Below are 124348 nucleotides of genomic sequence, written 5' to 3'. Positions count from 1 at the left end.
AGCATTCCCCCCTCCCCCTGCAGCACCTCCCCCCACACTTCTGGCCTCCTGGCTGTGGTGGTACCTGGATTCACAACACAGAGGGGCAGGGGGTCATAAGGTCATTGTTCTGAGCTCCAGCCTCGATTTTGATTTAATTCACACAGTTAAAGGTGATAGATTAATAACTACCACAAGTTGTCATTTTCTAAGATGTGCTGCTGATTGTATTACTTGGGCTAAAATATTGTGATTGATCTAATCAATTGTCCTTCCTGGTATAATGAAAAATAGATTGCCTCAGATTCATTAGAGACTCGAAATCTAAAGACAAGTATTAATCCAGGTATCAAACCAAGTACAGTACCAACAACAAAAATAGAAATGAGAAGACATTCAAGAAAGGCACAAGCACAAACACGGGCTGCCAACTCACCAAAAGCAAATTCTTGAGAAAATGAGGTGGAAAAATCTGATAACCACCTGGACACCCTGAACTGTTAGTACAGGAAGTAACAAAACAGATGAATGAGGCTCTAGAAAAATTCAAAACAGAAATAATTTCCTGGATAACTACAGAGAGGTGAGCAGAATGAATGACATGATTAGTGACTCTAGAAAAGAAACAGATAAAAAAATAAATGAGCTCAGGACCATGATAGAAGCCATTAATGCTCAGCATAGGAAAGAAATGGAATCCATGAAAACAGATTCAAACATATATCCAGGAGATTAAAAACTCTATTGAAAGAATATATAACAGACTGAGCCAATCTGAAGACAGGATATCAGATATAGAAGACAGGATGGCAGTCAGTGACCATGAAAAGAAGGATCTCTTAAAAATAGTAGGGGAACATGAGAAATCACTCCAACAGCTCCTAGATGATACAAAGAATAATATAAGACTGATAAGAGTCTATGAAAAAGCAGAGGAAAGTACAAATGACATAAAAAATACTGTTCATAGAATTAAATACAAAACTTCCTAAACAGAACAAAATAATTTGACATACAGATAAGTAAGGTATATAGTTCTCCAACTAACCATGGTCAAAAAAAAAAAAAATCTACACCTAGACGTATAATAATCAAGATCCCAGAAACCCAACAGAAGAACAAAATACTAAAAACAGAGAAAAGAAACAAATCATATGCAAAGGAAAGACCATCAGAATTACAGCAGACCTTTCAACACAAACTTTTAAGTCAAGGAGAGCCTGGAGTGAGGTATTTCAAGCCCTAAAAGGAAACAACCTCTAACCTAAACTTATGTATTCTACAAAACTCTCTTTCAAAATTGATGGGGAAAGAAAATACACCCATGACAAGGAACACATGAGAAACTTGATGAATACCAAACCAGCACTCCAAACAATTCTAAATAATATCCTAGAAAAAGACAATGAAGATCACAACTTCATGAGGCCCCACAGAGCAAGTCCAGCAGGCAAGGCAAGAAATTAATGGGAGAGGGGGAAAAAAATTAAAAAGAGGCAACAATAGGAAAATAATAATATGATGATAAGTCATTACATGTCAGTTATAGCCATCAATGTTGATGGCTTCAATTCACCAATCAAAAAAAAAATAGACTGGCAGAATGCATTAAGAAGCAAAATCCAACAATATGATATATAGAAGAAATGTTCAAAAACAAACTCATAGACTGAAAGTAAAAGGATGGAAATCAGAAAGTAAAAGGATAGAAAACAGTTCTCCATGCAACATGAAACTGGAAAAAAGCAGGGGTAGCTATCATACTTTCAGAAAGAGTAAATTTCAAACCAAAACTAATTAAGAGAGACAAAGAAGAAGAGATGACAATTATAAATATATATGCACCAAATACTAATGCCCCCTACTATACAAAACAAATATTAAGGGACAAACCAAATATGTACTAATACACCCCACTGTCACAAATAGATCATCTAGACAAACAGACAAACAAAAAAAAAGTGCAATACTAGAACTGCACCAAGCTTTTGAACAAATGGACTTAACAGATAGACATCTTAACAGGTAAACATCTGTTAAGAGTGTTCCACTCCACAAAATCAGAATATGCATTCTTTTTGGCTGCACTTGGGTCATTATCCAAAATAAACCATATACTAGCTTAAGTAAATGCAAAGAAATTGAAGTTATCCCATGTATATTATCAGGCCACAGTGCAATAAAAAAGTGGAGATCAATAGCAAAAGAAACTGCAAGAACTTCACAGACACATGGAAATTAAATAACCCTTTCTTGAACAACCAATGGGTCACAGAGGAAATTAAAGAAGAAATTAGACAGTTTTTACAAATAAATGATAACACCAGTACAACATACAGGAATCTATAGGACACAATGAAGACAGTTCTGTGAGAGAAATTTATAGCAGGGAACACCCACGCTAGGAAAATAGAGCGAGTTCAAATAAACAAACTAATGAATCTTAGACTCCTAGAAACAACCAATGGGTCACAGAGGAAATTAAAGAAGAAATTAGACAGTTTTTACAAATAAATGATAACACCAGTACAACATACAGGAATCTATAGGACACAATGAAGACAGTTCTGTGAGAGAAATTTATAGCAGGGAACACCCACGCTAGGAAAATAGAGCGAGTTCAAATAAACAAACTAATGAATCTTAGACTCCTAGAAAAAGAAGAGCAAGAAAAACCCAAAGCTCATGTAAGGAAGGAAATTATAAAGATCAGGGAAGAAATTATTGCAGTGGAGACTAAGAGAATGATACAAAAACTCAATGAATCAAAGAGTTGGTTTTTTGAAAGAATAAATAAAATCAACAAAACCTTAGCTAATCTTATAAAAAAAAAAGGAAAGAAAAAACTCAAATCCATGCAATTAGGAGTGAAAAAGGTGAAGCCACAACAGAAATCTAGAGGATCATCAATACCTACTTCGAATACCTGTACTCTGATAAAATGTAAGACATAAAAACAATGGACAGATGTGTGACTTATTTATTTCACTTAGGAGTATATCCTCAATATGTATCCATTTACCTATGAATGAATCTAATTTCTCATTCTTTATGGCACATGTGTAAATACTGAATAGCTTCTCTGGTGTGAAAAACTGTAATAGTACATAAGATCCTAATGAGATAATTGACAATGTGAGAGCTAAAGGTGTAGGGAAAGTGGGAAGGGTAGGGGAAAGGTAATAAAGGAAAAGAAAAAAATGTGAGAAAATGAAAAGATGTAAATAAAGTGTTTGTAAATGGGGAGGGGAGGAGGGGTGAGAGAGGGCAGGGACAAGGGGAAAAAATCAGAACCAAGACCTGTCATGTAAAGGTACAAGATCCTAATAATGAAAGTAACTGTACTGTATACCTACAATGTACCAATAAACTTAATGAGGAAAAAAAAAAGAGAAACTAGAGACATTTATAGCTAAGTGCATCAGATTGAGGCCATACTCTTAGGTGAAATTAATAGGACACTCATTTGTAAATACCGAGTAGTTTTTCTGGTGTGATAAAGTGTAAAGAAGGATCAAAATGTATAATTGATATTGTGTAATAGGAAGAAAAGGTCAAAAGGTGTAGGGGAAGTGGGAAGGATAGGGGAAAGGTAAGAAGGGAAAAGAAAATATGATGGAAAAGGAAAAAAATGGAAACAAAGTCTTTGTAAATAGGAAGGGTGGAGTAGATGAAGGGAGGGTAGGGGAATGGGGAAAAAATAAGAACAAAGGTACGTCATGTAAATGTACAAGATCCCAATGATGAATGTAACTCTACTGTATACCTAAAATGTACCGATAAAAAATATATTTTCAAAAAGAAAAGAAATATATCTCCCGACCTATTAGCTGTATGATTTGCCAAATTCTTGTTTTTTAAAAATGGAAGTGTGAGTTCTAGGAACAAAAGAGGCTAAGAAGAGGAAGATATTTATTAATAGGAAAGCTCCTGAGGGCCAGGAGTCCTAAGTGGGTAGCCAGGGACCCCACTTTACAGAGGAGTTTTATAGCCTGAAACCCACATGGGTACAATGTGGGCCACAGCCATGGTCACCCAATAAGGTTACAAGTATGGTCACTTAGGTAATAGTGGGCCAGTTGTGAAACAAGGCATGTAACACACATGGCTGGAAAGAACAAAGATTCTCCTAGGAAGTTGTGGGTCCGGAGGCCTGTGGTCACTCACTGGGGTGGTTGATGTCTATCTAGACTTCATTAGGCCCAGGGTTTGTTCTTTGAGGAAGTGTGCAGTTCTGGTCACTTCATCTTCATCTTGAGGCCTGGTTTCCAACTGATATGTGTCCAGTTGCAGATGCAGTGTGTTTCGCCTTTGTCCTGACTGTCTGAGGACTAGCCCTATTTGGCTGCCCATAATATTTCTACCTAACTTGTCTGTCTATAATAAAATGATTGGGGTGAAGACCAAGAGGCCCTGAGTTCACTCCCTAGGACTGCAAAGCAAAACACAAAACAAAACGCCTTGAGAGATAATGCAGTGCATTAGTTTTACACAACTTCCAAGCCTGTTCTGTTTGCACCTATTTGGTCTTATGTCTGTTTTGGGGAGTTGGGAAGGGGGCTGCACTTGTGTCTTCTTAATTAAACTTTTTACAAAGTAATTTTGTATTTATTTCTTATGTGTATAATAAAATAAACATTTTTCAAAGTTAAAAGCACTTTACAAATAAGTAATATTGCATGACTGATGGGCTGAGACTATCACATGTGGGTGTGAAGTTCTGGAGGATGAAAGCCACCCTGTCATAAAAGTGTTTTTGGGATAATCTGCAGGCTCAGTAATGCACAGGTGGGTTCCTTATTGGGTCTTTTCACTGATCAGTTCTAAGACAATAGCTGGAATTAGCTCCTGTATTAGGGAATGAAAAAATAAATATCTAAAGCAGACAGATATGTATTACTAATCTAAGAGTATAAACTTATGTAAGGATCATCACAGCCTGGTATGCTGGACTCTTCCACTCCAGGGTTACTCTGAACAAGATGGCTCTTCTGAGAAATGAATGTAAACAAAATGTAGCAGTGGCAATGCAAATTTCAAAAGTCCCTATGAAAATGTGATTTGTGAAGGAATGCAAACTAGGACCATTCAGTCACCAACTGTATATTGGTGCCCATGGCATGCCTGGTGCACCTCTTGTACCAAGAGATACCAGCAAAGACAACAATCCAGTGTCAAAGCTTCTGGAGCGACAGACAAATACAATACATCATATCAAACACAGTGGCGAGGAGCTGTAACAGGTAAACGATGGGGCTAAGGTGGATCTGTTGAACAGGGGCCAGCAAAGGCACTTCTGGGAGGAAGTTGCAAGGAAAGCAGCAAGCCATATGCAGCTCAGTAAAGAAAGTGTACTTGGCCTCACGTCTCTTCCTGTTCCAGAAGCTCCTGGTGCTAAGATTAAGAACAAGTGAACATGTACCAATAGACATACGTGACTTTATCCTCTACACAAATACATTGGATTAATTTATATGCAGAGGCCTTATAACATGACAGGAAAAGCCAGAGTCCATGGCAGGCTTGGCCTGTTGAACAGGCATATTTCAGCTAAGACAGGAAGGAAGACATTGAGGTGGAAGTGAGTCACCGATTCTCTCTTGGCTTGTGACCAACTCTTACTCTCATATAAACCCAGAATGCTGTGACAAACCAGGCAGAGCAGACTCCACTCCCCGGAGACAAGGCACAAGTAAGTGATATTATTGGATAATACATTGATTAGAAGTGATATGTTCTTCACTCTTAGGGGTTTTGTTTTCACTGTTTGTGATCATCTTGTGACCTATCTTCACCATTTATGATCCTGTCTCACCTGGAGCCTCCCTGTGTTCAGGACCAGGTGGAAATTGGATGGCCAGGGAGATTTCAAACAATTCCTTTGGATTGATTTTAACATGGAAAATATAGTCATTATTGGAGGAAAAGATTCTATCCTCCTCAGAGTTTGTTTGTCTTTCACAATTCTCTCCAGTGGGTTTTCAATGGGAGAAAGCAGTACAGAATGCTATTGAATGGTTCATTGCATTCTTTTAAAAAAATTTTTAAGCTCAAGGATTTTATTTGTAATAAGTGCTATTATTTTAAGACCCATGCTGTTGAGGCATCTCCATGTTTTGACAAGAATCATACTCTATCTTTATTTGGTTTCAGAGATGGTATAAGAGGTTTCCCTTAGGTCCAAAACTTGAATTCATGGCTCCAAAAGGGTATCTCAGTTATGCCTCTTTCACCAACTCTGATGTGAGGCAAACATTGAAAATGGTATTCACTTGGCATTTCATATGAAAATATAGACTCCAGCTTGCTGATTCAAAATTAAGCATCCACTGCTTGAGATCAATAGCTGAATTTAAAATACTTCCACTTTTCTCTTGCTCTACAATTTAGTTTCAGCCTGGACTCTTTTCCAGAACTAAATCAGAAATGCCCAGAGACATTGGAAAGTGGAAAAATCATCTTCTTTACCACCAGTTGTTAGCTAATAAATTGCTACCCTGTGTCGGCATGTGCAAGAAGTTCTCTTGTGGGCAACAGCACCTTGCTATTTTGTATTAAAAAATATCAGTATCTACATGAATGGCTGTTAGCATCATGCTCTGTCACTACATTTCATGTGGCTTTATTAAAAAAATAAAGTAGTAAGGAAGAACTGTTAGTAAATTCACAGGTAACCCTTCTTTTTATTCTTCAAACTCATAGGTTGTTGCATAATTATTAGGTAGGCAAAAAACTGTGTCTAGAATTCCCAAAAATGTTTGAACACTTGATGTTTTATATTTTAGACTTTGGGTAAGACAATATTTTGAACTGAGTTATAAAATGGTTAACATTTACACCCTCATTTGTATCCCATTTTTTGGTTATCTCCTGAAAGCTTCATTAAGATGTTTAATGTAATAGTTGACTATGAGTCTCCTTTGCCAGAGAATTAAATTTAAATTGTTCTGACACAGAGACTAGAATTTTAAGACTATGACTTACTGCACTCACAACAATACACAAAACAGAACACTGATTTAGTAAAATTTAATATCATCTTAGTCAAAATTAAATGGCTTTGTCTTGATAATTTATATTTTGTCAATATCTGTGTTAAAATTGCTTCTAGAATTGAATACTCTTATTTTGTTGTTATTGTTGTTGTTAATCTGCTAGAGAAAAATAATGGCATTATATAAAGTAAAAAAGGCTAAAATTTAGGAGAACATAGTGGTCAAGACAGAACTTTTCAAAAACGCTATCATTTCCCATGAAAAACATTTACTTTCCAAAATGTTTGTTATTTGTTTTGCTTTTGCTTTTATTTTTTGAGGTACTGATGATTGAACCCAGAGCCTTTGCACTGAGATACATCCCTGTACAGTTTTGATTTTATGACAGGGTCAGTGAGTTGTCCAGGCCGGGCTCAAACTTGCTATCCTCAGCCTTTCATAGTGCTTGGATTCCAAGAGTGTGCCACTGTCCCCAACTCTGAAAAAGTTTAACATATATTAAAATTAACTCTCTGGTATTTGATGGCTACATCTATATAAGTTTAGATGCACAAATTTCTATCCAGGGAAGATATCAGTCATCCGTTCATCTGTTTTTGAGAAATTATTTATCTTGATATTTCAACAGTTCTAAACAGGCTTTTTATTACTGTGCTTAATTAGGAAATTTACATGGCTTCCTTTGGAAAATAAGAAATCCAAGAATTAGTATTTGGTGTAAATGAAACCTTTCAGTATAAGCAACCTTTCTACTTCACATATCTGTATTGTTTCAAAGAATATATACAGTTTTATCGATATGGGATTCTTAACATAGAATGATGGTGGACAGGTTCAGAAATGAAGCCAAAAGGAAGTCAGAGGTCAGCATGGGATGGATGTTCTCCTAGGCTATTCAAATAATAGTTAAATCATAGCCAAATAAATGACATTATTTCCATGGATGAGGTACAGTTAGGCTAACTATGGCTATTTCGGGTCTCCACTTTTCATTTGAAATTTAGAATCAGGTTTATTGGTAGATTCTCTTACATTTTTAACAGAAATAACCCTCTTAAATATAAACAAGAACATTTTTTCCTTTTGCTTCTTCCATGTATTATTTATTGGAAATGGTAAAAGGACCACCATTATCTATGAAATTGAGAAATATGTATGTTATATTTCTCAGAATGTTTCCACTAAATGTTCAGATTTAGTGAGTAAAGTTATTTGTAATGTAAACTTATGATTTTTTACATATCTATTTTACCTGCTATTTTGACCCCTTTTGTTTGTAATATTTGTGACTTTTCATATTTTTTTCCTCATATCAGTTTTCCTTGAGGTTTGCAATTTTGACCTTATTTTTATTTATAGAAGGAGCCTTGGGTTCCGGCGAACCACCCTTTAGTGCCTTTCCTGTATGGTAGGCTTTGATCTCCTCTCTGAAGGGGAGAATTCCCTCCCCAGTCTCCAAACTGAGGGTCCCACTGACTGTGTTGGTTTTCTGTTACTTTTGGGGGAGACTATGTTTATCTTGCTTTCAAATATTTACAGTTAGTTTTTATACAGTAGGAGCAGGATGACTTCGTCCAATTGCATGATTCTGAGGAGCAGAGAAAATTAAGTCACCCAAAACTGGACAAGCCCCCACTGTAGAAAGAACCCTCCCTCCCCATCCCCTTCCCTCTTGTCTTATTTTTCTCTCTCTCTTCCTTCATTTCTTTTTGAACACATACTATGGATCAGGCACTGTGCAGGTACCTCATGAATAACATTTTCATTACCACTTTTCAGGTGAGGGTCTAAAGTCAGAACGGGAGAATAGCCAAGGCCACAGATACGAATGGCCCCATACATTCTCTCCCATCACCTCTCTGGCCCTTGAACTTGCTCCCCTGCACACCTGGTGGGAATGCATTTTACCTTCATCCATTTAATTCATTGACTTGGGGAAATAAATGCTTTAACAAAGAGAGATTATTGCAACAAAGGTACAGGGGTGATATAAATATACAGTGAATGTTTACATTAAAAAATTATTACCATAAAAGACACATTGCCATTAATCCTCCTCAAAATACTTCCCCTACTTCAAAAACACTTATTCCATGTTTTTTGGCTACTCTCTGAAGCAGTTCTAATGTCTTGTTTTGAGAGTGTCTTTATGAGGTACGATTAAAAGTACAGTGAATGATGCTACCAGGTTCCATCCAACAGAAAGGCAGGACCGTAAAACATCTCAGTGTAGCCAGGCACAGGGGCGTATGCCTGTAATCCCAGTACTCAGGAGATGAGGCAGGAGGTTCATTGTTTTGAGACCAGCCTGGGCTACATAGTGAGTTCCAGGTCAGTCTCAACTACACAGTGAGCTGCTCTCTCAAAAAACAAACAAACAAAACAACAGCAATAACAACAAAAAATCTCAGTGTGTCCTGATCGATGTTGTTCATTAGATTTGGCACCATCGACTTCCAGCTCTGCCCAAAGTCCAAATGACCATGAAAAGGAAATTTTTTAACTCAGTTCAGTACAGTGAGGCAGCCATGACAGTGCAACTAAAGATACGAAGGAGGACTTCCAGCCCTGCTTCAGAAAGTGCACAAATGATGGAATGTGTGTGTTCAAAGTGATGGAGGAAGGAATTTTGAGGAGGATTAATGGTAGTTGTGCCTTTTACTATAATAAGGCACATTTCACATATTGCTAAGTGCAATAAGATGGGGAGAAATAGTCTTCTAGACAGCACCCTATACACTTTTAATTGGATTTATTGTGAATTTTCCTATCAGTGTTCATTGGTCATATAAATATTTACTTGAGATTCCTTCTGGGTTTTTGTTTTGTGGCACTGAGTATTGAACCCAGGGCCTCTACACTGAGCTATATCCCAGCCATTTTAAAAACTACTTTAAAAATATTAAAACAGTATCTCACTACATTGCCCAAGCTGGGGCTTGACCTTGTGATCCTCCTGCCTCAGCCTCCCAAGCCCCTGGGATTGGGCCTGCTCTCTTTTTTTTTTTAAATGCAAAAATCTTATAAAATGTAGAAAAGATCTTAAGAATCTGTAAATAATCCCAGATGTATTTATCTTTACTTACTTTTTACGTTATAAAAATGTGCACATATAACCTGAAAATATAATTATATTTTCCACTGAGGAAAAAAGTCTTGTTTCTTGATTTACAGTTATAACATTTTAAACTTAAAGTTAAGATGAATTTTTGCTGAGTAGAAAATATAACTGCTGAGTAGAAATATACAACTACAACTAAAACTATATACAATATAACTAAAATATAACAATACAAGTAACTACAGGAATGAACTACACGAGTAGTGCAGCTCCACTAATGAGTTATAACTGTTGAAAGAATGTTTTAGAGAAAAAAGATAAGCATTTATCTGATGTTCTTGAGCCTCTGCCATATCTTTAGATTTAAAGATATGTTTTCTGAGAAATATAGATAGTCACAAGCCTATTCCAAGAAGTCTTCAATGTCTTCTTGAGTGAAATACAATGTAGAATGGTGTAAATTGACAAATTAAAAACAGCCTCTTTGTTTTGTGCAGAATTCAAGAGGGGGACACTAATGTTTATGTGTTATTTGATTGAATGAGAAAAAGCTATGTTTACTTCTTAATGCTGATCATAGCAGACATATGGATCATTTTTCTTTATCCTTCTTATACTCTCATATCTCTCTCCCTATTCCTAAACCTAAATTAAATATTTCTAAGTAGCTGGGCAGCATCCCACTGATCTGATGGACAGTTTATGTAGTTCTCCCTACACGAATTCCTTTATATATTTCTTTTCCTCCCCCAAAAGAAGTTGGGGCTAGAGCTAGAGGTGTAGCTCAGTGGTATCATGCCTGCCTGAAAAGCTCAAGGTCCTGAGTTCAATCCCTGGTATGCCCCCCCAAAAAAGTTGGGGCTGTAAATTTTGGAATTTTCCGTAGTTTTGTCTGACCATTTGTCCATGTAGGAGTTGTGTGCCCATTTCACTGGCTGGAGACTGAGCTGGCAGGACATGAGATGATTAAGGGGCTCTCAGTTTCAAATAAGTGGCAAGAGCTGACTCCCGGCACCTGGACATGGAGAAGCAGGTGTCAGAGACGTGGATCTGCTGGGAATTGCTTTGTGGCTTTCCCTGCACCCTGAGAGGATCTGAATAGGCAGCCGGCCAGTCAAATCCAGATTCCTTCCCCTGTAGCTGACAGCAGTGGATGGACTTGGATCCAAACTGGGCAATCTAGACTGTTATGGTTTGTGTTTGACATTTGTATGAGATGCATTTCTGTATAGAGCTTTGAACCCAACTTTTCATTATATCAAATTTTCTATTAATATCTTTCAAAAATTCCTTAGTGGAGAATATGCTATTTTAACTTATCATTTTAAATAATTGTCATATGTTTTTCATAATTTAATTACAGCAATTGTTATATTAGTGTATTGTATCCATGGTGTTTATTATTAACTGTAGCATGAGTTCAAAGTATTACAATGATAATACATTAAGTTTTTAGCATGGTATTAAGTACTTTATATGTATCACCCATCTCCAAATCTACATCTGTATCTCTGTTTTTAAAAGTGAGCTTTGAAATTCAGAGGGCTTCTGTAAACTCACCCAAAGACACACAGAAACTAAGTGTAAGAATTGAATTTAAGATTAAAATGTTCCTTTCTCAGTTGCTTGACCATTATAAAACTGTACACATCCCACCGTCAGTACTCAAAATTGCTGCATATGTACAGTGGACATGAGATGTAGAAATCACAGGAGACTCATAAGATTATAATGACCTACATTCAGCCAATGCTGTAGAGTGTGCTGGCACACTTGCAGAAAGGGAGGATTTTGCCTTCTTTCTGCACAGAGGGTTGGAGGAACATGCTCACCTCCACCCAACCCTGCAGGTCCTGGGTGGGGCTGTTTGTATGGTGCAAGCAACCTCTGTGCCTACAGGTGTGATGCAATAGGAGAACAGGAAGGAAGGGATGGCAGGCGGGTATGGCATTCACACTCTTCATGTGGATCCTGCTCTCACAGGTACAGGGGACCCTCAATTCATTCATGAGGTATGATTATAACTCAAGTTGGTTGTAAGTCAAGACTGTTTTCCTCCTAAAAATAACGGGAAAACCCATAATGTGTTCCAAACCTCTCAAAACACCCCTTAACTAAACTTTTCATAATAAAAAGGGATTGTAAAATGTGCATAATTTACCCAGAAACACCAATACTTTTCCTAGGGTATGCACCAAAAAGTTATAAAATGTGCCTACTTTACCGGAAACAACAATTTCATACTGTACTCACCATTCAAGTTGGCATTTTTGGCTTGCAGGAAGGGAGGATGAAATGAAAGATGGTTAAACAAGTGAATGAAATGATTGTCTTTTTCTCTGGGTGGGTCTTCTTTACACATGTTTGTAGCTCTATTTCTTAAGGATATCCCTTATTGAGAAGAAGAACTTTCTGCACTGATTGTTGATGCACCCCCTTCAGAAAGCTTCTCAGCTGCCATTCTCTGTTGCTCAGCCAGAAGTTGCTGAGACAGTTCTGCTAAGTGTCAATCTACCAGTTCCTCCACAGCGCCACTGCCTGCCTGAAAGCTTATGGCCTCTGCTACAGTGAGAGTGTCATTAACCACAGGGCCAATTGAGGGCTCAGGCTCCTCTACATAGCCTTCAAAGTCTCTCTTCTGTATAGTTTTAGGCCACAATTTCTTACAGACAGGCCTTAGTGTATTTTTTTTTGTTTTTTTGAGACAGGGTCTCACTAGGTAGTTGAAACTGACCTAGAACTCACTATGTAGCCCAGGCTGGTCTTGAACTCACAGTGATCCTCCTGCCTCAGCCTCCTGAGTCCTGGGATTACAGGCATGTGCCACCACACCTGTAATTGGCCTGGCTCAGGATTTCTCAATTAATCCCATACATGAAAGGATGCTGTACTGTTCCTTCCAGAACTTTCAGGATAAAATCTGTATCTGAAACCACCTGGAAGCACTTCAGGAACAGTTCCTTGGTTAGCTTCTTAAAGTTAGCTATAACCTGCAGGCTGCAGTAGAGGAGTTGTATTAGGTGGGAGGAACTCAACTGAGAGCCATGGGAATTCTTCAGACAATTCTTCTTCCAAATTTCATAGGTGGGCAGGGGCATTTTATTGTTATGGAAGGAATTGGCAAGTGACACACAGAGAGGCAGCAGAATGGAAGTAAAATAAGAAAAGTTTACTCCATTGATGGGGACAGATGACACCTAATGGTGGTGCCCTGATTGATCCAGTACTTGGCTGAAACTCCCCCTTTTATAGAGTTTTATAGCCTTGATCTCATTCAGGTGGTTACATTGCATTTTCACAGTTCACATTGCTGATATTCAAAACATGGTGGTGAAGCAGTTGAATTTCAACCCAGATGCTCCTCTTCTTTGGTAGGGGGAGGTTACCTTTAAAATTAATTTAGTTGATCCAGCAGAACTAGGAGTACTGGGTCAGCCATGCAGAGATACAGTCCTTGCTTCAGACTGTGTCAAGCAGACCGATAAGGAGCGGTTACCCATGCAGGCGCCTCTGCAACATCCATCACCACCACTATCACACCCTTACCCCTCCCACCCACCCACCCCCGCTCCTGGCTCTCAGTCCTCCTGATTGTGCCAGTTCCTGGATCCACTCTGCAGAGGCACAGGTGTTCATAAAGATAATTTTTCTAAGTTCCAGAAGATAGAACAGAAATGAACAACTGCAATAAAGACACACCAGATCTCCATAGTTGGTAAGTTAGATATCACCACCTTCCATCAGAACTTGGAATATCTTCAAATAAAGACCAGAGCGAACCTGTAGCAGAACCTTGCAGAGTTTAACCCTGTAGGAGGTCAGGGAGCTCAACTTGAGCCTTGAAGCCTGAATTCAGCCTAAATCTCATGGGTCTGTCATCAGCTAGCTGAGACTAAATGACTGAATTCTGCACATTGCTGCCCACATTTTCTATTATGACAGCAGAGATATACCCTGAAAGAGGCCCTTCAAATTCTTTTTCTTCTTTCTTTTCCTCATTCCATTCTGCAAATTTTTTTCTGTCTTCTTTTTCCTATTCAGCCTCTTGCTCCCCCACATTATTCCTCATCTCCCTTTCTGTTCCTGTTCCTGCTCTAACTTGGATTTCTTCTTCTTTTGTTTTTTCCTCTTTATTTTCTTTTCTTCTCTCTTTTCCTTCACTTAAGGGTCACTAGTGTCAAAGGAAAGGGAGCCCCTATTACTGTTAAGTTGTTTTATTCTTGTCCTTGTTCTTGCACTCTGTCTTTCCCTCATGTCTTCACCAGTTTCCTAAAGTTTGCTGGTCATCCTGTGTCCTCTGGTTTCACTTGAAACCTTCTCCAATTCTCCTACCTATCCATTCCTCTCATTCTCGTCTAAGTCCATGTCCTAAAGGGTAAAGTTGCTATGTTGAAGAATTTATTCACTGCAAACATATTTTGTGCTGCTCCTTGATTTTTATTTAATTCACATGGTTTAAAGGTGACAGCTTAATGACTACCACAAATGGTCAATTTTTAAGCTGTGCTTGATGCTATTGTGTTGCTGATTGTATCAATTGGGCTAAAGGGTTGTGATTGATTTAATGAGTTGTCCTTTCTGATATTATGAAAATGAGAGTGTCTGTGAGTCATTAAAGACTCAAAAGCTTAAGCACAACTATATCAGGAAGATTTAAGTAATAACCAGGAATTAAACCTAGGACAACTGAACAACAAAAATAAAAATGAGAAAACACTTAAACAAGACAGAATGACAGACTTCCAGTTCACCATTGGCAAACTCTAGGGGAAATGAGGTGGAAAAATCTGACAGTCAACCACCAGGACACCCTGAATTCATAGCACAGGAAGTAACAAAACAGATCAATCAGGCTCTAGAAAAATTCAAAACAGAAATAATTTCCCAGATAACCATAGAAATGGTGAGCAAAATGAAAGTCATGATTCAAGACTCTAGAACAGAAACTGACAAAAAAATAGATGAGCTCAGGACCATGATAGAAGCCATGAAGGCCCAGAATAAGAAAGAAATGAAATCCATGAGACCGATTCAAACAGATATCCAGGAGATTAAAAACTCTATTGAAAGTGTATACAAGAGAATAAAAGAATGCAAAGATAGAATCTCAGATATAGAAGATAGGATTGCAGTTGGTGACCATGAAAAGAGCAGTCTTTTAAAAACAGTAAGGGATCATGAAAAATCGATCCAACAACTCCTAGATGATTCAAAGAAGAATAACATAAGACGGATAGGAATCCATGAAGTAGCAGGAGAAAATACAAATGACTTTAAAAAGCTGTTCACAGAATTAAGGACAGAAAATTTCCCAAACAGAGGGGAAGAATTTGACATACATTTAAGTGAGGAATATAGGACTCCAACTAGCCACAATAAAAAAAAAATCTACACCTAGATATATAATAATCAAGATCCCAGAAACCCAACAGAAGAACAAAATGCTACAAGCAGTAAGAGAAAAGAAACAAATCACATGCAAAGGAAAGACCATCAGAATCACAGCAAACTTTTCAACACAAACCCTCAGGTCAAGGAGAGCCAGAGTGAGGCACTTCAAGTCCTAAAAGAAAACAACCTCCAACCTAGACTGATGTATCCTTCAAAACTCTTTCAAAATGGATGGAGAAATAAGACACCTCCATGATAAAGAACACCTGAGAAGGTAGCCCAATCCCCATTTCTTCAGCCATTCCTTGAGGTCTCTGTGAGGCCCTTGCCATCCTGCCTGCCCCCCTCAGCTGAGCACACCATGGGGTGTGATGTCTCTAAAACTTTGCCTTCCAGGCCCTGCTGTGGGCTTCTGTGGAACTCCAGCCACACTCCCCCAGGTGCTAAGACCCTGTTGAATGTGGCTGCATTAGCTGTGCCCTTCTGGACTGTGTCACACCTTCCATCCCACAGAGCCTGCCACCCCTCAAGCTCCCAGGTCTGATAGCAGCACCAAGCAGTGCCCCTAAATTAAGGCCTCAGACCTGTTCCTGGTGGGCACCAGCTCTCCAGGAGAGACACGCATTGTGGAAAATCACAGGGGTCAGGAGAACCAAGCTCAGCAGCCTCTGCATTCCCACATGGGCTGGCTGTTGCTCAGTTCCTCTGTCTGGCATGGGGACCATCTATGGGGAGAATCTCACAAAGGTGGTGTGGACAAATGTTCTGAGACCTGTACACTCCCAGGGATTTTCTGAGGGTGAAAACTGGTTCTGTACTTTATAGCCATGGGACCCTCCACACCTAGACCAGGTTCTTCTCAGAAGCCTCCTTTGCCCCAGCCCCAGGCCCAGCTCACCAGCCTTCCCAGTGCCATCCACCCACACAATCCCACAGTCTTCAGCTGAATCCACAGAGTTTAATGTGCAAAGGAGTTATCTTTCCCATGGTGTACCCATCGGAGGTGGCTACAACTCCTGTCTCTGCTTGGGGACAGAGTCCCTCCGTGGAAGTCAGGCAGTACTTCAGAAACAACACTAGTAGAAGGTCTGAGTTCTGCCCTTCCAGGTGCCAGGCTGGGCTGGGTCCCATCCAGTCATGTGGTTGCTCTGCTCTGGCTCCCCCTGCAGGTGCTACGGAGGGCTGTGATGGAGCTGAGGGGGCCTGGCACCCAGGAAGTCCACTGTGGGATGGACCACTGAGAGGGGAAGGGAGCAGCTGGACAAATCCCCAGAGCCAGGGTGGGCAGTACTAACTCCAGGATCTAAAAATATCAAGTTCCAGGATAGAGGATCCCTGGCTTCAAGAAGTCTAGGCCACTCAGATTCTTAGTGGCTCCTGGCTACTCTCCCCAGAACACACACAGCCCTGCTGCCCCTCAACAGGAGGCCAGTGTCGTGTGCCAGTGCCCATCACCAGGGATCCAGGCTTGGGTTCACCACAGGGCAGAGCTGCTTAGTTTTTTGGTTTTGTTTTTTCCCCCTAGTACCAGGGGTTGAACTCTGGTCCTTGAGCTCTCGAGGCAGGCACTAGGAACCACTGAGCTAAACCCCAGCCCAAGAGCTGCTTAGTCGTCCCAAGCTGGAGCCAATAATCAAGTGGGGCCAAGTAACCTCAGTGGGCTTGGTCTGCACCAGGCCCTCCTGAAGTGATGCTCTGACACTTCCCCCCAGAGCCCCCCACATTTATCCTGTTGTTCGTGCCATCTTCAGAGGAGTGCTCAGAGTCCTCTTTCGTGCACATCTTTAGTAACATGACTATCCCTTCCTTGATGTCCTGAGTTGACTTAAAATATCCACCTTTCCTGGTCATTTTGACTTCAGGGAAGAGCCAGAATTTGCACAGAGCCAGGTCCAGTGAGCAGGTAGATGAGGACACACAAGCCTGCCCTCCCTGTGTGGCACTCAGCAGCTACAGCAGCATACATTTTGTCATGCCCTGTAAACACACTCCAGAGAGAGGACTCCAGGTCTGCTTCAGAAAGTGACAAGAATTATGCAACGTGTGTGTTTGGAGCAACTGGGAGGATTCTGAGGAGATTAACAGCAATGTGTCTTATACTGTAATATATTTAAAAATTTAAACATCCATTGTACTTTCCCATAAAAAAAAAACCAAAAAAAGAACACCTGAATACGAAACCAGCCCTCCAAACAATTCTAAACAATATCCTAGAAAAAGACAATGAAGGTCACAACACCATGAGGCCCAACAGAGCAAATCAATTAGGCAAGGCAAGAAACTAAAGGGAGAGGGGAAAAATTAAAAAGAGCCAACAACAGGACAATAACATGCCAAGGATAAGTGAATACATATCAATTATAACCATCAATGTCAATAGCCTCCATTCACCAATCAAGAGAAATAAACTGGCAGAATGGATTAAAAAGCAAAATCTTTTTCTATAAAATGGAATACTGCTCAGCCATAAAAAATGAGAAATTAGATTCATTCATAGGATAATGGATACATATTGAGGATATACTCCTAAATGATATAAATAAGTCACACATGTGTAAATACCAAATAGTTTCTCTGGTGTGAAAAACTATAATAGTACACAAGATCCCAATGAGATAATTAACAATGTAAAATAGGAAGAAAAGGGCTAAAGGTGTAGGGAAAGTGGGAAGGGTAGGGGAAAGGGAATAAGGGAAAAGAAAAAAATATGAGAAAATGAAAAAATGGAAATAAAGTGTTTGTAAATGTGGGGGGTGAAGGGAGGGCACAAGTATGGGGAAAAAATTAGAACCAAGACCTGTCATGTAAAGGTACAAGATCCCAATGATGAGTGTAACTGTACTGTATACCTAAAATGTACCAATAAACTCAATGAGAGAAAGAGAAAAAAAGAAGAAAAAACCCAACAATATGTTGTATACAAGAAACACACCTAAAGCAAAAAGAAGCCCTTAGACTGAAACTGCAAGGATGGAAAACAGTTCTCCATGTTACAGGAGCCCAGAAAAAAGCAGGGGTAGCTATCTTATTCTCAGAAAAAATAAATTTCAAACCAAACTGATTAAGAGAGACAATGAAGGCCACTACATCATTGTAAAGGAAACAATTCAACAGGAAGAGATGACATTCATAAGTATATATGCACCAAATATTAATGTCCCCAACTATATAAAACAAATATTAAGGGACATGAAAAACCAAATAAGCACTAATACAGTTGTTGTGGGGGGACCTAAATACCCCACTATCACAAATAGACAGATAATCTAGACAAAAAAAAATCAATAACGAAATACTAGAACTGAACCAAGTTTTTTTACCATGTGGACTTAATAGCCATCTATAGAGTGTTCCACCCCACAAAATCAGAATATACATTCTTTTTGGCTACACATAGGTCATTTTCCAAAACAGGCCACATACTAACTCATAGAACAGGTTTAAATAAATTCCAAGGAATCAAAGTTATCCCATGTATATTATCATATCATAGTGCAATTAAGCTGGAGATAGCATAAGAATCCATAAAAAATTCACAAACAAGTGGAAATTGAACAGCACTCTCCTGAACAATCAATGGATCACAAAGGAAATTAAAGAAGAAATTAGACAGTTTTTACAAATAAATGATAATGCCAATACAACATACAGGAATCTATGGGACACAATGAAAGCAGTTCTATGTAGAAAATTCATAGCAGTGAATGCTCACTCTAGGAAAACAGAGTGAGCTCACATAAACAACCTAATGATGAATCTTAGACTCCTAGAAAAAGAACAGCAAGAAAAATCCAAAGCTCAAACACGGGAGGAAATTATAAGGATCAGAGCAGAAACCACTGCAATGGAAACTAAGACAATGATACTAAAAAAAATCAATGAATTGAAGAGTTAGTTTTCTGAAAGAATAAATAAAATTGATAAACCCTTAGTCAACCTTCTCAAAAAAAGGAGAGAAAAAAATCAAATCCATGCAATTAGGAATGAAAAAAGTGAAGTCACAACAGATCTGGCAGAAATCTATAGGATCATCAATTCCTAGTTTGAGAAACTGTACTCTAATAAAATGGAAAACACAGAAAAAATGGACAGATTTCTAGATACTTATGAATTACCAAAGTTGAACAAAAAAGATCAAAAAATTCTAAACACTCCCATTACAATCAATGAAATTGAAAATGTAATTAAGTTTACCAATGAAGAAAAGCCCAGGTCCTGATGGATTCACCACTAAAATTTACAAGACATTTAGAGAAGAACTACTGCCACTACTCTTAAACATTAAACTTTTCAATGAAATAGAAAGGGAATCAGTACTTCCAAATTCATTCCTGGAAGCAAGTGTTAATTTGATTCCAAAACCAGCGAAAGACCCAACCAAAAAAAGAGAGCTACAGGCCCATCTTCTTAAGGAACATAGATGCAAAAATCCTTAATAAGATACTGGCAAACAGAATACAGAGGGTCATCAAGAAGATCATACATTCTGACCAAGTTGGATTTAGTGCAGGGATGCAAGGATGGTTTAACCTATGTAAACCAATAAGTGTAATACACCATATTAACAGAGCCAAGGACAAAAACCATATGATCATCTTGATAGATGCAGAAAAAGCATCTGACAAAATTCAACACCCATTCATGATAAAACCCTGCAAAAAATTAGAATAGATGGTCTATATCTCAACTTGATAAAGGCTATCTATGAAAAATCAATAGCCAACATCATATTAAATGGCCAAAAACTGAAAACCTTCACATTAAAATCAGGAACAAGACAAGGATGTCCACTATCACCACTCCTGTTCAATATATTTCTAGAAACATTAGCCACAGCAATTAGACAAGAGAAAGAAATTAAAGCAATAAAGATAGGATGGGAAGAAGTTAAACTGTCATTATTTGCTGACAATATGATATTCTACATTGAAGACCCAAAAAATTCCACCAAAAGACTTCTACACTTAATTGACACTTTCAGCGGAGTAGCTAGATACAAGGTCAACACTAAAAATCAATAGCCTTCTTGTACACAAATAACAGACTCACTGAGAAAGAAATTAGGGAAACAATTCCTTTCACAACAGCATCCAAAAAAATGAGGTATCTAGGAATCAACCTAACACAAGAAGCAAAAGACCTCTACACTGAAAGCTACAGCACTCTGAAAACAGAGATCAAAGAGAATATAAGAAAATGGAAAGACATCCCCCCCCCGCTCCTTGGTAGGAAGAATCAGCATAGTGAAAATGGCCATACTACCAAAACTGCTATACAGATTCAATGCAATGCCAATTGAAATTCCAACACTGCATTTCACAGAACTAGAAAAAATAATCCAAAAATTCAATTGGAACCAGAAGAGACCTAGAATAGCAAAATCCATTCTAGGCAACAGACACATGGCAGCAGTTATAACAATCCCCAATTTTAAACTATACCACAACGCCACTGTGATAAAAGCAATGGGCAAAGAAACGGACCTGAGGATCAGTGGAATAGATTGGCAAATACAGAAACAACTCCAGATATATTCAGCTACCTCACCTTTGAGAAAGGAGCCAACCATCCTCATTGGAGGAAAGATAGCCTCTTTAATAAATGGTGTTGGAAAAACTTGATTTCAACCTGCCAAAGATTAAAACTAGACCTGTATCTTTCACCATGCACTAAGTTAAAATCCAAGTGGATTAAAAAAGAGGCACTAAATCTAATGGAAGATAAGTTAGGCAGAACCCTTGAAGACATTGGCATAGGAAAAGACTTTATGAACAAACCCTCTATAGCATGGGAACTGGCACAAAGAATCAACAACTGGTATCTCAGCTTTTAAAAAGCTTCTGCACTGCAAGAGAAGCCACCAACAGAGCTAAAAGACAACCTACAATGTGGGGAAAAAAATTTACCAGATGTTCTTCAGACAAAGGGCTCTTATCTAGAATGTATAAAGAACTCAAAGTATCAGGCCCTCCAAATATAAAGACCTGATTAAAAAATGGGCATCTGAAATGAACAGATTTCTCAGACAAATAAATATGTGAAAAAAATGTTCAACACTACTGGTCATTAGAGAGATGCAGATGAAAACAACACTGAGATTTCACCTCACCCCAGATAGAATGGCTGCTATCAAGAATTCAACCAATAATAAATGTTGGTGGAGCTGTGGAGAGAAAGGAACACTTCTCCATTGTTGGTGGGAGTGCAGACTCGTGCAACCACTATGCAAATCTATATGGAGATACCTCAAAGAAGTAGGGTTAGAGGTTCCATTTGACTCAGCTATCCCTCTTCTGGGTATCTTTCCAAAAGAATTAAAAGAATCACACCACAGTGATATATGCTCACCCATATTTATAGCAGCACAGTTTGTAATAGCCAAAACTTGAAAACAGCCCAATTGCCCATCAATTATATTTCTAGAAACATTAGCCACAGCAATTAGACAAGAGAAAGAAATTAAAGCAATAAAGATAGGATGGGAAGAAGTTAAACTGTCATTATTTGCTGACAATATGATATTCTACATTGAAGACCCAAAAAATTCCACCAAAAGACTTCTACACTTAATTGACACTTTCAGCGGAGTAGCTAGATACAAGGTCAACACTAAAAATCAATAGCCTTCTTGTACACAAATAACAGACTCACTGAGAAAGAAATTAGGGAAACAATTCCTTTCACAACAGCATCCAAAAAAATGAGGTATCTAGGAATCAACCTAACACAAGAAGCAAAAGACCTCTACACTGAAAGCTACAGCACTCTGAAAACAGAGATCAAAGAGAATATAAGAAAATGGAAAGACATCCCCCCCCCGCTCCTTGGTAGGAAGAATCAGCATAGTGAAAATGGCCATACTACCAAAACTGCTATACAGATTCAATGCAATGCCAATTGAAATTCCAACACTGCATTTCACAGAACTAGAAAAAATAATCCAAAAATTCAATTGGAACCAGAAGAGACCTAGAATAGCAAAATCCATTCTAGGCAACAGACACATGGCAGCAGTTATAACAATCCCCAATTTTAAACTATACCACAACGCCACTGTGATAAAAGCAATGGGCAAAGAAACGGACCTGAGGATCAGTGGAATAGATTGGCAAATACAGAAACAACTCCAGATATATTCAGCTACCTCACCTTTGAGAAAGGAGCCAACCATCCTCATTGGAGGAAAGATAGCCTCTTTAATAAATGGTGTTGGAAAAACTTGATTTCAACCTGCCAAAGATTAAAACTAGACCTGTATCTTTCACCATGCACTAAGTTAAAATCCAAGTGGATTAAAAAAGAGGCACTAAATCTAATGGAAGATAAGTTAGGCAGAACCCTTGAAGACATTGGCATAGGAAAAGACTTTATGAACAAACCCTCTATAGCATGGGAACTGGCACAAAGAATCAACAACTGGTATCTCAGCTTTTAAAAAGCTTCTGCACTGCAAGAGAAGCCACCAACAGAGCTAAAAGACAACCTACAATGTGGGGAAAAAAATTTACCAGATGTTCTTCAGACAAAGGGCTCTTATCTAGAATGTATAAAGAACTCAAAGTATCAGGCCCTCCAAATATAAAGACCTGATTAAAAAATGGGCATCTGAAATGAACAGATTTCTCAGACAAATAAATATGTGAAAAAAATGTTCAACACTACTGGTCATTAGAGAGATGCAGATGAAAACAACACTGAGATTTCACCTCACCCCAGATAGAATGGCTGCTATCAAGAATTCAACCAATAATAAATGTTGGTGGAGCTGTGGAGAGAAAGGAACACTTCTCCATTGTTGGTGGGAGTGCAGACTCGTGCAACCACTATGCAAATCTATATGGAGATACCTCAAAGAAGTAGGGTTAGAGGTTCCATTTGACTCAGCTATCCCTCTTCTGGGTATCTTTCCAAAAGAATTAAAAGAATCACACCACAGTGATATATGCTCACCCATATTTATAGCAGCACAGTTTGTAATAGCCAAAACTTGAAAACAGCCCAATTGCCCATCAATTGGAGACTGGATAAAGAAGATGTGGTTTTTCTATAAAAGGGAATACTACTCAGCCATAAAGAATGAGAAAGTAGAATCATTCATAAGAAAATGGGTGCATATTGAGGTCACACTCTTAAATGAAATAAATAAGTCACACATGTGTAAATACCAAATAGTTTCTCTAGTGTGAAAAACTAAAAGTGTAAATAAGGTCTAAATGGTATGATTGATAATTTGAAATAGGAAGAAAAGGGCTAAAGATGTAGGGAGAAGTGGGAAGGATAGAGGAAAGGAAATAAAGGAAAAGAAAAAATATGAGAAAATGAAAAAATGGAAAAAAAGTTTTGTAAATAGGTTAGTGGGTGGATGAAGGGAGGGCAGGGGTATGAGAAAAAAATGAGAACCAAGACCTGTCATGTAAAGGTGCAAGATCCCAATGATGAATGTAACTATACTGTATACCTAAAAATTACCAATAAACACAATGAGAAAAAAAAAATTTTAATTACCTATTCTAGCCAAGGGGAACAGGGAATGTTTGGTCAGCAAAGCTAACAGTGGTTCTTTTCATTTACAAAACTTTTGAGGGAGACTAGTTGCCTCCAGTGTCAGTTAATTCTGAACTAAACAGAGCAAAGGGCAGAAGTTATCTTACATTGTGACATTTTTTAGGGTTTTTGGTATTAAAGTTTTCCCTATCATTGTTGCACTTACGTATGCTTTTCTGGCATTGTGAGTCTTTGTTTACAACCATACAAGTGGCTGGCACTCAGGTCATGACAGAAGACTTTAGTTAAAAGTTAAGACTAAAATTCTGGTTGTAAAGCAAGTTGTTCATATGTGAGGTTGGTCGTTCCTTGAAAGTCCACCATATTATTACCCAGTTGTCCTCACAACTGAGCTCTGTCTTTGAGCAAGCACTGTGCCAAAAGGGCAAAGATATCTTAACATGGAAAGATTTTCACTAGACTCTTTGAGATACCCTCCTTCTCTGAATATGTTTATAAATAAAATTTTAATTTCATTGCTTCACTGGAATATTTCAATTGATGTGGAGGGTGGGCAGTGGGAGAGGGAGAAGAGAAGAAGAAAGAGAGGATCTTATTTCAATCAAATTTGCTCACATTATTAGATAGTCTTTTATAATTTTGGCTTTGAAATATCTTCTGATATCTCTGATTATTTCACAAGATGCCATAAAGTTTAACCCACATCCCCCAAGTGTTGAAGCATGTGTAGAGGGCTGTTAAAACACTCTCTGTTTTTCTTTTTCCAGAATAGCACCATGCCAAACTACAAACTGATGTATTTTAATATGAGAGGAAGAGCAGAAATTATTCGTTACATATTTGCTTATTTGGACATAAAGTATGAAGATCACAGGATCGAAGAAGCTGACTGGCCTGAAATCAAATCAAGTAAGTAGCATAAATTCCATTTCACAAATATTTAGAGAAAATAAGCTTTTAGAGCTGATTGCCTTTCCGGAGGGAAATGAAAAAGAAAAATAAAGGTTTTTCAGCCTTACATAAGTTTTCCAGTCTTATATAGCTTTAGACTGAGAAGTGGAAGTTCAGAAAAACTAAATAAATGCTATGTGACTCAGCAAATTTTCTCTTACAGGTGAAAACACAAACCTCACAGAAAAATAAAATAAAAATAAACCAGTACAAACTTTGTCAGAAGAGCTGAAATGGATATGGTACATATTATTGTTTCTATTTTATAGTTGGGATAAAATGCACACGGTTTAGGCCATTTTTCCAGTTAGACACTATGGCAAGTAAAGCTAAATTTCAAACCAGATCCATTTCATGCCATGGCCCAAATGATTAACACTAGACAATGCTAGTGACCTTAATACTATATATGATAACTGGCATATTGACAGTAAATTACCACATGCCTTTTGGAAATGTGAGTCCTTTATATGTTGTTTGTACTTTCTCCTGTTTCTTCATTGATTCTGATCAGTCTTATGTTATTTATTCTTCTTTGCATCATCTAGCAGCTGCTGGATCGATTTCTCATGGTCCCTTACTATTTTAAAAAATTTGTTTTCCTGGTCACTAATTGCAATCCTGTCTTCTGCATCTGATATTCTGTCCTCACTTTGGCTCATTCTACTGCATAGACTTTCAATGGAGTTTTTAAGCTCCTGGATATCTGTTTGCATCTGTTTCCATTTGTAGTCTATGCTGAGATTCCATCATGTTCCTCAGCTCATCTATTTTTTTGTCTGTGTCTGCTCTAGAGTTATTAATCATGTCTTGCACTATGGACACAATCTCTGCTGTTATCTGAGAAATTATTTCTAATTTTATTTTTTCCAGATCCTCTTTTTTTTTTTTTTTTTTTGGTACTGGGGATTGAACTTGGGTCCTTGTGCTTGCAACACAGGCCACCAAACCACTGAGCTAAATCCCCAGCTCCAGATCCTCTTTTGTTGCCAGTATAGGGAGTCCAGGTGGTTGAGTATCAAATTGTTCCATCTCATTTCCCTTTGGGGTTGCCTTAGGTGATCTGGAAGTCTGGTTTTGAGACTTGTTTATGTGTCTTCTCATTTCAACAGATGCAGCCTGCTGTGCCCTTGTGAAGCAAATTTTTGCTCACCCAGTGGTCTTCAATTCTCAGCAAGCCACTGAGAAACCTTTCCTCTGCTGCTCACCATTGATTAATTCCTGGGTTCAGAGTGGTGGCCTTCTGGATCCCCACACTGCCCTGTTGTCTGGGTGGGGTTTGGGCTGGGGCCTGTTCACACATGGGATAGTATCTGGCTGTTGCTTGTACACCATTGAAGCTCTTTTCCAGGTGGGCCTTTTGCTGGGGCCTGTGGGCCCAAGCTACTGGGATCAGGGGCAGAGCCCTGGATGGGACCTCATAAGTTCCTTATAAATCATTTTTCTTAGCAGTAATCTTTCCTCTGGAGGAAAATATGATCTTATTTCTTATTCTCAGACTACCACTGACAGCCAAATGTTTATTCTGATATCAGAGTTCACACACGGGATGTTAGGACAGTGGACACATAATATCAAACATTCATTTTTATTCACTCATTAGAACAAATGGATAGCAAGCTGCAGGGATATTGTATATAATTTTTTTCCATTGCATTTTTAAATTCAGTCTTTATAGTTTCAGTTTTTCTTTGAGTGCCTCAGACCATATTTTACCTTGACTTCTCGTTGTTCTTGAAAAATGAAATGTCTGCATTTTCTTAATATTTTCAGAGATTCTTAGAGTTGAAAGGGATCTTAAAGGTCGAAATGGTTAAGATAATTTTAAATGCTTTAATAAGCAGAGCTGCAACCTAAAATTATCTTAAAGCAGTTAGTAATTTCTGTGACGTGAAACCCCCGGTATAAATGACTTTAATCCATGAAGTTGTTAAAGGGTAGGCTGCTTCTTTCTAGTTAATGCATCAACCTCTTTGTCTTATTTATTCAGGGCAAAATAGTGCTCCTTCTACCTTCTAATTCAAGGGAATGGTGAAAGGGGGAGGGGCACAACCCTTTTCTGTTATTATCAAGACCAGAAAGCTGTGTGTATCACTTTTGGTTCGCATTACTTTGGCAGAATCTTAGTCATGCACTCCACATGCCTGAAAGAAAGCTGGGACTTTCTTGTAGATAACTGTTTGCTCAGATAAAAATTTGGGGTTTTATTATTTTGAAAAGCTCTTTCTATTACAAATGTCATTTGGTATTATCTATCTCCCTTCCAATTCAGCTATGCTCATTAGTATTCAAAACCCTCTAGGTCTAGGATATTCCCTTTGCTAAAGAACCCAGAACTAAATCCCAAGTCAACACATTCTATCATTGCATATTTCTAGTCAACAGTTCTTCCTGGCTAAACCTTGAATATTGTGCACATGTATCTACATTTTCTCTTTTAATAACATTCAAGTATTTTTTTTGGGGGGTACTGGGGATTGAACTTGGGACCCTGCACTTGCAAGGCAGGCTGCAGAATCACTGGATACTTTTTTATTAAAAGGTAAAGCCCCACAAGGACAAAGAAAACAAGCTGATGAAAAATTGTGGAAGCTAGGAAGCAAATCAAAGGAAGATAAGATGACTTAGCAAGCCTGTTTTGATGGGTGATTGTGTCAATTTAGGTAAGAGAAGCTCAAATAAAATTGGCTCAGCAATTCCACACCCAAAGGTTTGGAAGACTCACCCTAAGGGCAGCTGGTCACCTGGATGGTATAAAGGGGAAATGAAGAAGGAAGAATCTACTTAATGTTTCTTCCGAGGAGCTCCGGTCTTTGCCTTCACCTTGAGCATCATCTCCTGCTTTCCAGTGCAGAATCATCAGCTTCTGGTGCAGATTCTTCAGCCTTGCAGCCTGGACTCTCCAGTGTTCCATCACAAACCCATTATCCTCTTTATACAGACTTACATGGAACAACACAGTGAGCTCTAGACTTTTAACTTTATCCTTTAGATCTGCACTCTTCTCCACTGAACTCTGTGGGTGGCCATTGTAAGCGAATCTTGTAAATTCATATATAATTGTATATATTGTATTGTATTTGTTTCTCTAGTAAACACTGACTGATCACACCCAGCAATCTCAAACATTAGCTTGGAAGAGAAAAAGCAAACTGAATCTTTCCAGAGATGCTTGAAAGGCTTCGGAATTAGGAAAAACGCACCTCTGGATGCTGAGCTGACAGGAATTGACTGGAAGAAGAACACAAAGAAGCAATGTGACCACCAGATCTCATCCCCTTCCTGAATGAAGCATGGAGGGGTGGACCGAGATTTTCTGAGACAGCTGCAATGGTGGAAGACAAATGGTACAGTTGGGATTCAGTGGGCTGCAGATGTAGCTCGGTGACTGCATACCATATATGAGGCTGTGGGTTCCATGCCCAGCACTGCAAAAATAAAATAAAATAGAAATGGGATTTAGTGGAAGTCTACAAAGTGGTGAGATCCATACCCACTTTCCCTTGTTCTAAAACTACAATGTTGTAAACAGGCTAATATCCCTCAGGCAAAAACTGAAGGAATTCTCTCTGGAGAAACTGAACAGTCCATGAGAAATGTCCAGTAGATACTGAACCAGTGGGGGAGGGTGTCTCTCAAAGAAATGGCCCATTTCCCTGTCGAGAAGCCACTCTTGTGTACATGGAGAACACCACCCAGTAAGCACTTATTTCTTTGCCTTTTGAACAAGAATGTCAAGACAAAAACCAGTATATATTTGAGGATAGTTTCCAATATGAAAGAGACCTAAATAAAAAAGCAGGAAAAAAGCACTTCTGGAGAAACTAAGATGATTTAATGAAAAAAAATCTTAGAAAATACTGTAAAGTTCTCAGAGAGAAAAGATATTTTATGCATGAAACAAGAACAGGATTCTATAAAAAGAGATGCATGCAAGCACATTTAAAAAAAAATTAAAATATGATATAAACAAAACCATAGGTGTAATGATAAAAATAAGGAAATTTTCCCAGAAAGTACAAAGAAAATAGAAAAATAAAAGAAGAAAGATAATTAAAATCAAGAATCAACCAATTTAGGAGTTCCAATTTCCAAATCAAGTTTTGGGAATAGAAAACAAATTGGAAGAGAAACAAACTTTTAAAGGAATCTTTCTCATACAACATTGAAATCTGGGGCTGAGGATGTAGGTCAGTGGTAGAGTGCACTTGCCTACCATGCACAAAGTACTGGGCTTGATCACCAGCATTGGAAGAAAGTTAAATGTGTCATCTATGGCTTTCATATATTGGTTTTAGATGTATCATTTCAATGACTGGAGAACACATTATTCCTTCTTTTACATCTAAATATCTGAGGAATTTTGATTCCTTAAAATCATCATAGGGGAAAAGACACAGAAGAGTGGTCAGTTCAATAAAAACATTCTGAATGAAAATAAGGGTCTCTGGCAGAATTCAAAATTGGATGTCCAGTTAGCTCATGCAGCTGTACTTTACTTAGATAACAGCTTTTGGAACTTCCTGTTTTGATCATGATTGTGAATACTATGTCCCATGGACTGAGAGCTGCAATCACACCCAGATGCAAGGGACAATTTTCCTTTCTCAAGAGTTCCAAGTATCCCCTGGCTTGCTCTTCTTAGCATCTAAGAAGGTGCTCTCTTAAGAAGCTCCTGCTGCCTTAAGTCACTACATGGTGTGTGGTGCCTATATAAAAGCATAATGTTCCATGCACACGGACCGCACACAGTGGAACAGAACGATCACCCTGCCACCAGTCGGGGTTATCTATAGAAAAAGAACCAGTAGAATGTATATATAAGAGGGAATTTACTAGATGGACTTACATGATTAGAGGCTGGGCCCACAATGGCTGTCTGTAAGCTGCAGCACCAGGGAAACCAGTAGCCATTTGGTCTAAGAAGCTGACAGCCTCAGAACACGAAAAACAAGGATGCAGTCCTAGTCGCAGGCTGAAGACATCCCCTGGAGAGTCAGTCACTGGTGGGAGTTCACATTCAATGCTGAAGAATCAGGAGTTTGATATTCTTAGGCAATGGTGGCACAAAAACACACACTGGCTCAAGAAGAACTGAGCTTATGTGCTCCTGCATGTTCCTCCCTTCCTCCACTGTTCCATTCTGTCCAGATCCCTAGGCTTTGCACAGTGCTGCCCACACTGAGGGCAGGTAGTCTTTCTTCCATCTGCGGACCCACCTGCCATCCAGTTCTAGAAACACCCTCAAAACACATTCAGAGCTTTGCCTTACCAACCTACTGGGCTCTCTTGAGCCAGTCAACTTAATGATTTGGTTTAACAATCACAGCCCCTATCGCAAGTCTAGACATTCTTCCAAGATATTTTAGCAGGACTACACCAGTTATTTTGAATCAGTGGCCTCAGATTCAGTGTCACTGAATTCCTTGAAGCTTTCTGACAGATGCTTCCGTTAAGGGACACCTCCAACCACGTTGGAACTATGACCGTTTTTTTCTGGAACCAAATGAGGAACCCAGCATTTGTCTTCTTCAATTTCTTCTTACTGAATGCAGATGATGTTTCTTCTATTGGCAATCATCCCAGTGTTGGGCCAAATATTTCCCTGGCTGAGGGCTGTCTCTTAAAGAAAGCACATTTCATGGTCAATAATTCTAATGTTAACAAATTTAGTCTTCTCTCCGAGTTAAAAATCTGCATTTTCCCCCTGTTACTTTTTGTTTCCTGTTCTAAATTCTAGATCTAGTAAGAATAAGTGGAATTTTTCTTCCATTTAATGACTCTTCCATATTTGAAGATGCATATTAACTTTCATTTAGTTTCTTTTATCTCCTGCAGGTGAAATGTGTCAAGTTTCCCCAGCTAATTCCCATAAAATGTGGTTTCCAGACCCCTATTTTCTAAGCTTGCTTTTTAATATATTTCTCAATGTATGGCTCTCAGGTCTATTAAAATAACTAAGTATGGGTTCCATCTTACCTTAGTTTGAATCTTAATTCTACCAGGTGTGAGACCTGGGCAATTTACATAAAGCCTCTTAACATTATTTCCTCATTTATAAAATGAGATAATGATTAATACCTACTTTATGTGATTGTAAATATTGAAAAACTAATGCGCATGTTAAATATGTAGTACTATCCCTAGCACAAAGGAAGCCCTCCCTTGCCCAAAGAGAAGCGTACTAACACGCTCTTGTTCAAATATGGCATCCCAGGGTCTGTCAGCTTTATTTGGGACTCTCTGTGTTGCTCCCTATGGTATCTCAGCCAAAGTGTCAACTACAATTATAGGTATTAATCATTAGTCAAAGATGCTTTTAGTCATATGTAGTGATATACCTATGATTCTAGTTACTTGGGAGGTTGAGGCAGGAGGACTGAAAGTTCAAGGCCAGTCTGGACAATTTCATGACTCAGTAAGAACTTATCTCAAAATATAACACAAAAAAGGCTGTGGTTGTAGCTCAGTGGCAGAGTATCCGCAGAACATGTATAAAGCCTTCGATCCTAAGTATTACCAAAAAAGTTGTTTTATATTCCGGATATAAACTATCATTCATCTTACATTTATTCAGTATGAAAATGAAAGACTTAAACACCACACACAAGATTGATTTCAGCACTTGTGTGTGGGTTCTGAATGGCACTTTATTCCTTTCCTTCTTTCCTAAATAATTTCTGGTTGGGAAAATTGTGGACAGTACACACAGCAAAATTATGAAGTCATTAAAATAATGGAGTTTTGTTAATTTAAAAAAATTTTTAAAGTGGAAAAAGGTTTACAAATATTATATACATTATGATTTAGTATTTTAATATATGTGAAAAAATCTTTTTAAATAGTTATAACTATGTGGTAGAATTATTTTCAATTTATACTTTTTCTATAATAAATGTAGATTGGTTTGTGACAAAAAATATAATAGGTTTAGATAAGGAAATAAAGTAGGGTTTGCTGAGAAACTATGAAAATGGTATATGCTATGAGTCTGTCTTATAGAAAAATGCCTGCTGTCTTGCTGTATATTTCAAATAGTTCTTTATCAAATGAAGACTTTGCTCAATTTTATTTTACCATGACTCATACATAAATCAAACACATAATAATTAATGTGTCATGCTTTTGAGGCCACAAAATTAATGAAGATTTTAAAAATAGGAGTGCTAGGCATTTAGCTCAGTGGTGCCATGCCTACCTCGCAAGCGCAAGGTCCTGAGTTCGATCCCCAGTACCAAAAAAAAAAAAGTAGTTTTTTTTTTTTTTTTAAATAAGTAAGGTGGGGATTTGGGGATTTAGCTCAGAGGTGCCCCCTCCCAAATGTAAAGACTGGAGTTCAATCCCCAGTGCAAAAAAAAAAAAAGTTAAAGTCTGAGACAATATATAGTATTATATATAGTATATTATCACTATAAACCTGGATGTTAGAACCAGTCTTGTCAGTAACTTTTTATCCAGTTTTCTAAATCTTTTTAACTTATAAAATGTAAAGATTTCACTTGAGGTTGTCAAATGTCCCTCTGAAGAATGCATATTTAAGAATTCTATAATTTTTAAAATCATGCTTTGTAACCATGAAAGATTCTAAAATTAGCTGTAAAAATGGACATACCGTAAGTCTTGGTTCTGGTAGTAAACTGACTCTGCTCATTTTATTTGAAGCTCTACCATTTGGCAAAATTCCCGTTTTGGAAGTTGATGGACTTCTGCTTCACCAGAGCCTGGCAATAGCAAGATACCTGACCAAAAACACAGGTAACGTATTTATTCTGGCTAAGATATGTGATAACTGGAAAAACAATCATCTGAAACACATTCAATATTCATTAAATAACTTTTGAACATGGAAGCACAAATAAGAATGGAATTAAATGCTAGAGCTGTGTATTGATCAACTTTCCAATCAATGAGACACAATAGCTGATACTCTTAAAAGAACTTAGAAGAAGAAAGGTCCTATTTAGGTCATGGTTTCAGGGGAATTGGTACATGATTGGTAGGCTCCAACAGAAATATCACAGTGAAAGGAGATGGCAGAACAAAACCACATAACTCATGGCGGCCAGGAAGTAGATCAAGGGAACAATTCCAGAGAATGGGTGAGGGACCAGTATAGTGACTCACCCAGAAACACCCAGGAGTGTGCTTTACTAATCTGCTAGGTGCTTCTTAATCCAAAGGATTTGACACATTGGGATTCATGGTCTCAAGCAATATAATTGTACTGTCTATATCACTGTAACTTTCTGTGTGTCCCTAAAACATCCAGACAATTATATTTTGTGCTTCTCCCTGCTCTCTCTGCCCCATACCTCTTTGCCTCCTATTCCTGAGCTCTTTTTGCAATTTAGCTGAAAAACTGGATAGATGTGTCTCACCCCAACGTTTTGCTGGTATGAGTATTATAAACTGTGAGAAAAAGTTAACCAGCCAGAAATATATGTGGCACATGAAGGTTAAATTTTCTTAGGCTATTAAAATTATGCACTCAATGGTGTCCTTCCTTTTAATCATGCTGATAAAAAAGAAAAGGAGGTTGGTCTGCACTGAGTGCCACCTAAAGGATCTCGAATGGGTGTTTGGACTCTGGATTGTATTTTTACTGGCTGCATGCATAGCATGAATGAGAAATAAAAAGCTTAGTTTTTGGCTTTGCTGAATGCCCTTTCTCTCATCCTATGTTCCATTGTCTACTTCCATTTCCTACTTTTCTCACACACTTTAAAAAAAGTAAAACCCTACCTTTGTCTTCTACTAAAGCTCCATTCTTTCTTATCCAATTCACTGTTACCTAAATGGGCCTAATTCTTAGACTTTGATTTTTAGGACAAAGTCATGTACATTAAAAATGCAAATGCCAAGCCAGGTGTGGTGGTGCACACCTGTAATCCCAGCACTCGGAAGGCTGAGGCAGGAGGATCGCTGTTCGAGACAAGCCTGAGCTACATAGTGAGTGCCAGGTCAGTCTCAACTACATAGTGAGACCCTGTCTCAAAAAAAAAAAAAATGCAAATGCCTAGCACATGGGGCACTTGCCTGTAACTCCAGTGGCTTAGAACCCTGTCTCAAAATCAAAAGTGCAAGGGGGCTAAGGATATAGCTCAGGGCAAAGGCCCTAGGATCACTTGCCAGTACTGACAAAGCAAAACAAAAACAAAAAACCTGAGTTACACTACCACGAACTGTATTTCAAGTGAAGTTTTCTCTAAGATTAGGAGAAATGGAAATTATTTTTGACAATGGAAATTTCCTTGAAAGTGAAATTTGAATTCAGCCTTAAAGGATGCCTCAGATTTCAAGAGGAAGACACACCCTGTTTCCCTGAAAATAAGACCTACCTGGAAAAAATCAGCCTTGAAAACTAGAGATGAGAAATGCCAGCCCCAAATTGCCTTGCCTTATCTGCCATTACAGAGCAGCCACCAAGGAAGAGAGTAGTGAAATATGATTGGCAGGACACTGGCTATCACTGTGATAAGGGCCAGCAATTATTTTCCCATTAGATTGTATTTTCTGGGAAACCTGGAGTTTTTCAGGCTTCGGTGCATCAGGATCACGTGGAGGCTCATCAGACATATTTTCTTCCACCTTGACTCCAGAGACTGATGCAGTAGAACTGGAGAGTCCAAGAACTGGCATTCTTGGCAATTTCCTAGATGATACTGATGCCTCCACTCATGGGCCTCACTTTGGGAGTCCCTGGGAGAACATTCCAGGCAGAGAGGTAAAGGCAGGAGAAAAAGAAATGAACTTTGTGCAGGGCAGAGGAACCAAAGAGAAACCCTTAGAAATAAGGTATAGAAAGACCCAGAGGATGGATATTATTTTTTAAACAAATGTAGGTTTTTAATATTTTCTTTTTGTATTTGGAAAAGCTGAATAACTATGTAGGAGTTGATGGGACTTTCTGACCATGCTCTGTAGCCAACTGGCCCAGCTGCAGGAAAGTCCAGATGCATCAGAAAACAGAGGGAATGAGCACATGAGAGAGTTTGTGAATGTGGGAACATGTTACGGACTCAAAGATAGTTGTTGGCACAAGAGAAAAAGGGTGGGGAGAACTGTGGCTTGGACATGGTTTTCTTTTTTCTCTCTTGCTCTGTCTTCTATTTTTAGTACTAGGGATTGAACACAGGGACTTTGCGCTGAGATACATTCCTACCCCCCACCTTTTTTCTTGCTTATTTTGCAATAGGATCTCATTTCTAAATTTCCCAGGCCGGGCTTATACTTGCAGTCTTCCTGCCCCAGCCTTCCAGAGTTCAGGGGTTACAGGTATGTGCCACCATACCTGGGGTGGTTTTCATTCTTCTGGCACCATATATTACTACCTTTTCTCTTCCTCCTGTTTTGCTTTGCATTTTTCAACTTACCTCCACTTGAAATGTTCTCTTTCCTGTCTGCCTTCTCTAGTCTAGTCTTTAGTGTCTTTTATTCAGGGCCACAGCAGCTCTTGGGGCTGACACAAAGCTGAAGCCTGAAAATAATTGTTGGATGAAAAGGAAGAGGTAGGGCTCTGAGGTAGGGTGTGGTAACTCCACTGAGAATTTGCTGAGGAAGACTGAGAAACTCAGGTAATACTCAGAGACAGTCTGAGGACATGGGCCTGCCAATTAGGGCTAAAAATATCAAATGAAGAGTCATCTGTGAAAGAAACCAGCACCTACCAAAGATCACTCCGCACACTGACAGAGCTCCTATGAGAGCTTTATTGTAGAGCCGCTGCTGTAGAGTAGGCACAATGGCCTACTCAGCACAGGAGGAAGAAGAGAAAGAGCTGGGTGGAAGGGGCTTGGTTATATAGCGATGGCTGGTGTAAGGGGTTGGGGAGTTGCATCAGCTGCTTGGGAAGCCACTCAGGGGTCATTATTTGTGATCCATTCCTTATATGGACAAGCCTTGCTCATCAGTTTCACTTACAGACGTTGATGCATGATGTGGGAAATGGAAACTTCAGGTATAAAATGGCGGTCACTAACAAACATGGCGACAGCCATAGCAAGGCAGTTAGCTTATAATCTGTGTAATTTTGATAACTAAAGCATTCAGCATGGAAGCCGAAGTAGGAATGACAAGGAGTGGGAAGAACTTACAGACTCTGAGGGATATTTACAGCTCAGAAAGAATAAATCTTTTGAATAGTCACACAAAAAATAGTGTACAGCTAAACTTTGTGAATAAAGCATTTTTTTCACTTTTAATAACTTTTTGAGGTATAATTTACACACGGGTTGACCATTCTCTTTATTCTTTGATTTTTCAATATAAATTAGTCCTTGATTTTTCAATAAGTTGAAGTCAGGACCTTGCACTTTTGAGGAAGGCACTGAGCTAAATCCCCAGCAAATGAGTTATTGAATCAATGATTAACAAATGGTGGGAAAGAAATGATTTTTTTTTGGGTACTGGAGATCGAAAAATTCAAAACAGAAATAATTTCCCAGATAACCATAGAGATAGTGAGCAAAATGAAAGTCGTGATTCAAGACTCTAGAGCAGAAAATGACAAAAAAATAGATGAACTCAGGACCATGATAGAAGCCATGAAGTCCTAGCATAAGAAAGAAATGGAAAAAATAAATGCCCAACACAGGGAAGAAATGGAATCCATAAAACAGATTCAAACAGATATCCAGGAGATTAAACACTCCATTGAAAGTGTATGCAACAGAATAAAAGAATGCAAAGATAGACTCTCAGATATACAGGATAAGAGTGCAGTCAGTGACCATGAAAAGAGAGGTCTCTTAAAGACAGTAAGGGATCATGAGAAATCGATCCAACAACTCCTAGATGATGCAAAGAAGAACAACATAAGACTGATAGGAATCCATGAAGTAGCAGGAGGAAATACAAATGACTTAAAAAAGCTGTTCACAGAATTAATGACAGAAAAATTCCCAAACAGAGGGGAAGAATTTGACATTCAGATAACTGAGGCATATAGGACCCCAGCTATCTACAATAAAAAAATAATCTACACCTAGACATATAATAATCAAGATCCCAGAAACCCAACAGAAGAACAAAATACTACAAGCAGTAAGAGAAAAGAAACAAATCACATGCAAAGGACAGCCCATCAGAATCACAGCAGACTTTTCAACACAAACCCATGGGGCAAGGAGAGCCTGGAGTGAGATATTTCAAGTAATAAAAGAGAACAAGCTCCGACCTAGACTGATGTATCCTGCAAAACTCTCTTTCAAAATGGATAGGGACATAAGACACTTCCACGACAAAGAACACCTGAGAAGCTACATGAATACCAAACCAGCACTACAAGCAATTCTAAACAAGATCCTAGAAAAAGACAATGAAGGCAAGAACACCATGAGGCCCAACAGAGCAAATCAAATAGGCAAGGCAAGAAACTAAAAGGAGAAGCTGAAAAAGTAAAAAGAGTCAACAAAAGGCCATAACAGGACAATAATAAGTCAGTACATATCAGTTATAACCATCAATGTCAGTGGTCTCAACTCACCAATCAAGAGAAATAGACTGGCAGAATGGAATAAGAAGCAAAATCTAACAATATGTTGTATACAAGAAATACACCTAGTGCAAAAAGAAGCCCATAGACTGAAAGTGAAAGGATAGAAAACAATTCTCCATGTGACAGGAGCCCAGAAAAAAGCAGGGGTAGCAATCTTCTTTGCAGACAAAGCAACTTTCAAACCAAAACTGATTCTAGTATTATTGATGTAGGATGGTACTGTATCATACCTCTGTGAATGTAAAATAGCTTGTATCTGCTTTATGATACATAGTAGTGACCGTGCTTTATCAGGAAAGGATAGAAAACAATTCTCCATGTGACAGGAGCCCAGAAAAAAGCAGGGGTAGCAATCTTCTTTGCAGACAAAGCAACTTTCAAACCAAAACTGATTCTAGTATTATTGATGTAGGATGGTACTGTATCATACCTCTGTGAATGTAAAATAGCTTGTATCTGCTTTATGATACATAGTAGTGACCGTGCTTTATCAGAGCTATATTTAATGATATTACTCTAGAATTTCTCTTTACAGATGATGATTAAGATGCTAATAAAAAAATGGTGGCAGGTACCACAACAGCAACAGAACTTTGCTGTTTTCTGGATATTATTCTTTTCTTTGGTTTTTTGTTTTGTTTTGTTTAATGGAATGTGCTGAATGTCTATAACTCTGTTCAGATGACTGCAGAACCTGGAAAAGCTGTTGCTGCTATTGATGTATAACATGCTGCTATTATTAGTCTTTTTATATAAATATAAATATATATATATATATTGAATTTTGGGAAACTTTATCAGTGCTGTCAACTTTGGAAAAAGTTATCCCAATTTACTGTGTTGAGTTGGCATTGTACAGAAATGGACAGCCATATTGTTCTAGAAATGTTAATTTTTTGAGTTTTATTTTTTATTTTTTTCCATGTGTACAGGGGTATTGCATTGTACTAAATATGTAAGGTCATATCTATGTGGGTTTGATTACAGAAACTAATAAAATATTCTCTAAATAATGAAAAAAAGAATAAGATAAGACTACAAGAGCAAAAAGCAATTTAAATATGTTAAGGGACTATTTTTCTCTCCAGAATTAAGGATTATTTTAATGTTACATCATTGCCTTTTCTCTTTTACTTTCTTTTTTAGCTTTATTTTAGGATTCCCTATTTTTAATGTTCATACAGAGATTTCTTTAACTGAAATACCGAATAGTTTCTCTGGTGTGGAAAACTATAATAGTACACAGGATCCTAATGAGATAATTAATAATGTGAAATAGGAAGTAAAGGGCTAAAGGTGTAGGGAAAGTGGGAAGGGTGGGGGAAAGGTAATAAGGGAGAGGAAAAAAATATGAGAAATTGAAAAAATGGAAATAAAGTGTTTGTAAATGGGGAGGGGATGAGGGGGTGAAGGGAGGGCAGGGACAAGGGGAAAAAATGAGAATGAAGACCTGTCATGTAAAGGTACAGGATCCCAATGATGAATGTAACTGTACTGTATACCTAGATTGTACCAATAAATTCAATAAAAAGAAAAATAATAAATTGTAACAAAACTACCTTAAAAAGGAACCATGTGGCTGCACTTTAGGTACTTGTAAGAAAAGATCTCTTCGATATATGATATATGAGGTAAAGAGGCACATCTAGTGGAATATATTATCTTTTACTTGTGTTTTCATACACAGTAGAAGAATTCACAAGAGTGTATTAGTTGATAAGAGTGACTAGTTGATAAGATAGGTAGGTGAAGGAGTAAATGGGGTAGATGGGGATGGGTAGAAAGGCAGGTTTTGAATTTGCAGCCCCATGAATGTCTTTGCCTAATGCAGGAAGTTAAACCAAGTCTTACAGCAAAAATGACCTCTCTCTGTTCCACAGATTTGGCTGGAAAGACAGCAATGGAACAGTGCCAAGCTGATGCCCTTGTGGATACCCTGGATGATTTCATGTCGTGTTTTCCTTGGGCAGAGAAAAAGCAAGAAGTAAAGGTAACGTGACCAGTTTGCTGTCACTCCTACTATCATATCGAGTACTAATCACATAGCACTTGCCAGAAATTGTTTGTGCTTCGTAAAACATGTTTTTACGTAAGTAATATGTATGTGTACAAGTTTTAGGCCACCAAATTATAGTGAAAGTTTGAAGCAAAGTACAACTGCTTGCCCTACTTCTCCACATTGACCCCCCTCTCCCCAGATGCAGCCCTCTTTTCATTTTAGCTGTTTCCTTAGAATTTGCACATGTCCATATTTCTATAACATCTTTGTTTGGTTCATCGATCCTAGACAGGTTCTATGAATTTCTTGCATCAGCAATTAAAAATTTCCTCTTAGCCATCCTCTCTGCTGCCCTTGTTCTCAAGCTCTTAATGTAGTGATTTAAAATTTTTTGAATCAGTACTCCTAGATGATGTTAGTTAGCCTATGTAAATAATACTCAGAACCGTGCACTGTAAGTATACTGTAATATTTTCTGTTTCCTTGTCAAAATTAGTAACTGCCTTTTTTCTTTCATTTAATAATTTCTACCTTTTCCATTGGATCTTCCCAGACCATCCAATAATCTGCCAGTAGGATTGTACACAAGGTCACCAATGTCAAGTCACCTGCTGTGCCCATAATTTCCATGCAGCCATCCAGCCTGGGGACCAGTGGCCTCCAGTGACCTGTGAAGCTCACTAGCTTTTATGCCCAGCTCCCAGCACTGCCACCTTAGAAATGCCATTGTCTGGAATGGAAGTTCCATTTCTTTCATGCGCTGGATGCTCTATTCCTTCTTCCTCTCTCTGTTATCTGTGGGGCACGTCTTCTACCACACAAAAGTGACCACCAAAGTTTGATGCCGGGAGGTGTGACCATAACAGAGACCTGGATGTGTCTGTCGTGGGAGTCCAGCCGTCAGTATGGTTCCGGGGCCGGGCACTTCAGTTCTCATTCTGGTGTCCTTATTACCATTCTGGTTCTTTGTCCTTTAGTGGGTTAATCCTTGTTTTCTTCTTGTTTTTGTGGAACAACTCTCCAAAAGCATAGTGGTCATAGGAAAACACGGGGCCTATTTTGTTTTCATGTGTTGTATTTGATCATCATATCTATTTCATTGTTTGGCTGAGTGTAGAATTCTATGCTGAAATTGATTTTCCATTAGTACTTGGCAGACAATATGCATACTCCTTTTGTTTTTGAGAAGTCTGAATTCAATCTAATCCCTGACCTTTTGTATGGAACTTACTTTTTTTCTCCCACTCTGAAGGACTGTAGAACACTTGCCTCTAGAATTCTACCATTTTACAATGTTGAGTCTTTGGTATAACCTGTATGCAACCGCTGTGCAGTTTCCTTGTTGAGCCTGTTCAATCTGGGATCTGTGTCTTGGAAATTCAGTGAAATTTCCTTTAATTATTTCACTGAAGATCAATGCCTCCCTCCTAATGTGGTTGTGGTTCTTGCTCATTATACTAGAAGTCCTTGTACTCCAATGTCGGATCTTTCCTTTGTCTTCCATTGTTTTGTTTTGCATTACTTTCAGGAAGAAATCCTCAACTTTAAATCAACTCCTCTTTAAATTCTAAATTTCTCATACTTTGTTTTAAAATTTACTAAGATTCTTTTCACAGTATTTTGTTCTTTTAAAAGACATTAGCTTATATTTATTTAATGTCATCTCCCTGCCCACTGTGTGTCAGCACGAAGTTGCTTTTTCTCCTCTTTGTTTTCATCTCTTTCCTCCAGAGTAGGATAGTTCTATATAACTCGTGTTAAACAGTAGGAGATTCAAAGGTTTACCCATAGCTCTAAGCCCTGGTTGGGAGTTGTTGGTTTTGAGTGTCATTAGGCTACTCGGGGCGGGGGGTACTTCCCAATATCGCGGTCCCCAGGTATCCTCTCACCTACTGGAAAAAGCTCCGGGCAAGGATTTAGGTCTCCTGCCCAGAGACAGGGGCCTGCCTGCCATATTCTGGAGACGCACAGTAAGAGGGCTGGGAGCCTCAGAATTTAGGGTTCAGAGCACACTGTTCATTGGGCCCTCCTATATTTAATATGTTATGTGTGATAGCCTGTGCCCTAGAAACCATCTGTTTTACCCTCCCCAGACTCCTGCAAAGAATGGGGGAGCAGAAGTTGTCTCGCAATGTGAATTGAAGGAGGAAATCATATGCTAACATTGCTTCTTGGACAGTTCTCCACCCAGTTTCCCCCTCTCCACCTCCTCAGCCCCTGTCCTAGAAACAGCCAGCCATATCCTGAGTTGTCAAAGGACTGGGGGTGTAGATGGGGTGGTTCCCACTTGACCTTGGCGGGTGCCGTTGATCACCTTTGTAGCTTCAATTTTCGTTGTTCTTGTCTCCGGTCCTCGTTTTCATGTCTGGATGGATTCCGGCATTTTAAATATATGTGTTGTCATCTGATGGGGTCCGATGAGTTCCCTAAACGGGGTGATGGAGGAGAGAGACCTCAGTGTAGCCCCACCCATGGAGTAGGCGCTTGACTTGTTACGGAAAAGGTCAGGAGAATTCGTGTGAGGGAATGTATTAGGGCAGAAAGAAGTACAGTCAGAAGGGTCTGTGAGTGTGTGGATGGCGAGGCTCATTATGGTCTGGGGCTGGGGATATTTGTGTGTTCGTGTGGTTGGTCATTCATGGAATCTGAGAACCTATAGAAAGTACTGTAAATCTATACAGACTCAGTTTATAGGTGAAAGACAGTGGCCTGTTTTACATTTGAAAGTCAAGGGATGGCCCATTTATTGTATCTTTAAGACTCTGATTTTTTTTTTAGGGTTCAGGCAGAGAAAATAAATATATTATAACCTTGACTAACTTTGATTGTGCCCTGAACATGCAGCTTTCCTTGTTTTCTTTCTACCTATCATTATTTCTTCTCTCCTATTGCATGCACCACTATAGGTGTCCATTGAAAACAAAATTGTATGTGTGCTGAACCTGCCACCTTTATCCAGAGTCCTACACAGACTTCCTCTGTTATTCTCTGTGGCAGCCCTCCAGTGGTTTCCTGTAGGACTTTCTGCACAATTTGAATTTTAACATGCACTTACTTGTTTGTCCTCCTCGGCTCCAGTAGGAGGTGTCCCATCAGTAGGAATCCTGTCTGTACTTTTCAAACGATGCCCGCCCCCCAATCTGCCATGGGGATTTTTCCATTGCAGCCATTGACTACTCAGGGAGAATGTGATCACAGCACTGAATTCACCAGGCACTCACTGGGGCCCAGCTCTCACTTCCTGAATTCATTTCATCACTGCGCTCTCTTTTGAGATGAAGGAATAAACAGAGAGTGGCTCAGGAGGTGTTCAAGTCCCACAAGTGACAGAACTGTGGTCTCAGCACAGATGGCGTGGCCCCAGACCCCGTGGCTTCACCAGCGATGGACAAATCTTTTTAAACAAGCGAATAATCCCCAGCTCATCGCTTTAGGGTGAAACTGTTGCTATTCCCTTTACCCAGACGAGGATCCTGAGATTCAATACCATGACTAGCTTGGCTAGGGTAGCTTTGCGAGTAAGTGGGACACAAGGAATTCCAGCCCTATCACTCTCAGACCCCCTGTTCTAATGCCACAGTGACAGCAGCTGCTCAAAACAGCTGTGTATAAATATTTATTACAACCTGAAGCTAAGGGCTATCCAAGAGCCACAACCCACAGCAACAGATGGCCATTTTAGCAATTTAAACAAGCACGTTTACTCTAAATACTATCCACTCTATTTATTTAGTTAGGACCTTCTGGTTTAAATATAGATAAAAGCACTTACATTTACTGGCTGAAATAAATGTAAGACACTTGGAGAACATACTCACACACAGAGACACACAAACATTTGCACCACCAAGCAAAAGGAATAAAAGCTCAGCTTTGACCACAGAATGTAACACGACTTTGTCGTAACCACATTTGTGCTCTGGAGTCAGACCGCCAGGCTTGAGTCCTGGCTTACTCATTAGATGCCACTTAACTCCCTATTTATAGTTTAAGTTCTTTATAAAGTGGAGGCTAAAACAGTCTCTTTTTAAAAGTGTGATGGAAAATTAAATGGTAGCAAGTAGACATATGGCTCCGTGGAAAGTATTCAATAAATATTAGCGATGGTAACTATACAGTGTTATTGTATAGCTCAAAGCTCATTTTTCCTTATATTTGTCAGAAATGGCATCTCTATTTCATATATCCTTATAAACACAGATACAAATAGCCACATACCTCCAATTCATGAATAAAGCTTTTTGTTGCTTGCGCCAAAGGCCCCACTAATAAGAAGCCTGTCAACACATCGGTTTGTTTTGCTCTACTTCTCTACTTTTGCCCTTCTGCTGAGGCTCCACACCTGAAGGTACCTTCCAGGGAGAAATATTTAGGACAACAGTAGCGTCCTACCTTTGTGTTAGAGAAACAACACCCTTACCTACACAGCACTCTCCTCACAAACCAATTTTACAGAACACAGCAATCCAGGTTCATGAATAAATCATACGATGGAAAAACATGTTTCAGAAATATTGCCAATAGCTACAGACTATGGAATTAACCAACAGGACCTGACTCGCGCACAGTGAAGAGGGGGCGCAGTTCTGCCCCCCGGCAGCCGTCTTTCTCTAGTGGATCAACTGCTGCCCCCTTGTGGTCAGAAAAGGTAACGATGCAGTTACCTATTGAATATACACGTGTAGGAAGTGATGGTATTTGTTACCCTACGTGCTTTTGAAAATTCATCAAATGCACACAAAATGGCAGATGTTCCACTGTTTGTTATGAAGAATTCCATTTCAGATTTTTGAAAAGTTAAAGGAAAAATATATCTCTAGACACAGTCATCCATACTGATCTTTGAACTTAAGAGTTATTAGTGTCTTCGGTTATTCCTCGGGTCTCCCCTGAAGAGGAGATGGGATGTCAGACAAGCGGGACTGCAGAAACCCTCATGACCCACTTTCACCGCTACGTGGTTAATGGAGTGGATTTAAAATTAGTGCTTTGCAGAGATACACAAGCCTGCCTATATTCCCTGAGAGTCATTTGTTAGAGTATCGTAGCAATGACCTCTCAGGGTGAAAAGCCTACCTCTCAGCCTTCTGGGAGAGAAGACAGGGAATTTCTAAGTCCACCAGGTGTCAGAGTGGCTGTCTAGGATGTGTCCCGGATCACAGTCTTCAAATATACATGTGGGAAAACTGTAGTTTCATCTTTTGTATTATTGTGGTGAGTGTTCTTCAAAATGAATGTTACATGGTCATATACTGCTGATTATTTACGTTTCATTAGACTGAGATGATTTGCCAAGCTTGTGCAGAGACCCTGCCTAAAGGGCAGTCAGTCACAGGTATTGTAATGTTGTTACCTGGCGTGGCACACCCACGAGCACTGGAGAACCCGAGCTCTGTGCAGGGGGAGGAAGACACCAGGCTGACTGTTCGGAAGAGCAGTGCAGGTCCATCCCTCCTTCTCCCTCCATTTCTAGCTGTCCTAGGAGACCCTGACGGCCGCCCCTCTCCCAGGGATACGGGCTGAGTGGGGCTGTGGGAAGCACTGTGGGGTTCCGAGTCCGTCACCCCAAACTCACGAACTCTGTGTAGGCAGCTGCAGGATTCACTCGTGTTTTATTTAAAACCATCGACATTTTCACCATAGGGCACCTCATGTCAGAGGAGGTGCCGCACGGGGGAAAGAACGTAAGTCAATGTGATGACCAGCTTTGCAGGCGTCAGTTTTTAAATGTCTAATTGGGCAATGTGTGTAAATATGTAATAATGCAAACTACAAATGTAAGGCATATTCTAGTAACCTACATTAATCTTGCTAGATCCTAATACGAAATAAACCAGCAAATTGGTGAAAGAGTTACCAGCTATTTGACTTGCCTTAGTAAAGGCTGGTTGTTTAGGAATATTAATAAATGATAGGGACGTGCAGCCTTTCAGTCTTTTGAGTTTGGCTTTTATTTTATATGCAGCTTTATTTAGGGGGCCGATAGCTACTGAACCCAGGGCATTTTGACTAAGCTGCTAAATCACCCAAGCTAGACTCCAAACTTGCGATGCTCTTCTCCAAGCCTCCCAGAGTACCGGGATCACACGTATGCACCATCACCCAGGCCAGCCAAGAAATCTGTACATGAAGAACAAACAGTAGGTAGAAAGAAAGAGACCTTTGGAAACTTGAGTAAAAACCTAAAGAAACTGTTAAAAAATGGACACACCTCTTTTTACATAAATGTTTCACATGTATTTGTCTTTCTAAAGCTACTTGGTTTATTATATAAATATTAGCTTAATAATGTATCAGAGAAGGCCAGGGATTTAGCTCAGTGGTGCTGCTGCCTGTCTCACAAGTGCAAGGACCAGAGATCAATCCCCAGACCCCCCGCAAATGTGTGTGTGTATATATATATATATATATATATATATATATATATATATATATCAGAGAGGGCTATATGGATGATGTGTTTTGTAGATGATACTCAAGGCAGATAAATCTCCTGCTAGGCACCATGGTACCAAAGAGAGAAAATTCATAAAGGCCCAAGAGCAAAATGGCTCATAATGGCTTATATTCATTAGTGCAATGGCAAGACTGCCCATCTCGAGCTTGGCCCAGTGAAAGAAAGTGCATTGCCTTTCCTTCAGTTATAGTGAAGTTTAAAGGCACTAAGTGAAGCAACAAAGAAATTCTAGAAATTAAGAACACAATAGAATCATTTTTATGAAATAAAAATTCCAATAACAATTATAAAAAGATCTAATGGGTGAACTGCTCAGTCATTGTGTACAGAGTATACGAAATTGGTGAGAAAGTATTTCTTTCCAAATCCTGCGTAATGGAGAAAGGGGTGAGATCCATAGAGAATCCGATGTGAATCTCCATGCCGTCGTGAATACGAAGGAATAAAACCACACATGTAGCTACTTCTACTCCTTTCTGAACTCATGTGGGAGAAGAAAGATGAGAGATCTTCTTTCTCTTCTAATCATAACATTTATTTTTCTTCTGTTTGAAAAGTGATGTTAAAGTACGGTTTTCTCTCTCTTGTAGAATGAAATGTTTAACAAGCTGCTCACACGCGAGGCCCCTCACCTTCTGCAAAGCTTGGGGACATATTTAGGGGACAAAGAGTGGTTTATTGGCAACTCTGTGAGTATGACTGATATCTTTAAAAATACCAGCACATATTTACATAAAAGGATAAACCAAAAATTCATCTAAAGAAACTGTTACTCATGGAGAGAGGGAATGGGTTACAGAGCAGAAATGAAATCTAAATTACTTTATATTAAAATGTTTGGAATCATGAAATATTTTATATTATTCTACAACAATGGCAAATTTTGAGTAAATGCATAGACTAGTGCACAGAATTTGTATTCTACTCTATTAGTAAAAAGTTAGTGAAGAAATATGACTTTGTAAAACTGTAATTTGATTAGACATCTAAATAAGGTTATTCTCTCAGAACAGAAAGTAAAAATCATGCACCATATTGAATAATGTTTGGTAGTACTAGACACCGGTAGTAGTGAGTATTGCTTTACAGATATTATTATATCTATATTGTGGGTGCACAGGTAAGAAATTATTAGTATTTTGAGAACTAGGATCTTCAGTGAGAAAGAAAGGGAGACAGACATGTAAACACCAGTGAGAGTGAGTGAACATCGTATTTCTGTATTTGAAATACAGGTAACAATATAAGGTTATGGTGTTCTTAGGAATGAAACACTGTTTCTTGGGAAATAACGGACAAGCCTGGCATTCCCAAGCCCCCCTTATCCCCAGAGTCTGGTTTTTTATATACTAAAAGGAGCCAGAGCTTCTTGGGGAAATGGCTTATTTTAAATTTTGGACAGAAAATATAAAAAATGAGCTGGGAGTTCCTTGTCATAGTAGAAGCAAAGAACTTACCAAGGACAGCTGGACTTCTGCCAAAGAAACTTTGACCTGAACGGGAAAGCTCTCTGTCAGCCAAAGGTGGGGAACGATTCTATTAGTAAGGAACAAATCAAACTGAACAAGTGCAGGAGTTTATGAAAACCACTAACACCACGGCCAGCATGCATGAACACACGCAGACACGCCCAGACAGACGGACACAAACAGATATATCAACCTCTCTCGATTCATTTTAGAAGCTGTCATAGAGCTGTTGCTGTGAAAATTATTACAAACAAACAAAACTGCAGAAAGTTGTAAATAACGCATTTCTCTGCCCTTCCTACAAGAACACACTCGAGGTAACAAGCTCACAGGGCTTCAGCTAGGAGACAGCGTGCAGAGGCTTTCTTGGGGCGCTGTTGACCTCTGGTCACGGTCTGTCTGCTTTGGGCCTTTGGGTGACACAGAAGCAAATGTCCACAGCTTTACTTTCGACTCCTAGCCAGCTTTTGCACTTTCCCTGCTGTCCCCATCTGTTTCCCCAAAACTTCCCTCTTCTCACACTGTGTGCTGAGGATTTCCAAGGATTTAACTCTGTAACTGAAATTCCTCATGCACTGTTTCCCAGCCCGTCCCGAGGCACTCGCACTTCCTGAAGTTCCAACACAGGGGCGAGTGCTCCTTGCACACACGTCACATGTGCACCTCAGAGCCTGCACACGCTGGGCTCCCTCTGCACAGCGCGCGTCACCCCCAGATTACTGTTGTCTGGACCCTTCTGTCAGCTCTGAAAGGGCCGTGCTGCCTGCTTGATGGTCCCTGCACTTTTTCTTCCTCACTGTTGTCTTGCTCTACGATACAAGCCATGGTGCAGAAAGAGCCAGCATCACGGCTTCCTTGTCTGTCAATGCCCAGCAGGCAGACCTGGCCTTGGCATGTAGTAGGTGCTCAATAAATCATCTCACATCTGACCTCTGAGTCCTCCAGTAGCATCTCTTGGCCCACAGATGTTTAGTGAGAAAGTTTATGAAACACTAGCAACGAGCTTCTTAATCCCACACAGCTAAGAACTGCCCACATGGAAGCCTCATTTCTGACTAATATTTACATGGAAGCAAAGTATCATTATGCAAATTACTCTCTGATCACACAGGCAAAATGCCCAGGTGTACAAGGGCGGGGCCAAGCCATCCTCACCTGATCTGGGGCCAATCCTAGCATTCTCCTAATGACCAAACATCTATATGTTATTTCTCCAGACCTGATACAGGGCAATGTATTTTAACCACAAATGTTTCCCTGGAAAATATAGAGCAGTGGTGACCGAGCCGTGGCACGTGTGCTGCAGCAGGGTATTTGTATCACTGAGCACTCTAAAGGGTTCACCATCACTGGTTCAGAGTCTCCAGGAGTAATTTACACACTTCCCATTTATACTTTAAAATATGAAGGGCCAAGATAAACAGCAAGATGAAGTTATCCCAGGTCTCACTGTGGGCATTCTGTAGGGTGAGTAAGGAATGGTCAGTCCTTTGGCCCCGTGAGAGAAGGGAACGGTTCTGAATTACGAGAGCAGAAGGGCATAGCAGATGAAACACACACAGAGCTTTGTCCTGTGGAGGACAATTTTGTAACAGATGGGAAAAGTGTGGATTAAGTAGGATGAGAATGTCAGAGAGGTGGAGATCGGACCAGGTTACACAACAGCATGGACTGCAGGGATCTCCTATTAGTACAGCTGCATCTACTTACCCATCTGTGTGGAAAAGTCCTTGTCACCTCAAGCACTAATGGGGAGCCTGTCACTTGGGGTTGACGGTAGGGTTGTGCTGTTCATCCGTCATTTTCCAGGTTTCTATTAGGTACACATTCGGTATTCGTAATGACAAAATCTATTTTGAATTTCAGAATGATCTCTTAGATTCAGGAATTCAGTTTATATTTTTATAATGATGAAGTTATACCTTTTATGTTCATATGGAAAGCAATTTTTTTTCCTGTTGCTTGAGCAGGTGACTTGGGCAGATTTCTACTGGGACATCTGCAGCACCACGCTTCTGGTCCTTAAACCTGACTTGCTGGACAGTCACCCCAGCCTGCAGACTTTGCGCAAGAAGGTCCAAGCCATCCCTGCCATCGCTGCCTGGATACAGCAGAGACCTCAGACCAGACTCTAGCAGACACACGAACCTCGGCTTCGCCAGTCACGGCCTCCGCTCCCTCCGGACACCAGCTGGCCAGCTGCCTCCGTGATCCTCCTCACACCCCCACTCCCTCCACCAGGACTCCCACTGTTGCCATATTCTGCATTAAAAAGTCGTATTTGGTCTCCATTCTCCTTCCTTCTAAAGAAAGGTTTTTCATTCTTGATGTTTGGTTGTTGTTGCTGTCCGAAACTTTCTCTTGCTGTACAGCACAAACTGGCCTCCAACTCACTTTTAGCCCAGGTGGCTCTTCAGTTCACGAAGACATTGCTTCTTCAGCCACCCCAGTGTTGAGATTACAGGCGTCCTTCTGCCCCCACACCTGGAGAATTTCACACCGCTCATGACAGGAAAAGTAGTTCCCATGTGGAATTTGCCTGCCCCACTCGGAACACGCGCAGATGCTTAGTTCAGTAACATCTGTTGCTGCCCCCAAATGGGGTAGATCTATTTCAGTTACCACCGCATAGCAACCATGAGTAATCAAGTGATGTGCAAACTTTGCTGACAGCTCCTTAAACTGCACTTCTCTACGTTCAGAACGTGAACATAATGCACAGTGATGATTGCTGTCCGTGATCTGCAGAGAACAATCCAGTGGCTCTGGTGCCTGGCACTATAAAGACCCCAAGGAGCTAGGCAGAGAGCCCTGCTCTTACGACTGCAGCCCCAACACTTCTAAATCAAAGCTGCTTTCACTGAGCAGCCGCTGGGCTGGGGTGTGAGCACTGCACAGGTGTGCCCATGTTTTCCTTACTGTCCCCATAGGACAGGGTTTCTGTCACGTTTGTTCATTGAGCACCTGCAGGAATAAAGTGAAACTGCCGAGCACATAGGAGGAACCCGCTGACGGTGGTGGTTACTATTGCTCTGCCGGTGACCGGGGTCGGGGGAGTCAGAAAGACAGCACATCTGGGTCCCACACTTCTAACCACTGTCCTGCTGCCGCCGCCATAGCTGGCCATCAGGGTAGACCCGGACACTAGGCATCCTGCCTAGGAGTCTAGACCCATGCAGCCTCTGGCCCCTGAGTGGTGGCTGTAGGGACAGACCGAGGGGAGGCCTCAGGAGTGCTCACAAGAGGCCGATGCAGTCAGTGTTCAGCAAGTGTTCTCACCGAGCGTATGACTGCTGTGATTTGTAGTTTACCGTTTTGTATCAGAATCACTGTCTGATGGATGGCACCAGCAAGAGAGCAGGACCCTGTGCTGTAAGAAAACAGGCCCGCTGCTGAGGCAATGTCTGTTGGGCAAGTGCCTTTACGTAGAGTTCCTGTTCCTTTCGAGGACACTCTGACCTTGAGTGTTCTCTGGAATCGCACCACAGCGATGCCATTCTGCCTTGCTGATCCTGGAGCTCACCTGTGAGCAGGGTGGTGCATCTTCGCTGCGGAGCACTGACCATGAGCGAGGGTGGCCAGCCAGCGGGGAGGTTTGGCCTTGTGGAAGCTGCTCTTTGTCCCATCTCTAGCTGTGAAGAAACCTGCACATGCCGTGTTGCGCTGCCTTAACTGTGGGTTACCAAGTACTTAGCCAAGGTCCTCAGGCACACTGTCCCTCTGAACTGTGGCCCTGGCCTTTGAGCTCCTCTGTGCCTTTCTGGGCACTCGCTCTCCAGGGAAGGAGCAGGAGGTTGGAGCAGATCTGGGCTCCACCCAACCTCCTATTCCCCTGAAGGCACCCAGCGCGAAGCTGGGAGGTGGAGATGAGTCCCCCAGCTCAGAAGTCCCCTCCATCCTCTCTGCTGGACCACATCACTGTCCACCCTGGGATGAGGAGGAGATGGGCCAAGGCAGCAAAGCTAAAGAGCACAGCGATGAGGGACTACAGAACCACCCTTGGAAAGGGGGACCTAGAGCCAAGCACACAACCCTCCTCAGCCTCGGTCCCTTCGCAGAGCAGCTGACATCACAACACTGAAGATGCCGAGGCTGTGACTACCCTCAGGAAGCTGGGGACAGGTGTCCCCCAGTTGCCTGGAAGAGAAGGGAAAAGGCAAAAGTGCTCACAAGGCACTAAGGGGGAAGAAGATGGAGGCAAGTGTTTGATAATAGGGATTATTTACTGGGTGATAAACTATTTTCTATGCTAGAAAGAAAGAAAAATAAAGAAAGAAAGAAAGAGAAAGAAAGAAAACTGGAGATCAAACCCAGCTTTGGCACTGAGCTACATCTCCAGTCCTTCTCCTCCTCCTCCCCCTCCTCCTTCTTCTTCCTCTTCCTCCTCTTCCTCTTCCTTTCTTCCTCCTCCTCCTCCTTCTCCTCCTTTTAAATGAGGCAGGGTCTCCTGAAGGTGCTAGTTCATCCATGCTGGGCTCCAACCTGTGATCCTTCTGCCTCAGCCTCCCAGAGTGCTGGGATTACAGATGTGCTCCACTATGCCCATCTGGGAAAGTGGTTGTTAACCAAAAAAGCTTTACAGGTCCCAAGGAATTACATTAGTAAAATGAAGCAAAACAAAACAACTTCACATTAAAAGAACAGAGATCAAGAGAATGAGAAGATGAGCCACAGACTTGGGGAAAAACATGCAAAATATGTATCGGATAAAGAACTGTTACTGAAAATATACAAATATCTGGGAATACTCAAGAATAAGAAAATGGGCCGGGGATTTAGCTCAGCAGTTTGGTGGCCAGCCTTGCAAGTGCAAGGACCCGAGTTCATTCCCCCGTACAAAAAAAAAGAATGAGAAAATGAATAACCTGATTAAATATCGGCAAGGATTTGAAAAGACAGATGCCTTACCAAAAAAATTGACTGATGGCAACAAGCATATGAAGAAATGGCCTCCATAATTGTATTAGGAAGTTGCAGGTTAGGATGAAATTCTAATACGTGCCCATTAGAATGTTGAAAAATCCAAAAGACACGAAACTCTACTGAAAATGGGGAGCCACAGGAGCTGTAGTTCATTACCACTGAGAGCATCCTCTCTGTCTGCACACCCAGGGCTGTGGCAAACACCCACGCTGAGGTGTGCCCTTGTCACCTTGGTAGGCAGGGAAAGCAATCAGACCACTGAGTTGGACACAGGCAGTGCATCGGGTGTTGAAGCAGACTGATGGCCCTCTTGCCAGGACTTTCAAGCCCAGCTGCCTCTGAAAGCCACAATGCTGGACTTAGCTTCTCACCACGGAGGCCAGGGCCAGTGTACTTCCCAGCCTGAGCAGAAACTTCTCAGGGGTCTCTGTGTGGCCTTTTCCCTCTCCATGACTTTGTCTGTGGCTGTCTCTGACCCAGTCACTGTGGCATGGTGACACCAGAAACTCTGAAGCCAAGTTGTTCTGTGGCTCAGTCTTAAACAGTTAAACGCTTCCCCGATACTGCCCTATGAGATCTCCTCCAGTATCCCAGGCACTGCATTGGATTTCTTCTCCAACTCTTATCAGAGGTGGATTTCCTCTGACTGCCGAGAAAGGGGGACATCACCAAGGGCTAAAGAAGAAAAGACAATAGAGACTTTGGTAATTTCAAAGTAGCCAGGAGGACAGTGCTTCCAAGTGGGCAAAGACAAAGACTGTCCAAGCTAGCCATTATCTATTGGGTATGCACAATAGCTGGAGAGAGTATCAGGTGGCTTAGGGGATAGTGGCAATCTTAGATCTGATTCTGTGAAGATTTCATGCCGATGAGGGCAGAAAGGAGAGCATTCCCACACGGTAAGTAGGTGGGATGAGCAGAGTTGATGAGGGACTCTTCCCTCCAAGGTGAAACCTTTCTCTTATGTATTACTACTGGGTTCTAAAGGAACCAGGATGTTCTCAGCTAATGCAATCTTTTGAGCACCACAGTGTCACAGACCACTGAGGCCCCAGCTGTGACCAGAGGCAAAGCGGAGTTATGTTTCTGCACATCATAGCCAGCCCATGGACAAGGCAACACTGGGCCTTAGACAGCTGTAGTTATACTTTAATTATGAAATGATTTTCCCAAAAAACTTATGTAGGAATGCTCCCGACAAAGTATCCTGCCATATGGAAGGAGTCACTTTCAGTGTGAAACCCCACACTGGTTTTACAAAGCAGAGGTTTACATAGCTGTGGGCTCTTCTGGGGGCTGGTGCTGCTGGTTCTATCTGTCGTCTCTCCCTGCGCTGCAGCACCTCCAGGCTTACCTGTTCTCCCTGGGCATTGTCTCTTCCCTCAGGTTGGTTGGTCTTCTGGTACCTCTACTGCCCAGTGCTGAGGGGAAACAGTGCAGAGTGGATTTATTGTATTTTGCATTTCACCTTAAGGTTATGTATTTTTCCATAGTAGATGTTAGAAATTAATGTTTTTTCTTCCTTCCTTCCTTCCTGCATGCCTTATTTCCTTCCTTCCTACTTTCCTCCTCCTTCTTGTTTCTTTGTTTCATGATATAACACACTTCAACTGGATGTTGTGCCTTGGTCGCACTGTCTTATCACTTGGTCTGCGAATGCATTTCTGAGGCCCACATCTCTCTGTGGAAGATGTTAGGAACCTATGTAGGAACTAAAACCCTTGGCTAATGTAAAATGTAGACTTAATCCTGTCACGGGGAAGGTGACCTCTGTACACACACTTCTAACACTGCCACGTATATATAAATTTCACTCCACGGTCTTGCCTAGGTATGGGTTTTCTTTCTTGGATGCTTCATTTCATCTGTTGCTTTGCATTCATGGCCACATTAATGAAAACCCTAATAAACGTCAGGGTTGAGTTCCTGTTTTCTGGTTATTTTGGACTGGAAATTCAGGTGATGAGATCTTCCTTGTCAGGAGACTTGACATTCTTGCGAAGTCTGAGCAGATCACCTTGACAGACCCCAGGCTGGTGTATTTTTGTCTGCTCAGTTCCCAGGCCATGATAAGGCTGCAAGAGGAAATTGTATCTCCCTCGCAGAGACTGCTAAATATTGTCTCAGAAATCTTAGAGGCTTCAAGAACTTGACCCTTCTTGAAAGGGCTGGGGATTTAGCTCAGTGGCTCCCTGACTGCCTCGCAAGCACAAGGTCCTAAGATTGATCCCCAGTACTAGAAAAACATTTGAAAAAAGAAAAAGACATTGCCTCTAACAGAATGTTTCTGCCCAGTTTTCTTGATTGTTGCCCCAGACCTGTTTGGCTGTGAATACCAGGAGAGGAAGGGGCATGCTTGCTGGCTTGGTTTTGGTTTTGGTCTCAAAGGTACTCCAATATTTTGGTTCCTAGAGGCTTTGCTGCTATATTTAACACCATTAGAGAGTCCTGCACACAGCTGCTTCCTGTGATTTGAATACTTTTATGGTTATTTTTGGGAGGCTGATTTGTTTGGAACAGCTAGTCCACCGCGGGGGTGCGGGCAGAGATAGAGGGGGGAGGGAAACGTCATGTTTCGTGATTTTGCATGTGGCCTGCTGTCACAAGATCTTTGCTTCTCCTGCTGGTGGGCAGGCCTGAGGCGGGGCTGAGACGGCGGTGGGTGTGGCCAGGCAGGGCTGGGGCGGGGCTCAGAGCTCCCCCTCGGGGCGGGATCTGGCCGCTGTTGACTGGCACAGAGAGCACTGCATTCCAAGTGGACCAGCAGCAGCGAAAGGAGGGATAAAAGCCGTGAGGAGGGAAATGGCAGGGAGGGGAGACTCCACTGCTGGAGTCTTCCTGGGTCTCAGAGGAGAGATGGCCTGGCCCAGGTGGAGGAGTACGGCTGCCACCCCCCAGGGCTTGGCCTTTGGGGAAGCGGTGGGGGCGGGGTAAGAAAGGAGGAGCACCGGCCCGGAGGGCGGAGCCAGGGGGGTGGAGTGCAGGTCCTGGGAGTGAGGCCAGGGAGGGCGGAGGGAAGGCTCTGGGGTCGGGCCACAACTTCCTCTGTTGCCCAGGCTGGGGTGGTTGGAGAGGCCGAGAGGCTCTGTCCAGGCAGGGAGGGTAGGCACAGCCGGGTTCTGGTCCTGCACAGGGAGCAGTGGTCAGTCCATGCTCCGTCACTAAGGGGGCAGGAGCCTAGGGTCTTGGCCTTGGTGATTATCTGGCTGTGTCCATCTCTGTGCACATGCGCACGCGCGCGCTGTTGACCATTTCCATTTTTGTCTGGGTTTCCTCCATTTGTGTATTGCATTCATGCAGTGAGTCGTTGTGAAATCTGGTTGTGGAGAACATCTTGCTCTAAATGATGACAGACTTCGACAGACTTCTCATTGAGATATTAGAAGCCGCTAGACCAAAGAACAGACAGAGGCTTTCAAGAGATAAGGTGGCCCCACCTGGCCTGGGCCTTTTCAGCGCTTTCCCAGATTTCTGGAAGTCATTTGGACCCTGGGGAAGTTATTCTCTTTGGGGTGACCAGCTTGGTACTGCTGTCCATTGTTTCTGATGAAGCGCAGGTACTACCCCTCCTCTGATACAGACTGTTAGGTCTTTGTCTCTTTTTTTTTTTTGAGACAGGGTCTCCCCTCTGCAGCCCAAAGTGGATGGAAACTTTTGATCTTCACACTTTAGCCTCCTAGTGCTGGGATAAGGGTTTGGGTGCTCATGAGGTTCTGATCTTTTCCCGATATCTATTTAAATTCTTACCTGTCTTTGACAGGAGGCAGAACCACTGAGCTAAATCCCCGGCCCATAAGTTCTTACCCATTTTTTTGAGGAGGTTCTCCAGTTTTTACAGCTGGACGTCACCGATTCCACACTTATACAAAAAGTTTAGTAACTTTTCCAATGTTCATTTCTAACTCAATATTTTCAAATTTTGGTCATAGTCTATCTTAGGTACTGAAGACACACATTTTATTATGTTCTTAATCTACTGTGAAATCACCAGTTTCATCTATTTTGTTTTCTGTGTAGTTGTTGTTTGTATTTTGAAATCGAACTCCTTCTCAAAGCTTTAGGTAGGGCGGGGGGTACATGTTCCAAACCTCCTAGATCTCAGCACAGGTTAGTAAGCCTTTAGTAAAAACTAGGATTCATTTGTTACGTTCCCTTTTTGTAAATGTCCAGCTGAAACACAACAGCGGCACTAAACCAATCACAGTACAGTAAATAAATGCAATTCATTTTGCCATACTGAAGTTTTTAACCTGATCCTATTGAGCAGTGCAGTGTCCAGAATGGCCATAGGGAGGGATTTTAAGGGATGGTTAGGTTTATTTGTCTAGGATGAGGTATTGTATCTTAGCCACAGTTTGGGAAAGCCAAAGACATCACTGGATAAAAATCCCTATCTACCAATGACAATTCTGGCATCTCATGTCTCTTATAAGATTCTCACAATGAAGTTTGTCACCTTGAGCTCTCTGCTTCACCTGATCCTCCAGGATCATAAAGCCAGCAGCCTCAGTGTCCCACCAGCTCTTCCTGCAGTTGGGGTGCAGAAGTGTTTCACTGGGGATGTTTTCCAGAAGCCTGAAAACTGGCTGGAAAACTCAGTGCACTGAGGCAGAAGGTTATTTGAATCTGTTACCTTCCCTTCCTGTTTCACAGGTAAGATTTTCCTCAAGCCCCACTGACAAAGGGAATGTTACGAAGGAGACCAGCTCAGTCTGAAATCAGCTTGGTGGCTCTGGGGACTCTGCCCACACCTGGGCAGAAGGGGAGCTTCACGTGGGGCTTGTCACCCTGAACTCAGTAGCACACACTGTTCCTTTTTATTCACTTCTATGGGCTATAGACTTGGGGTCTAGCAGTTTCAGCTTTTCTTATTGAAATCCTCTTTATTTCCTAAATACTACTGCTGAGAAAGAGCAAAGTTCAGAGAGTGAGACAGTGTGGGAGTGACTCTAAAGGGAGAGCAGAGCTGTGGCTGGGCTTCCTATTGTAGGGCTGGGTGTTGAGTAGCAGACTCCTTCGGTGTTGGAATGGATCCCAGAGGGGCCCCTGCTTTCAGCCTGTGGGGGTTGGGGAAACCCCCGCTCTGGGAGGAAGAGACTAAGGAATAGACCATGGGGAACAGACCTATCTCACTGGCAATGCTAGTTGTGCGTTGGGAAGATGATGTGGATGTGCTTTGTTGTTGTTTCCTGGAGGAGGCAGAGGAGGAGCAGGGGACCGCTCAGGACCTGGGCCACTGAGGGCCTTAGAAATGATGGAGCTCCAGCTGGAGGAAGGGCGTGAGGAAGAAAGGCCTGTGCTGGGGCTTGGCTTTGGGCAGGCAGAGCTGAATGAGGCCCAGGCGAGAGGCTCCAGATGGGTTTCCTACTCATGCTAAAGCTGAGCATCCTGGTGGCTCCTGCCAAAGCATGGACAGAGAGTGAACAGATCTCTTTGCAGGTTCAGATTGATGACACCTAGGTGAGGGACCACGGGGGGAGTGCTGTCTAGCAGATGCACTCTTTGTGACATTGAGTGTGGTAGGGTCTTTGCTGGAAAGGAGAGCTTTCAGCTCTGTTGCACGGAGGTGTTGTCTGATGTGAGCATTTTCCCTTCTTAAATTCCAGAGCTCTCTTTCAGCCATGTGAGCTGCCACCCGGATGTCAGAGGCCTCTCTCTGCAGGGAGGGCAGCCGCCTTTGGTAGAATTGCAAGGTCTTCTCCCAATCCTCTTTGAGATTCGAGCTCACTTTCTGTAGGTCTCCAGCTCTCCGGTGGCACGATCACTCTCCTGCTAGGTGGACAGTTTCTGCTCTTGTTCTGCCTGGGATTTCACCTGCAGTCTTGGTTTCCTTTGGCAGCGCAGGACCGTGTGTTGTTGGTGCACTTCAACCCTCACCATGAGCTCCCTTGGTGGCTGGGAGTTTGCTGACTGCCGAGATGATGGCTGAGCCAGTCCTTCCTCTGTCATTGCTCCCTGGAGCTGCTCCTTGCTTTTGTTCAACAGGGCAAATTTGGCTTCAGCTGCTTCCAATGGGAGTGATTAGGATTCCTCTGCTAGGGACCGGGCCCTGTTGGTAGTCTCTGCCATCCTGGGTTGCTGGTGTTGAAAATGTGACTGTTTGAGCTCTCTGAGGAGGAAGGGTGTCTGCCCGTGAAGTCTGGCTCTGCCCCCGTCCACCTTCTTGTAGGCCACCTCCCAATGCTGTGCTTCCCTGGCCTCCTCCTCCAGGTGGTCCTCCTTGAGAGCTACCTGAGGCTTTATGCTCCTTTTGAAGTTGGCTGACTTTGTCCACAAGCTGGCATTTTTCCTCCATAAGGCCTGTGAGCTTGAGAGTAAGCCATTTTTCTCTCCCTAGCACAAGCTGGCTTTGATTGGAGCAAAAAGTCCTCCATGAAACTAAGAGAAAGGTTAAAAGACCCACAGTGGCTGGCCACTCCATGGCACAAGGCTGCCTAGGCAGTTGCCTCAGCCGCCAACTACTGGCCTAGAATGTTCAGTGTGTGCTCCAGAATCTGGCAACAGGAGTGGCCCACTGCTGAGCCCAATGTGGGGGTGGAGTGAGGGGCCCGTAGGGAACAGGCCCTGGGGAACATCTGTGTTCCCCACTCCTGGGGGATCTTCAGTGGCCCTTACTGTGTGCTCTGTCCTGGAAAAGAACAGTCCCCAGAAGCCCGAGATGTGCCCTGTCTGTGTCACCCTACCCCTCCCTTTAGTTCCACCTGTGCTGGTGCTTTTGGGAAAGGGGAGGTGAGGGGCAAAATGATGTATCAGGTGCTGCAGACTGTGTACCAATTCCTACACATTATCATTGTAAAATAATATGTGTATTTTTTAGAGACACAGCCTAAACTACTGCCATACCAAATCTCATGATAAGTCATTGAAATTATCTTGACAAACATAATAAGTTGTTTCTTTAGAAAGTCATATGGTGGTTTCTGCCATTAATAGATTATTAGAAATAAGCCCCCAGACTCAACTTTTCAGTGTGGAAAAATGCACTCAGACAATAAGCAAGAGGCCCTGACAAAGTAAAAGCTTACTTCTGGAGGAAGACACATGAATCGGTTGATAGAGAAGTGCTATACAATAAGACCGACCCTTGCCTTGCCTCCACAGAATGTTTTGCTTTGAAAATGTAAGTTTGTGTGGCTGGGCTCCTGCTCAGTGTATCAAAATGGTTTGTGGCTGTTTGAACTGTGTGACTGTTCTGTTAAACTCTGCCCCTCTGTTTCAGGAATGTTCTGTAGCTCCACCCCACTGCTTAGGAAGCATGCTCCCTCAGAATGTGTTTCAGGGATGTTCTGTAACTCCACCCCTTTACTTCAGCAATGTTCTGGAACTCTGCTCACCTGCGTGAGCATGCTCACCTATCCTGTAGACCCCTATATAAGGAGGCTCTCATTTCTGATAGAGTGCTCAGGTTCCTCTGAGCCCATTGGGAGCTCACTAGTGTAATGAAGTTTTTTTTTTCTCCACCTCTTCAACTGACCATCAGATTCTCAAGTCTTCACACGACGAGAGCTGTGACCCAGAGCTGCCACACTGAGCTGTAAAGCTCAGCTGTGCCTCAGAGCCGTGACATTGAGCTGTAACACTTGGCTATAGCACTGAGTTGCTCTGCCCTGCCTCAACGTTTGGTTCCCTGACTTGGAAAACAATCAAGCTGACTGATTCAGAGTCAGAGAATGGTGCTGGAAGCCCTCTCCAAAGCCTGAGATAGCATGCCTCTGCCCAGTTTGGCAGTTCCTTCTTCATCAGGCAAGGGTGACTAAAGATTGCACTTGCTTCTCCTGACTGAACTCAGGAGAATAGGTGGACTAAAAAACGATTTTGGGACTTCAGGATATGGTAAAGCCCCAGGGCCCAGTTCAAACCCAGTCAGGCTGTCCCAAGGGACAGAAGGAAGGATCACCTCTTGTGGTCTCAAGTGAGAGACCTTAGTCAGGGATCTCCCTAAGGGGGAAGAAAAACTTTTTAAAAAATTTCAAATAGCAAATAGTTTATTTTATACTGTGCTGTGTTCAAAAGAGCAATTAAGGTTATAATGAGCTAAACATTAATAGCAAATATGAAGGCTATATTTTGGCATTCCAACCCCAAATTAGCATATCTCAGCCAGGAAGTTACTTATGAAGAATTCTACTGTTGCCATTTCTAGAGTTTCTATTATATACATTCCAATTTCCTGTACCCATGCCTTTTTATTAGAAAGAATAATGGTGACTCACATCCTTAATGGGAGGCTGACCAGGTGGGGGTTACCCTCCTACCTTAGCCAAAACATGCCTAAGCTCCTGTGAGGGCTGTTGCCAGATGGACACCTGTGTGGTCTCTTTGGGGGGTGGGCTCCCATCCTTTGTCAGTTGTGCCACCATTCAAGGGCACTATATACACCATGAGTCCTAACCATAGTAAACTGACAGTCCTAGACTGCATGGTCAAAAGTTTTAAGAAGGGGGCCAGGAATTTAGCTCAATGGTGTTGCCACCTGCCTGCAAGCATAAGGTCCTAAATTCAATCCCAGGTACAAAAAAAAAATTGTTTCTGTTTTTGTTTTTTGAGACAGGGTCTCACTAGATAGTTGAGACTGACCTGGAACTCACTATGTAGACCAGGCTGGTCTCAAAATCACAGCAATCCTCCTGCCTCAGACTCACGAGTGCTGGGATTACAGGTGTGTGCCACCACGCCTGGCTCCAAAAAAATTTTTTTTGAAGAAGGGATTTAGTGGGGAATATGGAGTCAGACTGAAGCCCACAAGGTTGTGAACCCTCTGCAAAATAGACTGGCCCCAGTTTAATGTAGGGTGGCCCCTTCTGTGCCCTAGATGTTCAGACTGTGCATGCAGCCTACAAAGTCATTAGTGACAAACAAGACTACCCTGATCAGTTCCCCTATATTGATTCTTGGCTAGAGGTTGCCCAGACCCTACCTGCCCTGGATCCAATTCTGCATTGGTAGAAAGGGAAAGAAATTTTTGTAGCCCAAAGTAGTGGCCATCTCTCTTAAGAGCTGGAAAAAGCCAGTTCATTAGGGCCCTCCAGGAGAAGACTTTCAGCCACCACTTTATCTCCATGAGCCACCATTTGTAACTCTACTACTAGCTCTTGCTCTTCCTGAAAGCCTGCCACCTTCAAACTCCTAACCACCAGCCCCACCTGCTAGTTCACCTGCTGACTCACCACCTGTCTAGTTAGACAGCCCATTTCTGAACTCCCCAATAAGCCCATCTCCACTTCCTGCCAACCGTCATCTTTATCCAACTCTCCCAGCACTGGCCTCCAGTGCCTCCACCACCCTGAGTAGCAATAAGATTGTTTCTCTTGAGATACTTTTTGTCAGGTGTCTGTGGTTGGCTCAGGCCTCAGCTGCCCAAATGCCAGTCCATGAGACCTGACCTCTGCCCCATATCCTGGACAGCACCATCCAGTCTGCACCTACTGTTCTCTGCTACCACAACTGATCTTCTGAACTGGAAACAACATATTCTGTCATGCTCTTAAGAAGACTAGGCTCTCATTGATCTCATGGAGTCTGTTTTCCAGACCTACCTGCCCACCTCGAATGACTGCTGCCAATTGTTGTACGCTCTGTTTAACACTGAAGAGAGGCATAGAATTATCACTGAGGCCAGAAAGTACCTCCATGGTCTGGCCCCCTTTGGCCAAGATTGAGCAGATTGGGCCAAGGAGATGGTTTCCAAGAACAGGCCACAATGGGACTTTCATACTAGGAGGACAAGAGGCCCTCACAAGATACTATGAGGCCATCCTACAAGGAGTCTCTGCAGTTGCCAGAAAGCCAACTAATGTGTCCAAAACTGCTTCTCTGTTGCAGAAGCCAGATGAGTTGCTTGGTTACGTCTACAAGTGAGTCTGCAAGGTTTCCCGCATCTTCACACCCATTGACTCAGAGCCTCCTGAAAAGCAATGCATGGTCAATGCTGCTTTTGTGGCCCAATCCACTCCTGACATCTACCACAAACTCCAAAAGCTTGAGAGGTTTGCCAGCATGAATGCTACTTGAGGTTGCCACAAAGGTCTTTGCTAACTGAGACTGTAAGGCTTGAGAGGCAGAAAAATGAAACAAAAGGTCTCATACCTTGCAGCTGCACTTGGAAAACCAGATTCCATTCACAGGCACAGGGGAAGAAACTGACTACAGACCCCTTTATTCCTGGACCAATGTGCTTATTGCAAAGAAATTGGACACTGGAAAAAGGAATGCCCCAAGAAAAGCACCCTGAGCAGAAAGGCTTCTGACATCACCAGCTCCAGCCACAATTCAAGCCTCTGGGACTCATTTCACAAGCTCCCAACCACACTGCCTCTCATTTCCTGTGTGAGCCTCCAGTACCTGGCCTGATTGGACTTGCAGAGATTGAGTGAGATCAGGGAAGACCAGGCTACCTTACTCTAGGCCCCTGGGAGCCCATGGTCAAAATGACAGTTGGCACGGCCAACCTATAACTTCCATGGTTGACACAGGAGCTGAGCACTCTGTAGTGACAGCCCTCCACCAAGAGGGGCACCACCATTGTGGGGGCAATGGGAGTTCAGACAGCACAGCTGTTTTGCCAAGTATGAACCTGCCAACTGGGGAGATACAGAATGGTCCCTGAGTTCCTATACCTGCCTGAGTGCCCTATTGCTCTCCTAGGAAGAGACTTGCTAACTAAACTTGGGACGCACATGACATTTACCCCCCAAGGGACCTGCTAACCTGACCCTAGATGCACAAAAAGGACTGATACTATCTGTAACTATCCCCAGAGAGGATGAATGGACACTGCACACTGTAGATTGGGAAGAAATAAACCCCCTGGAGTTGCTAGAGACATTTCCAGATGGGCTGAAAAGTCGCACCTGGGATGGCCAAGAACCAGCCTCCAATCCTGGTGGAACTTAAACTGGAGACAAAGCCTATCAGACTGAGACAATATGCTATACCAAGAGAGGCACAATTTGGGATCCAGGAACACATCAGTTGTCTAAAGGGTGCAGGGTTCTTAAGCAAATGCCAGTTCCCTTGGAACACACCACTGCTGCCAGTTAAAAAACTGGATGGAAATGGATACTGACCAGTTCAGGACCTCTGGGCAGTCAACAATGTCACAGTTACTTTACATTCAATAGTTCCAAACCCTTACACCCTACTGAGTCTGCTCTCACCTCGTGCAGCTTGGTTCACCTGCCTGGACCTTAAAAATGCCTTCTGCCTATGGCTAGCTGCCCTAAGCCAGCGACTTTTTACATTTGAATGGGAAGACCCCAACACGGGGAAAAAACCACAGTTAACCTGGACAAGACCTTCTCAAGGTTTCAAAAATTCTCACACACTATTCAGGGGAGCTTTAGCTGCTGACCTGGCTGCCTTTCCTGGGAAAAAACTGAACTGCACTGTGCTGCAATATGTATGGAGACAACCTCCTATTAGCAAATAAAACCAAAGATGATTGTTGGCAAGGAGCTTTAGCCCTCCTCCAGTTGTTTCCAGATGCATGCTACAAAGTATCCTAGAAAAAGGCCCAGATATGTCAACCTTCTTTTTGATACCTGGGATTCATCATCACCAAAGAGCACTGATCTCTGGGGCCTAGGAGAAAACAAGTCATCTGTTCCCTTCCTAGGCCAACCAACAAAAAGAAACTGTGAGAGTTCCTGGGGGCAGCTGGATCCTGTAGGATTTAGACACCTGGGTTTCCTGAGAAAGTCAACCCACTACTGCCCTCACTAGACCTAAAAAAAAAAAAAAAAAAAAAAAAAAACAAAAAAAACAAAAACACCAAAAACCAGTTTTAAAAGGTTTAAAAAAAAACCTTAAAATGGGAAACTCAACAGGAACTTGCTTTTAAGGAGATTAAACAGCTACTCATCAGCACACCTGTGCTCGGATTGCCAGATGTAAACTGAGTATTTAATCTCTTTGTTTATGAAAAAGACCATGTATCCCCCAGAGTCCTGACTCAGACAGTAGGGCCCTGGCCAAGGCCAGTGGTCTACCTGTCCAAACTACTGAGCACTGTGGTGGCTGGATGGCTCCCTTGCCTTCGACCTCTGCCAGCAGCTTTGACGCATATCAAGGAGGCAGAAAAACTGACCTTGGGCGGAGCCTTTGAGTAAAAGTCCCCCAAACAATTATAGCTCTGATGAATAGTCAAGGGCATAAATGGCTTTCAAGTGCCAAAATGGCCCAATATCAGGGGTTACTCAGTGAAAATCTCAGGGTCACCCTGGAAACTGCGTGAACTTTAAACCTAGCCATCTTTTCACTGCTGAAGAGGGCCAACCAGACCATGACTGTGAAGAGATGGGTCAAAGCCAAACCAACCACGACAGAAAAAGCTCAGGAGGTTGTTCAGCTCCTCCTCAGAGAAGTCATTCCTCAACATGGACTCCCTTTGTCAACTGGAAATGACAACAGGGCCGCTTTGGTGGCTGAAGCTGTTCAAGGCCTCTCTGATAGGCTAAAGATTAAATGGAATCTGTGCACAGCCTATTGGCCACAATGTTCAGGGAGAGTAGGATGCATGAATTGAACACTTTAAAACCATTCTGGCTAAGTATTACCAAGAAACAGGAGCAAGAGTAGCCAGAAATGTTACCTCTGGCCCTGCTCAGAGTCGGGTGCACATTTGGACCCTCAGGTTATTCCCCGTATGAGATAATGTTTAGGAGACCTCCCCCAGTCATTGGATATTTCAGGGGAGATGTTAGATAAGTGGAAGATAAATATATAACCTTAGAGTTACAAACATTAGGTGAAATCTTTTCACAAATTGATGAAACTGCCTTAGAAAGAACCCCCATCCCTATGGGGAACCTAGTACATGCCTTTCAACCAAGAAATTTAGTTTGGGTTAAAGATTGGAAAATGATACCCCTCCAGCCTGTTTGGCTAATGCCATGTACTGTTGTGCTTGTTACCCCCACTGCTCAGGTATTACTCTGTGGGGACATCATACCTGAATAAAAAAGGTATTCCCTGCAGAGGTCCCAGATACCTGGAATCCCCTTAGGACTCAACTTAGTTGGAAGACCTTGGGACTCAACCTTTCCTTGGAGACAGGACCAGTAGACCAACAATGCTGCTCTAGTCACACCAGGAGCTGCCTAGTCTACACATGGCCAAAGCCTAAGGATACCATTTATGGGATGCCTTAAAATTCACCCAATAAACTGTTATCATCATCCCTGGTTTCTAGGCCTCCATCTATAGGGGTCTCCTAGCTTTTGTCTTTTTCTGTCTCCTTTAAATGTAAGTTATTCACTCCAACCTAATAGATAATGACTATCACTAATAGCCTAATGTTACTATTGATTTCCATGGTGATAGTCTTGGGACACAATGACCCAGACCTACTACTCCCTTACCTCTTTAGTACCCCAGAACTGGTTCATGCCTTACTAAACTTGTCTTGTCCCAGTCTTGCAGAAGATTGCTGGTTATGCCTCTCTATTTCCTCAGCCTATACAGAGGCCACTCCTGTCTCATCTCAGATTTGGGTATTGGTCCACATCAGCCTATCATCCTATAGTAGATCTTAGAAACCCTTCTTCCACTAAGGTCACTGTTTCATCCAAGAAGGACTTTTATAGAAAATATCAGACCACGAAACACAGACCTATATCGGGCCCTAACTCCACTAACCTTAAGCTCACCTTTCAGGCCCTCCTCTGCAGAGAACCTTCATTCCTCTGATGTTTTGGGGCCTCCTAAGGTATTGGGGTGTCTATTGCACTATGACTTAATTGTACACTCACCATGAACATCTTAATCTATAGGACAACACAGGCACTGGTCAACACTGCCTCAGACTAGATACCTCTCAGCTGATCAATGTGGAGGCCCACTTCTGTAAGGAGTATGGACTCCCTTAAGGTATTTCTTCTGGGGAACCATGGCAGCTCCAACCTCTTCTTCTTGTGTACTTACCCAATCTTAGAGGCTCACAGGAGTTGATACAAACAGAATCTTCTCACACTTGGAGAACAAAACTCAAGGTGCTACTCAACAGGTCTACTGAGGGCAAGCATGCCCTCTTATGGGAGCAGCCCTAGCTTTCCCACTAAGTGCATGGGAAGGAGATAAAAGAGCCATCAGACACTTCTATGGTGTCCCCAACCATTCCTGCCTATTCTCTCCTGGCATTTCTGGCTCTTAGGGACTTCTGCCTACCTCTGCCTCACTGCTAACTGGACAGGAATGTGTGCTCTTAGCCCCAAGATGAATGTTGCCCCTGGAGACACTGACTTCCCACTCCCAGTCCAGGCTCATGCCTGACAACACAGCTGCCTTCCTGAGACCCCTGATAGTAGGCTTAGGAATAGCTTCAGGGATTGGGACTGGAGTCCCAGGCATAACCACGGCAGCCCTTATTTACTGGTCACTTTCTAATGAGTTAACAAACCGCTTAGGAGAAATCTCTAATTCTATAACAGACCTACCAAAAGAGATAGACTCTTTAGCTGGAGTCACTCTACAAAACCACTGTGCCTTAGACTTAGTAACAGCAGAAAAGGGGGTAACTTGTATCTTTCTCAGGGAAGAGTGCTTTTTCTATGTAATCAAATCGGGGGTCATTCATCGAGCTGTATAATGTCTCTGAAACAGCTGCCAGGTTCTGAGAAGAATCCCAACTAGTGGGTTTTAGAGTTTCTCCTGGGATAACTGGACAACATGGCTTGCCCCTCTACTTGGAACCCTGGTCCCCATCTTCCTGTTGCTAATGATTGGCCCTTATCTATTCAGGTGCTTCACAGCATTCCTACAAGACAGGATCTCACAAGACAGTCAGTATGAAATTACTGGTGACAGCTCACCTAAACTATGACCCTGTAGCTACTAGTGATGCCCTATGAGGCTACACCTAAATAGAGGGACCAAAGGGGGGAAATGACAGAGAAGTGCTGTGCAATAAGACGGGCCCCTGCCTTGTCTCCATCTTTTTTTTTTTTTTCACAGAATATTTTGTAAGTGTAAGCTTGCGCTGCTGGGCTCCTGCCCAATGTATCAAAATGTTTTGTGACTGAACTGTGTGACCTTTCAGGAATGTTCTGTTAAACTGTGCCCCGCCCTCCATGAATGTTCTATAACTCCACCCCCCTGCTTCAGTGAGCATGCTCACATGGCATGTGTTTCAGGGATGTTCTGGAACTCCACCCCTTCAGGAATGCTCTGGAACTCTGCCCACCTGCGTGAGCATGCTCACCTACCCTGAAGATCCCTATATAAGGAGGCTCTCATTTCTGGTAGAGTTCTCAGACTCCTCTGAGGCTGTTGGCATAATAAAGTTTTTTTTTTCTCCACCTCTTCAACTGACCATTGGATTCTCGAGTCTTCAAATTAGAAGAGTTGTAACCCAACGCTGCCACACTGAGCTGTAGGGCTCAGCTGTGCCTCAGAGCTGTGGCATTTAGCTGTGACATTGAGCTGTAGTGCTTGGCTGTAGAACTGAGCTGCTCTGCTCTGCCCCAACACAGTGGGCTAGGGAAACAAAGGAAAAATGACTGTTTTATCCCTAACACTGGAAGGATAGCTGACCTCTTCCCCCTTGACTGGATAGAAGGTTCACAATCTGCCCTGATTGGCTAACTCAGGCAGTGTAGGCAAAATCAGAAAGGTTACTGAGGGGAAGGGTCATGGAGCTAAGTGGAAATGTGGAGAACAGAAAGCCTTGGGCTCCTGTCAAGGTGTCCGGGGTTTATAGCTATGTTCTCAGGTTTCAAATTGTGCAGGTGATTCAGGGAGGGCTGTTGCAGTTGAGCTAGAGCTCAAGTTAGAGACAATTTCTTTTGTTAGAAAAGACAGAGCTCATTGTTTTACACAACAGCATGCTTTAATACCTTGTCTCTCTACCATTGCACAGTACATTCTTTTGGAGCAAGGCTACATGTAAGCAAATTCGTCACCCTGCCCACTGGGTTTAGCACAGTGCCTACCACACAACAGAAATTCAATAAAAGTGAAATTTTAGCCACAGTTACTTTTACACAACAAACATGACTCCCTCTTGTTCTTTGGGAAGAAATGCATTGATTTAATGTCTACAGTGAATTACATTTATTTGTTTTCCTTTCCCCCATTTCTATCCCTCTATCCACCATTCTTCCTCTGTTTTTGAAGGTTGTGGTATTGGAACTTACCTAGGAGTTTTCTTTTCCTTTGCAAATCAAAGACTTCACTTGGTTATGTTGATTGGCTTATTGTGAATAAATAACAAAAGAAAAGACAATAATCTTTTTTTTTCTTTTTTTTCTGACAATAACCTTTTGTGTGTGTGTTTAAAACACTTCCCAGTTGCATGAGATATCATGCAACCAGAATCTGAGCATGGGGTGAAACGAGAGGCCACCAAATCTCCCCCTAGAGACTCACACAATTTTTGGACCAGAAGTGATATCAGAAGTAACTGACATCTTGCTTTGATCCATGGGTACTTTGCCTGCAGAGCTGTTTTTTTCCTGGACAGAGTCTGGGTTAAACTCTGAGAGTCCATTTTCTATGCATACATCTTTAAGAATAAGTAATGCATTTAAAGTGCTCCATGGACAGTAAGCCCTCATTGTATATGTATGGATCAAATCTGATAAGAGTTCCTATACCACAAAATACACATTTCTAAATAACGACCAAATGCTTGTCCCTGGCCCAGATTTAGGAGATATAGAGAGACTTCGCTCTTCCAGCCCAGACACCCAGCATAAGCCCAGGCCATGGATAATGTCTGTTGCTGCACTGGGGTTGTTACTGCATGAATTTTCCCTCTGGTACTTTTGCTCTGGAATTAGGAGGCACTAATTCTTCTGGTGAGCAAATGAGGGAGTGAAAGAAATGACTGCTTTTGTCAGGCAGAGCGGTGACTGTCACTAACTCTGGGTTACCAAGGACACAGAGGATGCACACAAGTTTTAGTAGTGATTAGCTTCAGAGAATGGAACTGAATAACAGATTTCCATTTTAAATTTTGTTTTTATCCTTTGTATCATTAAAATTAATAAATGAGGGATAGGAGTGTAGCCCAGGTGTAGAGCAGTTGGCTGGTGTGAATGAGGCCCTGGGTTCAGCCCCAGATTTGCTTAAAAGCAATAAAAAGTGATGTTTTCCCCATATTCGCATGTAAGGAAAAATGAGTCTGCCTAAAAAGGTATTCCATGTAGCTTCTTCAAGAGAAGGTGAAGTCTTCTGCAGAAATCACCAGAAAAATGAATGGAAAGGGAAAGTAGAATAATTGAGGGGAAAAAACATGAAAAAGTGAAAGGTTGTTAAGATCAGACACAGAAAGTGTCCTTGTGTGGGCTCACAGGGTAAATCTGCACCTCTCTTGATTGATCAGCTGCTTCTCCTGCTGTCTCCCCAGGGCCATCTTGTCAGGTGGCTGCCAAAGCCACTGCACACACAGTGAGGCCCCTGCTCCCTCGTGAACTTGACCGATCTCATCCAGAGTAGCCTTTTGAGACATGTAGGTCAATGTTGGCCTTCTCACTAGGCGAGCCCAGTAAATGGGAGTGAGACCAGGAGATGAAGGAACAGAAGGATAAGGGCCTGAGTAAACTGAGTCAAATAAAGGCCAGAACCTGGGTAAACTGAGATAAGCCTTGGGAAGTAGGAGTGCAAGGAACAAAGGGCTAACTGGAGTGCCAAGGACAAAGCACTAATAAAATCTGCAGACAACAAGAAGCCTGGCAAGCAGCAGCAGTTGCACCCCTGCCTTTTCACACAGCCATCTGCTCCTTTCGTGTGCCAAAGTCTCCGTATAAACTCCAAGATTCAGGTGCTCCCTTTGGAGCTCCCCTCGAAAACTGAGCGAACCACACCCATTCTGCTCCCCACTACAGTTCTGTTGACTTTATTCTTCTATTGCCTGCAGGACCAGAGTCCAGGAAGGAAAAACAAACCAGTTACACCTTTGAGGCCTGACATAGGGCTTGACTTCTGTATGCAGACATGGGCATGGTGGAACAGCTGGGTGACATATACACGCTTTTGCTTTTTTAATCCCTTTTCCTTTCTAAGAAGTGGGGCACTCTGCTGGCCAGTTGAAAGCTATCAGAGCAGCTGCAGAGGACAGGCCTACCATGTCTAGCTTACACTCTCACAAGATGAGAGGTTGTCTCTGTTCAGTCTCTCCATGTGTCCCATTTCTAGGGTGATGTGACCCCTCCATCAGACTCCTCTTAGAAGCCTCCATAAAGAGTTGAACTACAGGTTTAGGCTTTTCTCTCTCTGCTTGTGTGACAGGCCCCTCCCCTTGTTCAGATGTATTTGGATAGATTTACTGGTCCAGAAACAGGTTAGGATCCTAGCCCATATTCCGGGGTCCCCTCATCCCTGATGTCCTTGTTGCCTGGGCTCCTGCCCTAATATTCATAGGGCCAGTATCTAACCAGTAGTCACCTAGAGTCCCTGAGAAAGGTTTGTTAGGTAAAAGGTCAAAGTTAAAGGAGTATCCGTTGGGCCATTTTACCATTCTAATCCACTGGCAGCTGGCCTTGCTGTACTCCAGCATCTCCTCCAGGTCTCTGGGGGCAGGGGAGCTAATGTCGGTACTCCCTTAACCACTTCCTGCTGACTGCCACTTCTCTAAACAGCCACTTTGTACCACTATCCCTCTGTCCTGGGGTTGAGCTAAGGGACATCCTGAGGAGGGCTTTCAGTCACTACTGGGACCCTGGAGCTTTCATTTGAGCAGGGCTTTAGAGTAGACTATTATGGAGGGGAAAGAAAGGAAGGAAGCAAGGAAGCAAGAAGGGAAGGAAGGAAGGAAAAAAGGGAGAGCAGAAGAGATGAGGGGAAAAGAAGAGGAAAAGGAAGATGGAGGATAAGGAGACTAGGAAGAGGAAATAGAAAGAGGAGAAGAGGAGGAGAAGGAGAAGAAGACAAAGAAGACTTGGCTTAGTTTATGCTCCTTTTGCATTTGCTTTACCTTTTATTTATAATGCAGTACCTGGTGAAACTTGGCCACTCAACAGTGTATGCTAATGAATGAACAGTGAACATCTTCATTTTGTATTAAAGTCTTACAGGTGAGTTATATGGAGTCTGGCTTTTCAATAAGTCAAACTGAGGCCCCTTTTCCTCATGTGTGTATTCATATTTAGGTGATGGAAGAGGAAATCACTACATATTCTATAGGACTCTGCCCAGAGTATTTAGCAGTTTGTAACAGTTCACAAGAATACCAGGAAACTTGAGTTGGTTGTATATTTATTTATTCTTTAGAGACCTGACCTCACCATGTTTTTCAGGCTGACCTTGAGCTCCTTCACTCATGAATTTCCAGCTTCAGCATCCCAAGTAGCTAGGACTACAGTGTGTGCCACTGCGCCTGGCTGGAGTGTTTAGTTTTATAATATGGCATAGCCTGTATTGCCTTTTATATGTTGAGAATGTAAGAACATCCTAGGAAAATATGGATGAGGATTTTTCACTGAGAAGCGACACTGGACGATTGAAAGGGTGAACTTGTAAAGGGATTTGAATAATCAACTGCCATGATCGTCAAAGCTTTTTATTGAAACATTAAAAACTCCTATAGTATTGATTATAAACTTATAAAGAAATATGAAAAAAAACTAATTTTTTAGTACAGAGAAATTTAAAGCTTTAGAGACATTTTCTTTGTAGAAAATGTTTCTGGGCCAGGAATTTAGCTCAGTGGCACCATCCCTGCCTCACAAGCACAAAGTCCTGAATTTGATCTCTAGAACCATAAAAAGAAAAAAAGAATAATTAAAAAAAAAAGAAAGAAAATGTTTCCTGAGTAGTAGGAAGAGTGCTTCCTTCCCTCCCTGGTATTATTTTGTCATCTACCTTACAGATAAACTGAAGGTATTTACCACGTGTTAGGGGTTGATGATACATTCTAAATACAGATTAACCTGTAACACTTTTATTTTGCACATTAATAATTGTTAAATATCTCTAGTGTCTCTTTAACATGAAGTTTTTTTTTTTTCTATCATCACTTCCTCCAAGGCAGCTTCATTCTTTTCATCAGAAAGGCTTTCCTTAGGTAAATTAGCCTTCACTTCTGTCTTCCTGGATCTCCCACATGGTGGCAGTGCCAACAATCCCAGTCAGCTATTCCTTCTGTAAATCCATGATGTTTGTTTTGATTTCACTTCCAGTTCATCATTAGTCTGTTTGCTGTACTTTCTTCTTTGTTGGCCAATGCTGCTTTTCAGTCATGCATGTGTGTAAAACTTCTCAAGGGTTCACCACTGGCCCACAAGGGGCAACAATATGCTTTGTGAGTGAACTCAAGAGCAGGCATCCAGGGACCACTCAACACCTGACTGAAAACAGAATCATACAGGTTGTGAATGCAGTGGACATCTGTTAGGAGATGGTGATATGTGGACTGAAGAGCCTAGAGCGAAGTTTGTATTGTGTGCATTTACTCACAGGGAATCTGCTCTGAGAACTCAAATTTGAACTGTGTTGTTCAGGCCAGGGCAATTGAGCTTTGTATATCTCAATGCCATACCATGTGGCGTGTGATGTGCACAGTGGAACATGGCCAAAATGGAGTCCACTATGGTGCAGAATGCAAGATCATGTGACTCTTAGGTCCTATCCAAGGGCTCAGTAGTAAGCCGAACTTTTCCCTTCCACAAGACCCATAGACAACATGGCAGGAGTGTTGAGATAGTAGAACTAGAGTGAAGGAGCCACTGAGTCTCACCAATATGATGTTGGGGAACTGGCATGGCTTGTGTCTGAATATTTCCTCAAAGCCTCATGCAGTCACAGGTGGGGCTTTTCAGAGGTGGATGGATCTAAGGTGTGTGATGCTAGTAGGATCAAGGATGTGATGCTAGTTTGAAGGCTGTGAGCGCTGCCCCCCACCCAATGGCGAGTAGCAGGGATAAAATATAAGAGACAGAAAGAGAGCTGTTGTTGCTGCTGGTCACTTGCAGTTTGCTCCTTCACTACTTGGCTGCCTTCTGCCATCCATGAACTGTTTCTCCTCCACATTGCCCCTCTGCCATGCTGCCCTGCCTTAGAGCCAGCTGACTATGGACCGAAACCTCTACAAACTGTCAGCTAAATAAACCTTTCCTCCTTTAACTTTGGACTTTGAGTATTTTTGTCTCAGCAATAAGAAAAGTAACTAAGACAAAACAGTCTGTGTACCTTAAATGCCCCTGCCTGTTTTTGAGCCACTTTTACTCTAAAACAAATAATGAAGGCACACTAAGAATATAAAGTTGTCCCATTTTCCTGTCCTGACCTCTGTTTAACCATTAAACCCCTCCTGAAAAGGGAGGGAGGAGATATTTTCAGGCCCCAGGCGGTGGCCTCCATCCAGGGACCTTCTCTTTCAGCTTTTTAATTACTGCCCTGGAAGGTCAAGGCTAAATGGCTATATTTTCCTAGAAAAGTGGGAATGCAGATAGGAGAGCTGGATGTATTTTTATATGATCATCCCTTCCAGTTTATTCTGAACTTAGATCTGGAAGTGAGAGTCAATACAGAAGGTTTCAAAACATACAAAGACACTCAGGTATTTAAGTCAAGAAGGGTTATTAAAAACTGGAATCAGGGCATGAAAGGATTCCAGAATTGAAGTCCAAGCTACCAGAGTATCCATCAATCCTCCAAGACGGAGGCTTTTAAATTATTCTTGAAGCAATGGCAGCAGCTCAGCGGTGACTTGGACCTTTGATTACAATAATGCTCATTTTATGAGGAAGGAAGAAACGCCCTGAGAATTACAGATTAGCCTAGCTTTCTGATACTATCTGAGCCCTCCCTTTCAGCTTCCTGCTGGGCCACTGCAGATTTCCCTTCAGAGTAGATATCATGGTGATGGCCAAAGCTTTTTGGAAGGAAGGAAGTTAAGAAAAAAAAACCAAAAAAAACAACAACAAAAAAACCAAGTATATTTTGTGAGCATCTGTTGGGAGCAAATGTACATAATTTGGGGGAAAAATCATTTCATAATTAAGTCAAGATTAGGACCTAGTTTTCCTGTCTACAGGCCAGCTGCGGCATGTCAAGACATAGCTTCATTTTCGCCTCCACTCACAGCTACACCTCAATGGTATGGTGAGGCTGCCATGCTCCATAGCAGGACTACACCAGCCAGAGACATCCTGGGGGGATTCAAATCCTCTGCACAGTTCCTCATTGTTCTAGGATCCTTGCGGCTGCCCTCTGAGTCCTTTGCTGCTTTTGTTTCTGCTGATGTTCTGAATAAAGGTCTGTGCTGCCAGAGTGGCATGGATCAGGCCAAAGCCCAGCTTCTCTAAGTCTGGTTTCTGTCTGTGTATTAATTAATTTGCCTTGTGCTGTTGTGGCTCACAGGAGTCTAGGGCTTGCTGCAAAGGTTCTAGTAATGTCCATTCCCTGTTCCCTACAAACAGCAGTAATCAGCAAGTCATTTTATTCACCATTTTTCCCAGTCTGAGTGCTTTATGAATTCATAAATTAATATTTTTCTACCATATTTTTTGAAAAAATAATTTTCATATTGTCATGCTAATACAATATATTATATCCTTATTTACAAAGTCATGTTTTTTAGAAAAATAAAGTATGGTAAGGTACTAGAGTATTTACTTAGGAATGGTGGAATTATTTATTTTTGCCATTTTTCTGTACATTGATAAAGTTACATTACAGAGCCATTTAGAAAAGCTAACCAAATTCCAACAGTCAGAGCACACAGGGATAACTCTGTTTATTTTAAATTTTGCTACAGACTGGAGATTTACAGATAATGTGTCAAAAAGTTAAAAAGATCTCTGCAAGTAGGAATATAGGAGAAATTGAGTAAAGAGAGAGTGTAGAAAAGAGGCAGATGTTGGAGTCAAACAAACTTAGGTTTCAGTTTGGGCAACACCAAGTCTAAGGCTGACTAATTTTTTTTTAAATCAGTACTGGGGATTTAACCCAGAAACTTCACATTGAGCTACATCCACAACTCTTTTCTTAAATTGTGAGTCTTCCTGAAGTCACTTAGTTGCCCTCTCTGGGCTCAGACTTGGGGTTTTGATTCTCCTGCCTCAGCTTCTGAGAATGCTGGGATTGCTGGTGTGAGCCACCATGCTGGACTTTAACTGTTTTAAGGCTCATTTATGGAATTTGTTTGCTTTGCATTGATGAAGTGGGAGAACTAATAGCCCGTCCATTACAGGTCAGCCTGGGAATCAGTGCTGGGCGCTGTGCTCCGTTCTGGCCTGACACACTGTGGGCGCTGCATACTTACAGCAGCCATTGTTCTGTTTCCTGCCCTTCCCTCTGAGTGCTCATCCTTGCCTTTACCAACAGCTGTTTCCAGCGGACTCCTGAAGCACTGTGCCCAGGAGAGCAGGTCCCTCTTCACGTGATCTTGGCTGGTTTAGGGCTTCCAGGTTTGTAACTAGAAAACAGTGTATTCCATTTTGTCTTCTTTTCCCCACAGTCTTCATCGGGCGGGTCAGGCTGGTTTCCTCCTCCTGGTCTCCTATCTGCCATGCAGCCTCACCCTAGGTGATGTGCAGTCCGCACTGTCACTTATGTACTGTTCATGACAAGAGTACAGCTGCTCTCTATTCATTAAACTACTGGTGAGTGCACAGGGCGGGGTTCTCCCAAGCAGTTGCATCTCCATGCATTAAGGAAGAGTTTTTCCAACTGAACATAGACTTCCTAGGGTACTTAGTGTTTCCTGGGTACTTAGTACTGAGCCACCTCACAGCAGTGTGGATGATTTCTAAACAGAGGAACTACATTAACACCAGGTGGGCAGCTCAGGAAGGTGGCCAACCTGACACTCAATTCCTCCTTTTCTTCAAAGTCAATTTGGATGGGGAGCAGCCTCCTCTCCATCTATCTGTCTTTTTGCTCCATCTATCCATCATCCATCTATCTTTCTACTTATCTCTATCATCTTCTATCATCATCATTTATAAGGAGTGCAATAAGAGCAGTTTCTTTTTGTGCAATATTTTGGAAATTATTACAATGTAAAGACAAACCTAAGGGCCTTTTCTTTTTCCTGTTCTGCTGATGGATTTGATGAAATAACTGAATAATGTAGAAGGTGCTGTCTACGAAAGTGCACTTTCCAAACAAGTCCTCGCCTGAGTATTTCAAAGCTCTACAGTTATGTCCCTGGTCTGGCAGATGATACACTGAGAAAACCAGGTGGCAGAGCAGGGTCCTTGCAGGACACTCCATTCCTGGTCTGTGTTTTTCAGATTCCAGTGCCCCAGCCCTGGAGGCGGCACCCATGTTAAGAGTGACAAAGGCTCACTCTCTGTAATTGTCCTTTGCTATGTTATTGGAAGAGAATTTTTAATGTAATCCAGGAAGAAGGCAAGGTAAGAGCGAGCCTGCATCATTTTGCTGTCTCTACAGTCCTCTGTGCAGTGAGTGAACACGCCCGCCAATCCAGGAGACCGGGCGACTTTGGAAACCTCACACTGAAGGGTCTAAAGTGTGAACATTCAACCACATGAAAAAGGATCGTTACAAAACTTACTGAAAATGGAAATGGTTTTGTTATTTTACTAAGAAGTTTCCTTGTGTAATGAAAGCTTTAAACGTTATGGTGCAGATGAAAAATACCATTAATGTAACTAATTAATTTCATGACTTCCAGTGAATAAATCAATTTAAACAAACACCTTTTAAAAAAGTTAACTAATCTAGGGTGAATGTATTACAAGTGTTAACATGGGCTAAATTAAGAGTCTAAAAATTTTATTTTTGAAAATATTTTTAAAGGAATTCCCATTCCTTGTTAAATTTAGTTATAAACTTAGTATTTGCATGTTCTTTCTAGGCAGTCCCTAGACACTTACAAAGTATGAATTATAAAGTTAGAATAGCTTAATCTTCACAGAGAGTATTCACTCAAATATTACTCCTGACATCCTGGATCTTTTGTTAGTCCTATTTTTGTTTAAAACAAAAACAAAAAACAAAAACCACACCACAACATAAAACCAAACAACATCCATCAGTTGATGTAAACTTTCTTAAAGGTGATTTCACAGTTGTGGACATTTTTGGAAGTTGGAGGTAGCTGCCAAATAATAGAAAATAGTTGCATTTGTTTGGAAAAGTCTTGCTACTTTATCAACAACTGAAGAATTTTGGAATAATTCAAGCAGTTTTCATATGACATTATGAGTCCATTTGGTTCATATTAAATATAATTATTAAATAACTTATGTAGCAATTGGCTCTAGTAATCTGGGTAAAGCATCTAAAGCTCCATAAGGTCACCTCAGAAGGGGGTGATGTCAGAAGCTCTTAAAATAAAAAGAGATGGTTTCTCTATAATAGTACACAGGATCCTAATGAGATAATAATGTGAAATAGGAAGTAAAGGGCTAAAGGTGTAGGGAAAGTGGGAAGGGTGGGGGAAAGGTAATAAGGGAGAGGAAAAAAATATGAGAAGCTGAAAAAATGGAAATAAAGTGTTTGTAAATGGGGAAGGGAGGAGGGGGTGAAGGGAGGGCAGGGACAAGGGGAAAAAATGCGAATCAAGACCTATTATGTAAAGATACAGAATCCCAATGATGAATGTAATTGTATTGTATACCTAGATTGTACCAATAAACTCAGTAAAAAGAAAAAAAAAAAGAGAGAGATGATTTCTGAAGGAGGGGTGGAATTCCGTGCTCAAGGATCTAACACTTTCATAGTCACTCAGTATGAGGTCTGAGTGACCAAGTGTTGCCTGTTTTAGGTCTTAATACAATAATTTCCATTCCTTTATTTTATTAAAAATTAATCAGGAATCCCCACCCACAAGGCCCTGACAACTTCCATTGTCATAGAGGCAGCAAAAAATAAGTACTAACCAAAGATTAGAGAAAATGAAGGGATAAAAAAGGGGCACACAGAAGTTTTGGGCAAACCCCAGTGCTCCAGCCAGGTTCAAGCTGCCTCCTCCTGCACTTGAGTTACAGAGACCACAGGGCATCTGCAGAGGACGTGGGGGCAAAGCATGAAAAGAAATGCTTGGCTTTAGTGTACTGAGGTGTGCAGGTGCAGGAACACATGCCCCATCTCTGGGTCAGATGAGACACAGAGATTTTGCCCATCCAGGGAGCACAAGAAAGCAGCATCCCTGCTCAGTGCTCTGGGCAACTTTTTCCTCAGGAGACTGAATCTGAGACCCAGGGGAAAGAGCCAACTTCTTTCTGAGTGAAAGCAGGCAGTATTTCCATGAGCCTACATTTAAGGCACCAAAATACATTTAGGTAAAGGGAGAATCCACCCCCCCACCCCTGTAGGCCTGATTCTTATCATTTATGTGTGTAAGAGAGAAAAATATTTTTGCTAATAAATTGTAGACTAAAAGTTGACCACACAGATAGCACAGATGTCTTAGAGGTCTTTGCGGGTGAAAATCCTCTGAGGCACTTGTCTCTTTCCGTCTCTTTTGCAGGATGAAAAGTGCTGCCCTTTATTCTTTCTGCCTCATTTTTTCTCAAATAATTAGAAAACGGTGGCTAGATCTCTTGATTATTGGTTTGAGTAGCGATGCTTCCTTCTCTAAAAGCATGATCTTACAGCTAAAATTAATTGTAACTTGTGCTTTTGAAATACATACGGGAGTAAGAAGACAAATTCCCTGGGAAGGTAAGATTGCATGCCCTGGTGATAGGTGGCTACTCCAGTCTTATCTACCTTCTGGGCCCTCTCACGATGGCAGCCACCTGCCCTGGAGCTGTGATACCTTCGGGAATTCCTTGAGAGCACAGAAATAATCCGAATCACGGGGACACCATGTTTCTTTGTGCATTTCAGAAATGGGGAGCTCTAAATGACAATCCCCTACTCCTTTGGAATGTATTCTTGAACACTGGCAAAAGTTCAGCCCTCATGTACTGAGGTAGAGCTGCTTAATACTCTTCTGCACCTGCCATGGCCTGCCTATCCTTGAGAGCCAAAATGGAAAACAGAGGGAAGTATTGGCTGTGATGCTATTTCACTACTAGAATTATGCTGTTAAAAAGAGGGAAAGTGGTCAGAATTGCCTTATGTGCAGAACTTCTTTATGTCAAGATATAATCCTGATTTGTGTTCAAAATAAATATAAGCTACAGGAAGACCAGACTCCTCTGGTCCTTATCACTAAGTCTGAGGTTTCCCACTCTTGCCTTTTGGACACTGAGGATGAAGTTTCCATGTCAACCCTAATAAAAACTCTACCTACTATTACTAGATGTGAGAATGAGATTTCCAAGTCAACCCTTGTCAAGGTCCCACCTACTACCAAGCTTGAGGTTTTTCCCATTTGCCCATTAGTGTCTGAGGACCCCACCATTGTGCTTTAGAATCTAAGGGTGAAACCTCCAGGCCAGCCATAATTAAAGCCTCTATGGGACTATATCTGCCTGTGGCTAATTTTGTTCAGCTGTCAAGGTAGTGGGCCTGGACTCCTGAATACATCACATCCGACTCAAGCCCTAGGAACTAGAGACTGCTGCTGAAAATAAACAACCACCAGAATACTTCTGTGAACCCAGGGAATATTTAAAGTTCTTGTTCAAGAAAAGGGCCAAGCCTTCAGATAAGAAACCTAAGGTGTTATTCTTGGCCCTTTTACTAATTACCTTACCACTTAAAGGAGAGTGGAATTCTTTCCTATTACGGGCTCAGGAATATGCTGTCATTATAACAAACATCTTTCTGGATATGTGGCAGGCTCCCCTTGTCAAATACATCAGGACTTCCTTGGTGGCTATCCCCACTTTAAGGAGATGATTGGGATAAGCTACAAGACTACATGGATGAAACATGAAAAAGTTCTATGGTTCCTACCTTAGCCCGCAATTACAAAGTAACTGAGTGGCCTATAAACTCCACCCTTAAGGATCCTAGACATAATCGAGTATTTTCTAGAAGTGCCACTAAAGCCTCTCTACACACTCCAGTAAAATCTCTAGGAAATAAAAATAAAGGCTCTATCATGAGAGCCAACAATCATAGATCTAGTGATGGCCTCTTTCAGATATGGGATGGATACATGTGATTAACTCCAACTATAGGACAACTTAGTAGAAAAGCCCCCTTATGGTGGGAACAAAGAAATCACTCCTATTCTCATTGGCCCACCTCTACTAAATACTTGGGATGGATACCCCCTGAGCAATGCATACACAATATAGTTTTATAGGTCACATACTATTTTGTAGCAGACTGGTTTAATCACCCTGGAATTAGATGAGAACCCCTGAATGGTACTCATTGGTCCTGTGGGACCAATTTGTGGTCCTGGCTACCTCCTGAATAGATAGGGAGATGCACACTGGGACTCATGTGCTTATAAGTCAGGAGGGTCAAAAATATTGACAAACCTGAAAATTTACCCTGCCTACAACATTGATGGTCTAGAAGTGTGTTTCACTGGTATGATCATTTGGCTTCTATCTTTGTCTCTTACTCAGTATTAGAAGATGTTATGCAGTACAATGAGGCCTTAACTAACTACACTCAACAGCCTTTACATGACACTTCACCTGGTCTCTCTTTCTTAAATGAAGAGGTAAAATTAGTGAAATAAGCCCACCTCCAAAATTGGATGGCATTAGACACCCTCACAGCAGCACAAATAGGTACCTGCAAAAGCTGAATGTTGTGTATACATTCCTGATACATTAGCTAATATCTTGATGACGTTCAAGATATTAAACAACAGGTTAAGGCCGTGTCAGATTCTAGATTCCCAGGAACCTCTCTTTAGTTTCTCTACGGAAGACTAGCACTGGCGCCTCCTGGTGGGAACGTCTGTCGGCTCTCTTCATAATAGTCTTGCTAATCTTATTGTCTGGCCCATGTATACTTAACTGTTTCTTTGGCCTTGTCTCCTCCGGACTTAAACGAAATGCCTACTCATGAAGAGAATGCCTGATTTCTATCAAGGACCTTTAGATAAACCCTCTGGAGGGTATCTCAGACTGCAATCATAGCTACAATCCCCCTTCAGCCAGGAGTAGTGGTCATCACTTCCTGACCTTCATGGCAGTTTTGGATGCCTCTTTAGAGGAGGGAATATCACAGACCGATATATTAGGTAGAAATATTACAGGCAGTCAGATAGGACTAGGTCCTCCAGAGGGTCAGAACAGCAGTGAAACACAGAACAGTTGCCACCAAAGACGTATCTGTTGGAAACCAGGCCTTAAAATAAAGACAAGATGACCAGGCCTGAATACTTCCTCAGAGAACAAACACAGGCTGAATCAAGTCTAAATAGACATCAGTCACCCTGGTGGGTGACCAGAGACCTCCGGACCCAACACTTCCTAGGAGAATCTTTGTTCTTCCCATCCATGCTTGTTCTGTGAGTTCTCAACTGGACCACCACAACCTACATGACCATACTTGTAACCTTATTGGGTGATCATGGCTGTGGCCCACATTGTACCCACATGGGTTTCACCTAGAAAACTCCTCTGTAGAGTGGGGTCCCTGGCTACCCATTCAGGATCCCTCCTGCCCTTCAGGAGCTTTCCTATCAATAAATATCTTCCTACTCTTAGCCTCTGTTGCTCCGATAAGTCACTTTTTTAATATCTAGAGAACAAGTACTCAATGCATCATACAGCTAACAGGTTGGGAGATATCATAGTTCATTCTTTATTTCCAGTATTATTTCCTGTATTAATTACACATTTAAAATTAATGGAATGTACAACACGAAAGTCAGTTCTGCTGTAACCATGGACTTTGGGTGTTAAGTGATGTGTCAGTGTAGCTTCACCAATCACAAACCATGCAAGCACAGGATGGTGACGCAGGAGGGGAGGCTGTGCTGTATGGGAATTGGGGGAATGAGATGTCGCTCCTCCACTTTGCTGTCAACTAAAATTGCTCTAAGAAATCAAATCTGTGTGTTAAACCAGTGTGAGAGAGATTCAAGCATAGCTGAACCCTGTGTGCCACACACATCTAGCATGCTAGGGAACACTCAGGAGTTTGAGCATGCTCACTCTCATGCGTTGAGACTGGCTTAGAACCAGCTGAGGGATGTCCCGTTCCTCCTATTCACTGCCTCCATTGCTCACCCAAAAGATCACCTTATATAGAAATATGAGAGCATCAGCTAATCATGTTATGCCCAGCATAAGGTGTCCCTCCCCTTGCTCCTTGATTATATAAACGATTGCTCTATTAAAAAACGGAAGTGTTCCAGAAACCTCCCCGGAGTCTGCCTGGTGATTCAGTGCCTCACCCTCCCGATCCGAGCTTCAGAACCAGAGTAAATGTAGGACAACAAACAGACAAACAACAGCAAGCCAGCTATCCATTACCATGACAAAACAACAACAACAACACACCCCAGTGTAAAAAGGAAGATTTATTGGCTGGATTGTTTGTGGGCTTGTGGTGAGGCAAAATATCTGGCTAGAGAGCGTTTGGTAGAGTGAGCCTGCTCCCCTCACGGTGGCCAGAAAGGATGGAGTAAGGGAGAGAAGGAGGAAAAGAGGGAAGAGGAGAGGAGGTGGGGCGGTATCCCAGTATCCTCTTCATGCATCTGGCCCAGGGACCTCCTCCACTGGCCCTCACCTCCCACTGGCTTCCAGTGGTGCCAAAGGCTGGCCTTTACACACGAGCTTTTGGGGACCAGTCTAGGTCCAATCTGTTGTATTCTGCCCTGGCCCCTAAGGTTCATGTTCACCTCATAATGTAAAGTGCATTTAGTCTGTCTCTAAGAGCATCCCAAGTGGCAACTATTCTGTTTTGCTCAAAAGTCCAAATCCAGAGTCTCCTCTGAGACTCAAGGCAAACCCAGTGGTTAGTGCCTGTGAAAGAAATAAAAGTTACATATTTTTTATGAAACAATGGATATTCCCATTCCTCAAAGGAGGAAGGGAAAAATAAGGAGGAATCAGGCTAAACTGAAAGTCAGCAGAGCAAACATCAAATCTTCCAGCTGTACACCTGGCATCTGGGGCCTGTGTTGTGAACTCCAAAGCATCCTGAGGGCTGCTCGAGAACCCTTTGGCTGTAGCTCACATGGCCTCTCCAGGGGCTTACACATTTGCTCTGCAGGTGTCCCGCATTCCTGGCATCTTTAACTCCCTTGGCACTCCACTGAAGTGTCAGTTTTACTCTCACAGCTCATGTGCTGCCGCACACTGCCTGGGACATCTTTCTTGTAACATCTCAGTGGAAGCCTCTGTGACATCCACAGTTCCTACATTCTGCATACCTGCAAGATCATCATCATGTGGACCATGGCCCGGTGTGCTGCCCACATGAACCCGGGCTGCAGAGCTTCAGTGCCCGGTCTGCTGGAGACTGAATCCCAGGAGACAACTCCCTAGGTGGCCCTGTGGGAGCAGGGCCACCAGGAGGACTTCTCTCAAAGCAAATCTTTGACATAACTTTAATTCTTACCTCTTGACATTTTTGAGTGGAGCCCAGATGGTTCTTGAGGTGCTTTCAGGGCACCTTATTTTTGGGTTCAAAATACATAGTTTCCTTATTTTGCTGTGCTGGTGATGAAGCTCAGTGCCTCGGCTTACAAGCGCTCTACCACTGAGCTACTCTAGCCACCACTTAGCTTTTTTTGTTTGTTCGTTTTGAGACAGATAGTTGACCTGGAACTCACTATGCAGCCCAGGCTGGTCTCGAACTCACAGTGATTCTCTTGCCTCAGCCTCCCAAGTGCAGGGATTACAGGTGTGCGCCACCACACCTGGCTCTTAGCTTCTTTTTAGGGTACGAATTTCCATACTTCCCTTGGCTGCCACTTTGAACATGCCCCTTTTCTGGGAAAATTGCAGGTTTTTCATAAACTTCTGCCAGGCTTTTGTTCCCCCTGATTCTCATAGTGCATTTGGTCAGACGCAGCCAGTGTGTAACACCTTTACCACACCCTGAAGGCTGCACTGCTCTCATGTTTCCTTTGCCAGATAAACCACTGTTACCTTTAAGCTCAACCTCTGGCAGTCTCAGGGCAAATCAGACTTCTTTCCCAGAATGCACTGAGTGACCTCTAGTCCAGTTCCCTAGACTCATGAACTCCTCTGAGCCTTCCCTCTACTCTCCACGATTTGGTCTTCTGCACTCTTGTTAAACTTTGTTTTCGGCCTGCTCCTCCAAACCTTTTCCAGCCAAGTCCAAAGGCTTCTGAAACTGTCAGGGAGTCAGAGAAATGACCCTATTTCCCTGTACCAATTTCCTGTATTAGTTTTTCTGTTGTGAGAAAGTTCCCAAGAAAACTCAACTTAAAAGGATTTACTTTGGCTCATGGTTCCCTAGGTTGAAGTTCACACTCAGTTGGTCCTGTTTGGCCATATGGCAGAGCAGAAGAGAGGAGGGCAGGGTCTCTGTCTTCCTTTCAAAGACAGCCTCAGGGCCCTCCCTGCACACACAACAGGATGGACTGCTGACTTCTTTCCTCCACAACCTCTGTGTTGCCACAGACTGGTGACCAAGCCTGTGAAACTTTGTGGGACATTCCAGACCCAAGCCTTAGCGATCTATTGAAACAAAACACACCCTTACCCCACAAGATAAAACAAAACAGAATTTGGAGGACTGATTCTCAATTCTTGCTAAATTTAAGTTATATGGGGATGGTACTGACAAAATACTCAACATTTTTAATGTCTTACAGGGTATTAAGTGCGTTTTTCATTTACTTATACATTCATTACAACCATAGGAAAAATTTTAATGTGTTGACAGAAATCGTAAGATAATAATTTTTTCCAATAATTTCTAATGTTTGCACAATTTCAACTTGCAGTCATTTTTACAGTTCCACACTGCCATGGAAATAACCGCCTATACAATCCAACCATTTAAATAGAATCTTTCATATAACAAAATACATCTTCCTCTAGGAATCCATTTTAAACTATTACAGGAACATCGAAGTTTACCTTGCCTAATACTAAAAAAGTTAATTATGCCACAAAATAGAAAGGCAGCACTACACCTGAAAGCACAAAGGAAAAAGAGAACAGAGAAGTCCAGCTAGACACGATCTATTTAAGGTGCTTCTTTACTCCCAATAATGTAAAATTACTTAAAAAAAAGACGTGCTAAATCTGTCATAAATTATTACACATAAAACTTATTTCTCAAGTACCTTGACTTTTTGGATGAAATTTTTATTCGGGCTATTGACAAAAAAGGAAATCCTGATAGAGCCTGGTAGCATGTAATTGATCTAAAGGAAAATCTTTAACCATAGAAAATCCAAATACTCCAAGTTAGTGATGCTTTTTAGAGCTTTCCGTGCTAATAGTCCAGTTGCACTTGTACCATGGTTCATGACCTCTTCTCTAGATAATAATGGTAATAACTTCTGAAAGCTCATGCTCCTGTTATTACACTCGGACTAGCTTCAGTAGGTAACAAATTCAGTGTAACTAAATACAATGCTCATGCAAAAGTATAAAAATTAAGTGTATACATAATTTATAATTCAAGAATAAAATGCAACAGTAGTTCCATAAGGAAACATTATTGTAAACCTTAGGTTATCAACATATTCTATCCTGTATTCAAAGTATCTCCTTACAGAGAAAAATGCAGGGGGGTATGAATTAAGAGTCTAGATATTTATAATCAGGAAAAAACATGTATTTTGGAAAGCGTTAAATGAATTCCTTAATTTTATGGATCAGTGAAGAGTCACACAAATGGCAAATCACAGGACACCCTATCTTCCCACTATATATGACTAACACAAACTGCTAGTGATGTTCCTAGCAACACCAACAGAAGTCCACATTTTAATCCACCTACTGGCATGAAAGTACCATTCTATGGAGCCCTGAATGGGTATGAAAACACATTAGATACACTTCCATTCCAGGGGGACCTGCATTTCTCAAAAAATGTTACTTTGGTTGGTCATTACTCTAACAACTGTGCATCCTTTTGCTTTTTATGGATAATCATTGTTTACTGACGTCAGCCCAATGGAGGGACAAATGAGAATACATCCTAAGTAATAAATCATGATTTATTGAAAAACAGACAACACTGAGAACATGAGATGATCTCACTTGTGTGGAACATAATATATATTTAAAGGTAAAAAGGAGGGTTAAAAACTTTTAAACGGGGTGTGAAAATACAATTTACGATCACAAATAGTTTTATTAAGCCCACCACATAATAAAGCATTACAGGAATAACCTAACTATATTAGAGATAAAAATATAACAATAACAATAAAAAACAGCCTATCACTGAAGATAAACATTAATACAGAAAAGTTATGAAAAATCTACTGTTAAGACTTTAGAAGGTAATATTCCCAACAATCTAAGTGATTTGGGTACTGTGATATTGAAGGAGGTAGTATTAATGTTTGAAGATCCTTTTTAGCCCTATAATGCTAAAATATATTCAGTATATTCGATATACTTCCATAAACCTACTGAACTGTGTTTTCTGAGCCTGTAACATCTAAAGAATCACTCTAAGAGCTTCATTTGCTTTCTAAATCCAGAGGGTTTACTTATTTAGCATCGTGGCAGGTTCAGCGTCTTTAAAAGTGTGATCTCCAATAATTAACAAATCTTTGATTTATAAATAAGTTTATTTATAATGATATTTACATAATAAAAAAACACATGAAACTCACAAGTTATACAAAGAAACTGATGCATAATAAAAACAGCAATATAGACTGACAGACAAAAATTTAAAGGAAGATATAACAAAGAGTTCAATAGCAAATAGACAACTTTACTTCTAAATTTTACCTTGTCACTCACACTGAATTGGAATTGAACAATGGCTCTCTCTTCGGGCGGTTTTAAACTGGAAATTCTGGAAACTGCTAAGTTACGTTTTTTGATAAGAGTTTATAAAGTTAATGACCTATTTCCACACAGTACCCAATGCTGCCTCAATGTGAAGTCACATCCAGTCTGCCCTTGAGTCAGACAGCTTTAAGTAACTTGGTCTGATAAACTAAAAAAGTGTTGCCAATATTTGGCGGATAAATGGGTGTGGCAAGAAGAAAGTACTCAGAGGAAGAGAGCTGGAGCAGGAGTGACCTGGCAGCAGTTTCAAGAGAAGCAAAAGGCAGGAGGAAAGCAATGAAAACATGCACAAGAGTAGGCAGAAGGAACGACCACAACAGTGCAGTAGGGGAAGGAACAGAAGGAGGCCATGGAGCAAGGGAAGGGCTTCTTTAGTTACTATTCACTGGGAAACAACTTAGTGCCAAACAAACTCGTTTTAACCAAAGTATGGAGAGGACCTGGGGGATGTTAGAATATGGAATGCCACCTTTAGATTCAGGTTGAGTTCTTGCTGACATTGGTGAACATCTGCTTCAAATAGCAACAAAATGAAAGCTACAAACCTATCCAGCTGCACTTTTTAAACACAGGAAAAAAGAACTTCAAATGAGACAAGCAAAAACAAGACATAAGCATTGTCAAATAAGGCACATGTAAAAATCTACACACGTTATCCAGTGAAAGACAATATATATATTTGGAGGTAGAAATAATTACAAAAATACTGACATTTCTAAAGCATTAGCATATTTGTTACAAACAATCACCAACTAATCCCCATTCAGAAAACTGTTGTAAAATGATTATTCAACATCTTCAGGACTACCTATTTGTGGCTTCTTAGGAAATTTCATGTGAGCATCTGGAGAGTTCAGTTAGTGGCAAAAAGTTGTCCATACTATGAGAAATGCAATATGGAAATTATAAAAAGTTACAAATGTTCATAAACCCCATGGTCGTCATGATGTAAATGTCCTTGAGTGCACCAAGTTGAGATCTCCTCATCAGTCAGGAACCCATCACGCTCCGTCACAGGCCCATTGACGTCTTCAGTAACGTGGCTATATCTGCTGGCATGGTCCCCTCGTCACCTGCAGATCACAGTGGTATTAAGAGTTTCATAAAACAGCTCATAAAATACAATCTCCTAACTGCTCTTTCTTTGTGAAGTCCTGTTCATTTCTCAAGGTCCAGTTTACTTCAGTATCCCACTAGAAACCTTCTGTGACCCCTGAAAATGTAACCAGGACTACTTTCTCTGTACATGCTGCCAGTATCTTCACCTAGGGCCAGGATTCTGATCTGACAAACACACACAGACAGTCTGGATGGTGTCTAATTTACATAGCGAGTGGTACTTTTCCTATTTTCTAGATAAATGCAAAATATTTATGTTAGAGTCAGTGAAGAAGAAAAAATAACAAAGCCCTTAAATCCCAAGTAAACCAAAAATTTAATTCATACTCTTATTTTTTTCATAAAAAGTATGATTAAGGGCCGGGGATTTAGATCAGTAGTGCTGCCACCTGCCTCACAAATGCAGGGTCCCAAGTTTGATCCCAGGTACCAAAAAGCAAACAAACAAACTATGGTTAAAATAAACCTGTAAAAGACATTAAAAAGACAATGAGGAAAGGTATAAATATGAATAGTACACAACACTAACTCAGACCATTCCACACACAAAATTCTGAGCACAATGCACCAACTGAGGGTTATTAACTAACATAAATTGCTTTTTGTTTATCCAGTGGATGCCCATAATTACAATGGACCCTAGTATTTAGACACTTACAGAACAAATCGCTTAGAATCCACCCATCCCTGATTAATTCAGTCAAGTACTCAGGATGTTTCTGATTTATTATTTGCTGGTTAATGAAAATGTCACAACTGCCAATTCACAAATCCTTGCTGATATGATTTACACCTTTAAACTATGATTAATTTTATAAAACAGATGGGGCTAAAATGCAGCACAACTAATCACTTCTCTCTCAAGTGTACGCTCCTGTTCCAATCTGAATTACAGGAGTACTTTCATGCAGAGAAAGAGTAAAGAGATTCTACTAAACCTAAACATACTAAAGACGTAATAAAATGATATGCAAAGTGTGGTTTCAGAAATACTATGAAAGACATTAAAAGGACAATAGGGAGAAATTTGAATATGGAGAAAATACAGTATCTGGAAATCACTGTTAATTTTCTTTTTCTTTTCTTTTCTTTGGTTTTTTTGAGATAGGGTCTCACTATGTAGTTGAGACTGACCTGGAACTCACTGTGTAGCCCAGGCTGGTCTCGAACTCACAGTGATCCTCCTTCCTCAGCCTCCCGAGTGCTGGGATTACAGGTGTGCGCCACCACACCCGGCAACTTAATTTTCTTGGAGAGAGGAAATTCTGAAAATGCATTGCGATGTTTACACTAATGGTTCAGAAGACAGAAAAAGTGGATGACAACACAAGCACTGCCAATATCACAACTGTTAAAAGCATCATACTTCCATTCACTGTACAATTTCAACATTTCTTGTGTAAAAAAGACATTTAATAATTAAATTAGTCCTTTAAAAAAAACCCACAATCTTCCTTTCGAAGCAGCAGCACCCGCAGGCCTGTTAAATGCTGACCACGGAGCCCCACTCCCGGTGTTTCTCAGGAGCATCCATTCACAGGCTACCAGCATTAGCTGTACAGAGGGGCAGGGTGCCAGCGCAGGAAGGGGCTCTTTTTACCCTGGAACTAGCGAATATTTAAATAATACAAAGTTAAACTTTACAAAACCTAAAACTGTCTTTCAACGGGGTGGAATGAAGGGGAGTCCTTTATTTGAGGGTCCTTTCTAGAGCCCAAGTGCTTCAATCTGCAGAGCTGAAATTACTAAATTTTCAAAAATACATGTGTTATTGCTCTTTCAGTATTTACTAGTCAAATGAAATTAATGTAAATGTTGGGGTTCTGTATGCCACTAAATGTAAATGCAAATGTAAATGTTGGGGTTCTAACTATGCCACTAAAAAGTATTTCATATGCTTCAAACCTTTGGGTTCATAGCTAACAAATTATAACACTGTGGATAAAACTGTATTATCCAAACATAATTTTATTTCTGTGGTATTTTCATGATAGAAATAAGATAAAGGATGGATGAGACAAAATTTTCCCAAATCAAAGTGTTCACATCAAGTCAGGCAAAACTGATCTTAGTGACTGAGCTGAGTGTGTTTACTGTTCCACCATCCTCTGAAACAAGTACACCAGTGAAGAGCTTGGGCCACTATGTGCTGCCCTTGAAATGACGGATTCACAGTTTAATAAATTCTGATGTTTCCGCTTACAGGTAGCTTACCTTCATCTGCTGTGGTCATATCTTGTTCTAGTTTCAATTTCTGTTGATTAATTTTTAGCATGGACTCTTCAATTGTCCCTTGGCTTATTAATTTTATAACTAGTACTTCTCTAAAACAAATACAAGAAATGTCCATTGGTTACTAAGCTTATTTGACACATGTGAAGTACATTGGAGAGTTAAAAAGAGTAAACTGAACAGTATGCTAAAACCTATCCTTAAATTTAAATCTTTTACATTTTTCTGAGCAGTTTATGAGATCCCTTCCTACTGACCTGAGAGGAGAAACATAATTACTTTAAAAATTACAGATACGCCAGGCATGATGGCGCACACCTGCAGTCCCAGGACTCAGGAGGCCGAGGCAGGAGAATCACCCAAGTTCAAGGCCGGCCTGAAATACACAGCGAGGCTCTACCTCAAAAACCCAAAAATAAATAAATAAAATTTACAGATGAAACAGTAGTTCTGTGTGTTAAGAGAAATTACATTAAAAAAAAAAAAAATGCCAGCCTCCCCAGGGTGTCACCAGGGCCAGCTTCTAAACCTAGTAAGTATGTAGCGTTAAAATAAATTTCAACTCAGCCAGGTGTAGTGGCATATATACTTGTACTTGGGAGTTACTGGAGGATTATCATGAGTTCAAGGCCAGCCTGAGCCACACAGTACATTCAAAGCCAGCCTCAAATATATGGTGAAATCCTGTTTCAAAGACCTGAAATAATACAAGTACATTCCAGCGGAAAATACTTACTTAGTTTGGCCTACTCTATGGCATCTATCTTCTGCTTGTTTGTCATTATAAGGGTTGCAGTCAATATCGTGAAGTATAACCACATTTGCTGAAGTCAGATTTATTCCTAATCCACCAGCTTTGGTTGACAATAGAAACACAAAAATATCCATGTCGGTATTAAATTCATCAATGAGATGAATCCTAGAAGATAAATATGTTAGGTTAAATGTCACTAAGAAGTATACAATGTAGTTAAAATCAAAAGCAATCACATCACACGGGAAAGAGACCTGAAAATGTAAACAGGCAATTCTGGAATTAAGAGTTAACTTTGCCTGCAGCTCCATTACTGACAAATCTTCCCAACTTACCAACTCTTTTTTTATTTCTCTGACAATTAACTATTACTTTAATTCAACTATCACTCTTACTGTTACTATTTAATCAAACCATTCAGATTTAATTTTGTCCTATGATCATTTAATTCATCCAAATACTACACATGCAATCTTTAATCTTGAAAGTGTGTTAGCCACTACTGGTGAACAATGTATCTGAATAAGCTGGGACCACAAGATCCACTCATATCAGTGAGAGCTCCTTGGCATGATGTCGCCCTGGCTCTAATGCAGAAAAAGAATGTCTTTCTGGCTGATAAAAATAAATCCGGTATCACTAATTTAAAAGCATTCTTTTAAAAAACTTCTTTAAAAATTAAAAACAAAAGTAATCTTAAAACTGAGAAGACACTACAAAAAAAAAAAAAGAAAACAGGAAGGGCCAGGAATTTAGCTCAGTGGTTCCGCTGCCTGCCTCGCAAGCGCAAAATCCCGAGTTCAATCCCTGGTACCAAAAAAAAAAAAAAAAAAAAGAGAGAGAGAGGGAGAGAGAGAGAGAAGACCCTCTAAACCCTACATGAGTTTTTAAAGAGAAAACTCTACATAATTCTCTTACTTATTCCAAAAGTATACTCATGCCAGGGATTTAGCTCAGTGGTTCTGGTGCCTGCCTTGCAAGCGTAAGGACCTGAGTTTGATCCCCGGTACACACACACACACAAAAGATAAAAATCAAAAGTATACTCATGTGCAAGTCAGAAGAAAAATTAAAAAGAAAATGTATCTCAGGTAAAGCATGATTTTCAATATCTATACATAAGAGTGAAAGCAAAAAAAAAGTCTATCAAATGCTCTAGATATTTAAAATTCTAAAACATGCTATACATGATTTATGTTCTGAATCTAATCAGAAGCATACCTTTCAGATATCTGAGTCTTCCCGTCTAATCTGAGGTACCGATGCTGATGATGTTTTAGGAGAACCTCTAAAATGTCCAGCATCATGGTAAACTGGCTGAATAATACAACTCTGTCGCCCTGTGAAAACAACACACGGATCAGAGATGGAGAACAAAATCATCACACTGCTCAAGGTCCTGACACATCTGAATGAGCAGGAATATTACATCAAGGAGGCGACTGCAGAAAATTCCCTGTGAAAAAGTTACCTAATGATTAAGTGTTCATATTTAATAAATAAAAAATAAATTTCTTGTTTTAGCATATATATATGAATAAATCACCTTAAATTCTAAATGTAAGAGCTCAGTTTTCATTTTAGGGACAAATATTTCCTTTTCATAACAGAAAATGCCACCAATAACTGCATAAATATTATTTAGCTGCTGATCTTACAAATCTAAGCTGTTTTACACAGAAACTACAGCCTTACTAAACAGCAAATGGCATCTTCAAAATTCTAATTTTGAAATAATCACACAAATGACCATCTATGAAGTGACACCTGAAATTTATTTTTAAAAACATCAGTATAGATGCGGTCTACATTTATCCTTCTCTCTGAAGTTCCCCAGAGAGGAAAAGAAGTAATTAGGAAAACGTACACCCAAATATGTCAAGAAAATGTTTAGAATACTAGGTTCTAGAAGAATGGAGAACAGAGATGAAAGCTCTTAGAGTGTCAAAGCATGCCAGCACTGCTGTCCGGTTTAATTAAAGAAAATAAGTACATTCTTTTTTAATACCTTCTGTTTCAGTTCAGACAAGAGGCATCCTAAAGTTCGGAATTTCCCAGAATCCAAAATCAAGTCCATGTCTAACTGGAAGTTGTTAATGTGCCGGTACTGTTTACAAAGGACGTGCAGTTCAAAATCTGTCATGACTTCCATGTCTTCAAAAATCAGGTCGGGGTTGGCCTCACAGTGTGTAGGTTCCTTTTTAATACAAACACAATACACGCCAAGATGACAATAATTTGTAATATGGTCAGAACAATTTAATCACATCTGAAAAAACATCTAGTTCACTGCACACTTTAGTGTAACAGATTTAGCAAAGGAAATTAATATTTGAGATGTAATAAAGGGAAGGAATTCTTACTATTATAGAGCTAGCATACCGAATAGTTACAGATGAAACAGTATCTAGAATTTGGCTCAAAATAATCCTGGGGAAGGGCCCTAGGGGTAGAGATGAAACAGTATCAATATTGAGTGTGAAAGTGGATGAAGATTACATAAGCAGAGGGTTTCATTATGTAATTTTCTTTATTTTTACACGTTTGAAGTTCTCCTTAAAAAGTTTAAAATAACCAACAAAAATTAAAACAATGAACAATGCACTGAATGCAAAGATCTATAATACAAAATAAGGATCAAGAGCTAAAGGACAATGAGGCAAAAAATAAGAGTAAACTAAGAAGGCAAGTACAATAAAGAAGAAAGAAAAGGGATACAGCTGCGTGTCACTAATAAGGACATTTTGGAATTCTAAAAAATTATGGAAGTCTAGTCAGGAAATAAGAAATCTCTCCTGTGGAGAGCGAAAGCACAAACATGTTAGGCTTTGCTGGTGAGATGTGTGTTGTGACGACTCTGCCTTGGGGCTTGGCTGTGTTACAGCACAACTTAATTTTATAAACAGTCACTGCTTCAGAGACCTAGACTGCTGACTTCTGATCTAGATTATAAGTCTGTTTGGCCCTCTGTCCTTCAAATTACCTTGAACTTTGTCTTACAGAATTGTTTTGGGCACTGGAGGTGTTGCCCAGTGGTTTGTATGGAGCCTGCCTAATATGAATGCGACCCTAGGTTTGATGCCCAGCAATGCAAAAAAAGCTGCTTGTAATTATGAAGCTGAAGGATGAATATGCCCAGCGGTTCAGCATCTAACTCAGCCTCACTTGCTCTCCCCAGTGCACAGTGCCAACCTTACCTTTAGCATCAGCTGAGACATTTCCTTGAGCTTCTCAGCTGTGTAATACTGCCGATGTAATAAAGGGTGATTGGCCATTTTCCTCAGCTGCATCATGACATTGCACATTTCTGTATTTTTCTCTGATTGAAAGAGGATACATTTAAACAGAATATTCAAGCTGTTAGCAATGGTTTGAAATGTGTCTATATTTTAAAGTTCTAAAATTATTTCTTCAAATCCCAACTTATTTTTTAAAATGAGTAAATATGACTAAACAAAATGCAGCCCCAGTACAAGATTATTTCTTACACAAAATTCTGAAAGGCAACTTTTACCTAAGTTATTGATAGATTTTTTTAATCTGTTGAAAAGACCCAAGTAGAGTTGCTCCTGCTTCTCTGACATTGCACACAACTCAATTTGATCTTTCTTGGGGGGCAACTGCTTCAGAACCTGAGAGGGGAAAAATAGTTTAAGATGGTATTTTTAATAAAAAGGAGAATTTTAAAAAATTATCATGAGCGAAAACATGTGTATAGTTACCTCTTCCTTCACTCTCCTGAGAATAAATGGCTTTATAATTTGTTTTGCATGTGCTATTCTCTCCTTTTCATATATACTCTGCTCATCTGCTGGTTTCTAAGCAAAATAAAAACATCCTTTTAGAAATTATTCATTTAAATTATAACGATACTATACAAAATGAAAATCTTTTGATTATAATCTAGCTAGAAATTCATGCTTGAATTCTGGGCTGCAGTCCACTTACTTTGAGCTGTCAAGATACAGACGCATGTGCTATACTGAGATAATGAATCAGAACCACACGAGGCTGGTGCTCAGAACTAACCATTAACCAAGTCAACAGACCTCATGAAATAAAAATGTTTGTGCATGTAGAAGAGTAAGGGAATTTTGTGGAAAATGGTCCCAAAAGAAACTTAGGGATGCCTGATATAAATCATGTAGACTAAGATGGGTTGGTACTTAGACAAAACTTTGCAAAAACTCAATTTGCAAAAACAAAATGTTAAAAAACTGTTAATTTGGGAAAATTAAAAAGTAAAATTTTATTCAAAGACATGAGGGGGGAGGGCTTCCACATTTTAGGAACTGGAACTAGGGAAGTACTACAGTTCTATACATAAAGTCTGCCCATCTAGTTAAAAAACTGGACATTAAGTGGAAAGAATTCACGAAATGTTGAAAGGGCAAAGAGTGAGGTCCTGAGTTCAATCTCTAGCACACACACAAACAAACAAACAAAAGCAATTAGATGGGCACAGCGGTGCTTGCCTGTTATCCCAACCATGCTAGAGACTGTGGCAGAAGGATCAGGAGTTTGAAGTCACTGGGCAATTAAGCAAGACCCTGTCTCAAAATAATAAAAAGTGCTGGGGATACAGCTCAGTGCTACAGTACTCCTGGGTTTGATTCCCAGGTGTTTTTGTTTTGTTTTGTTTTTTGAGACAGGGTCTCACTATGTAGTTGAGACTGACCTGGAACTCACTAAGTAGCCCAGGCTGATTTCAAACTCACAGTGATCCTCCTGCCTCAGCCTCCCAAGTGCTGGGATTACAGGCATGCGCCACCATGCCTGGCTCTTTTTTTTTTTTTTTTTTTTTTTGGGGGTTGGTTGTTAGTCTGTAGTGAAAGAAAATCATGGAAAATTCTTTAAAAAGGTGATCTGGGAGAGTCAGAATTTATACAAACATTTGTATACTGAAAAAAGTGTTTATAAACTTTTACTTCAAAACATACAGATATTTTCTGGATATACTACCTTTGCTCAGTTCTACCCCACCTATTTACCTGACCACAAAGATGCCATGATCTAGCTTTCTCTATGTCATAGATCTGACTTTCCATCAATTTAAAGTTGTCATATTTCAGAAAATGAGGATATTAAAAATCTACAAATTTTAGACATTAAGGAAGTCATTTTATGCATAATATATTGGCTGATTTCTGAACTGATCCAAATACAGGAACATGAACTATTTAACTTATTTCATAGAGCAAGTAAAGTACACCACGAGAACAACAAAGACAAACAGAAAAATTGCCCAACTAAAACACAAAGTAACATGTATGTATGCTTACGGTCTTTGAAGAAAACATTCTTCGTATTTCACTGGTACTACTACTAAACATATGTGGCATAACAAAATTCAACAGTGACATGAGTTCTAACAGATTATTCTGCACAGGTGTGCCTGTGAGCAGTAATCGGTTATTTGCCTATAAATGAAGATAAAATTTACATTAGTTTTTTTTTTTTTTTTTTGGTACCAGGGATCGAACTCAGGACCTTGCACTTGTGAGGCAGGCACAGTGCTACTGAGCTAAATCCCTGGCCCAGACTTTTTAAAAAAAATTTTTAAGACACATTCCCTTTTTGCCTATCTTGCCCAGGGAGAAGTAAAGGAAGAGAGGGGAGGATAATTAAAACCATTATTAATAATCTAACATTCTGTGATGATCAGCTAGGAATTTAGATACTTGGTGTCTGCAATCATCACTTACTATATTATGGAGGAATGCTAAAACTATTGGTCTTATAGTGTAAGTAGGTAACATGGGCCCTTGGATCACTTTTACAAAGTGATGAAAGATAAACTATATGTGATATTTATTTACCACATTAAACAAGGGTTGATAAACTGAGGCACATGGGTGATGAGTTAAGAGGTAACAATCTTTTTAAAGTATGGTTAAAAAAACCCACAAAGAATATGTGATAGAGATGACATGACAGGGCCCACAAAGTTTAAAATATTCACTATCTGGCTTTATACAAAAAAAGTTTCCTGACTCCAGACATAAAATACTATATACATCAAAATTACATAATCTAAAATTTTATCACAGATTGGAAAAATTTACAAAACATACTCTTACATTAATTGTCATAAGGTGCTGGTAGCGGATGGAGCCCATATTCTTTAGCATATGGCCCTCATCAAAAATTGCATAATTAAGTTTCAGACGTCGAAACAGACTGCGGTCATCAGAGCTGCTGATTGCGCAATTATACCTGTCATCAAGAAAACCAAGAGAAGAAACATCTCTTAAAGGTTATACCTGTTAGGAGTTTCAAGCCTAGTGATATGTAAACTTTTTTAAAAAATCATTTTTATTTATACATTTCTAGTAGCTAGTCCCTAGAGGACAACATTAGACATGGTTAGTATTCAAATAACTATTGTACTTATGTATTCTAACAATTATTGATGTACAAGTAACCAAGTTATAAAAACTATGATACATAATGAAAAAAATGTTATAATTAGACTTCTACATATATGGGAAGAGGTCATGTTGGGTGTAACGCACAAAAAATCTAGTGCTGTTATACTATTCAGTATCTTTATTTTAAAAAGCAGAAAAAAGAATACAAAGCTAAAACATGTTTGGTTTTAAAATATGAACTAATGAAGTAGACCTGAGAAGTAACAGTTAATAGTTCAATACTATATATATGGAATGTTTTATTAAGATGAATTTTAGATGAATTCTTTCAAGGATGGACTCTTAGAGAAGAAAGCAAAAGGGAAACGTAATAACAGTTGAACAGAGCTTTAAATAAACCATATAGTAAATGCAGCAGAGATAAAAAAAAATACAGTAAATATTTAACTTATAATATTGCTTTTTATATGGCAAGAGACATATTGCCAAGAACAAAAGGATAAGCTCATGTGAACTGAAAGGGAATAATCTGAGGGAAATCAATGGGGATGTGTCTGAGTGAAATACATTTTTAAACATTCACATTATTTTTGATCACCCTGCATAAGAGCCTTAAATTCTGCACCAGATATTTATACCACACAGTTGACCACCAAAAACAGTTTAAGAGTCTCAATTTATATATATCTGTATCTATATCTATATCTATATGTACCTATATATACCTATCTATATCTATATACATTTTTTTGGTGGTACTGGGGATTGAACTCAGGACCTTGTGCTTATGAAGCAGGCACATCGCCACCGAGCTAAATCCCTGGCTCTGAGTTATATTTTTGACACCTATTCTGCTCTAACGCTAACTCAAATATTTCATTCAGAAATGGGTTTCATTATACTTATTATGAATAGGTATTTATAAGTTTGAAATATAAACCATTTTTGTGGGGCATCTCGAAATACTTTCTGCTTAACTGAAGTCCTGTTATGACGCCATGCTTTCAGTTAAAGTAAGCAAAAGCACGGTGAGCTGAAACACTGGCAATAACACTCTAGAATGGCATGACATGCCAATGAAACACTGCCTTCACCAAAACATAACTCATTCCATTACTTTTAGTACACAATTCGTAACACAAACTTTCCTAAATATTAATGATATGTATAGAATATATATTTGTCTGTATACAATATATATTTTTGTTGCATTTAGGAGCTGTAACTATCCCATTCCCAATACTTACGTAGTTACAATTACATTATAATCTTCATATTTATTATGAATGTTAAATCTAATTTGTTTACGCTCTTCTTGAGAACCTAGAAGTTAAAAACAATACACACACTGATTGTATTTATTGTGTATTTTCATTGTGAAGACAGCCCCAAGTTAAACCAAATGATGCTGCCTTACCGTAGTAACAGAGCACATTTAAAGTAGGGCACCACAAGTTAACTTCCCTTAGCCAGTTATCTGTGAAACAAGACAGATGACTCATGTCTGTTACATAGCCTTTGTTCATGAAGTCAAACACCGCATTGTAACATTTTATAAATATAAATTACACATTGACTTTGCTTTTATTCCTTGTGATTAAAGTGACCTTTAGGTTCTGAAGAGCTATAGAATGAGGGACAAAGGGCAGAGAACCAATTATTATGATTATTAACTTTCTATTTCCAGAGATTTTTCCTTCTATATTCATATGCACAGGTATTTTTCTCAGCCCAAGTCAACATCAATTGAGAAAGAATGGAATTGTAGAAAAGTAATTTGAGTAGAGATTATCTACATACTTTTAGATAAACTAAGTATTTATAAAGTTAAAATTATTTGATTACTCTTACTCTTGAAAATAATTTTAAAGTACTATGCAATCAAAATAAATGATCTGATCAGGCTCATGATCTATAACATTATCTGAATAATTGAATCCTATTTATTTTCTGAAAAAGACTGCCAATATAATCAAGCACAAATTGTACATACATACAAAGAGAAAAAACAAGGGTTCAACAAAAATTAATATTCATCTTCACAAACACACACGTGTGCAAACACACACATGCACACACTTCTACCTACATAAAACACTATAAAGTCAAAGACAGTTGTCTCGACTATTACAAACCTATAGTTGAAGCTGGGACCACGATCAGATGAGGACCTTTATTGCCTTCCTGGTAGAGGTATGCCAGGAATGCAATGGCTTGAATAGTTTTGCCTAGACCCTAAAATTAAAAGTTCAAAAGATAATACATAAAATTTAAGTAAGAAATAATTTTTGAAAGCCTAAAAGAAAAAAAAAAGAATTATTTCTGTGCTATATTCATTTTTGATTTCCCATAATTCAATTTAGAATTTCTACTATATTCACAATTCTCAAATGATAGCTAGAATGATTACAATCTCCAAATGACACTGTAACTTACTTTAATGAGCACACTGGATGAATCTGAACTGCTGTTTTATACATAGCACACATTAATATAGAGGAATTTTTGTATTGCATAACAAAGAACTTATTTTTACTTATAGCTTACATATGACAAACATTAAACGCACAAGGGAGGAACTGAACATTACGACCCATAACTACCTAGAGTTAAACATATGGCTACTCTATCATGCTGCAATTTCATTCTCTTTTTTTGGTACCAGGGATTGAACTCAGGACTTGTGCTTGTGAGGCAGGCACAGTGCCACTGAGCTAAATAAATCCCCAGCCCTGCAGTTTCATAATTTAAGAATAAACTGTGGTGTGGACTATCATACTACACAGTAATGAGAAAAGAAAGACTACCAATACATGTAAGAAGCACACTAAATCTCTAATACTATACAGCACCAAATGAATCAAAACCAAATACTAAATCCTGCATTTACTCTATACTTACAAAAAAAAAAAAATCTGGTACTAGGTGTAAGAAGCACACTAAATCTCTAATACTATACAGCACCAAATGAATCAAAACCAAATACTAAATCCTGCATTTACTCTATACTTACAAAAAAAAAAAAAATCTCTGGTAATAGGTGTCAGAATAGTGGTGGGGATAATAGTTGGAAAGGAATATAATCTTCTGGAATGATGGAAATGCTGTTCTGGGTGGTGGATACATGCAAAAATTCATTAACGTGTATATTTATGCATTTTGCAATAAGCAAATTTGACTTCAGCAAAATTGGAATTTAAAAAAAAGCAAAGTCTGCTGAGGGCAAGTATCCGTGGGGGACTAAATGTTACCTACCTGCTATAGACTGAAATGTGTGTCTCTCAATACTAAAGCTCCAGTGTGCAGTGTGACTGTGCTTTAGGAAAAGGGCCTCTTGAGGAAATTAGATAAGGTAATGGGGTGGTACCCTAACTCAATCTGACTGGTATCCTGACAAGAAGAGAAATACCAGGGATGGGTGCACAGAGAAAATGACACTTGAGGACATGAAACAACAGGCTGTCTACAAGGCAAGAGAGAGGCCTCATAAGAAGAAACCAAAACACCCAGCAGCTTGACCTTGAAATTTCAAGGTCAAGAAATTGAAAATTCAAGAAAAAATAAATTTCTGCTGCTTATTCAGTCTGTGATATTTTTGTTACCACATCCCTCAATGACTAAGCCAACTTAAAAATAATACACTTTAAGGCAGGTGGTCCCTCCTAGCACTCTAGGAGGCTGAGGCAGGAACATACAAATTCTTCGCTCAGTATGAATAACCTGACACAGCAAGATACTGTCTCAAAGAAAGAGAGAGAGCAAAAGAGAGAGGGAGGGAAACAGAGAGGGAGGACTGGGATTATAGTTTATTGCAAATGCCCTAGATTCAATTCCCAGTATTCCCGAAGGGGTAAAAAAAAAGTGCTTTTCAGGTAACACAAATAATTTCTCTCTCACACACACACATTATTTTTTTATGACACCAGACACAATCTTAGGATATAGAAATCCTCTACCTACCTACCTACCTATCTATCTATCTATCTATCTATCTATCTTTCTGTATTTTTCCCCCAGTACTGGGGATCGAACTCAGGACCTCACACTAATGAGGCAGGTACGGCACCACTGAGCTATATCCCCAGCCCAAAATGATCTATATTTTATTAATACTAGTTCTGAGAGATTAGATCATCTGGCAAGGATGTGACAAATGATGAAAGGTGAAGCTGGGACTGGTTATGATTACCTTTCCCACAGCAAGAACAAGTACCTGACACCCATAGTTAAGGAAGGAGAGGTTTAATTGGTTCATGACTTCAGAGCATCAGTCCAAGGTAAGCTGGCTATAAAACAGAAACTTCATGGTAGAGGTGTCTGTGGAGCAAAGGTGCTTACTTCACAGTAGTGGGTAAGCAGAGCAGAAGGGAAGAGTATCAGTGAAAGGTGTGGCCTCAAAGCTACACCGCAATGACCCACCTCCTAACAGCACATTCAGCTATGGACATTGTGGGTTAATCCACCAGTAAGTATGGCACCTCATGATTCAATCACCTATGCAGCAGTTTCTTAATCCAGCCTGGCTGACAATTAAGATTAAATGGACTCAAAGCCTAGGTCTGATTCTCAAGTCCAGTTATACAACTACAATGCTCTTTATTCCGTATCTCATTTCTATAAAGTATTTTGAAATTCTGTATTACTTTTCTATTAGATAAATATGAACAACATCTTGGTTTTATTGAGAATGAAGTAAGTGTAGGAATATGTCTTAACAATGCTAAAAACTACTTTCCTAGGAGTTAACAAGAAAACCAGTGTAGTTATCTTTGTTACTTTTTTTGGGGGGGGAACCAAAGTACAATTTAAAACATGTAGTCAATAGACATTTATCCACTGAACATGGCATACTTAAATATTTTTACAAGTAAAGATGAAGTTAGTGTTAGATTAAAGGACTGAGCACTAACAAACATGTGAGCTTAGCTTTAAGAAATATGATTTGGTAAAAAATAGACTCTGAAGAAAACTAATAATAAAATGGCTAGAATGATATTGCTCATATATACAATTTATTTTAAAAAAAGGACAGGATCTGTTACATTAAAATTTTAAAAGCAGATTAAAAAAGCACATGTGCAATACAATGTCACTTAGTATTACATATATATTTAAATATATACATGTATACATACATATACCTGCACAACAAAATGATCTAGAAAGACATCAAACTATTTTTAAGATTGTGGGTGGCTTCGATTTTCTTCTTCCTATTTTTATGTAATATTTAATTTTCAACACATATTTATTAACTTAATAATCAGAAAGGCAATAAACCTATTTTCATTTTAGGGAAGAGTAAAGAAGGCTAAAACTAAAAGAGTCAACAGAAAACAGAGGGGTGAGCTGGGTATAGGGATGCATGGCTGTAATCCCAGCACTATGGGAGGCTGAGGCAAGGAAAACTGCAAGTTTGAGCCCATCCTTGGCAACTTAGTGAGAATCTGTCACACACACAAAAAAAGTCTGGAGATGTAGCTCAATAACACACACACACACACACAGATGACACAAGGTAAATGCTAAAATGAGAACAGCTTAAATGACAATGGCAAGGGAAGATGTCATGTTTTAAATGACAGCAAGGAAGACTTTCAGTAACAATAAGATAGCCCAGAGTAATGGAAATACACTTACCATTTCATCTGCCAAAATGCCATTAAGTCCATGCTTATGTACCAATGCCAGCCAATTCAAACCAACTTTCTGGTAGGGCTTGAGTGACAAACTGGTAAGAAAAGAGTTAACCAAATATTATAGATTTATACTTTTATTCATTTTCTATACATCATTCTCATGCGAGACTTGGGTTTACATGAACACAAAAAATGCAATACCCATATTTAGCCTTACCTTTTAACATACCGTTACAAGCTATGTACATCTATTTTAAAAAATTCAAAGCATATTCATTTTTAATCTTCTCAAATTTTATTCTGGATTTGTTGAATTACTTCTTCTGGTAATATAAATATATAAAATAATTCCATATTTGACCATAGCGTAATGCTACCAAATTAATTCCATAAATGAGCACAATATTAACAATTAATTATAGCATATCACCAAACAAATTTATCCTAGAAAACTGAGTTCTACTGATTTGATTTTTAGCACATTAAGGAACTTATAGGACAAAATCCACAAACATAATTTGTGGTTTTGTCAGGCTGATATAATGCATCCTTTCTGTATGGGTACCAATCACCCCTACATCAGTAGTATGTTTAACTCTAGATTATATAGGCCTAGGGTATGTTAATACGTGTTTCATGCACAAATGTGCACTTGCTAAACATCAATGAGCACCACTGAGTAGAAAATAACATGTACGTGTCAATACCTTATTATTCAATACCTTGGAAACACATGAACTAGTCCCTCAAAAAGACTTATTTATATAGGAGAGTTACAATAAATTTAAAATTTATTTTCAAATGTTTCAAGTGGTAAAATTGCATTTATTTATTGAACACCTCTATAGAAACACAGCCATCACTTTTTCAGATATCATCTCATTAACTTTTTAAGCATCCTATAACATAGCTATTGTCATCATTTTAAACAGATTAAAAATAAAACCCTCAATCTTCAATAATCTGCCTGAGATTTTATAGCTACAGACATGAAGGCTAAGATTTAATTTAGGAAGTCAATTTCACTCCTAAGCTTATTCCCATATTCCCTAGGACATCACACACCCCATATTAACCTATAAACACAGGACTCGGCTAAGACTCCCATTCTCCAGCTTTTATCATGTCCCCTTAACTTCCTCTTGTATTTGGTCTGTACCTAGAGAAGAGGTCAGGACATAACTAAGGCACATAAGTGGGGGCTGGTGTGGTTGAAAGATGTCCACCTTAAATAAGAATCTAAGATTCTGTCGGGTAGGTAATGTATAAACTTTCTTTTTTTAAAAAAAATAAAAGTATAGGTAGAAGAAAAATAACCAGTCTTTCTAGAATCTTCATAGTTGTTTTGCTGTATTAACAAAATGTCCTGGGCAGGGATTTAGCTCAGTGGTGCCACCACGTGCCTCACAAGCACAAGGTCCTGAGTTTAATCCCCAGTACCAAGAAAAAAAAATATATATCCTTTGCCTTCTTAGCCAATATTATTTCTTTGCTACTGCAAAAACAAAAATCTTACATATGCAAAGATTTCTAGGGCTTAGAGATCATATAGCCCGAGGCCACACAGCTACAAATCTGGGTCTACAGCAAGAGAACTTGAAGCTCCTTTCTTCAGCACTACATAACAAAAATAGAAAAGATCTCTCTGACCACCCCACCACTGAATTCTCCATTATTTTTCTGGGTCCTTCTCAATACACTAGTGTTTAGTTATCTTTTACACACAAAGCTGACACTTCATGAAAATGAAACTTGATAAGGTAGGCACAGCACATCATTTGTAAATGAACCTGTGGTCCAACGTGCTGTCCCAAAGTCCAACCTATCACAAATACCTCAGAAATATTCTTGACCAACAAAAATGATGGAAACGTATCACTAACACATTGAGATTATTAAATATTTATAGATATCAAATTTGAAGAAGCAGTGAGAAAAAGCATCTACTGCAAGTTTTCATTAAAATAATGATTTGCTCACAAAACATTGTTAAAGTAATTTGATTAGGATATTAATAACCTTACTATATTGAATTATTTGTTGAAAAAATATGTAGGTGTGAATGTACTGGTAAATTTGCTCCTCTTCCTAGATATCCTTAAGTTACAAATACCTTTGTATTTTAGTATCACAAAAGTACTACCTGTTACAGGTACTTTGGACTGTAAAAAGATCAATGAAAATGCAATTCTGAAAAAGACATTTTGGATTCAAGTTATTAGACAAATTTTAAAAACAGAGTAGCTATAAGATGTAGGGATTTGCAACAGATTAATAAAGAAAATGTATTTATACATAATGGAGTACTACTTTGCCATAAAGAAGGATAATTTGAGTCATCTATAGGAAAACAGATGCATCTTAAGGCCATAATGTGAAGTGAAATAAATCAGACATACAAGCTCAAACATTACATAGCTTTTCTTATATGAGAAACCCAAACTCGTAATACAAAGAGCAAAATAAAAGATAAGAAACAAGGAGACAGATTGTTTACAAATGGGTAGGAAATCTAGAGGTGGAGGGAGGGGGGAGTAAGGAGAATGGAAATAAAAAGAATTAAGACATATTACATATGTACCAATGCCTCATGATGACAATCTTGATGTACTACAAACATAGTTGGGAAAAAATAGAGAGATTTGGTCAGGTCTTTTTAACTAAGAACTTTTCTGAAGAATGTCTGACAAGCCATCTTTAAACTGATGCTGTTCTTACCTACTAAGGAAAACAAAAGGATTTCTGAGATCATTAAGATGAGGCAGCAGGTTACTCTGAAGTTACTTGTTAGGGGAAATTGGATTTATGTTCCTTGACACAGAAACTAGTTTCAAAATTATTTTCTTTTTTTTTTCCCTATTAAGTTGATTGGTACATTTTAGGTATACAGTACAGTTACATTCATAATTGGGCACTTGTACCTTTACATGACAGATCTTGGTTCTTATTTTTTTCCCCATTCCCTTGCCATTCCTTCAAACCTTCCATCTCTCCCTATTTACAAAGACTGTTTCCCTTTTTTCCTTCCATATTTCCCTTTTCCCCATCTCTCCCATTTCTCCTACCCTTTTTCTTCCTATTTTACATTATCAATTATACAATCTGATCCTCATTTACACTTTTAGTTTCTTACACCAGGAAACAATTTGGTATCTGCATGTTTGTCCTATTTATTTCACTTAAGAGTATGGCCTCCAAATTGATTTCAAAGGTGAGAAATACCCGGAACAGAAACAGCAGTGTAATCTGATGTGCTTATTCTGAGCTTAAAGTGTGGAAATTCAGGATGAGAAAGACTTGTCTGGAGTGGTTCGCCAAGTTAAAGGTGCTACTTGCCCTGAACTGTGAGTGACATGATTGCTGAAAATACGAGTGCATCAGGGGTTCTAATATGAGTACTCAGCTGAAGTATTTACAGTCCAGCACTTGAGTCAGTCAGACTGTCACCACGTGGGGCTCACTTACACTCATGCATGTCAAGTGGGCTCACAGCTGGGCACAGAACCAACAGGATGGGGAATCTGTCCTGCCAAGTTCAGGATAAGATTAGAATCTTGCTAGATTTAAGTAGGACAGGACAGAAGGGCAGGACACATGGGACTAATACACTGTATACAGATCACGTGAGAAATCTTTTGTGATAAAACACTTTAAAGCTGGTAAATTCTGTACTAACTGCTAAAGCCTTAGAGATGACTCCATCTGTGATAAGCATTCTGAGTTTTCTCTCCCTTTTCTTCACTATATTTAACATTTTAAAATAAAAACTGTATAATGGTTTTGAGGTATAGACCAGAAATTTTATTTTCCTCTACAAACTTTTATCTTCTGTTGAGATAGGGTATCAGTATGTAGCTCAGGCTGGGGTCTCACTATGTAGTCCAGGCTGGCCTCAAACTCCCAGTGATCCTCCTGCCTCAGCCTGCCAAGTACTGAGGTTACAGGCAGGAGCCAACACACATGGCCATCTAGAAAGACTACCTTTAGCAGGAGTTCTGGAATATCTATCTCTCAAAGGCAAATTTTCTCCTATCATAATTCACATAAACCTGCAATGCAGACTGAACAATTAACATTAGTACTGCTTCAAAGCATACTGTACTACAAAGACTTTATTCTGCAAAGGGAAGGACCCAAGGATTTGGGGGGCAGCTCATTGGCAGAGCACTTGGGGAGTATGTGCAAAGCCCTGGTTCAACACAAACATGATGAGATACTCACTAGGACCGCCTATGCTTGTGTGTGCTAATACACTGCCTGGCCAGTACACCAAATAAAAACTGCTTATGCAACTCATAGTGGTTGAAAACAGAAACCAAGACAATAAATTCCACCCCTAAAAGTTCACTTAAGTAAACTCTGAAGAAATGACCTCTATAGGCTTTGGAAGTTGTACTTTGGATTAGATCCCCTGAGTACTTAAAAAAAATTTCCCCCCTTACCTATTAAATGTCTTAAAAACAAAAACCAAAAAACAACAAAAGCCCTCAGTCTAATGAAAAGGATAGTGTATTACCAGATCATACTATTTACAACTTCGTGAATATGGGTTTAAGAGAAAAAAAATTTAAGTGATGCAATAAAGCATTTGATTTTTAAAATCCAAATTATGATAAAGTAGACTCAACTGGGTAAGTCTTGTAGAGTGAAGAACTCCCCATATCCAATGCTGGAGAACAAGAAGCAGCAGCTCCAACTACACTTTTAGGAGATGAATTTGCTGATATAGTTCTTTCTATGCAACAGAGAAAGAGCTTCTTTTGTGGGAACTGCATCACGTTCCCCTACACCATCCCATAGCACCCTAGAAGGGCACAGAAAAGATTGTCGCTTACTATTAAAGGCCAGTAACCACATCTTTTTTTATACCTTGATCTTTATTACTAACCAATGATCAGCAAATATGCTTTGATCATTAACTTAGAAAAATATCAGAATTAAAATCAACAACTAAGGCAATCATTAAAGAGACCTTAGTGCTCATTTTACTAAAATACCTACTAGAAATATTCTGAACAGATGTTTTTAAAGTTGCACAACACTGTATAGTATGGATATACCATAATTTATTCCAGTTACTCCCTGATTTTAGGATTATCTCTATGGTCTTGCTGCTATAACGTTACAGCAAACAATTTCATACTTTTTTAAATAAAGGAAGTATTTCTGAACAGTGCTGAGTCTCCAGACTACTTAAAAATTAACTTCTAAAATAAGTTCAAAACAATTTCCCCAACCCAATCCCTCAATAGCATGCAAAGTGTGGCAGTTCTCAACGACAAAAAAAGCCATTTTAGTAAGCACTGACTGCTGTACAGTTTTTAGTGTTTATTTTTTTCAAGAGTTTTGGCAAGGTATTTTATTGAAAGTAGCAATTTGGGGGAATTATGTATCTATCTACTTAATACAAGTATCTTTCCATTTTCCTTCCTGATGTGCTTCTACTCCAAAAAGAGACTTAAAACTCAGCTTTTCAAAAAATACTTTACTGCTGATATAGGATATTTTAATAATTTCATAATTAAAAGTTTGGGTTAACAAAGTTTTACAGTTAGAATTAAGTAAATGACATTTTTACAAACACCAAATTTATAGGAGTAATTAAAACCACCTTTTAGTTTCTGTGGTTATATAAAAAATTGTTATCAGATAAGAAAGACACAGATTGTATAAGATCACACCATTCCACTCCACTAGTGTACAACTATATAGAATAAATTACCCTGTGGGGGGTAGGGGAGCAATGAGAAACCATTCATACACCACCATGCGCCATTGCAGGGATGGGGGGATCTCTCCTGATACTAATGGCTGAATCTTATTTAATTTCTCTAGGCACATTGCAAAAATATGCTCAAATGTTTTGCTCAAATATTTTAATAACTGAAATACAGTAATGATAGTATTCAATATATATTACCTTTGGTTTAGAATGGAAGGTTGTTCTATGTTCCATCCACCTCCATTACCAGTAAGCATGGTAACTTGTTTTGTCAATTTATTTGAAATGTCTTCACATTTGTTCATAAGTCTTATAACTACATCCCTTTCTTGGATTAATGTTTTACAGTTCCATATCAAATCTTCTGATAAGCCATTAGTTTTAGACATCTTTGTGAACTGTGGAATGAAAAAAAATTTAATAGGTCAGATATAGTACACACAAAAAGGCAAATTCTGAGCCAGGGATTTAGCTCAGTGGTTCCACTGCCTGCCTTGCAAGAGCAAGGTCCTGAGTTCAATCCCTGGTACCAAAAAACAAAACAAAAAAAACCCCAGATAAATAAAAAACCAAAATGAGCTTCAAATAGGCAAATTCTTTCTTTTAGAGAAGAATTTATTTACACTTTCATTAATCAACTTAATGAAGTGCTAAAAGAACCTGAGTCCTCATGTTCACATCTAAATAGTGTTTCACATTCACTGTCACTTCAAACTCATTATGTTGAAATAAAATATACCTTTTCCTATAAAAATGTAAATACCAATTATCAAGGTGTGTTAATATCTCCTATTGAGTTTTCTCAGATGCACCTTTCTCTCTTAACAACAAAAAGATAAAAATACCAAAATATAATAACTATGGATCTGACTTATCTCCATTTTTTTAAACTTATGATTACTGTAAGATCAACCTTCCTAAAACATTCTTCCTCATCCATTATCAAGGTATAACCATGCAGTTCTTATACACAGACCGTTTAAGATTTGAAACTCTAATTGTTTGTCATTTGATACTTTACCAAGTACGTGGAAAAATATTACATGAATCAAAAGTTAATTATGGGCCTGAGAGAACAGCTCAGTGGTAGAATGTTTGTCTGACATGTGAAGGCCTGGATTCAAGCCCCAGCACCACCATCAAAAATACAGACATACAAAGTCAGGGATTTAGCTCAGAAGTGTCATTGCCTGCCTTGCAAGCACAAGGTCCGTTCGATCTCCAGTACCAAAACAACCAAAACACCAAATAACAAACAAACAAACAAAATTAACACTTTACAAAACAGCACTGTGAAATACTTTTTGCATTCTATTCTACATGTCTACAAGGCTAACATTCATAAATCACAAGGTAAGCCCTACTTTGTGCTTTCCAGAGAAAAGATCTATACATATATAGTAGGCTAGATACCAATGCTTTAAATAGTTCCTTTAGAAATCCTCATTTAAATGGAATAAAACAATTACAGACCAAAAGTTTATTTTATCTCTACAGTGGTGTGTGTATGTGAGAGAACCAACATGATTAATCAAGGAAGGAACAGAAATTGTATGCTTTTATGTACAAAGAACTACTTGATGTCTTCTATTCGGTAACAATAAATGAATTTTGTTCAGCAGCCAACAACCGCTTAGTATGTAAGCTCTTGTTTTTCTTAGCAAATACTACTTGACCTGTTGAAGGCACCTAGTAGATAGTCTCTGGCCTTGTGTGGCTTATGGCTTATTGGGAAAGACAGATAAGAACTTTTAGTGCAACAACTGGTATTATAAAGGAAAAAACAATTTCACAGGCACCTATCAAAAGAACTAATAAATTCTAGGCTCCAGGAATTCCTTTTCATAAGGCCAGAATTAACAAAGAACTATTTTCACCAAAAGGGCAGTATGTCAGATCCTAGTGAACTAACAGATGAGCCTCGATTAGAAAGCAGGTAGCAGAAAACTATTGCTAAGGTTTCAGCATGATTTCTTCTTCAGAAACAGCACTCTGGCAATATTTTAAGTCTTGACAGAAAGCAAAAATGTGCAAGGAAAGCTCTGAAATGAGACAGTAGACAAAGAAAAGTTGGCTGTCTGTGTTATTTAGGGAATCGAATCCACTCAGTGTGGGGATGTGACTGAGGGGAGAGTTAAACATGACTCCCAATTCTGGCTTGGGCAACCAAGTGACTAGTGGTGCTGTCTACTGAGACACTGAAGTAAGTTTACCAGTCTGACAGGGAAATATGATTCTAGATAGATATTAAATTCAGGTGCTCGTGTGTAGCTCAGTGGGAGAACACTTGCCTAGCAGGCTTGAGGTCCTGGGTTTGATCCTCAGTACCACCAAAAACAAAACAAATATTTATTTAAAAATCTGGGATAGGTGTCAAATTTGAAGAGGAGCAGGACAGGTTAAATACACAGACCTAGAATGTAGGGAAAAGATGTAGGCTGAAGATGGTGCACAGGTGGCCATCAAATCAGTCAGAGATGGCAACGTGCCTACACGTGGAAAAGTGCATGGAACTGAAAGATCAGCTGACAGAATAAAATTCCAAAGAATGTAACATTTAAAGTTTTAAAACAGAACGAAAGAGCAAGAAAAAAATGCATGGTAGATAAGAGGAAAGCCAGGAAAGAGATAAGTGCAAAAAGGAGGTTGTAGTTTCAACTGTCAAAAGCACAAGCAACCTGATTTCTTTCACTGATTAAAATGAACTTATCTAACAAGGGAGCACATGGTAAATGTTCATTCCTTTTTTTTCTTTTTGAGACAGTCTCTGACTACGTAGTTCAGGCTGGCCTTGGAACTCATGGCGATCCTCCTGCCTCTGCCTCCGAGTGCTGGGATTACAACAAGTATGCACCATTTTGCCTGGCATAAATGCTAATTTCTACAGCACCTTTCATCACAGTTCTGAGGAATTAAACACGTATTTATTGCACTTATAATATACACTGTAATTATGCACAATGGTGATGCTTTTAAAATGTGCCAGAAGCACAGAGAGGTAAATATTCATCCACTACTACTGTCGAGAGATGTTAGGGTATCTTTGAAGGTTAGTAACTCATCAGTGTAAGCTCAGTGGTGAATAATCATCACTCTCCCCATATATAACTTTTATTCTCTAAGGGATAGCTAAGGAAATAAAACATGAACTACTAAGATTCTTCACATATGTAAGTCATATTACTGTTTCAAACAGGTGCAGTATTAGACTATATTAAGTAAATATATACAAATTAAAGCTGAAACATTGCTTTAAAAATACCCCATGTTATGTAACAAGTCATTTGGGAAAAAACCAACATGTCATAATCTGATGGGCAATTATCAGATTACTCTTCTGCCTCTGGAGAGCTTCTGGAAAGGAAAGATCTCTATTATATCTTCCTAAGAGATGAAAAATTACCAGTCACAATTCCAAACTCACAGTTTAAGCTGTCCTAACTCATAAATTTAAAATTGATATATTTATAAAGTATCTTGATTATTTAATTTTGCAGTAGTAGGGATTGTACTTAAGGCCTGTGACTGAGTTACATCCCAGCCCTTTTTATTTTTTATTTTGTGAGACAGGGACTAAGACTCCCAGGCTGGGCTGGAAGATGTGATCATCCTTCCTCAGCCTTTCATAGTGCTGGGATTTTGCAAGTATGTGCCATCATAACTGGCTCTTTCATTTATTTTTTTAAAATACAAACTGGATATACGTCATTTAGAAATCATAAGAAAGAGTTAAAATGTAGCAGCAACGAGTCATCATTTGGAGAACTTGGAGATAAAGGGAAAGTAGCACATACTCTACATTTTGCATACAGACAGCAAATATGCAGAAGGGTAGGTACAAGAGTGCTTTTTTATAGATTGCTGTTAAGGAAGTAATAATGACAGTATGAAAATATTAATTTTTCAAGCCCTTATTGAATTATGGATCTAGGCATACAGCATCAATAGTTGCTAATAATTACACAAGGTGCATTACTGTCTTCTGATGAAAGAATACATCACCAAGCAAAAACAAGGCAACAAAGAGCTGGAGAAACAAAATGTTGAGTAAGAATGAAAAAGTAATCGTGTATGGTAATACACTACACAGCTCATTTACAAAAGGAATTCATACAGTTATAACCACATAAACAGTATCCATGATCTTCAAAACTAGCACAACAAAGTGAGGCTGGAAAACTGAAAGTGGGTATGTGAGGCGAAGAGGACAAAGAGGAGGGAGCTGAATCCACTCCTCTACAATGTTACAGCAGTTCTCCCTTGGCAGCACACGTACAATGTTACGATATAGAAGGCTGAAAACCCAGCAAGCACTGTATACCCAGAAACTGTAGGTGACCAGGGGAGCAGTGATGTAAGCAACAGGCCGGGAAAGAGACGCCAGGAGTATGAGGGAGAACAGCTCACAGGGTTATTTTACTTCTTAATCCTAAATGCAAGCACAAATAATGACAATTAAATTTGGCCAAAATGAACAGAAAGCCAGTAAGTACTGCTACAATGGTCTTTATTAACTCAGGGTGAGAAGTTATAACACCCACGTAACTAAAGTAAGAACATTTCTGTCTGAACGAAGAAGAATCAACAGTCCTAATAGGCTATTGAGCTTTACCAAAAAATGATTTAAGAAATACCTAAAGTACCCTGAAAATGCGAGATATAATCTAATTTTACTAATAAACAGAAAATACAACCCTATTTACGTGGCACGAAATATACAGATGTACACATAAACAGATAATGCCAAAAATATCTTAAGTGGTGAGTATTTGGTAGAATTTTAGGTAAACTTCACTTTCTTCTTCATGTACTGTTTCAATGTGACACAAAAATCATTTTCAAAAATGTTATTTTTATGGGAAAGAAAACAAAAATATATAATTCCTACTTGCTGAATAATTACACGAGAAAAAGGGTATCCATATGGCCCTGATTACGATCTCTTGGATTACAAACTTAATTATCACTGAAGGGCTTTCAGAAGAAGCCTACAGCTGAAATATCCTACTCTTGCCACAGCGTGTCACTCTTACTGTACAAATATTTTAGCATTTCTTTGGGAAGGTGGAAATTCTTTAAATAAAATTATTTAATCCCTAAACAAGTTACAGCCTGAGGACAGATTTCTAATCCTATTCATTAGGAGAAAAAGTGGGAAGCAGTCTACAAAGTACTTGAGATGCAGATGTAATTTTTTAAAAGAGCTTATCAAAATGCATACAAAAACAAAGGCCAGTACAGTAATCTTAAAAAACAAAACTTAATGAAGCCACTGTATGTGGGAAGAGTATATACATTACAAAGCCATGATAAATTTAGACATTTTACAGAAATCCCTGAGTAAAACTATGAAAAAAACCCCCCAGATCAATGGTCCAAGTTACTGGTACATTTAAGTAATACAAGAAGCATGGAGTATACAACGTGAACTATGCTTGAGGTGCTTGGTTAACAGCCCAGGAAATCTACATCTACACAATCTAAATGTTGAAACAGATGCATATAATGAAAATTATAGGTTGAACTATTCACAAACAATGGATTAGTCTAAATACATTACTATTCTGGTTTATTTATTACAATGCAGCTAGACAAAATCAGTTAAGAGGTTGGTGAACTGATGCCATCAAATGTGTGCAGTTTAGCAATAAAAACAACAATTTCATCACAACAATGCTGGCTTTTAAACTAGTGACTTTTTTTTTCTTGGCTTGCTACATTTCCAAAGTCTACCTAATTTAATGATTTGGTTTTCTTACAATGAGCAACTAAATTACTGCTTATATGTAGAAAAACTGCAAGTAAAATGGAAAAATTATAAAGAAACCTTAACATTTATTTTAATTTTGATGCAAAGGGTAAAAAATGACCTGCAAATATAAATAACCTCTGGGTAATGCACTTTTGCAAAAAAAGATTTCCTCACGTAAGATGTGGTAACTGGAGTACCTGAAAGAATTTTTAGAAAGTATAATCTCTGGCAAGACAATCACTGCAATATAAAGTGTGTGCTCTCAATTTAAAATGACTGTGCTGGGCCGGGGATTTAGCTCAGCGGTTCGGTGACCTGCCTCGCAAGCGCAAGGACCCGAGTTTGATCCCCGGTACCAAAAAAAACCCCCCAAAAAATAAAAAATAAAAAATAAAATGACTGTGCTGATTGCTAAATGGCTGAGTACTAAATGGCTGCAAGCATCTGTATTTGTTTTCTATATTACATATAGCACACTTATGAGACCTTGAAAAAAACCATCTGCAAATTATCAAATTTTGTTTTTGTTAAAAAGGTATCGCTAATAATTTCCAGTTTTACTCTTAAAGAAGTTTCAACAATAATTTTAAGAAAGAGCTGCCTAGAGATATCAGCAAACCATTACGAATATACAATGCCTTGTCATTCTCATGAAGGTTTTAACTGAGCAACATGACGAAAACCTCATATTAACTGTCACAGAAATTTCTAAATATAGTATCTATCAAAAAGACTTTCGCGGGCTGGGGATGTAGCTCAGTATTTCCATCGCCTGCCTCGCAAGCACAAGGCCCCAAGTTTGATCCCCAGTACCAAAAAAAAAAAAAAAAAAAAGGACTTTTGGTATTGTTTCAAAGTTGTTTAGAGATAAACTATCAAACTTTAATGATTAAAGAAAAGGAATAAACTATACAACTTTTCATAAAAACACACATAATATTGACCTAGTAAAAGCTGCTCTATAATCTAGTTACATTCAAACTCTAAAGTTACTGACCAGTAGACGGTAAAAGTGCTAATTAAACTGAAATTGAAAGGTTATATATTTATTCATTTAATTTGGGAAAATTTCCCTATTTTTCTCAGGACAATAAACACCATTCACTGAATTCAAGTAAGAAAGCCTACTTTTAAGATTATTTTGAACTATTATATAAAATATTCAACATTTGGATCACTGGTTAGAACAATATAGTCTCTATGTTCAACTTTTAGAAATGTGCAAATAGGAGGTTTAAGTCAGCAACGCATGATTTCCAAAGTCATGTCAAGACTAATTTAAACTATGCCAATTAATTAGTAGGGGAAATATGCTTTCTACATGTTAAGTTACCAAATAGTTTTTTAAAAACCTGGCACACATACTGCTGGTAAAATTGTACAATTTTCTTTTACTCTAAGGTATCTGGGCAAGTAGTTACAGCGACTAAACAAACTAGCGCAGATAATTGGATTCCTTATTAAATAAATCAGAATCTCAACAAGCCTGAGCAACTTAACTCTGTAACAACACTGGAGACCATTAAAGATTAAAAGAAAGAAGAAAAGGAAGAAAAGAAGAACAAGAAAGCCCTTCAGCAAATACTTTAACAAATAATCATTCAGGCAAAGCCAAACAAGTTTTGAAAAGGCCTGCTTTGACAGATGTTCTCTGGAAAAGCAAAGGCTTTGGGCAAAACAAATGGTCTTTTTTTTCAAAGTACTAGCAATGTTTCTACTTTTCAAATATTTTAATTTTTAAAACACTGCTTCTTGCAACCATTGAGCAGGGACTCTCCCCTATCAGTTAACAAGGTATCCTCGCGCATTTAGGTTCGTCACAGGTATACAATGAACCACAAATTCAACTTTGCTCCGTAACTCAGAAAATAAAATGTATTGAAAAGCTTTACAAAGCAGCCAGAGCCACTTCATCTTCAAAAGCTGTGAAAAAAAAAAAAAAATTGCCCATACTGCTTTTATTACAGGGCCTATACACATTTCACGCTATAAAACCAGTCTTGTAAGAGTTGAAGCAAAATTTAAGAGTTTTTACATTGCTCTGTAGGAGCAAGATTTGATGACTGTTGACATTTATAAAACTCAAATGCAGGTATTTTGGATAAATCTTGTTTACAGGAAATTAAACTCCACAAAATGATCATGCAAAGAGTACTTACCAGTGTTTATGCCTTCCCTTCACCTAAAGCTTGAATTCTAGGCTTCCACAAATTTTTCTATCTTTCCCATTAAAAACGCTGCAGCCTGATACACTCCATAAAATGGCGGCGATGTTTAACCAAGAAAAGCATGTTAGAGATTGAGCTATCACTTTTAGAAGAAAAAGAAAACAAACAATTGCTTCTTTTGTGGTGAAGCCTGAAACACCCAGGCTGGCATTTTGAGTCATGGAACTCCTCTGGATGTTGCTATTGCTCTTCAAGCAGTTGCAGTTACATTTCTGCTGCTACATTCTTGCTTTGTGCATGGCGTCCAGCAGTAACAGATCAGAACAAGCTAGCAAACAACTCCTTCCTAAATGAAAGCTCTAATTTCTTCTTCTGCAGTGAAATGAACCAAGTTTCTATGCAAAAGAATGAGTGACAGTATTCCCAGCCAATCAGCTTGGATTTTTTTCAGGAAAATCACCCCTTAATTCATTCAAAATTAGGTCATATGACACTATTTGAAACACTATTGGCTTACAATGAAAGTAATGTTTGACTCTACACAGGCTAAGGCCACCCATCTATGCTTTCCTGGGCTGAAGACAACTTGACTGTAAACGGTACTGTAAATTAAACACACACAGGGGGAAAAGAATGTAGCCTTACCAGAGCCTCCCAACTGTTAAAGGGCCGGAGTTCTGTTATCTTCTGAGCCTTCTTCTGGGAGCACTGAGGAATGAGAGTGAGCTCACCAATCGAGGCGCCCTGCAGGAAGTGGAGGATTTTCCCCTTGTAGCCATCCTCCATCACCTCTTCCCCACTGCTGTAGTCCTCATCCAGGGAGCTGCCGGCATCCGAACCTGAGTCATACTCAGAGTCTTCACCCACTTTTTTAGGGTTAAATACATTTTTTTTACGTTTCTTGTTAAATCCATTTTGTGCTTTCATGGAAAATTTCTGTTTCAGTTTTGTTTTAGGTGCATTTTTAGGATAATTTTGAGTCCTTGAAGAAACCTCTTTTCCATTGGGAACCTCACTTTGTGAAGCATATTGCATATCTGTGTATAAAAGACAAAAACAGTAACTAAATTAGAAATATATAAAGAAATAAGACTTCAAATAAGAAAAATACTTAAATTTTACATATCCTTTATACTGAAAAATTCAACTGCAATTATTGTTAAATTATGACACATCAAGAAAAACATTAAAACAGGATTTGAAGTTATGTACTAACAATAGTTTCAAAAGCTGGTGATTCTTTTAAAAAAAATAAATATAAATTTCCATTTTTGACAAAGGTCTGAGATTCCTCTGTCACTTGCACAGCCACAGCAGCTGTGCGCTGAGCCTCGCTGATGGGTATGAGGGGTAGCGATGCGCTGGGACAGGAGGCTGACTGACAGGCCTGCTTCAACTGCCCACGCTGCAACCCACCCTTCCACCACCATCCACGTGCTACTCGGAGTTCATCACTACTTATACTGGTATTAAAAATATGCTATACTGTCACTGAAAAGTATTGCTATGCTCTCTGAACAACCTTTCATATTTCATCTAATTTCTATGTCTGTGAAAGAAGGTACCTTATTTTATGTATCAGTAAAAAATATGCATCAATCAATCTATAGTACAACTGGCCTTCTGTGCCCATAGGTTCCAAATCCATGGATTTGATCATAAATCAAAAATGTTAGGAAAAAACTTTGTATCTGTACTGCATATATATATATATATATATATATATACATACATACACACACTCTTTTCTCATCACTGTCCCTAAATGGTTAAAAGAAAAGCCCCTACTCTATAGCCATTACACTGTATTAGGAATTATTAAATAATCTAAAAATGATTTAAAGTGCATGGGAGGTAGGTATGGGAAATACTACACCAATTTACACAAGGGACCTAAGCATCAGCAGTTTCGGTATCGTGGGATCCTGAAGCAATCACCCACAGATATTGAGGGGTGACGGCACTAAGTTAGAATGTTTATTTCTCTATTAATAAAGGGCCTTCAGAAACATCATCATACATTCTTTTGCACATAAAAAACAGGAAAAGAAACTGGATGAAGTATTCCTCAAACTTATTTACATTTATGTGGATCTTGTCAATCATTTTTTGGCCTAAAAATGGATGATATTGGTAGTTCTTTTTTTACACAGTACTGTTCTCTAGGCAAGAATATTGGCGACACAACATTTCCTGAGTGTTCATTAAAAAACACCTAAAGCCACTGTGCCATTTTTTTCCTTCCAACAGTAGGCTTTTAAAGCTGGCTTTGCAATTATGAAGTGCTAAGTTTACTCAATTCTTGGTAAGGGATGTTACTAAACGTATGGCTCAACTCTGCTGACCAACTCTCTCCTTTACCATTCTCTAGAGAACATATCCCTTGGGTTCAGACTTTCATTCCACACCAACATAAATTTATGATGCTGTCTGACAAGTTTACGTAGTGCAGATCAGCCATCTGACTAGTGATTGTAAGACTATCAATTGCAAGACCCACCCTGATTGAGAGCTGTTCAAATATTAATAACGTTGCTTTTACATTCAAACACACAGTGTAAAAGAAACCTGGACTATCGAGAAACACTGGCAAGATAGAAAAGGACGCTTATTGATTTTACTTTTATGCCGCCATAAATAGGTCAAGACATTTAGGAAGTGGTCATTTAAAATTTTTTATATCATTACTTCCAACACTTTGTAACCCCATTCTCTAGTGAGATGACTTGGGAATACGCTTTCCTGTGCATAGGGTCATTACCCTGGTCTCCCGCAAACACTCTCAGAGACTCCAAGGCTTCTGTGTATATCCACTCATGTTCTTTGAGTACTTCCCTTAGTTCCTGGAAAGAAGTCATCAATGGCTGTTACAAAGTAGCAAAATGCAACATTCATATAACTCTTAAACTATGCTAATCACCTGGGAACATACAAAATTCATACCTTACTGTTTCGTATTTGTTTTAGGCTGCACTACAAAGGCATTCTGTGTAAGTGCCTCTCTGAAATGTACTGTATGTATGTACCACAGTCTTCAAAGGGAAGAAAGATTGGTATTTTTAGTTCTTCCTGTGAAATACTCTGATTACTAAAATATCAAAAAATGTTTGCTCAGTTAAAAATGAAACTTCAAAGCCAGGTGCAGTGGTGCAGGCCATAATCCCAGCACTCAGAAGGCTGAGGCAGGGGGATTACTGTTGAGTTCAAGGCCATCCTGGGTTACATGGTTGAGTTCCAGGTGAGCTTCAACAAGTAGTGAGATCCCACCTCAAAAATGAAAACAGAACAAAAAACAAACAAAGAAAATTCAACAGGTAGCTAGGCTTTTACACATAGTTTCAGTGTATGTAAAGAATGGGGACAGAAATAAGATTTTGCATGCAGCTCATCAAACTCAGCAGATCGCGCAGCATGAGATAGAAAGAACCAATGCAAGTGCAAGTGTGCTCCAAAAGGTAAACGGGCACCCCAACAAAGGAGTCAGCGAAGGAGGCCCTTTATCAATGGCATGCTGAGCACTCTGTAAACACCTGATACGTATCTTACTATCTGAGTGGTAGAACAAAGCTTGTGGAATTTTAAGGCACTGAAATGCAATATTACACTTTAAAATTCTTCTAAGAAATTTCAAAGATGAAAATATTAAAAGAAAAACCTAAGCAGTTACTTGATGGGGAAGGACAACAGATAGCTTTCCAGATGATTTACATTTCATAAATGAGTTCACAAGATTTATTAAAGTATGCTTGTTATGACTTGGGTTATAATGCTACTACTTTGTTTTGTTTTGTTTTTTTTGAGACAGGGTCTCACTATGTAGTGGAGACTGACCTGGAACTCACTATGTAGCCCAGGCTGGTCTCGAACTCACAGAGATCCTCCTGCCTCTGCCTCCCAAGTGCTGGGATTACAGGTGTGCACCACCACACCCGGCTAATAATGTTACTACTTTGATTCATAAATAAAAAAATATAATGAATTCAAAAGCAGCATAAAACAGTTTATGTAACACTGATAAAAAGAGAACTTTAATTATAAAAATATAAAACTTGCCTCAAACTTTTATATGGTTAAACACTATTTTGTAATTGTTTAATATACACAAATTAACTTCTATACCCTACTGCTCACCTGTTTATCAAAATTGGGAAATTCCTTTTGCAGTTTCAATACAATATTTTCCTGTTTTTCCCAATTACTGCTAGATTCTGCAGACTCATTTGATTCCTCTCCCTAATGGAGGAAGGGAAAAAAAAAAAACAAACTTTTAAGTCATCATCATAAAAAGGATATTAAGTTTATTACATCTGTATTTTGACTCGATGTGAAAATTACAAATTGGATCAGAAAAATATAATGTTTCCTTTTGTTTATGTGAACACTGACAAATTTGTCTTAGAGGATAAAAATACTGCTGAGTTAAGTTTGGTGAAAGAGCTTGAGTACTCATATCCATTAATACAAACTATTCGGTATTCAAAATGAGACAAATCTACAAAATCTGTAAAGTTCTTAAAACTAATATAATTCACAATGAAGTCTTCTCCAAAACAATGACAAGTTATAAAAGTAACACAAATATTTCATGTTTATAATTTTATCCCCATCTATGTTTTCAAGACTGAGAAAAAAACTTTTATTTCAGTCCTGAATCACAGAATTGATTACATACTAATTGTTCAATTGTAACAAAAGTGAAATGATATAAAGGACTTGAGTAGAATTATATATAAAAACTAAAGTTAATCTAGAAATAACTGTGGCTACATGTACAGTTTCACTTTTCTTTTACTTCATTTCATTTGAAATAGCTAAATCCCACATTTAAATTAAAAAAACAAATCTTTTGTGTTCACGTGTAGGAAAAATCTTGTAAGAGCTAAGGAACTCTGCTAAGCACTGGATCACATGCTATATAAACAAAACAGGAAAGCAGTCCACCATTTTCTCTTTCACCTACTTTATTATATCCAACAGTTGAACTAGTATCTTTATTTGTATAACTGAGGTAGGAAGAATTAAATTGAGATTGATACCCTTCTAGCACACAGGAACAAGATAATGTTATATAAAACAGAGCCAAACAGACTGAGGCATGAGGACTGCTGTGAGTTCGAGACCAGCCTGGGCTACATAGTGAGTTTCAGATCAGTCTCAATTACATAGTGAAACCCTATCTCAAAAAACAAACAAACAAACAAACAAATAAATACAGAGCCAAATAAAATGCTGGAGGTTTAGTTCAGTGCTTGCCTAAAATACACTAGGCCCTGAGCTTGATCTTTGGCAGTGAAGAAAAAAATGCCATGAAGTTTGCCACAGGAAGAAAATTACATGTATTTTATAAAGGAAGAGGGCTCTCTGGGCTGGAGCACAGCAACAGTGGATCAGCTACAAGGCTGAAGTAAACCACAATTAACACTGCATAACCAAAGGTTAGTCTCTTTCAGAAACAGCAGGAGCAATGGGATTTTGACCAGGAATACATGGCAGTATTTGAAAAGTGTTTCAAAACCCTCAGAAATTCATACTGCCATCCTTAACAGTGAGGACACTAAAATTCCAAGACTAAGTATCTAAAAGGTCACAAATGAATAGCTAGCTAGGGTGGAAAAATAACAAGTGTCTGACTCTAGATCAGTATTTTTCCACAGCATAGATTTTGCTAAACTTTAGTTGTTCAAACAGCACATTCCTGTTTTTAAAAAATACATCAAATGGGCATCAATGGAAGATTAGACAAAGAAAAATGGCATATACATAAAATGGATTATTATTGGCCCTAAAAAGAATGCAGTGCAGATAGATGACACAATCTGAATGGCTCTTGAAAACACCGTATGAAACACACTGAGCCAGGCATTGCAGCAAGCACCTGTAGTGCCAACGACCTGGGAGTCCAAAGCTGGATGATCACTTTGAGCCCATGAGTTCAAGGCCAGGCTGGGTAGCAAAACAAAACCCCATCTCAAGGGAAAAAAAAAAGATAAAAGGTCACACATAATTCCATTTTACAAATAAAGCAGAGGGCTGGGGATTTAGCTCAGTGGTCTGCCACCTGCCTCGCAAGCACAAGGACCCAAGTTCGATCCCTGGTACCAAAAAACAAACAAACAAACAATACAGAATAGGTAAGTTTGCAGAGAAAGAAGGCAAACAGGTGGCTGCCAGGGGAAGAAAGGAATAAACAGCAGCTACTGGATGAATATAGCACTATGAGGTGATGAAAACACTTTGGAACTAGGTTGAGTCCTTGTATACAATATTATGATTGTACTAAATGCCACAGAACTAGCCCCTCTAAAATAGGTGACTTTGGGGCCGGGGATTTAGCTCAGTGGTTCGGTGGCCTGCCTTGCAAGCGCAAGGACCGAAGTTCAATCCCCGATACCAAAAAAAGAAAAAAAAAAAAAAAAAAAAAGGTGACTATGCTAAATGAATTTCTTCCCCCCAAAGCATGTAGCTCAGTGAGAAGAGTCTGTGCTTAGCATGTCCAAGACCCCGAGTGGGAAATAATCAACTTCAAGTTCTGGGGCCAATCACTTTCATTAACTGTATGAGAGTCTGGTCAGAAGCACATTGCAAACTCCTCTCCTAAAAAGAACTGCACCTAATCTGCCTCTATGAGACACACCAACTGGATCGATCTGTTCGAATGCTGAAGGCAAGGTGTTACAGTATGTGCTGCTTGTATCTACTATGAAGGGTCTCTTATCAATTATACATGGGGCCCAGACTGAGAAAGCTATGCAGCAGGTCCAGGGTATAGTACCAGACATTCCGCACTTAAGCCTCATGACCAGCAGATTCAAGGTTTCTCAAAGGAACGGTGGCAAGATACCCTGAAGCTGTGGTGGCAAACCTTTTAGAGCTTTCAATGATACAAACAAGACTGATGGAGCACACACCATAGGTTTGCCACCATTACCTTAAAGTCTCTGGCAAGCTTCAAGAGAAATCACAGCAGACATGTTGGTCTTTGTGTTACCTCTGCCATACTGGCTCACAATACAATTAATAAGTAACAAGTAAATGATATTTCTCTGTTTTTAAGGCAAGGTTTCACTATGCTGCCCAGGCTGTCTAACTCCTGGGCTCCAATGATCCTTCTGCCTCAGTCTCCCAAGTGCTGGGGCTATAGCCATGTGCTACCACACCCACTTAAATAAATACTATTTCTGCTGCTTTGCTAGCCTCCTGATTTTACAATAAAGCTGCTTATATAGTTCCAAATTCATCTGGATGACATACTAGACTATTCTATTACCTTTAGCATTATTAAATCCGTTTAATTGTTTTTAAAAATCTCGTAAATTGATGTATTAAGCTGACACGGTCTAGCCTTTCAACTTTCAGCATGGCTGTCAGTATCTTCTATACGCACACAGCCATCAGCAACAAGCTAGTGAAGATTATTAGGGTGGGACCCTAGAAGCTTTCACATACCTTCCTTTTATACCTCTTCATATCTATTCTGTTTTTCTTTGTAGATCAGCACAGCTTATTTGGAATTTTTAATTTTTTTCCTTTGGGATCAAGTATTTCATAATCAAGAATCAGGTCAATGAGATCCTTCCATCCCATGTAATACAAGCACTTTTTTTTCCTCCCCAGTACTGGGAGTTGAGCCCA

General features: G+C 39.9%; 2 protein-coding genes across 3 annotated transcripts in view; one reads left to right on the top strand and one right to left on the bottom strand.

The window, feature by feature from the left end:
- The first annotated feature begins 5619 nt into the window (after nucleotides 1–5619).
- Hpgds (hematopoietic prostaglandin D synthase) lies at nucleotides 5620–49572 on the top strand. Its single transcript, XM_010643690.2, has 6 exons — nucleotides 5620–5671; nucleotides 24699–24840; nucleotides 32545–32637; nucleotides 39259–39368; nucleotides 46425–46523; nucleotides 49274–49572. The coding sequence occupies exons 2-6, from the start codon at nucleotides 24708–24710 to the stop codon at nucleotides 49436–49438; spliced, it is 600 nt and encodes a 199-aa protein (XP_010641992.1). The 5' UTR covers nucleotides 5620–5671; nucleotides 24699–24707; the 3' UTR covers nucleotides 49439–49572.
- Nucleotides 49573–86254: 36682 nt separating this feature from the next.
- Smarcad1 (SWI/SNF-related, matrix-associated actin-dependent regulator of chromatin, subfamily a, containing DEAD/H box 1) overlaps nucleotides 86255–124348 on the bottom strand; it is a 64062-nt gene continuing 25968 nt past the window's right edge. The window contains exons 6-23 of one of the 2 annotated variants that reach the window (XM_010643689.2): nucleotides 120848–120949; nucleotides 119478–119559; nucleotides 117362–117753; nucleotides 108995–109194; nucleotides 103076–103166; nucleotides 99571–99670; nucleotides 98853–98912; nucleotides 98683–98758; nucleotides 97145–97280; nucleotides 96347–96484; nucleotides 94787–94882; nucleotides 94579–94696; nucleotides 94262–94383; nucleotides 93073–93261; nucleotides 92286–92404; nucleotides 91047–91229; nucleotides 90293–90402; nucleotides 86255–88032 (exon numbers count right to left, since the gene is read on the bottom strand). In XM_010643689.2, coding sequence (XP_010641991.1) covers nucleotides 87971–88032; nucleotides 90293–90402; nucleotides 91047–91229; nucleotides 92286–92404; nucleotides 93073–93261; nucleotides 94262–94383; nucleotides 94579–94696; nucleotides 94787–94882; nucleotides 96347–96484; nucleotides 97145–97280; nucleotides 98683–98758; nucleotides 98853–98912; nucleotides 99571–99670; nucleotides 103076–103166; nucleotides 108995–109194; nucleotides 117362–117753; nucleotides 119478–119559; nucleotides 120848–120949 — 2376 coding nt within the window. In that variant the 3' untranslated portion in view covers nucleotides 86255–87970. Of the gene's footprint in view, nucleotides 88033–90292; nucleotides 90403–91046; nucleotides 91230–92285; nucleotides 92405–93072; nucleotides 93262–94261; nucleotides 94384–94578; nucleotides 94697–94786; nucleotides 94883–96346; nucleotides 96485–97144; nucleotides 97281–98682; nucleotides 98759–98852; nucleotides 98913–99570; nucleotides 99671–103075; nucleotides 103167–108994; nucleotides 109195–116707; nucleotides 117070–117361; nucleotides 117754–119477; nucleotides 119560–120847; nucleotides 120950–124348 lie in introns of those variants that run through there. The other variant, XM_033757843.1, reaches the window with a different exon arrangement.

This window comes from Fukomys damarensis, unplaced genomic scaffold, assembly GCF_012274545.1.
Source record: "Fukomys damarensis isolate Sample0158 unplaced genomic scaffold, DMR_v1.0_HiC HiC_scaffold_32, whole genome shotgun sequence".
In the NCBI taxonomy this organism is placed as follows: Eukaryota; Metazoa; Chordata; class Mammalia; order Rodentia; family Bathyergidae; genus Fukomys; species Fukomys damarensis.
Note: the sequence above shows the minus strand (reverse complement) of the source record. Positions and strands in the feature narration are given on the sequence as shown.

Coding starts and splice junctions, on each gene's coding strand:
- Hpgds (XM_010643690.2), top strand. CDS start 24,708: ATGCCAAACTACAAACTGATGTATTTTAATATGAGAGGAAGAGCAGAA. Junction 32,638..39,258: donor ATACCTGACCAAAAACACAG/GTAACGTATTTA, acceptor TCTGTTCCACAG/ATTTGGCTGGAAAGACAGCA. Junction 46,524..49,273: donor AGTGGTTTATTGGCAACTCT/GTGAGTATGACT, acceptor TTGCTTGAGCAG/GTGACTTGGGCAGATTTCTA.